This window comes from Clupea harengus, chromosome 4, assembly GCF_900700415.2.
Source record: "Clupea harengus chromosome 4, Ch_v2.0.2, whole genome shotgun sequence".
Classification (NCBI taxonomy): domain Eukaryota; kingdom Metazoa; phylum Chordata; class Actinopteri; order Clupeiformes; family Clupeidae; genus Clupea; species Clupea harengus.
Window position 1 is genome coordinate 27,519,059 of NC_045155.1, and position 140,294 is coordinate 27,659,352.

At 44.1% G+C, this 140,294-nt stretch overlaps 13 protein-coding genes and 1 non-coding gene across 25 annotated transcripts in view; 10 read left to right on the plus strand and 4 right to left on the minus strand.

Moving 5' to 3' along the window:
• LOC105900108 (neural cell adhesion molecule L1.1-like) overlaps positions 1–1,901 on the plus strand; it is a 94,238-nt gene extending 92,337 nt beyond the window's left edge. For all 3 annotated transcript variants that reach the window (XM_031566890.2, XM_031566891.2, XM_012827361.3), the window contains one exon: positions 1–1,901. This exon is cut by the window's left edge and continues 2,016 nt beyond it. The gene's annotated coding sequence lies outside the window, so the exon portion shown is untranslated.
• A 1,932-nt stretch (positions 1,902–3,833) lies between these two features.
• On the plus strand, positions 3,834–5,525 carry LOC105900109 (tumor necrosis factor receptor superfamily member 6B-like). The gene is made up of 4 exons (XM_012827362.2): positions 3,834–3,842; positions 4,081–4,465; positions 4,696–4,878; positions 5,260–5,525. The coding sequence occupies exons 1-4, from the start codon at positions 3,834–3,836 to the stop codon at positions 5,523–5,525; spliced, it is 843 nt and encodes a 280-aa protein (XP_012682816.2).
• A 1,586-nt stretch (positions 5,526–7,111) lies between these two features.
• On the plus strand, positions 7,112–25,912 carry smc1al (structural maintenance of chromosomes 1A, like). Its single transcript, XM_031566896.1, is given in 28 exon segments — positions 7,112–7,558; positions 8,450–8,638; positions 9,033–9,145; positions 9,346–9,549; positions 9,747–9,920; positions 9,922–9,986; positions 11,115–11,298; positions 11,300–11,374; positions 11,973–12,113; positions 12,243–12,325; positions 12,738–12,837; positions 13,503–13,610; positions 13,773–13,958; positions 14,549–14,728; positions 15,494–15,640; positions 15,920–16,057; positions 16,432–16,548; positions 16,748–16,854; positions 17,305–17,446; positions 17,602–17,747; positions 18,094–18,247; positions 18,533–18,640; positions 22,226–22,382; positions 22,747–22,901; positions 23,193–23,344; positions 23,837–23,906; positions 24,063–24,173; positions 24,995–25,912. Coding segments are annotated over 28 exon segments (3,696 nt in total). The 5' UTR covers positions 7,112–7,449; the 3' UTR covers positions 25,076–25,912.
• A 1,960-nt stretch (positions 25,913–27,872) lies between these two features.
• LOC105900165 (6-phosphofructo-2-kinase/fructose-2,6-bisphosphatase-like) lies at positions 27,873–46,436 on the plus strand. Of its 6 annotated transcripts, none has more exons than XM_012827423.3 (15): positions 27,873–28,313; positions 33,081–33,206; positions 34,421–34,517; positions 34,823–34,889; positions 35,167–35,241; positions 35,723–35,779; positions 36,268–36,389; positions 36,811–37,018; positions 37,578–37,724; positions 38,195–38,299; positions 40,035–40,164; positions 41,143–41,205; positions 41,366–41,430; positions 43,140–43,271; positions 44,266–46,436. In XM_012827423.3, the coding sequence occupies exons 1-15, from the start codon at positions 28,232–28,234 to the stop codon at positions 44,323–44,325; spliced, it is 1,536 nt and encodes a 511-aa protein (XP_012682877.1). In that variant the 5' UTR covers positions 27,873–28,231; the 3' UTR covers positions 44,326–46,436. The 6 variants fall into 6 exon arrangements, with proteins under 6 accessions (XP_012682877.1, XP_012682882.1, XP_012682878.1 ...); XM_012827424.3 differs by lacking the exon at positions 27,873–28,313 and adding an exon at positions 28,786–29,278; XM_012827422.3 differs by lacking the exon at positions 27,873–28,313 and adding an exon at positions 32,131–32,356.
• Positions 46,429–53,089, minus strand: ndnl2 (necdin-like 2). Of its 3 annotated transcripts, none has more exons than XM_031566901.2 (11): positions 53,009–53,089; positions 51,911–51,971; positions 51,666–51,782; positions 51,297–51,360; positions 50,791–50,870; positions 50,341–50,435; positions 49,509–49,588; positions 49,256–49,298; positions 48,884–48,946; positions 47,064–47,178; positions 46,429–46,842 (listed from the first exon to the last, which is right to left on the minus strand). In XM_031566901.2, exons 2-11 carry the CDS (start codon positions 51,956–51,958, stop codon positions 46,768–46,770), a joined length of 780 nt encoding a protein of 259 aa, XP_031422761.1. In that variant the 5' UTR covers positions 51,959–51,971; positions 53,009–53,089; the 3' UTR covers positions 46,429–46,767. The 3 variants fall into 3 exon arrangements, with proteins under 3 accessions (XP_031422761.1, XP_012682896.1, XP_031422760.1); XM_012827442.3 differs by lacking the exon at positions 53,009–53,089 and adding an exon at positions 52,349–52,460; XM_031566900.2 differs by lacking the exon at positions 53,009–53,089 and adding an exon at positions 52,159–52,317.
• LOC116220407 lies at positions 48,411–48,543 on the minus strand. The gene has a single exon (XR_004163647.1). It is a non-coding gene; the product is annotated as a small nucleolar RNA SNORA11 (small nucleolar RNA).
• On the plus strand, positions 52,774–61,965 carry itih6 (inter-alpha-trypsin inhibitor heavy chain family member 6). 3 transcript variants are annotated; one of them, XR_004163613.2, is made up of 13 exons: positions 52,774–53,160; positions 53,975–54,135; positions 54,680–54,790; positions 55,439–55,686; positions 56,066–56,238; positions 57,364–57,652; positions 58,046–58,292; positions 58,478–59,022; positions 59,648–59,689; positions 59,782–59,895; positions 60,325–60,708; positions 60,995–61,531; positions 61,613–61,965. XR_004163613.2 is itself a non-coding variant. In XM_012827363.3 (12 exons), exons 1-12 carry the CDS (start codon positions 53,053–53,055, stop codon positions 61,300–61,302), a joined length of 2,730 nt encoding a protein of 909 aa, XP_012682817.2. In that variant the 5' UTR covers positions 52,774–53,052; the 3' UTR covers positions 61,303–61,965. The 3 variants fall into 3 exon arrangements, 2 of the variants coding, with proteins under 2 accessions (XP_012682817.2, XP_031422757.1); XM_012827363.3 differs by having other exon boundaries at positions 60,995–61,965; XM_031566897.2 differs by having other exon boundaries at positions 56,069–56,238; positions 60,995–61,965.
• Positions 61,966–61,967: 2 nt separating this feature from the next.
• On the minus strand, positions 61,968–70,792 carry LOC105900146 (rab GDP dissociation inhibitor alpha). The gene is made up of 11 exons (XM_012827397.3): positions 70,516–70,792; positions 68,801–68,908; positions 68,461–68,560; positions 68,188–68,322; positions 67,632–67,830; positions 67,358–67,489; positions 67,111–67,210; positions 66,835–67,006; positions 66,384–66,528; positions 65,678–65,732; positions 61,968–65,394 (listed from the first exon to the last, which is right to left on the minus strand). The coding sequence occupies exons 1-11, from the start codon at positions 70,558–70,560 to the stop codon at positions 65,242–65,244; spliced, it is 1,344 nt and encodes a 447-aa protein (XP_012682851.1). The 5' UTR covers positions 70,561–70,792; the 3' UTR covers positions 61,968–65,241.
• Positions 70,793–71,936: 1,144 nt separating this feature from the next.
• Positions 71,937–78,409, plus strand: si:dkey-150i13.2 (mitochondrial carnitine/acylcarnitine carrier protein). The gene is made up of 9 exons (XM_012827406.2): positions 71,937–72,510; positions 73,881–73,973; positions 74,137–74,264; positions 75,996–76,086; positions 76,292–76,409; positions 76,677–76,749; positions 76,972–77,081; positions 77,347–77,468; positions 77,677–78,409. Exons 1-9 carry the CDS (start codon positions 72,400–72,402, stop codon positions 77,737–77,739), a joined length of 909 nt encoding a protein of 302 aa, XP_012682860.1. The 5' UTR covers positions 71,937–72,399; the 3' UTR covers positions 77,740–78,409.
• Positions 78,410–78,756: 347 nt separating this feature from the next.
• On the plus strand, positions 78,757–83,092 carry tafazzin (tafazzin, phospholipid-lysophospholipid transacylase). Its single transcript, XM_012827394.2, has 11 exons — positions 78,757–78,839; positions 79,600–79,736; positions 79,856–79,984; positions 80,237–80,282; positions 80,434–80,519; positions 80,880–80,960; positions 81,073–81,117; positions 81,220–81,282; positions 81,452–81,504; positions 81,615–81,692; positions 81,821–83,092. Exons 2-11 carry the CDS (start codon positions 79,628–79,630, stop codon positions 81,920–81,922), a joined length of 792 nt encoding a protein of 263 aa, XP_012682848.1. The 5' UTR covers positions 78,757–78,839; positions 79,600–79,627; the 3' UTR covers positions 81,923–83,092.
• Positions 83,093–83,173: 81 nt separating this feature from the next.
• On the plus strand, positions 83,174–89,339 carry atp6ap1a (ATPase H+ transporting accessory protein 1a). The gene is made up of 10 exons (XM_012827437.2): positions 83,174–83,430; positions 83,892–84,018; positions 84,496–84,570; positions 84,922–85,112; positions 85,428–85,468; positions 85,930–86,015; positions 87,015–87,295; positions 88,272–88,322; positions 88,430–88,667; positions 89,048–89,339. Exons 1-10 carry the CDS (start codon positions 83,318–83,320, stop codon positions 89,255–89,257), a joined length of 1,413 nt encoding a protein of 470 aa, XP_012682891.1. The 5' UTR covers positions 83,174–83,317; the 3' UTR covers positions 89,258–89,339.
• An 11,752-nt stretch (positions 89,340–101,091) lies between these two features.
• LOC105900175 (dual specificity protein phosphatase 7-like) lies at positions 101,092–106,413 on the plus strand. The gene is made up of 3 exons (XM_012827438.2): positions 101,092–101,812; positions 102,399–102,827; positions 103,992–106,413. The coding sequence occupies exons 1-3, from the start codon at positions 101,458–101,460 to the stop codon at positions 104,297–104,299; spliced, it is 1,092 nt and encodes a 363-aa protein (XP_012682892.2). The 5' UTR covers positions 101,092–101,457; the 3' UTR covers positions 104,300–106,413.
• Positions 106,414–116,957: 10,544 nt separating this feature from the next.
• tnnc1a (troponin C type 1a (slow)) lies at positions 116,958–121,191 on the minus strand. The gene is made up of 6 exons (XM_012827396.3): positions 121,055–121,191; positions 119,675–119,705; positions 118,926–119,072; positions 118,252–118,366; positions 117,614–117,750; positions 116,958–117,461 (listed from the first exon to the last, which is right to left on the minus strand). The coding sequence occupies exons 1-6, from the start codon at positions 121,076–121,078 to the stop codon at positions 117,430–117,432; spliced, it is 486 nt and encodes a 161-aa protein (XP_012682850.1). The 5' UTR covers positions 121,079–121,191; the 3' UTR covers positions 116,958–117,429.
• Positions 121,192–139,846: 18,655 nt separating this feature from the next.
• slc6a1a (solute carrier family 6 member 1a) overlaps positions 139,847–140,294 on the plus strand; it is a 16,688-nt gene continuing 16,240 nt past the window's right edge. The window contains exon 1 of the mRNA XM_031566903.2: positions 139,847–139,977. The gene's annotated coding sequence lies outside the window, so the exon portion shown is untranslated. The remainder of the gene's footprint in view (positions 139,978–140,294) is intronic.

Below are 140,294 nucleotides of genomic sequence, written 5' to 3' on the forward strand. Positions count from 1 at the left end.
AAGCTGTAACAGTATTAATACTGCCCTGTAGCGCAAAAGTAATGTATTGCCTTACAAAAGAGTTTTCATGTGGCTACTAATCCTTATGAATGCTTCTGACTAACCCATTACGTCATTCGTTTGCGTAACGTAAACATGCACTTGCATTTGTGTCAACTCAATCGCAATGGTGCAGGTTCAATCCTATGGACAATGTACTAGTCATTAATACACACACATAAACAGCGATGTCGGTCAATCAATACATATCTGGCTCTGTAAAGGCAACTGTGATACTCCAGTTAATAAGGTTCTTTTTCAATCCATATTAATCCTACTGTCGTTAAGGTCATACACGTTTTTGTGTGAGCAATTCTGACTTCATGTGCAAAACCAATGAAATTGCCCATGCTTGACAAAAACAGGTGTCTTTTAACAATGGTCGATGTTGAATTTTTTAGCTCATGCCAAACCCCAATACAAAATTTGGTCTGTTCAGAAAAAAATCTCAAACATGGTTTGATTAATGGCAGTGAGGTCGTTTTTGCTTTTTTAATGAAGGAGACTAAAGGAGAATAAAGGGAGGGGAGGGACGAGAGAACGAAAGATGAAGTGTCACTTTCTGAATGTAAATAAACCTTAACGATTGTCATTTGGCATTTCAATTATTTTACAGCAGTATATTTCTTTTCTTATTTTTTTTTATACCTACACTCATGTTTTTAGAGTTTATTTATTGATATTTCAGTGTCACCAGACTATTTGAATTTCAATCGTTTTTGCCTTGTAGTAAAAATAGACGAATAGAAAGAATAGAAAATAGTGAAAAAAGATAGAAAAAAACCTCCCCCCCATCCCCAGTCATTTTACCATAAAAGATAAGTAAACCATCACAAGCAACTGTCATGAACAAATAACTTTAAAAAATAAATAAAAATGATAAATGAACCAATGCTGAATATGAATGAAGTGCATTTTATGCAAGGTCTTTAACGAGTCCGGAGGGGAAGAGAGAGCCTGCAAGGAATGGCGAACCCATGGTAGACTCTTGCAGCATGGGGATAGAGCCGTCACTGTAATGCTGTAATGCAGTGTAATGTTTTGACAGTGAACCCATCCATATGTCTTGCGTTGTGGGCAGCGAGGCTTTACGGAGCTGTCCAGTGTTATTGTGAGGCATGCATTATGACACATGCAAACTACAAGAGCGCTGTAAACAAAGCTTTCCCTCATGCTCCCCAGTGATACCCTCACCAACGACCCACTGGTTACAGTCAGATGCATGATAAACAAAAACACCATAGATTCAGTCAATATTAATGTAGCTCTCAAAAGCATTTTAAAATATATTTTCATATGATGTGAATTTGTTATCCCGAACCGGTGGGTCTTTGGTGCACTTTCAATTCTGAAAGGGCCAGGTGTTGATCTCTGTGGGATGCCTTCGCTGCTCTCCCCTCCCTTCCTGACACAGTTTTTTCTTTTTGGTATGTTGATACTGTATGTAACTTTCTTCCTATTGCCGCCTTGTTTTTTGAATATAAACACAGAAAAAAAGACAATAAAAAATGGTTGGAATTAAAATTTTAAAAGAATAATGACAGCCTCTACGAACCACAGATACAAAATGTCTGACAAGAGATTACAGGGACAGAGGGACTAAGACAGAGGCTGTGGTGAAAAAAAGAGTTTGGGTCGGGAAACTGGTGATGCTGCCACAATGGTGGTGACTGATGTTGGGAGGAACCAGTTTGTTGTGGGGAAAGGGGAACACAGGTGGCCTGTTTGCCCCTGTAAGTGTGGCCTGTTTGCCCCTGTAAGCGTTGCATCCGGTCCTGGGTGGCATTGTACCTGCTTATTGCATCATGTGCTGTATCAAAATACACAATAAACTAAATAAATGGAATACGCAAACCCTCAAACTTGGCTTTGGTTTTTAATACTTAGATAAAACTGTGAATTTGTCATGTGATAAACTGTAACTTGCAGAGGCCTTCAGATATTACATTTCTTTTCCTGTATTATAAGTACCCGGAGCCCCCTAAGGGTGATAGTGAGAATTACCCGCAGGCCACTGTAATGTTTCCTTTTAGTGAGAACCTCTCATTCTCAAGTATTTGTGTACTTTCGTTGATTACATAGCCAATGCTTATCATTAAGCCGTAAAACTATATCTGCATATTTAATTCCAAGTTCAAAGACAGTCAAATTCTATGAGCTGATCCATGTCGTTGCCTTGCATGTTAGAGGCAAATACACCAGGAGCAGTGGGATGGCAAAAGGTTTGTGAGGTAATTCAAAATATAGGCTATTTGTTTAATTTTAATTTTTAAAAGTTTTAAAAGTTTTTTTAATGTTTTCCCCTCTGGTGTGGGCGAGACCTAATAGAGTGTGGGAGTCGTTAAGCTTGGTGGTGCTAATGCCGAAGCGATCTCTTGTAAACCACATTTAAATTTCAAATAAGGTAAACAACTATCCCAATCATGATTTTCTCTACTAGTCCCTCCAGGGTGGCTTCACATCAGCCTTGAGTTGGCTGGTTGATGGTGGTACACAACTAAGGTGAAGGCACCCATCCACTAATAACATAGTTGTGTAGCTAGCACTCCCAGGTAAAAACAAAGTGTATTTTAGTGAACTAAAAATGTACTTTAATACTATAAATATATATAGATATATATATATGAAATAATTGTGTATATTGAAGTACATTTCTAGCACACTATTGTTTTTTGTGTATAACTGTAATAAATATATATTACAACTGTACTAATTACAAGCACATTTCTACCTCAGTAGTACTTCAGTGTACTTAATATAATAATAATAATTGGCACTAATACGAGGTTTGGTGTATTCACATAAAGCATACTACCCCAGAAATATACGGAAGTGTTTTATTAGTTACTGTGTGCTTCGAATGCTTCGAATGCTAAAGCCTAAATTCAATTCTAGTGGATTTTCATAGGTTTATGCTATCATCAAGTTCAATTTCAGTGGGTTTTCTAAACACTCAGCGCCAGAGCCCAGTGAATTCACTAAGATCAAGTGGTAAACCTCCTACTAAAAGAGCCCTATGGCCTTGTTTTGCTAGGAGACTGAAGTCATAGGGCCCTGCTATGAGGTTAACCACTTAATCGAAGTTAACTCACCCAGGTTTGTCACTAAACCACACCTGGAAAACCCCTTTAGGTAGTACTAAATGACACAGACGTTACACCTTTCATGGAACCATTTCATCTCTCTCTCACACGCACACAAACACACGACATTTAATCAAAATAGCTCACGGTATGCTAAACCGACTTCATGACATCAGCTTCCAACTTATCACTGTTAGACGGACACAAATATGCATTGCATTCACATCGTGAAAACGTTTATTGCATGAGTATTATGTTCCTATATAATTCATAACGTATCAAAACAATAAATGAGCCAACAACCTTAATTCGATGAATTACGCACCGGAGCCGCTCAGCCTTGCGTTTCAGCGCCCAATCACAATCTATTTGACATGACTATGCCCGTATTACCTACGTTGTTCCCGTGTTCTGAATGCGGCCCAACAACTAGGGCTACGTTATGCCTCACTATGGAGCCAATTAGTTTCAAAGTTTATGGCACTATGACGTACCAAGGCGGATATGATAACCTAGCAGATATAAAACCCACATTGGGCACATCATATAGTCTCTGAAATGATGCTGATAGTTTGTTTACATTTGAGTAGTGACGACTGATGGAAATCGTTATAATAATAATCAATTGACGGCGTGGAGCATGAAATATCGGTGGTCCCGCAGGAGTGGGTTATTCGTGAGAGACTCCTGCAGTAACGCACATCAGCAGAGATGTTCATGGTGAGTAGGCTACCCCTTTCTCAGGTTTGGCTACACACGGCGCAAATATTTAAAATATCAAAGCGATATCAGGTCTCATTTAAATACATAGCAATATATAGTAATGGATTTACTCTCGTATCTTTTGGTGCATATTGAATCGTGTCTGGTGTGTATGCTAACAGTAATTTGTCTGCGCTGGAGATTTACGTACAATTTACGCAACTTTTATCTTATGTTTTGTGCTCCTCTCTTGCAGTTCTACGTTGCGGTCTCCTTCGCAGCTCTCTCAGCTGTGCCATCCTCTGGCCAGCACTCGGCTCAAACATATCCCAGGAAAGATGCTGAGACGGGGGTGCCAGTGACCTGTGATCAGTGTCCCCCGGGGACGTGTGTTGGATCCCACTGTTCAAAGCATAAGCCCACCCTCTGTCTGCCCTGTGGCAAGTCTCGTTTCACGGAGTACTGGAACCACTTAGAGTGGTGCCTGGTGTGTGATACCTGCACTGAGGGCCAGGAAGAGGTTCATGGCTGTAACGCTACACACAACCGTGTGTGCCGCTGCAAGGAGGGGTACTTCTCCACCTTTGACTTCTGCCTGAGGCACGCCGTCTGCTCACCAGGGAAAGGAGTACAAACCGCAGGTAAGACACACACACACACACACACACACACACAGACACCTGTCACTCACAGACCTCTCATACACACACATACACCCATGCTGCCTGTCAGGTGTTAAATAGTTCATGTCCTGGTGACACACACACAAATACACACCCATGCTGTGTTAATTGGTCATGGTTAAAGTGTCAATGGTTCATGTCCTGCTGAGTCACAAGCTGTTGTTAACGGGGGCCGTGGTGTGTGTCAGGAACGCGGGAGCGGGACGTGGAGTGTGCGCAGTGTGTGGAGGGCTTCTTCTCCAACGTGTCCTCCAGCACTGCCGCCTGCCAGCCCCACTCAGGTTGTGCTGACAACCAGACGGTCATCCCTGGCAACAGAGATCACGACACCTTCTGCTCCTCCTGCAAGGCCAACAGCGTCCACCCACAAGGTGAGTGCACTCCAGGCAGATAGAACCCATAACGCCAGCACGGCTCCACCGGTCCACAACCGGCTTTCCTCTGAAGCGGGTGTTGTCCACAGCCAGTTCTGCTCTTGCATGGGTCTGGGCCACGACCGGCTTTAGTCTGGTGCGGGTTCATTCGGTACACATACAGCTTAGCTAGATTTAGGCTGTGAGTGAAAGCAGTAGGTGCTTCACTTTAAAGTTGGTGCTCATAGTAACAAAAGTCATAATTGTTGACCACTTTAAGTCGTAGTTAAAGTTTTTGCTATGTATGGCAGTCACTTAAGAAACCTGAGGCATGAGACTGTCCGTGGTGTTAGCCATGACATTAGTGTCTGAGTGTGTGTGTGTGTGTTCCTCTTTCAGACATTAAAGTGTGTAACCAGGAGATGGTGCGGTTGGTTCTGGACCGGCTGCACTCGGACAGGCAGACCCAGAGGCTGCTGCGGGTTCTGAGACGTGTAAACCGGGTGGGTTCCGCGGGCCTGGGGCTGCAGGAGCTGCTGGATGTCCTGATTGCAAAGAAGAGCCAGTCAGGCCCGGAGGTCCTGCTGGACGTACTGGACCGAGCCCGGCTGCTCCGTTTACATCACGACATCACCAAATGGTTCACAGTGCATTGCTCCATATAGCACAGCCTCCACCTCATTCACTATGTGTATAAAAGATTACATATTTAATGCATAACAAAGGTTATAGTTACATAGTTTATTTATTTTTTGTATGCAGCAGAGAAATAATATATTTCACTCCATAATTACATATAATGACAGGGAAATGTTTCATTTTTTTAATATGTTTTATTCACACATATATATATACCAGTGTTGCATACATAAAATGATGGTTAAATGTCTTATTAGAAATATTATATATATACATTTAACCATCATTTTATGCATGCAACACTGGTTTGATGAAGTTCTGTGTTTAAAAGGCCTGTCTCCACTTCGAGGTGTGCACCCTCTGAAGGTTGAGTTAACTCTTATTGGTGAATTATGCCCATGAAGGAATCAGAGGTCTTGTGTTTGTGTTAAAAAGGCCGGTCTATACTCGAGGTCTTGTGTTTGTGTTAAAAAGGCCTATCCATACTCGAGGTTTCGAAGAACTATGGAATTATAGAATCATGAAGAATTTTGCTGATACCAAAGACTCTGCCGGGAATCATTATTTTATTAGAGAAATTTTGACCACATTAGTCATATATATATTTTGAATAAAACCTCTAAGTAAGAGTTCCACTGCATCCCTGTCTGCTGCCTCTGTCTGTCTCTCTCTGTCTTGCCCCGTCAAAGTTGTCTCACGTCAGGTTTTCTGATGTATGATGTATGCCATCTATGGTGCTTTTCATGTTGCGTAGAGCATCGGTTCCCAAACTGGGGTACGCGAAGTGGTTAAGGGGTACGCGGGGAGACAATTTCCGCGATAACGGAAAACGGACAGAATTACCCTTTGAAACAGAATTGCAACTTTCAGACGGAAACATCATTTTGTGCATCAAAATCGCCCAAATTCCCCTGTATTTTGCCCTGCAAGGCTGTATTTCTTTCTACTTAACACAACAACGATCGCAACGATGAACAAGCATTAATTAAAAAACAAAACCACTGAGAAAATGTCACGTCTGTGCTGAACTCCGCTCTGGCCACGCCCCCCTGTCCAACGGCCTGTTAAAATTAATTCGCTTATCCTCCTAATCGCCTGCAAATAATGTTTTTTTTTGTCTTCTCTGTTGATGGCTGGCAAACAACAACCTTAGAAGGTTTGGGTCAATTGTGGCACATATTATTCACTCATTTTAAGCCATCAATCTACCTCATGGTGAACAAAATGAGGCAAAACGAAAACGAAAAAAAAAAACGGAATTCACCTAAAAGGTGAAAAGGATTTATTTTTTTTTCAACTGGGGGGGGTGTACGTAGCTGGAGATTGAATGTCTGAAGGGGTACGGGACTGTAAAAAGTTTGGGAACCACTGGCGTAGAGTGACTGAGAATAGGAGTGAAGGGGAATACCATCCAGACCTCTCACTGTCCAATAACACTGTTATGGTAAACTTACGACTCTTACGAGTTTTCTTGAAGCTGAATCACACACATCGGTTTTATACAGATTTGTACCTGTCAGATGAATTCCCTACAGTCGAAAACATGGACCTGCAAGTAGTTCCACCACCAGCCACAGACAATATCCACCCTTCATTCCTGTCTGGTCCTTAAGGTCTCGCGATAGAATATTTGTTTACCCCCGAGTGCGCGCGGGCTCTGGCTGGCCGTACTTTTCATATAGCAAGTTAGCCCGGTATTTTTCTTCCAACTTCCAATGTCATTATTTGGACCGTTGCATGTAATACTAAGGTGTATACGTATGTATTAGTATTATTTGTAGTCTCTAAAGGGATTCTGAGCGTTGTGCCTTGCAAACGAACCACTGGAAACGGAGACGCAAGATTTAGCTAGCGTTAGCTCGCTAGCAAGCAAGCTGCAGCTCAAAGAAGCTTGCTAACCATTTCAAGGCCAGCATTTTTTCTTTTAAATAGGACGTTGTTGTTTTCACAATGGGCTATCTAAAATTAATCGAGATAGAAAATTTTAAATCTTATAAAGGCAGGCAAATTATTGGACCTTTCCAGAAGTTTACTGCCATCATCGGACCTAATGGATCAGGTATGAACTTCACTAGCTAAATCCAACCTTACGGCTAGATAGAACCGAGGGATAATAAATTCAGACCGTGGACTTCCTTGTTGCCTGTTAGGCCTTGTAGCATTTTAGCTATGTAGCTAGCCTCCTAATGTGTTGCGTTAGGTGAAGTTATTGACGAACTGGTGTAATAGTGTTGTACTGCAACATTGGGTAAAGTTTTGACTAACTCTGAGAATGGTGAATTAAATTAGTGAAGAGAAATTGACAGTGCATGTGGGCTAACGATCATGGTGACATGAATCAACATTGGTGTAGAAACGTTATCAACACTGCATGGCGTAGCACTGTAAATTGCATTTAATGCAATTCAGAACGTCGGTGCACCGTTTGCTAGCTTAGTAAATACACTGTGTTCGATTAATGTTTTTACATTTGTCTCGGCATTGTGTATTATAGGAAATGTGTGTGACATGTATCAGCTAGGTAGCTAGCCTCTAAGGACTCTGCTAGTAGCTACGATATCTCGCCGTAGTGGTGACAACTCTGTGGAGTTCGAATAAGGCTCTTGTCTGGCTGTCCATGCTGAAAAATCAAATGTAATAAGTGAAATGGGATTTTAATGTTTTGAGTTTGTAAGCGTTGTTCAATGAAAACTGTACTGAAACCATGTAATATAGTTATTATAATACCATAGCTGTATCAAAAGTGTGCCAGAACCAGTTGTATAACGATAAGTGCATTATTTGATAACATCTCAAAAAAAATTGAATCCAGCTCATACCTGTTGAAGTCCTATCATGGCATTGCAGAACACACATTTTAAATGGTGTATTGCTGTCACAGTGGAACAGACACAGCCTGTATTTGTAAGCATCTCAGTAACCGAAGCTGTGCTGCTCTTGATGTCCTTAGGGAAGTCCAACCTTATGGACGCCATCAGCTTCGTGCTGGCAGAGAAGACCAGTAACTTGAGAGTGAAGACGCTGAAGGATCTGATCCATGGAGCCCCCGTGGGGAAGCCGGCCGCCAACAGGGCCTTTGTGAGCATGGTGTACCGCGAGGACAGTGGCGAGGAGCGCCACTTCAGCCGAATTATCATAGGTATGACACCCGCAGAGCTGGTATGCAGGAGAGCCCCTCAGTTCCCAGACACAGTACACACAAGTGTACCCAGACTTTCATACGTATGTTAGGTACTGATTAACATCAAATGTATTTGTTGTTTTTTGTTTTGAACTGCCCAAGTGTACTGCCCTATTTTGTACCTAACGTAACCCTAGATTTCATAATGCATAATGCATCTTCTTTGCATCTCACTTGTCCTGCATCTTTGAGTTGTCTTCTCTTGACCCCATCGTGTCACAGTTTAGTCACAGTGCAGCGTTTCCACTTCTTCTGCTTCAATCACTCCACAAATGCCTCTCCAGTCTACAGTACCTTACTTCACTGCCATTTGCCCTCGTTGATGTGTTATATTGCTACTCTTGTGCTGCAGGGTCCTCCTCTGAGTATCGCATCAACGGCAAGGTGGTGGGGCTGCCCGAGTACAGTGAGGAGCTGGAGAAACTCGGCATTCTCATCAAGGCCAGGAACTTCCTCGTCTTCCAGGTAGCCACCGCGGGCTTGATTATTTGTGCAATTTTGTACAGGAATTATACATGCCAATCGTCTTTGAATAAGTAAATATTGAATAAGTCATACTGAGAAAATAAATAATAATAGTAAATAGGTTGAAAGGTTAAGGAGTTGACTGTGTTTGTCTGTGTTGTGCTTTGACATATCTCCTTTCCATTTCCATTTAACTCAAGGGTGCGGTGGAGTCCATCGCCATGAAGAACCCCAAAGAGCGTACCGCCCTGTTCGAGGAGATCTCTCGCTCGGGCGAGCTGTCTCAGGAGTACGACCGCAGGAAGAAGGAGATGGTGAAGGCGGAGGAGGACACGCAGTTCAACTACCACCGCAAAAAGAACATCGCTGCCGAGCGCAAGGAGGCCAAGCAGGAGAAAGAAGAGGTGCTCACACTGCCATTTTGATTTTGTAGATTTGTACAGAAGAGAGTCTTGTTTTCTTTTATGACATATGATATTGAAACACAGACATTTTAATGTAACAATATTCTCATTACACTCTATGTAAATATTTTGAATGCACATCTTACTTGCTCTTCTTTTCTCTTTTCTCTTTATCACTTCTTTCCCTAAACCATCAGGCGGAGCGTTACCAGCGCTTGAAGGACGAGGTGTCGCGAGCCCACGTGCAGATGCAGCTGTTCAGGCTGTATCACAACGACGCCGAGATCGAGAAGCTGAACCGCGAGCTGGCTCACCGCAACAAGGAGATCGACAAGGACCGCAAGCGCATGGACCGCGTGGAGGAGGAGCTGAAAGGACAAGAAGAAGGAGCTGGGCAGGCTGATGAGGGAGCAGCAGACCATAGAGAAGGAGATCAAGTGAGTGACCGAGGGAGAGGGAGTGTCGGGTACAGAGAGAGATGAAGAATGATAGAGGGATAGTGGAGAAAGATCCTTCATGAGTGTATCTATAGATACACATTTTGCGGTGAGGGAATGTAACTATACAGTGCCTTGCATAAGTATTCACCCCCTTGGATGTTTTACCCTTTAATTGCTTTTATAAATCAATCATGGTCAATATAAGTTGGCTTTTTTGACAACAAAATTTACAAAAAAGCCCTCTTTAATGTCAAAGTGAAAACAGATTTCTACATAGTAATGTCAATTAAATAAAAATATGTAATGTCATATAAGTGATTGCATAAGTATTCACCCCCTTTAAAGTGACTGACCTAATTCAACAGAGGTCCAGCCAATTGGTGCTAGTAGTCTCACAATTAGTGAAATGGGGATCAGTGTGCAGTGAAGGTGTCTCAAGTGATTGTAGTATAACGACACCTGTGTCTGGAAGGTCCATTCACTGGTTAATCAGTATTCCTGGCTACCGTTACAACATGAAGACAAACGAACACTCCAAGCAACTCAGAGAAAAGGTTAGTGAAAAGTATAAGTCAGGGGAAGGATACAAAAAAATGTCCAAGGCACTAAACATCCCCTGGAGTTCTGTTAAATCCATCATCAAGAAATGGAAGGAATATGGCACATATGTAAATCTACTTAGAGCAGGCTGTCCTCACAAACTGAGTGACCGTGCAAGAAGGAGACTAGTGAGAGAGGCCATCAAGACACCTATGACTACTCTGAAGGAGTTACAAGCTTCGGCAGCTGAGATAGGAGATACTCTGCATACAACAACTGTTGCCCGGGTTCTTCACCAATCAAAGCTTTATGAAAGAGAGCCACTGTTTAAGAAAAGAAAAGAAAAAAATATCGACCAGAGTTCGCCTAAAGGCATGTGGGAGACTCAATGGTCAAGTGGAAGAAAGTTTTTGTCAAAAAAGCCAACTTATATTGACCATGATTGATTTATAAAAGCAATAAAAGGGTAAAACATCCAAGGGGGTGAATACTTATGCAAGGCACTGTAGATGTAGTTGGAAGTTAGCCGTGGCAGACTTAGTGTGTTCATCCCTTCCTCTTCCTCTTACTCCTCGTCTCTCCCAGGGAGAAGGACTCTGAGCTGAACCAGAAGCGTCCCCAGTACATCAAGGCCAAAGAGAACACCGCCCACAAGATCAAGAAGCTGGAGGCGGCACGCAAGTCCCTGCAGAACGCCCAGAAGCTGTACAAGAAGCGCAAGCTGGACATGGAGGAGCTGGAGAAGGAGCAGGGCGCCGTGGAGATGGCCGAGGCAGGAGTTCGACGAGCGCATGGAGGAGGAGGCGCAGAGCCAGGGGCAGGACCTCCAGCTGGAGGAGAACCAGGTGGGAGCAGAGAGGGTTAAAAGAAGGGCACGTCTGAGATCACAAGTCAGCACTGTGGGGTACAGTTAGTGCAACACAACATGGTGCCACAGTGTTTCTGTTAGTATTAGACTCTTACGTGTCGTTGCATTATGACATTAAAGTGTAGCCTTTCGTACCTCTGTAATGTGTTCTGTGCACCGTGTATTTTGCAGCACAGTTCATACACACACACACACACACACACACACACACACACACACTAAAGTCTAAGTATACTCCAAACGGTCTGAGTTTGAGCAGTGCAGATGTGTACGTGCACATTTGTGTCTCCAAAGTATGTTAGGTTTGCTGTTCCGGACACATCTGTCAGCACACAAATTCAATCACAAATATAATAATACAAATAATATCTCTGTCCTTTGAATCTGAAGTTATTTTTAATAGGTCTATCGTTTCCATCATACTGGTGATAAAATCTGCATCATGCACGCCGTGTGCTGACCTAGATGTGGCCGCGTCTGCGGGAGTAGACTTAAAGGAGTACTAAGTCATCACTGAGTCACTGCTTTTCATTAGACATGAGTCATTAATGGTTTACGAATATTTCACCCCCTAGGTGAAAGCTTACCACCGCTTGAAGGAAGAGGCCAGTAAACGGGCCGCCACTCTGGCTCAGGAGGCGGAGAAGTTCAACCGGGACCAGAAGGCCGACCAGGACCGCTTGGACCTGGAGGAGAGGAAGAAAGTGGAGACAGAGGTGTGGGCGAAGGAAGAAGACTGGTGTTTTAAAAAAAAATTGCATTTGAATTGGAAATGACATACAGATCTAATGAGGTGGATCAAGTTCACTACTTGCTTTGACCCAAGCGTGTGTGTGTGCTCTCAGGCCAAGATCAAGCAGAAGATCAGAGAGATCGAGGAGAACCAGAAGCGTATTGAGAAACTGGAGGACTACATCAACACCAGCAAGTGGGTTACATGAACAGCATGATGATGCTCAATGCTGCAATGTTTCATCTGAAATAATTACAAGTCAATGTTATGTGTCCCCAAATGCCCCATGACATTATTTACTGAATTTATTTGAATTAATTTCTTTCATCTCTTTCTTCCTCCATCTCTCTTTCTCTACCACCACTTTTCTGCCTGCCATATCTCTATTCCTTCAACTAATTTCCCTGTTTTCCCTACCTCTCTTCCTCCTTCCCTCCCTCTCTACCCCCCCCTCACTCTCTCTCTCTCTCTCTCTCTCTCTCTCTCCCTCCCCCTCTCTTCCCTCTCTCTCTCTCTCCCCCTCTCTTCCCTCTCTCTCTTTTTCTCTCTCTCTCTCTCCCTTTCTTCCCTCCCTCTCTTCTCTCTCTCTCTCTCTCTTCCTCCTCAGGCAATCTCTGGATGAGCAGAAGCGGATGGAGGAGGAGTTGACTGAGGAGGTGGAGTCGGCCAAGAGGAGGATTGATGAGATTAACACAGAGCTTAATCAGGTGAGTCTGGCACCCACGCCGACCGTAATGACTTCATCCTCTTAACCAGTCTGCGCTGCCACCGTCTGAGTCTGGACTGATCAGTCTCTGGCCACCAGTGACAGGGGTGATTTGTTTTTGTATCAGGGGGAAAGTTAGATTTTCAGGAACATCTTCATCATTCATATGAATGTGACCCCACCCCCCCCTTACTCAATATGAAGATATTGCAAATTATGCAGCAAAGTCACCCACTGATGACCACCAATTACTTGCACTTTATTGCACTATAAACTGGGTTTATTGAAATATTATATGGTTTAGAGACACTGTTCTGTGTTTCAGGGGTGATTTTGCCCCAATGTCTACCTGATTGCCTGCTGTAGGATGAACTAAGCTTTCTTCCAGTGTCCTGTAGCTGGGTTCTAGTAATAACTCCTCTCTCATTCCTGTAGTTGGGTTCTAGTCTGTAGTTGGGTTCTAGTAATAACTCCTCTCTCATTCCTGTAGTTGGGTTCTAGTAATAACTCTCCTCTCTCATTCCTGTAGTTGGGTTCTAGTAATAACTCTCCTCTCATTCTTGTAGTTGGGTTCTAGTAATAACTCCTCTCTCATTCCTGTAGTTGGGTTCTAGTAATGTCTCCTCACTCATTCTCATTTTTTCTGTGTGTTTGTGTGGTTCTCAGGTTATGGAGCAGCTGGGCGATGCCCGTATCGACAGGCAGGAGAACAGCCGACAGCAGCGCAAGGCTGAGATCATGGAGAGCATCAAGAGACTCTACCCTGGATCTGTGGTAAGACTGTTTATTTCTGAATCGCACAATGGAGATCAACCTTTCATTTTGTTCAGCTGTACATTTGTTTTGTTTTGTTTGATTGTGACTGGAGAGCCGTGGAAATCTACACGGTCGTTTGACATTGCTTTACGGTTTCCTTTGTTTCTCTCCTTCGTTCAGTATGGCAGACTGATCGACCTTTGCCAGCCCACCCAGAAGAAGTACCAGATTGCTGTGACCAAGGTCCTGGGAAAGAACATGGACGCCATCATCGTAGACTCGGAGAAGACGGGCCGTGACTGTATCCAGTACATCAAAGAACAGCGAGGAGAGCCGGAGACCTTCCTGCCCCTTGACTACCTGGAGGTAACCACCTACAGACCCACAACCTACTTCCTATTAAAAGGCTTTTTAAATATTTTCGATTACCTGCTGTTACTGCAAATCCTACTCATCAGATTAAATCCATTCTTGTCCCTTTAGTTACTAATGTACATTTGAGTATAATGCAATACATCGCCACCTGTAAGTATTTAGGAGACCTCAAGAGACCTCGAATCAATTGAAATGTTTAAATCTGATTGGTTGTAACGTAGCTTGTGCACGTAATTCTCTTTGGCTCTGTGGATAAGGCAGACACGGATTATTGGCGTGTAGCTAAGGCAGACGTGTATTATTGGTTGTGTGAATAAGGCAGACACAGATTATTGGCGTGTAGCTAAGGCAGACGTGTATTATTGGTTGTGTGGATAAGGCAGACACGTATTATTGGTTGTGTGGATAAGGCAGACACGTATTATTGGCTGTGTAGTTAAGGCAGACGCGTCTTATTGGCTGTGTGGATAAGGCAGACGCGTATTATTGGCTGTGTGGATGAAGCCGTCGACGTATTATTGGCTGTGTGGATGAAGCCGGCACGTATTATTGGTTGCTAATCGATGTCAATCTCCCCACAGGTGAAACCCACTGATGAGAAGCTGCGTGAGCTGCGCGGGGCGCGTCTGGTGATCGACGTGATCCGCTATGAGCCGCCCCACATCAAGAAGGCGCTGCAGTACGCCTGCGGTAACGCCCTGGTGTGCGAGAACGTGGAGGATGCGCGCAGGATCGCCTTCGGAGGAGCATACAGACACAAGGTACACAGACACACACTGACAGATGTGTGGCAGATGAATATATACCCCATTAACACACTCGATCACAAGACACACATGCGGGCACGCACAGACAGACTCAAGATGAACACCACCGAAGCCTGGAAAACCACCTGCAGGAAAGCCAGGCGATTATGTAAACCACACTGTTATTAGGTCAGATGAAGAACACACCAATGTCTCAGTGGACAGTAGAAACAAGGTACACACACACACACACACACACACACACACACACATACGAAAAACACAGACAAACACACATACATGCATGAAGACGCAGATAACGCCCCCCACACATATGACCTACCCCCAGTGGAGTGACAAAGCCAACCAAGATATATGACAGAGGAATATATAAGACATGCAAAGTGGCATGAGGTCTGCTGTCTTAAAGTAACAATATGTAACTTTTTTACCTTAAAATAACAGCTTGAAAAAAATTGTGCCGCTACAATTACTTTTAATATGGAGAATGGCCTCTCCGCCATTGCCATCGGGGGTCTGTAGGGAAAATACTGTGGTATGTAAGATTTCTGGAGCCGCCCGGTCCTTTGTGTCTGAGCATGCGCGACTAGGATCGGGTAGTGACAGTCACTATCGGAACAGCTTTTACTCATTGGCGAGAGCTGAAAGACACATTTGGATACAAGTTCGATTCAGAGCTAGCCATCTTTTCTTGACTGTGTTAGCATTGTGTTAAAAACGACTTATTGCTGCTTCAATGTTTTCCAACCCTCTCCCTAGACTGTGGCGCTGGACGGCACCCTGTTCCAGAAGTCCGGTGTGATCTCGGGCGGTGCCAGTGACCTGAAGGCCAAGGCGCGGCGATGGGACGAGAAGGCCGTGGACAAGCTGAAGGACCGGAAGGAGAAACTCACCGACGAGCTCAAGGTAAGTGGAACGGTAGCCAGTGGGTACAGAGGTGTGCTGTGGTAAACCTCACTTCCAGACACCTCAAGTAACGTGCTAAAGACAGATGCTAGCCCCCGTGGGTTATTGCCTCCTTGCTATTGGACAACGCCTCCCATGTGAGTTTGAGTCCGGTGCAGGTCTGTGCTTGTCTGCACAATGCAGGTTTCACAAGGACAGGAAACGAAAAACTCTCCTATTGGACTCCACACTCTCTGGCGTAGACTCTGATTGGCTGAATGTTGTGTCCATCACCCGTAGGAACAAATGAAAGCCAAGAGGAAGGAGGCCGAGCTGCGCCAGGTGCAGTCCCAGGCCCACGGCCTTCAGATGAGGCTCAAGTACTCCCAGAGCGACCTGGAACAGACCAAGACCCGCCACCTGGCCCTCAACATGCAGGTACGGCGCACAGCACCCCCGTCTGTTACACGCTACAAAAATACTCCTTCAACTAGGAGAGGCTGACATGGGTACTTGCTGAGTCATTGGTCAGGCTCCAAGGGACCATAAGGACTCAGTAACAGTGCTGGGTGTGCTGCTTGCAGCTTTGGGTGTAATACAGGGGATACACCATGACTAAACGTTAATGTAATGGTTGGCTATTGATATCTCACATATCATCTTATCACACGTGTGATCCCAGTTATTAAGATTTAAATGACTTAAGTTATTAAGACCTTTAGCATTGTAATGTACCGCTAGTATAGGTAATCTTGTATTTTGCTGATTGCACATAATATACATGACAATAATATACATCTATGACCTTAAAGGAAAAGTCCAAGCTGGAGAGTGAGCTTGCCAACTTTGGTCCACGTATCAACGACATCAAGAGAATTGTCCAATCACGCGAGAGGGACATGAAAGACCTCAAAGACCGCATGAATCTGGTGAGTGTCCAAAGCAGTTAGATGACTTGTTCTGTTAAAGAAGATGCTTTGTAGGGTTGTCTGATTGTAATCCCTTATCGTTTTTGCAATAATGTATTTAGCATTCTTCCTCCTGAATCCGATAGCTGGATATTGGTTTTCTTCTCTTTTGTGTTTTGAGCTGATCTGATGAGGAATGTCTTGCTGGTGCATCTTCTAGGTGGAGGACGAGGTGTTTGTGGAGTTCTGCGAGGAGATCGGGGTCAGAAACATCCGTGAATTCGAGGAGGAAAAAGTCAAGAGGCAGAACGAGATCGCAAAGAAACGGTGAGCACAGAGCATTTTGCCTGCCTGTGAGGTTTACCTGACTGTAGTGCAGCGGTGAGATGTTTACCTGACTGTAGTGCAGCGGTGAGACGTTTACCTGACTGTAGTGCAGCGGTGAGACGTTTACCTGACTGTAGTGCAGAGGTGAGACGTTTACCTGACTGTAGTGCAGCGGTGAGATGTTTACCTGACTGTAGTGCAGCGGTGAGACGTTTACCTGACTGTAGTGCAGCGGTGAGACGTTTACCTGACTGTAGTGCAGAGGTGAGACGTTTACCTGACTGTAGTGCAGCGGTGAGACTTGTATCCATCGTGGAGATGTAGTGAAATGAATGGAATGAAGTGTGCTGCTGCAGTCTTGTGTTGTTCCGTGTGCGTGCCGTTTAATTTGGTCTTGGCTGAAGAGTGAGTCTAATCGCCTGGTGTGGTTATGCGTCCGTCCCCTTCCAGCCTGGAGTTTGAGACCCAAAAGACTCGCCTCGGCATCCAGCTGGACTACGAGAAGAACCAGCTGAAGGAGGACCACGAGAAAGTGCTCATGTGGGAACAGACGGTGAAGAAAGACGAGAGCGAGATCGAGCGAATGAAGAAGGTAAACAGGAAGAGGGTTGGATGGAGTGATATGAGGGAGTTATAATACGATGGAAAGAGCAATTATTAGAGGTCATGTTTTTTTTTTAACCTCTCACTTTCTTCCCCCCCCCCTCTCTTTTGGTTTCTCTTTCTCTCCTTCTTCTCCTCTATCAGGAGGAGCAGAGGCACATGAAGATCATTGATGAGACCATGGCCCAGCTGCAGGACCTGAAGAACGGGCACCTCACCAAGAAGTCCGAGGTCAACGACAAGAACCACGAGATGGAGGAGATCCGCAAGAAGCTGGGTGGAGCCAACAAGTAAGCACCTTTAAAAGCAGACTGATGTTCGGATCTCCTCAAACAGCTAGCTTTAGCTTGGGCTCTCAGGAGAAGTCCAGTGGAACACAAAATGTTACTCATGAATGTTTAATGTGAATGTGATGGCACTCTTTAATTTTAAGATGGGCCGATTTTGAAATGTAGATAGCCGATTTTACACAGTTGCCATATTTTTTTTGTATTTTTTTTTTTAAAACATGATTTGACTTATTGTACCACAGCATCGCCCCTTCCTTTTCTGTATTGTTGATGTGGTCTGATTGTAATATTTGACGTGCCACTCACGAGATGATGAGTAACAGCCTTGCGTGCGTCTGCCTCACAGGGAGTTGACCCAGCTGCAGAAGGAGGTGACGGCCATCGAGACCAAGCTGGAACAGAAGCGCAGCGACCGGCACAACCTGCTGCAGGCCTGCAAGATGCAGGACATCAGGCTGCCACTCAAGACAGGAACCATGGATGACATCAGCCAGCAGGAGGTGTGTATCATGCTTTACACACACACACACACACACACACACACACACACACACACACACACACACACACACACACACCAGTCGGGTTTCCATGAAAGGTACCTAAAGTAAAGCAATGAATTCAGCTCAACACCAGGTGTCTTGTCCTAAGAATTTCAGTGCCCAGTCTGACTCTGTTTTTCTGTGCATCTGACAAATAAATACTTGAACTTGAACTTGAACATTCACCAGGTCTGTTTGTGCATATTAACCGTGTGTGTGTGTGTGTGTGTGTGTGACTTGCAGGGAAGGGAGGAGACCAAGGAGGAGGCAGCCCAGAGGACCTCTAGCACAGTCCTGGCCAAAGAGGCTCTCATAGAGATCGACTACAGCAACCTGTCAGAGGACCATAAGGTAAGTCCTGGGTTCCCACCGTCTTGGAATTTTACTATCCCTAGTACACTTTTATTAGCCTGACGATGTCATACTCATAATTCTAGTCAGAATATGAGTCTGATATCGCTCCATTGGGCTGTGATTATGGGGCGTGTTTCAACCGAACCAGGAGAAAAAATGCCTCTTCGCTCAATTGGTTACCTACAACCAATCAGAACAACGTAGTATGTGACCAGGGGCAGCTGATACATTACACTTTTACCGGATCCCGTAGGAAGTAAGGCAAAAACATCTTTTCGATTGACAAATGCCTTAATCGCGTTTCTCTGTTCCTCTTTCAAAATGAATGCACTGTCAATGTCTAAATGGACTCGAATCTATACATTTCAGCTCTCCAGCGGCAGCCATGTTTGTTGAAAACGAATTCAACTCGTGTGTTGGTGACGTGGTTGGTTACGTTACTGTTGATCATCTGTCCATCATCGTATAAAGCCCGCCTTAACAATTTCATTGGTACGGCCAATATCTGTCCGCAGATAATTTCTCCTCAATGGAGTAATGCCAGACCGAACTTCCCAACCAAAAAATGTGTGGGCGGGGCTAAGTTCGGTCTGGTATCCAGGCTACACTTTTATTACTTTACTATGAAATTCAGTATATTCATGGAAAGTTTTGGAAAAGTCATGAAATTAGATTTTTGTCGTGCCAGGGGCGATAGGAGATCTAGGAGAACTTTATATTATTGTAAACTTTATATTATTGTAAACTCCTATTAGACAGCGTGGGAACTTAGAGTGAGGGGAGAAAACAGATCTGATCTGGTTCCATTCTCCGTGAAGCTTCAGTCTGAGATCTGGCTTCCAAAGCCTTCACCGCGTCCTGAGATAGGAAATATCCTCTTGGTTGTCAGACACATTGTGCTGAACAAAGTGCTTGAAAAGTGCACACTTAAACAGTCCAACCATAAAAAATCCCTCCGCTGACACAAAATTCTGGCTAAATTGTGGTTTCTTTTCACGTCTACAATTGCTTATCCATGGTAAAAAAAAATGGACCTATAAAGATTGGAAAATAGGTCAAAAAAAGTTTCCCTTGACTTCCTGTGTGGAGCTGACCGTGTGTGACTGTGGCTGTGTGTAGGATGCCCTGTCTGTGTGGAATTGACTGTGTGTGATTGTGTGACTGGCTGTTGTGGAGCTGACTGTGTGTGGCTGTGGCTGTGGCTGTGTGTAGGATGCTCCGTTGTGTTGAGCTGATGGTGTGTGACTGGTTGTTGTGTAGGATGGGCTGTCTGTGTGACTGGCTGTTGTGGAGATGACTGTGTGTGATTGTGTGACTGGTTGTTGTGTTGAGCTGACGGTGTGTGACTGGTTGTTGTTGAGCTGACGGTGTGTGACTGGTTGTTGTGTAGGATGCTCCGTTGTGTTGAGCTGATGGTGTGTGACTGGTTGTTGTGTAGGATGCTCCGTTGTGTTCAGCTGATGGTGTGTGACTGGTTGTTGTGTTGAGCTGACGGTGTGTGACTGGTTGTTGTGTTGAGCTGACGGTGTGTGACTGGTTGTTGTGTTGAGCTGACGGTGTGTGACTGGTTGTTGTGTTGAGCTGACGGTGTGTGACTGGTTGTTGTGTTGAGCTGACGGTGTGTGACTGGTTGTTGTGTTGAGCTGACGGTGTGTGACTGGTTGTTGGGGAGCTGACGGTGTGTGACTGGTTGTTGTGTTGAGCTGACGGTGTGTGACTGGTTGTTGGGGAGCTGACGGTGTGTGACTGGTTGTTGTGTTGAGCTGACGGTGTGTGACTGGTTGTTGTGTTGAGCTGACGGTGTGTGACTGGTTGTTGGGGAGCTGACGGTGTGTGACTGGTTGTTGGGGAGCTGACGGTGTGTGACTGGTTGTTGGGGAGCTGACGGTGTGTGACTGGTTGTTGGGGAGCTGACGGTGTGTGACTGGTTGTTGGGGAGCTGACGGTGTGTGACTGGTTGTTGTGTTGAGCTGACGGTGTGTGACTGGTTGTTGTGTTGAGCTGACGGTGTGTGACTGGTTGTTGGGGAGCTGACAGTGTGTGACTGGTTGTTGGGGAGCTGACGGTGTGTGACTGGTTGTTGTGTTGAGCTGACGGTGTGTGACTGGTTGTTGTGTTGAGCTGACGGTGTGTGACTGGTTGTTGGGGAGCTGACGGTGTGTGACTGGTTGTTGTGTTGAGCTGACGGTGTGTGACTGGTTGTTGGGGAGCTGACGGTGTGTGACTGGTTCTTGTGTTGAGCTGACGGTGTGTGACTGGTTGTTGGGGAGCTGGCGGTGTGTGACTGGTTGTTGTGTTGAGCTGACGGTGTGTGACTGGTTGTTGTGTGAGCCTGACGTGTGTGACTGGGTTGTTGGGGAGCTGACGGTGTGTGACTGGTTGTTGGGGAGCTGACGGTGTGTGACTGGTTGTTGTGTTGAGCTGACGGTGTGTGACTGGTTGTTGTGTTGAGCTGACGGTGTGTGACTGGTTGTTGTGTTGAGCTGACGGTGTGTGACTGGTTGTTGAGGAGCTGACGGTGTGTGACTGGTTGTTGGGGAGCTGACGGTGTGTGACTGGTTGTTGGGGAGCTGACGGTGTGTGACTGGTTGTTGGGGAGCTGACGGTGTGTGACTGGTTGTTGTGTTCAGCTGACGGTGTGTGACTGGTTGTTGGGGAGCTGACGGTGTGTGACTGGTTGTTGTGTTGAGCTGACGGTGTGTGACTGGTTGTTGTGGAGCTGACGGTGTGTGACTGGTTGTTGGGGAGCTGACGGTGTGTGACTGGTTGTTGGGGAGCTGACGGTGTGTGACTGGTTGTTGTGTTGAGCTGACGGGCTGTGACTGGTTGTTGGGGAGCTGACGGTGTGTGACTGGTTCTTGTGTTGAGCTGACGGTGTGTGACTGGTTGTTGGGGAGCTGGCGGTGTGTGACTGGTTGTTGTGTTGAGCGACGGTGTGGACTGGTTGTTGGGTGAAGCTGACGTGTGTTGACTGGTTGTTGGGTGAGCTGACGGTGTGTGACTGGTTGTTGGGAGCTGACGGTGTGTGACTGGTTTGTTGTGTGAGCTGACGGTGTGTGACTGGTTGTTGTGTTGGAGGCTCGACGGTGCTGTGACTGGGTTGTTGTGTTTGAGCTGACGGTTGTGTGACTGGTTGTTGTGTTGAGCTGACGGGTGTGTGGACTGGTTGTTGAGTTGAGCTGACGGTGGTGACTAAGGGTTTGTTTGGGAGCTGACGGGATGACGGTGTTGTGGGAGCTGGGTTGTTGGGAGCTGACGGTGTGTGACTGGTTGTTGGGGAGCTGACAGGATGGTGTACTGGTTGTTGGGGGAGCTGACGGTGTGTAACTGGTTGTTGTGGTTGAGCTGACGGTGTGTGACTGGTTGTTGGGGAGCTGACGGTGTGTGACTGGTTGTTGTGTTGAGCTGACGGTGTGTGACTGGTTGTTGTGGAGCTGACGGTGTGTGACTGGTTGTTGTGGAGCTGACGGTGTGTGACTGGTTGTTGGGGAGCTGACGGTGTGTGACTGGTTGTTGGGGAGCTGACGGGCTGTGACTGGTTGTTGGGGAGCTGACGGTGTGTGACTGGTTGTTGTTGTGTAGGATGCCCTGTCTGAGGACGAGATCAAGGCGGAGATGAACCAGCTGCAGCAGCGGCTCAACGAGCAGCAGAGCGTCCTGCAGAGGATCAGCGCCCCCAACATGAAGGCCATGGAGAAGCTGGAGAGCGTCAGGGACAAGTTCCAGGAGACCAGTGACGGTAAGTGTGTGTGTGCGTGTGTGTGTGTGTGAGGATGTGTCTGTGTGTGTGTGTGAGGGTGTGTGTGTGTGTGTGTGTGTCTTACCTGCGGTTTGTACTCCTTTCCCTGGTGAGCAGACGGTGTGCCTCAGGCAGAAGTCAGGTGTGAAGTGTGGATGTGTGTCAGGGTGTGTGTGTGTGTGTTTGTGTGTGTGAGGATGTGTGTCAGGGTGTGTGTGTGTGTGTGTGTGGGTCGGTGGGCTGGCTGGCATGCAGGTACTGTTTAAGGACAGGACCAAGTTCTAGGAGACAGTCCAGAGACGTAGTGTGTGTGTTGGGAAACGAGGTACAGGATGAAGGGTTGATTGGCTGTTTGTCCCTGCAGAGTTTGAGGCGGCCAGGAAGAGAGCCAAGAAAGCCAAGCAGGCTTTTGAGCAGATTAAGAAGGAGCGTTACGACCGCTTCAACGCCTGCTTTGAGTCCGTCGCCACCAACATTGATGAGATCTACAAGGCTTTGTCCCGCAACAGCAGTGCCCAGGTCAGTTGGCTTACTCACTCACACTGTTTTCACTTTTTATCTTTATTCGGTCCTTTCCCTTTTCTCTCACTCTCTCATTCTCCTCTCCATTTTTTCATTCTACTTTTTCTCTACCCTTCTGTTCTTCCTTTATCTCTCTCTCTCTCTCTCTCTCTCTCTCTCTCCACTCCATGCTCTCTCTCTCTCTCTCCACTCCATGCTGTCTTATTCTGTTTCATTTCTCTGTGTATTTTCCTCTAAGTGTCTACTGTATTTCCTGGAGTATACGAGCCTCTGTGTTTGCCCCCCCAGGCCTTCCTGGGCCCAGAGAACCCCGAGGAGCCCTACCTGGACGGGATCAACTACAACTGTGTGGCTCCTGGCAAACGCTTCAGGCCCATGGACAACCTCTCAGGAGGAGAGAAGACTGTAGCCGCCCTGGCCCTGCTGTTTGCCATTCACAGGTCTGTGTGTGTGTGTGTGTGTGTGTGGTGTGTGGAAGACTAGCTGTTCTGGCCCTGCTGTTTGCCATTCACAGGTGTGTGTGTGGCTAATACTGGGGCCTTCCTCTTTGCTATACGCGTGTGTGTGTGGTAGATATTGTTTGCCTACGGTTTAACTCCTAGAGCATGGTGGTTAACAGCATCAGTGTCAAAGACGCAAGTTCTCCTTAAGCGTCTACTTTATGTAGATTCAAGGAGTTCATCTTTATTGTTGACCGACTGTAAGTCTGAGATTCCACTGACTTCTCAAAGCTTCGGTGTCTGACTGTGCTAATGTCTCTGACTGTGCGTATGTCTCTGACTGTGCTTACGTCTCTGACTGTGCTTACGTCTCTGACTGTGCTTACGTCTCTGACTGTGCTTACGTCTCTGACTGTGCTAATGTCTCTGACTGTGCTTATGTCTCTGACTGTGCTTACGTCTCTGACTGTGCTTATGTCTCTGTCCACATAGTTATAAGCCTGCACCCTTCTTCGTGCTGGATGAGATTGATGCTGCCCTCGACAACACCAACATCGGCAAGGTCTGTGTTTGTTTGAAGTATTTTAGTTTGTTTGTTTGTTTGTTTTTTAACTTAATTTCCAGGAATTTTTTGTTAGTAAGATTATTTGTGGTTATTTGTGGAGTTTGCTTGTGCTGTTGAAATAACTGTGATGTCTTTACTTTGTTTGTCCACTAGGTGGCGAACTACATCAAGGATCAGTCTGTTCTGAACTTCCAAGCCATCGTCATCTCCCTGAAGGAGGAGTTTTACACCAAGGCTGATGCCCTTGTTGGAGTCTACCCTGAGGTAGGATGCGCACAAACACACACATACTCGTTCACACACAAACACACGCTCGCTCACACACCCACACAAACACACGCTCGCTCACACACACACACAAACACACGCTCGCTCACACACACAAACACACACTCGCTCACACACACACAAACACACACTCGCTCACACACACACAAACACACACACAAACACACACACACACACAAACACACACACAAACACACACTCGCTCACACACAAACACACACTCGTTCACACACTCGTTCACACACACACACACACACACAACACACACACACACACACACACACAACACACACACACACACTCTCACTCATGTATAAACACACACTCTCTCACAAACAAACACTTTCACCTTAATATCTACCCTGCAGTGAGACACCAAACAAATGGTCATAGCTGACACAACACAGATACTGGGAAAACCCAAAGCAGGATAAATGCTTTGATTGCCTCAGTGCTCAGGGCAGACAGCATGCTTTGATGATACAACACTTTGGGTTTTACAGCCTCTCTTGCCTTTGTAGAAAGATAATACAACACTTTGGGTTTTACAGCCTCTCTCGTCTGTAGAAAGATAATACAACACTTTGGGTTTTACAGCCCCACTTGCCTTTGTAGAAAGATAATACAACACTTTGGGTTTTACAGCCTCTCTCGTCTCTGTAGAAAGCCAGCGAGAGAATTCACGTCCATTTTCAGCCACCCTATAGTCATTGTAATCACAGTATAGAGAACCTTTTTACAGATACATACTAACTGACCTCCCTTCCCCCTCTTTTTCTCTCTCTCTCTCTCTGCAGCCTGGAGACTGTGTCATCAGCAAAGTTTTAACCTTTGACCTTTCGGAATATCCGGACGCGAACCCCAACCCAAACGAGTAGAGCTGCCCACCACGTGCTCTTGCGACATCACGTACTTGAGTTTACCCCTGCTGAGTTGTCTACGCAACAATTATGTTTCAGATGCATTTCTATACAACTTCTCTTTTCTTTTTCCTTTTCTTCCTAACTCCGATGAATCATGACCGCATAAAAAGCTCTGTGACCCAACAGTAGAATTATGGATTGAGCTGACTAGCAGGGTCAACAGTTAATGTTATCAGGCCATTCATTCCACTCATAGGACTAGAGTAGGCATTGTATTGACTGGATACTTTGTTGACGTTTCTCCTACACTGCAAGCATTCTTTTGTCTCTTGGGGTTGTGTACTGGCCTAATCATGTTTGGTTTCTTGCCATAGTAAGGTTGTGTTCTTGCTTTTCTGTAATCTTGTATTTGAATTTTTGAAAAATGATGTGACTCCTAACAGAGATGTTGAGAGAGGTAGCTGTAATTACATGTTTTTTATACCCCTATGAAGAATTCAATTTTCATGTTTTTAAGTACTTGTTTTAAGTAGTGAACCTTCAGCGCTACCTTTACACTGCAAGTTCATCTCGACTCGCTACACACATACAACAATGGTTCCTTCAGGGAATGTTGTGCACAGAACATCTGTCAGCACGTGGTTTTGTTTTGAAAGGTGGCAGAGTGACAAACATGTGTGGAAGATTCCAAGGCCGAGTGCAACTTCCTGGTCCCCCCATCCCGTGTAGGACCATGTGTTTGTCTGCAGCATATTCACTTTTAGCTGACATGTGTTTTAAGTCTCAGTATGAACCCTGACTGCTTTTTTGGAGTAAAATAAATAAATAAAAAGAAACTTTTCTTTCTTGTCATACTGGTTTCATGTGCTCTCCCTCCTTCCTTCCATACTCACTCTCCTGCACGAGCTGAAGACCATTACACTACAAAACATACTCCAGCCCTCATCTGACTTGGTTCCATGCCAGATCTATACTAGGGTCATCAGCTATGTGTTGTAAGGCTATCATGGACTAGATCAGAACTAGCGGAAGAGCTTGAGGAACCGGATAGAATCTAATGAGCATGCCAAACTTGAAGAACAGACCGGAAGATGTAGTCAGGATTCCTGGAGTTTATTTAGCGTGGAGACACTGTGAAAAGTGTGTTGCTCAGAGAATGCCCTATCTGATTGTAGAATGTGTTGGCATTTATACCATTCAACCAGGTAGAATATGTGGTGGGGGGGAGGGGGAGGGGTGCGAACAGAGAACAAAGGGTGATAGCAGGAGGCTATCTGGGGGGGAAGGGATTCAGATGCTAATGGTTCAGGTCTCCTTGAGACAGACAGAGTAGACATCCATGGGTATGGTTACAGATAAGAAATCATGCCACACTTAGTTCATGACTCTTACGACAGTAGAACAGCAACTTTCGGTTCTATCAAACCTAATGGACCCTAACACTACAAAACATAGTCCAGCCCTCATCTGACTCGGTTCTATGCCAGATCAATACTAGGGTCATCCACTATGTGTTGTAAGGCTGTCATGGACTAAGTGCATGTTTTTGTCGAAAAGAGAATAGATTTCACCCAAGGTTTTCCCGTTTCTGTGTCAGGGTTTATATGGCCTTGTTGAAGCCTTGACAAACAGCGATACTCAGTTTTTCAGGGAAGCAAAGTTAGATGCTGAGACCTGATCGTCTCATAAAGCAGGTTCCTGTTGGCCTGCTATATTTGAAAGTCAATTCTTCCACTGTTTCAAAATGACCCTACTGCCCAGGGCTGTATGGCCTTGCCTGAACTCACGTTCTGCTTTCACTCGCAATACTGGGTCCTACCTGTGCCTCTGAACTTCCCAAGAGAACACCTGTCTCAGGTCAGAGCCAGACCACTGTGGAGTGTTAAAGCTGCAGTCAGTGATTCTAATTCTGTACACTTTTTTTTGGTCAAATTCAGCAAATTGCTCCAAATTGCAGTCGTTGCAATACACTCAGTGATTCGACTACTTTTCTGAGTAAGTGTTTTTTCCTTGGAGACATTCACTGATTAACCTCAATAATGCAATCTATTGCAGTATTACAACACCTAGCTGAAGGACACTGATTAAGTGTGTTTACAGGCAGGCAGCATTGGAGAGGTGTTGTCAGAGGTAAACACATTTAATTAATGTGTAATTAAAAGATCTAGGAACATAACAAAGTTAGCATAGTCGTCATGGCAGGAGTAATGTTGCCATCACTTCAATGAAACACGTCAGCTCTCTAAAGTCAATCAGGCCCCCTTGCTGAGCTGGTAAAGCCTGTTGGTTGAGTCTGCCCTCTGCCTACAAGGAAGAAGATACATAAATCAATCATAGTGCTATCGTGTGCAGTTTACTGTGCATACTGCTCTTGCCTCTTAATCTAGCTTGAAGGGGCATAGGTTTGTAGGTCAGTGTAATAGGTACAAAACGCTCAAGGGTCCCCTGTAACCTTTGCCCCTTAGATAAGTCTCACTTAAAATACAGTAAACACACGCCCCGGTTTCCTGTCCTTTTCAAGTCAAAATGTTCTCTAAGAAATAACTGACCTACCTTCTTAACAACAACACGGGTTTTTTGTTGTTGTTGTACTAGACTACGTGCCTATTTAATACCACGTTTATCAAGTGCAAATCTCGGTCACACAGGATAAGGCCCTTTTTTATTTTGAATGTTGTTGTTGAGATCATTGGCAAGGTCCTTGGCACATATAGCCCATCACCAACCATAGGCTCAAATATCTCAGCATAGACGATTTAGAGCGTGGAAAGGGGCGGGCGCTTGTCCCGGGATACTCTAGCTGTGGCTACGCTACAATCTTGATCAAAACACTCACTGCAATCCGTGAATGAAGCCTCTGTACCTTTGAATATTTTGTATTATGCAAAAGAACACCCTCGCGTTTGATGTCGCATTAATGCATTAATGTGCCAAACACAGTGGCGTATGCTACGCTCGACCCTGCCCGTGTGGGGTTGATGCACGGAAGGGACAGTGTGATCTACAACCGCCGAGACAGCCAAGACTGCTCCAAGGTCTACAGGCAAGAAAACATAGCAACGAAGCCGCGAGGCAGGATTTCGCACACAGCAACGCCGGCAACGGCCGACTGAGGAGCACGCCACGTACTCGTTAACGACGCTCCATAAATACACTCAGCTTATTTGAAATATGAACGGAACGCCTATTACGCAAGCAATGGCCGAGACCCCTTGTGTCGGCGAACGGGTGCCCCGTTTCCAGCGTCCACATGGTGAGTAATCATTATTGACAGAGTAAGACGAGAATAAGAGCTCGAGTTTCAGTGTTAACAGTTCGCCAATGCAAGTGTGGTGACGCGCTACATTTTAAAAACGGCGCGATTACGTAATCAATGCAAGCAATGCTTGAAACCATGTTGGTAAATAGTGTGATTGTGTTTATCTGTGAATAGGTTTTCGTCAAGAATTACAATGTATCTTAAAAAAAGAACACAACTTTGCATAGTCTCATTTCGTTTCAAAACTGACATCCTCTTACACGACTGTATAGGCTATTTTTCAATTTAATTTTTGTAGCTTGCAACAGAAAATACCTGTAGCCTTTAAAATCCGCGAGCAAACCACGTCGACCATAAACATTTGAGTGACCGCATGCATTTGACTCCGGACAGAGACGCAGTGTTATATAGCAGGCACATGTGCTTCGCGCAACAACGCAAGTATTTAACTCTGCATACCCGAAACCTGCAAAAGCGTCCTATGTCCGTACGCCTGTTTGGAACAGAATACATACAGGCTACCAGTTATTATTTCCAGCAAATAAACAAAGGCTTGGGGAAGTAAAGTTATCAAGAGTCGACTACTGGTGGTGGATTTACATCGTGGCTCCTTTGACAATAAGTTACACCCCCCACCAGTAGGCTATTGTCTTTCGTTCCTGCAGTTGACAGTTCCTGTTTCAGGACTATACGTTTATCTTGTAGGAACTCGAGGCCTGGTCAGCAGCTAAGGATAGAGCAGAAAGGTTCGGATCAAATATCTCTACGTCGAGGGTCTGGAAGGTGGGGCCCCGGGGTATCGGATCGGGAAGGGACTTTGTGACACCCATCTAGACGGTTGTGTTTGCATCTGTGAAGACCAGGTTTAAGGACAGTTGGCAGTTTCAGTAGAGGTGCAGAAATGGCACAAACGCCTAATAAACCACAAGTTCGGAAACGTTTCCGGTGCGACAGCATAGGTAAGGTGGCACAGTATTTTTGAGGTTTTGAGTCAACAAGAGTTTGCAGTATATAATGCATGATTTAAGTCTTCAAGTCTATGCCTGTCAGGTCATTGACACTATCGTCTGGGTCCTTGGGACAGCTGGTTTTCGCATAGGAGAGTTTTGTCAGGAAAGGCCGAAGTTTGGTTCTTGTAGGGTATGGTAAATGAACCACGTTGATACTTAAGCAGAATGCATAATGAAGCTACTTCAGCCTACTAGAACAAATGAATGCTACTTTATCAGACATACAGAGTAATTCTCAAGCAGAGATAAGCATTTTGGTACAGAGCATCTGGTTTATTATTGTTTCATTGGCTATTAGAACTCAGTAACCGATATTAAGATGGTAACCACAGCCATGGACACCTGTGGTTTGGCATGTGGTTTTGCTGAGCTGTGATTGCAAGCCCAGGCTGTGATTGGCCCAGGAGGAAAACATTCCCAGGAACTGCGATTGTGGGAAATGACATAAGCCTGAGTGTCCTTACACCTAGGCTCAAAGCAGTCCCAGTGCCCACTCTGTCAGCACCTGGCCGCCTGGTTGGAAGGTGTCACCTTACTGGGGGACTTCTCTCAAGGCCTGCCTGACGAGCAGCTGTGGCTGGCATGGATCAGCGCAAGACCCCGGCTGGACATGTCAGGGTGCCATCTCTGGGGGCCACGTTGGGGTACGGAGAGGGGGCACACGGATCAGAGGGGCAGAACCCAGGTGCAAAACACAGAGAAGAGGTCACATTTACATTTAGTCATTTAGTCATTTAGCACACGCTTTTGTCCAAAGCGACGTACAAGGGAAAGAACAGTCAAGCTAAGAGCAATAAACAAATAAATAAATACTACTTTACGTAAGAAATAGAAAAACTACCTAGAAAGGAAAAAGAAGTGCAGGAATGTAACTGCTGAAGTGCAAGTTAAGCGCTAGTCAAGGTGCCAGTTAGGAATCGAGGTGCTCTCTGAAGAGTTGGGTCTTCAAAAGCTTCTTGAAGGTAGAGAGGGACGCCCCTGCTCTGGTAGTACTACTAGGCAGTTCGTTCCACCAACGTGGAACTACAAATGAGAATAGTCTGGATTGCCGTGCTTGCACAGACGGCAGTGCCAAACGGCGCTCACTAGACGAGCGCAGCGTCCTGGGTGTAACATTTCCTTCAACTTCAATTCAACTTCAACTCAACTTCCCTATAGATCACAAACTCATTTCATGCCAGTGTAGGAAGTCAGGCAGTCAGTTACTGGAAAGCTGCATGTGTTCCTGCAGCTCAACTGACAGAGCTAGGTGCTAACACATGCAAGGTCAGGGGTCAACCTCCAGGGATCACACACACACCGATAACAAGTATGTTTAGCTTGAAATGGACGATTCATTGGATAAAACATATTTTGTGTCACACATCAGTGTGTCTCTGATGGTCCCAGAGTGAAGTCTTCCTAAAATAAAAATAAAAAGTGTTCTAAATAGCTCGCCCCTGTCAAATAAGGAGAGGCAGCCATGTCTATGCTGCGAGCGCCATGCAGCCCGTCTGCAACCTGCCACTGTTACCTCAAACAACAAAGTGAGATGAGTCTGGGCCACCTAGTTAGTGTGTATGATCTCATACTGTGTTATCTTGTTAGTGCATAATTCCTCCCCCTTTGACCCTAAGGGTCTGGGTTTCAGCTCTGTACAGCTTGACATGTGTGATTGGCCGAGGCCTGTGCCACGGTTTTATGAATGGTCTTTTTCTCACTGTGTGTAACTACTCCCTGAACTGGAGAATGAATCGTAGTAAAGCTAAAGGTCATAAATAGGCTATAACGTTCCCATGAACCAACCATGCCTGCCTGTGACCTGGGAAATGCTTTCTGTTTTTGCGTCTGTGTGTGACGGACTTGGGTCAGAGCGTGTGGTTGATAACAGCCACAGAAGATCAAAGCCGAGGCGTAGCAGACATGAGTCAGCAGCAGCCTAAAGGACAGTGGGTGGCAAGAGGAGAGGCAGTTATGACAGTTATGAGTCTGTTCCTGCCCTCTCGTGGTGGAGCTCGTGGTTGTTGTTGTTTGTGTCAGAGGTGTTTTGTGCAGTAGCCAAACACAGAGAGTATTAAAATGGTGATGGATTGTATCTCCGTATGTATTGGTTAAATAAGATAAACTGTTCTCATGAAGTATGTTTTCATGAGGTATCTGACTGTAAGTCAACCTTAGACAGTATTTTAATGATTCATGTCCTCACACATATTTCACCATGTGGTTCAAATGAATGCCTTTAATGAGGAAGTCAAATCTAGATTTTGTTCTTATGATATGTTAAAAATGTGGGAGTTCTGACTCCAAGGCAGAGAGACTTAATATGTATTTCTCACTCCTGCAGCTACAGCTCTCTGTTAGGGAGACGCTGGGAGCTCAGCCTGGGGTGAGTTCACCCGAGTTCAATGAAGACATCAGGAACAGAATTCAGTTGTGGCTGAAATATTCATGGTAGTGTTGCATTCTCAACATCGTACTCATAATAGCCATCCCTGTTATAGTTACTAGCCTCTTAGCTCCTCGATACTCCCATATTTGAGGTAGTTCAGTGACATTTGTACATTTCAGACTTGTTGGAAAGACCAAAGATCAAGAACGTCTACAAGAATTTTTTAAATATATAATTTAGATATACCTTCAAACAGTCCTGTGTAAATGAGGATATGACCAATCAATGCCAAAAATGTGAGGTCGGTTAAGTTCAGTGCTGCGTAGGCTGGACAGTGGGCAGGTGTAGGAGGTCCAGTCCCCGCTCCAGTGAACCAATCAGATTCTCCCTTTCAGTGCTCAGGTGACTCGGTATTTAGACAGATTCCAACAAGTCTTTGCATTCTTCTGCACGCCTGCTCCTTTTGCCGCCAACCACAGGAAACAAACGACACTCACACACACTTGAGTACGGACGTGCAGACTCACGCGTGCTTGTTAGGACACACACAGACACTGCCCGTTGAAAGATGTCCCACAAACAGACGAAGCTGACGCAGAATCCGCTGCAGAAGATCTGGGTGCCTTGGATGAGCAGCAAGCTGAGCCGCAGGAGAGGGTGTAAGTTACACTCCGCGAGGGAAGAGAGGGAGACTCCTCATTCGTTCTCTTTTTCTTTCTATTTCCTTCACTTTCTTTCTCTCCCACTATTTCTTTCTCTCTCTATATATATATCTTTCTCTGTGTCCCGAACTCCTACATCAAGTTTGTCTCTGCACGTACTCAGTCACTCTGATTAGGATTTTAATCACACAGAGTGCTATCATGCCTACTTCATTAATCATGGGAGCCTTTTTCTCGTTGTCGGTCGGTGACACATATGGTAACTAGCACATGTTTTTGCGTCAGATTGTTCTAGCGTTGGACGGGCGAGGTGGAACAAGTTGTTCAGGTTGGTCGTTCGTGATTCAGTATAGTCATAGCTGTCGTCGTACGTCTGTGAGATTAGAGTGGCACCGCTCTCTCACCCTCTCTGTCTCTGTGTGAGTGATGGGGTGATCACAGCTACAGGCCTCTCGTACGTACTGGCCTCTGATAGCATGGTCCCCAGGAGGTGATTGGCCTCATGGTCAACTGCAGACTCCAATGCCCTTTTGCACTGACGAGTCCTATCGCACACACTGCCCTTGGACATCCACCGTCCACAGATTACATATTGATAGGTCACGTCCCATGGCAATGTTTATGCAGTGATAAATAAAAGTGTCTCCGTGGTGACGTACATCATTGTGTTTGTTGTTATGGGAACAGTGTGAATTATGATTGTGCTCTCTGTGTTTGACAGCCTCTGTGCCCCAGTTCACAAACTCGCCCACCATGATCGTGATGGTGGGCCTTCCAGCCAGAGGAAAGACCTACATCTCCAAGAAGCTAACGCGATACCTCAACTGGATCGGGGTCCCTACCAAGGGTGAGGGGATGATACGCCCATGCACTCACACCCTCCCGTTCCTTACGGCTATGACACATCGGAGTATACAGAACTTTTACTGGGGGGGATGTGAAATAAAATGTTAAATGTTGAATGTTCACTAGTTTGACTGTACTGCCCAAGACACATTTATCCTAACGAAGACCATAAAGGCTAATCCTATCCTATTACAAACACATATACACAAAGACACATAGACACACAGACCCTCACGACATTTCTTGGCAAGGGCTTTGCTTCTGAAAGAGCTATAAAACTTGGAAAAGAGCAACGTACAGCGCTTACATGTTAGCAGGATTGGGAATGTTACTTTTGAAATGTAATAAACTAGTAATAATAATTATAATAATAATAATTATTACTAGTTACCCTGTTCAAAATGTAATAAGGAAAGAAACAGTAGCCCAGAACGGACAAACCAAAACACCGGCTCTAGAGAGGGCCTTTGGCATTTTTATGACGGCCACGTAGCTTCTCAAACACGCTTTGGGCCACCGTAGCTTCTCAAACACGCTTTGGGCCACCGTAGCTTCTCAAACACGCTTTGGAAGGGAGAGGTATTCAGATAGATGCCGCGAAATCCTACATACTGTACTTTCAAAGTTTTTTACCATAAAATAATATATTCAGATATAACCCCTTTGTAATCACCAACATTATGATTAGTTACCGTAATTTAATCACATATATTTTCTCAGTAACTGTAACAGATTACAATTACATTTATTTTGTAATTTCATTACGTAACACTGTTATATATAACTTATTACTCCCCTTCATGTTAGCAAGTTTCACACCAGTTTGCAAAGCCAGTATGGTAGCCAGCAAATCTTTACCAGCGAGGAACTTGTTTTAAAACTTAGGACTCGGGCAGAGGTATTGAAAGCAGCAATCTGAGAGCTATTGAGGCCAAACTTGACCAGCATGTTAATGACCCATGTTGCCTGGGTTACAATAAAGAGTGCGTGGTGATAACCTGTGTTGCTGATGACTTGACCAGCATGTTAATGACCCATGTTGATGTAATGTTTCATGTCCTCAGTGTTCAATGTGGGCCAGTATCGGAGGGATGCAGTACGAAGCTACAAAAACGTTTAGTTCTTCCGTCCTGACAATGACCCATGTTGCCTGTGTTTCAATTAATTGTGCGTGGTGATAACCTGTGTTGCTGATATAATGTTTCTCGTCCTCAGTGTTCAATGTGGGCCAGTATCGGAGGGATGCGGTACGAACCTACAAAAACTTTGAGTTCTTCCGTCCTGACAATGAGGAGGCCATGAAGATTCGCAAGTAAAGAATTATTCTGGATATCAGTTTGTATTGATATTCTATTCTATTTCTATAATGAAACATTATCTTTCCTTCATCTTTGATGGTCATTTGCTGTGCTGTAATAGTTCTCTCTCTCTCTCTCTCTCTCTCTCTCTCTCTCCTTGTGTGCATATGTGTGCGTGTGTGTGTGCGTGTGCGTGTTTGTGTGTGTGTACATGTGTGTGTATGTGTGTGTGTGTGTGTGTGCGTGTGCATGTGCGTGTGTGTGCATGTATGTGTGCATGTGTGTGTATGCCTGTATGTTTGTGTGTGTGTGTCTTTAGGGCTTGTGCTCGTTCTGCTTTGTCGGATGTTGGGACTTACTTCATGCTGGAGCATGGACAAGCGGCAGTGAGTGGAGCTGCCATTTACACATGTTCACAAATACACATATACGTGCGTGCACACACACACACACACACACACACACACACACACACACACACACACACACAGACGCAAGCACACAGTCATTAACTGCTAATATCATTTATATAAACTTTGTACAACATCATAGATATTGCAGCTACTCAAGTTTTCCCCATCCTTTAAGAAAATGCCTCCAAATTGCAAATTACACTTTTTAATGTGTTTTCATGAAGCTGACTTGTGCTGTTTCTTGAATCAGGTGTTTGATGCCACCAATACAACCCGAGAGAGAAGGGAGATCATTCTCAGCTATGCCAAAGATAATGGGTACAAGGTGAGATGGTTTAGTGTTACAGTTTTTAATAAATGCAGAACTGTATATATATATATATACAGAGAGAGAGAGAGAGAGATTATGTATAATTTATTATATATAATAATATATTATATATTTACTATATTATTATTATTATTATTATTATATTAATATAGATATATTTTATATTTATAGTTTATATATTAAATAGTTAATTGTAACTTAAACAGTTTGATAAACATTTCTGATTCCCCTCAGTAAAAAAGATGACTAGCGTTTTTCTGAAACGATAATCAAGTCTGTTGCATTTCGGTGTATGAAGCGTTAACCGTTCCCAATCCTGGCTGGGATATCGCTAAGCAAGCAGACTAAAAAAAGGGACAGTCAAATATTAATACAGCCCTTGCTGTGTGAGCATGAACCATTGCATAAGCAATGAGCCACAGAGTTAGGGAAAGAGTGCAAAGTGCTCTGGGTAAAATGTTCTTCTTTGTTACAGGTCTTTTTCATAGAGTCCATTTGTGATGATCCTGAAATCATTGCTGAAAACATTAAGGTAAAGAAATTACTCTTGTAATAGAATTCCTCATGGCCAGGAAAGTGGCGTGTTGTGGGAGAAATCTGTGTATGAAAGACTGCTTCTCATACTCCCTTAAGAAAAACATGTCATTCAGAAAAGCAGTTTTTTTTGTGAAAACTGCTCAATGAGCCAATAAAATGCACTGAGGGTAACCACTGTAGTACTTAACACACACAGACAAAATGATTGCCCTTTGGCGCCTTGTTGTACAGCTCTGTCTTGCTCTAAACAGCTCAGGTCAGGACTTCCTGTCATGGTTTAAGTGGATTTGCACTAGAATGTACTGGTATTTGTTTTGTTATGTTTGGGCTACTCTTGGTATTACACGTTGCTCGACATACACGGCCCTTAAAAGGTCTCTTGGTATTACACGTTGCTCGACATACACGGCCCTTAAAAGGTCTCTTGGTATTACGCGTTGCTCGATATACACAGCCCTTAAAAGGTCTCTGGTATTTTCACAGCAAGTGAAACTCAGCAGCCCAGATTACATTGACTGTGACAAGGAGGAGGCGGTGGCCGACTTCCTGAAGAGGATCGAGTGCTACAAGGTCACCTACGTCCCCCTGGACGACGACAAAGACAGGTGACACCTCACAGACCGCTGTGTAATAACAGTGGTCGTAAAGTCAGCTCTGTGTTTGAGAGCAAATGTTTTTACACTGCAGTCAAAAAGTCAATCATTGCAAATCATGAGGCTTCTTAAAATGGTATGTCTTCCCAATGCAGAAGTGTTTATATATATGAATACATTTGTATGACAAAGCTTTGAAGAAGCGTTTAATTTTGGCTTGTAGTGATTGCCTTTTTGATTGGTGTGTGAAAGATTTTGCTCTCAAATATGTACATTTTTGATTGTATAACAAAGGCATAAACTCCCCCCAAACGTAGATCTAATCTCTCTCTTCCTCTTCCTCTCTCTCTTTCTTCCATCATCAGTCACCTGTCTTATATAAAGATCTTTAACGTGGGCTCTCTCTTCCTCTCTCTCTCTCTTCCATCATCAGTCACCTGTCATATATAAAGATCTTTAACGTGGGCTCTCGGTACCTGGTGAACCGCGTGCAGGACCACATCCAGAGCAGGATCGTCTACTACCTGATGAACATCCACGTCACACCTCGCACCATCTACCTGTGTCGCCATGGCGAGAGCGAGCTCAACCTCGTGGGGAGGATCGGTGGTGATTCGGGCCTGTCTCCGCGTGGTAGCCAGGTCAGTTTGTGCGTCGAGGAAGAGGATGGTGAGGTTCGGTGGTGCCCGCCTTCACCCTCGCCTGTGTCTGGGTCTAAATGAGCTTTCCTTGATCTGAAGATCTTTTAGCGTCGAGGATGTTTCTGGTGCTTGCCTCAGCCATTTGTGTCTGATGAAGCCTCTAAGTCGAAAAATGTGTGATCACTTTCATGTAGTTTGCCACTCCATGACTGCAAAAGGCAGGCCATCATCAGCTCATTTCAGAAGGGAAGGAAGTACGCCATGTAACAGATTCAACCGAATATGGGTTCTGAGAGTTCTGGGGCAAACCTGTCCAGTATTCTGTTTACTGCACGTGCTCTGGCTCCAAAAAGCACTCGGAAGAAAGAAACTCAGTCTCTTGAAACTTGAAACAGCTCTTATTTTGACAGATCCTGGCTTGATTTCGACCTAACAGAAGGGCATGACACCATGCTGTTCCTGCTTCTAACACTCATTGGTCTGACTGTGCCTGAACAAGTACGCTCTGTATCTGTGCCTGAACATCTGTGACCCAAGTACGCCCTGTATTCCTCTTCAGTTTGCAGGTGCTCTGGGCAAGTACATCAAAAGTCAGAGCATCCCAGACCTGAAGGTGTGGACGAGTCACATGAAGCGCACCATCCAGACGGCAGAGGCCCTGGGAGTGGCGTACGAGCAGTGGAAGGCCCTCAATGAAATAGATGCGGTGAGATTCAAACTGAGTTGAGCTTATGGGAATATACGTCAGCACCAGTGAGGTTAGAGTCAGAGAGGGATGGAAATCCCTGAATGTCATCTGAAATCTTAGGATTATGGTATATAGGTTAAGTCTTTCGTATCTCTGTGCTGTGTTAGGTAGAGGCTATTGTGTCAGTATATTCAGTAGAAAATGTATGTGAAAAAAACCCTGTAATACCATCTTGTTTAAGAAGGTCGATGTGTTGTGCAAAGAGCAAATATACCCAGAAATGAGGAAGGCCTGTACAGGATGAAGCCCTTAAACACATAGTGGTGTTAATGCTGCCATCAGAGATTACTCCATTTGGTTCTCACCAGTGTGTCAAGGACAGTTGTCAAGGACAGTGCGGACCTTTCCCCGGAGGTTGTTGTGTTCTTCCTCCTCCTCCTCCTCTTCCTCCTCATCAGCAGCCGTGTCCCCATCTGTTCTGATTGCAGGGAGTGTGTGAGGACCTGACCTACGAGGAGATCCAGGCGAATTACCCCGAGGAGTTCGCCCTGAGGGACCAAGACAAGTACCGCTACCGCTACCCCAAGGGGGAGGTGAGGAGGAGCGCGCCGCCTGTAATCACAGAGTAATCACAGAGTAATCACAACACTTGACCCGTATCTGGAGAGGGTGGCAGGGTCAGACTGGGTGGACCAGAGCGAGTGTAGGTTTCTGCTGGTTTGGAGGGTTTTGCTGTCAAGCGTCTCAAAAATAGCATCTTGTCCCATGTAGGTACGTGTCAAATGTTTTTGGGGTGATTTTTGTTGGTGTGTAGTGCACTTCTAATACCAAGGTCATGGGCTCATCTGCAAGAACAGATAAGTGGGAAGTTAACTCATACCTTCAAAAGAGGTACCATTATAATGTTGAAGCATTACAAATCATTTGTAGAATTATTGTTTAGAGTTAAAGAGTATAATTGTTATATAATACAATATTGTTCAAACATAGTAAGCTAGAAATTGTTCGGCTTGCACATTCAAGAAATGCAGAAAAAAATAGTCATTGGAATTTAGCTAGTCACATCATCAAAAAGGAATGGAAATGTATTAGAATTGTGAGAAAAGTATGAAGTTTACTTGGATGAAGGTGTGTGATCAGAATAGAGTGAAAATTATAGTGACATTTGGGGGGGGTGTGTAAACTTTTTCATCAGTGTGCACAAAGAACCTAGACAGTACAAAACAGTTCAGAAAGTACCAGATGTGTGAATGTTTTGAAGCCCTGTGATTGGCTGCATGGATGAGTATGAGTTGTGTTGTGGCCCTGTGATTGGCTGCATGGATGAGTATGAGTTGTGTTGTGTCCCTGTGATTGGCTGCAAGGATAAGTATGAGTTGTGTTGTGGCTAGGGCTGAACGATTAATTGCATTTGCGATTTAATCGCGATATGATAGAACGCGATTTTCTAACCGCAACGTTCACGATTAAAAACGTGATCTAAAAAAATAAAATAAAAATATATCATTTTTTTTTTTTTTTTTCTTAAGATGGTAAATTTTGCACACAGTGTTTAAAAAGTGAATGCCTTGTGTTTATTCTTACAATGACTGTTTAAATTACTTAAATGCACAGTGGAAAAGCCACCGATTTGTTGTTCTTGATTCTGTAATGAGCAGTTAAATAAAAATAAAAATTATGGGAAATAATATTTTACACTACATGTATCTAATATTGTCTTGGTCATATTGAAATAATTCATTACCATTTGTTGGGGAAAAAATTAGGATAAAATAAAAAAATTGCATATTAAATCGCAATCGCAATATTGGGGGAAAAAATCGCAATTAGATTATTTTCCCAAATCATTCAGCCCTAGTTGTGGCCCTGTGATTGGCTGCATAGATGAGTATGAGTTGTGTGGTGGCCCTGTGATTGGCTGCAAGGATGAGTATGAGTTGTGTGGTGGCCCTGTGATTGGCTGCAAGGATGAGTATGAGTTGTGTGGTGGCCCTGTGATTGGCTGCAAGGATGAGTATGAGTTGTGTGGTGGCCCTGTGATTGGCTGCAAGGATGAGTATGAGTTGTGGTGGCCCTGTGATTGGCTGCAAGGATGAGTATGAGTTGTGTGGTGGCCCTGTGATTGGCTGCAAGGATGAGTATGAGTTGTGTGGTGGCCCTGTGATTGACTGCAAGGATGAGTATGAGTTGTGTGGTGGCCCTGTGATTGGCTGCAAGGATGAGTATGAGTTGTGTTGTGGCCCTGTGATTGGCTGCAAGGATGAGTATGAGTTTTGTTGTGTCGCTGTGATTGGCTGCATGGTTGAGTATGCCTTGTGTTGTGTCCAGTCGTATGAGGACCTGGTGCAGCGGCTGGAGCCGGTGATCATGGAGCTGGAGAGGCAGGAGAACGTGCTGGTGGTGTGCCATCAGGCCGTCATGCGCTGCCTGCTCGCCTACTTCCTCGACAAGAGCGCAGGTGAGCTTTAACCAAGAAAGCATTTGGACACCCCGGCCTTTGGCAGTATGCTCTTAAGAATTAACAAATAATTACAATGTTCTTATTACGTTATACTAAAATATTTATATTAAAATGTGTTTTTTGACATGTATTAATATGTACTTGAGGGGAAAATATGATATTATCTGTTGCTTAGGTATTAGCCCTTTAATAAGGACATTAAGTAGTTTTATTATATGGCAACGACAGTACGAGCATTCTGATTGGCTAATGGGTAGTCATGCCAGCCGCGTATTGACCTCCTCGCCGGTCTGCCGGTCTTATACGTATTATTATTGCCCTCCTCTGACGTCATCTTAAAAATTAGCGATATTGATAGACATCAAGAAAAGAAAAAAAAAGAAAAGTCAAATGAAATTCAGAAGCAGCGAAAATGTGTTGATGAAAGTGATGATGAAGACTAGACTACTATAGTTTGAATCACTTGTGTTGTTACTTTACTGTAAATAGGGGTTATGCGCAACAGTCTTTCTTCTAGACTCTTCTTCTTAAAAAGCCATTTTAGCTGAACCGTTTTCTATTTATCATTTCTATTTATCATTGTAACTGGCAAGTAATTGGTTGCTAGGCAACGCCTGAAACAAACTGCGTTGTGAGAAGACTTGAGAGCTGAACAAAACGACATGTTTTCTATTTACAATTACCATTTTTTTTCATTTACAAAATGAAAGGAGCTAAAAATGCCATATAATAAACAACTTACTAACCTCGACCGTTCGGTCATGCAGGGAAATATCAGACTGAGGCTTTGCCGTATCAACCTCGCTATCGCTCGGTCGATACGTTACAGCCTCAGTCTGATATTTCCCTGCATGACCTCACTCTCGGTTAGTAAGTAGTTAATACCACTATAAAGCATTTTTCCATTTGAAAGTGCTTGGAGGTTTTGGTCTTGCTGTTGACTTGCCTGACTGCCCTGCTTCTCTCCCCTCCCAGAGGAGCTGCCCTATCTGAAGTGTCCCCTACACACAGTGCTGAAGCTCACGCCCGTCGCGTACGGTCAGTACAGCTCCAAAGCTCCTGTCTGTCTCACTGCGATTTGGCTGTCGTCCTTCAGAAGAGACAAACTCACAAGTTCTCTCCTCTGCTCTCTATTTTCATCCTCTTTCACCCCCCCCCCCCGTTACTCTCTCTCTCTCTCTCTCTCTGTCTCCTGCAGGGTGTAAGGTGGAGTCTGTGTCCCTGAACATCGAGGCGGTGAACACACACAGAGACAGGCCCGCGGTGAGTGCCTGTGACAGGGTGGCAGAGAGCTCGTAGGTAGGAAACACTTAACGGGGGCTGCCCCGAGGCCCACGCCCATGCCCATGCCCACGCCCACGCCCACGCCTGCCCGTCACACATGTGTGCAAGGTTGTGATTGAGATGGCAGATGGATGCTGCAGCATTTTGCGCTCGCTATCTCTCGGTCTCTCTCTCTCTCTCTTTCTATCCCTCTCTCTTCCTCTCTCTCTCTCCCTCTCTCTTCCTCTCTCTCTCTCCCTCTCTCTCTCTTTTTCTATCCCTCTCTCTTCCTCTCTCTCTCTCCCTCTCTCTCTCTTTCTATCCCTCTCTCTCTCTCTTTCTATCCCTCTCTCTTCCTCTCTCTTCCCCTCTCTCTCTCTTTCTATCCCTCTCTCTCTCTCTTTTTCTATCCCTCTCTCTTCCCCTCTCTCTCTCCCTCTCTCTCTCTTTCTATCCCTCTCTCTCCCTCTCTCTCTCTTTCTATCCCTCTCTCTCTCCTTCTCTCTCTGGATGAGCATGGAGAGGCTGGGAGAGAGGATCTGGGCTTGACCTTCTCTGAAGAACGAATGTCACTCATCCAGATGTAACTGTCTTCAGTGAAGCCGGCGCCCTTTTTGCCCTCCCTAGTCCTTGTCCCGTCTGATTTTGAGGATGCTGTTGCCATGACGCCTGAATGCCTAGAATACTGGTGCTTAGCCTCTGCCTAGACAACGGCTGACTCAGGAATGAATTGGGCTGTGATGTCTCAATCGTCATCTGAGGATCCTCTTCTGTGCAGTGCAGTTGTGGTCCACATCCGTTCAAGAGTCGCCTCGTATCTTTAGGCCTTCTACAAGGGCAGGGTTCCCACCATCACGGAAATCCTGGAAAAGTCATCGAATTTTAAAATCCCATTTTCCAGGTTCTGGGAAAAGTCATGATAATCAGTCAATCCATTGGAAGTTTTTGAAAAGTCATGATAATCAGTCAATCCATTGAAAGTTTTTGAAAAGTCATGACATTTCGATTTTGTTGTATGTGGGTCTAATGAAGTTACTTATGTTATTATACTGTTTTATTGCGTGATCCAGTTTGTAGTTGAATTGACAAAGTGAAGCTAGTCTAATAGAAAGGTTATGGAAAAGGTTGTTCAATTTTCAATAGGCCCAATCTGTGCTGTAAAGTACACAAATTGCGTACTTGTATCTTGTGATGGGTCATGCAGATTTCATTAAAGGTCCTTGAAACGTCACGGAAAGGTTTGGAAATGTCAATGAAAATGGGTGGGAACCCTTAAGGGGATTTAAACGATGTTGTGTTCGAGGGTGTCTTTGTGTGCCGGCGCTTCTTAGGCGGAGCCACATTTGTGTCAATAAATTACAGCCAAACTACCACCAGTAGTTCTGCCTTTTGGTTCAGGAACTGTCCTAGTTAGCAAATTGAGATAGCTACTCGCTTAGTAAAAACTGTAACTCTCACTCTCTGGTCTTGGGAATCCTAAAGTGTGTAGTGTGTAGAGTAGTGTGAAGTGTGTAGTGTGTAGAGTAGTGTGTAAGTGTGTAGAGTAGTGTAGTGTTGTGTGATTTAGTTTGGTGTGTCATGAACTCTTACTCTCTGGTCTTGGGAATCCTAACGTGTGTAGTGTGTAGAGTAGTGTAGTGTTGTGTGTCCTGAAGTGAGGCCCTTGTTCCCAATGCCATGGTTTTAAGCTCCACATGTGGTCCCTGCAGGGAGATGAGCCTCCGTGCACCCTCCTCGCGCCCCCCTCCCGCCACCACTCTCGTGCCCAGCCCATGGCCAGCCCCGTGCCCACACGAGCCCCACGCCTACAGGATCTGGGGGTCACCAGTCTTAGTTTGCAGGTACTGCAGTGTGAAGACACAACCGAGCGATCGATACCACACTCGTTTGAAGTTAACCTTAATTTCAACAATAACAATTCTCTTTCAGTCACTTCTAATTGCCCCCTGTGTTGTCACGCCACAGTGTTCCTCAACCACTGCTTTGCCTGTCAGGAACAGCTGACTGTTCTTTCCCAACCGATTGCCCTTGCTTCAGATTCATAAACATTCTAATGTGGAATTATGGCCAAGCAGCACTCTTATCAGCCTCTTAATTTCCCTGGTGACCTTGTTTTGGGCATTCAAATGTGATTTTTGGTGATGGGTGTACTATTAACAATGACCATTAGGTGGTGGTAGAAATCATAATCCTTTAGTTATTAATCAGTACTGAGACACAAATGTACATTTGTATATGTGTATGTGTGCATGTGTCCTAGTTTCTCTCTGTGTGTGAACACTTGTTTGCATGAAAATGTGCACAGCAGACAGCATGTGTGTGTGTGTGTGTGTGTAATTTTAATCAGTGAGGCGCATTGCCATGGAAATGATTAACAAAGCACTGGAAAGAAAAAGCATCTGTGTTTACGTAATGGTTCAATGTGTAGTGTGTGTTTACAGCAGTTCCGGTGTGTGTTCAGCCCAGTGTGTGTTTCAGTTTGGCGACGTGTGTTTACCGTGTCCCCATTTGCTTGGTACAGACTCAGTTTCCATGGTAATGTTAGTCTTTCTGGGCCTGTGTGTTAAACGCCTCCCGTGGACCATGCCAAGCTCCGGCAGATTCAGCTGTGAAGTGCTCCATGTGACACGCAGTGGAGAGGAAAATAATGTTTGTTTTAAGATCCTTTAAATCTTATCTCTGTCTGTTTCCCTGTGACTCTTTCTCTCTCTCTCTCTGTCTCTCTCTCTCTCTCTCTCTCTCTCTCTCTCTCTCCTCCCCACCTGTCTATCTCTCCATCTCTTTTTTCCCCCTCTCTCTCTCTCTCTCGCTCTCTCTCCCTTGCTGCTGTCCCAGAACGTGGAAGTCAGCCGAGAGCCTGAGGAGGCCCTTCTGACCGTTCCAGACCACATCTAGAGGACCAGAGAGAGACGCTGACCGTCCCACAACCGCACAATATCTGTCCTCGAACCCTTAACGTCAAATGACCTTTACTGTTGTTGTTTTTTTTTGTATCAACATATGATGTCATGGTGAAGTGTGTGTGTGTGTGTGTGTGTGTGTGTGTGAGTGTGTGGTAGAAAGAGGTTCTCTGGTTGTTGTTGTTGTTGTTTGTCTGGGGCAGAGAGAGGACTCAGTGGCTCAGCTGTTGGTGTCAGCTGTTGCAGTGGATCAACTGCTGGGGTCTGACGGCCGTAATCTACTCTCTTCGCGAGGGGATATAATTTTGCTCCAATGAAATTGCACAAGATGAAGCGATGAATATTTTAATTTATGTGCAGAACTCACACCAAGGACGTTCCTTGCACGGGAGGTTTTTTTTTTATCCCAGCAGCAACTGTAGAACAATAAACCTCAGAAACTGACTGATTGTGGACGGGACTGCAAAGTACTCAACGGTTACCCACAATCCTTTGCGGTCAGAGAGCTCAGCTACCATCTTCCTGTATAAACTCAAACCTGGGATGTTTCCTGTGCCCCTACCAATGTGCCTCATCCGTGGCTGGGGTAGACTGAGGAAGCTGACAGGCTTTTTAAACATTCAACTGTGAAAAGGAACAAAGGGACCTGACCACTGCCGTGCTGTTGTTGTAATAGACTTTCACAGCGATAAGCTCATAGTGCTTTGCATGTCAGATTTAATGGAAGAAAATAGGTAACTGAGGTTGCTGTATATGGTTTCTGTCCTTTTAGGCTGAGTATGTTTACAATTCAGTACATACAGAAATATCCACAGCTAAGCTTAATGGACTCACCCTTATATGAAGCACTAACGTGTTAGTTCCTTTGTTACCGCTCACTGGAGAACCTCAGGACCATCTCTAGATCCGCACTGCTCAAAACCCAGGTTAAATGAGGAGAAGTCTCAAATTGTGCACATTTTAGTGAGCTGAGGATCATTGAAATCACGTAGATCTGTGAATTATGCTGTTCACCCATCATCACATTTGTTCTTTTCAAAATGAAACACAGCAAAACCTCAGTGGAATAGTTAGTGTAATGTAGAAGTGCAACCCCTCGATTTATCTGTGGTTCTAGAACTGTCCAGTCCTTGGTCAAATACACACCAAGGTGTATATGCAAACGCTCGCACACACATATTTGGAAATGTAAAACATAAAAGTGAAATAATAATATGTGCACTTTTCTATACATTGTGAATATAATTAAATCCTTCGATCTTGTGCCAGCGATGAAATCATAACCACGAATATGCTATATATTCCTGACGTGATGAAAGTCTATTCAAAGAGTTTCTCTCGTGTTAACATGGATCATCTCTCAGTACGAGCTTGACTGATTGGTTTCAGCCTCTCTCACTGGTGCTGCACAGAAGTGGTTGTTTGGTCTCGTGGGTGCCATGTTGAATATAGGATCAGTTGGGGAACGTTTTCTCGAGAGGGTGTGATCTTATTTTGTGCCTCTCCAATAAAAATCTAAGCCATCCTTTGAAAAGTAGCACACCTGTGATACATAGTGGTTAATAGCAAACCAATGTTTTTTTTTTCCTGAACAAGTTGTGTGTTTGTGACATGTCCTGACAGTGTGTCCTTACTGTCTGTGTGCTGTGCCGTGAGTGTTCTTCTCTGTAGTTTTGGCAACTGTAATGGTCACAGTTATCGCAGAGCACAGACACCTATAGATGATATCCGTGTCATTAATGTCACATGATTACAGACACCTATAGATGCATCAGTGTCATTAATGTCACATGACTATGGGATGACGGTTTGGGTTGTGTGTGGACATCTTGACGAAACGACTGCAACAACGGAGACGCATGTTTTCGCTGCTGGTTTTTCCTGAAAGTCGTCTAAATTCCAGTAGCCTCTGTTGAGCAGGGGCAGCTGGGACTCAATAAAGGGACGCGAACAGAAAACATCCCCTGGACGGGAGAGGAGAATGACTTTAATGTGCAATTTACTGTGACCGAAAAAAGCAATGATATGTAAAGAGAATTTTTTTTTTTAAATTACTTTTATTTTTGTTGGCACAAACAAAATAAAACAAGAAGCAATGTCACCATCTCTGGGTCTCTGAACAGCCTCCTTTACACTTATTAGGACTCTTTCCTTTAAAAAAATAAACCACATGCAGTTTATTTCAGTAGCAAGTAAATTACAAAACGATTAAACATCTGTACAAAATAGATATACACAAAAGTGTGTGCAGCTGTCATTAAAAATGAAGGCTTCCCGGCACTCACAGTCCTCTCTCTCTCTCTCTCTCTCTCTCTCTCTCTCTATCTCTATCTTTGGCTGGCCTCCGCAGCCGTGGCCTTCTTCAGTCCCCTCTCTCTCTCTATCTCTATCTTTGGCTGGCCTCCGCAGCTGTGGCCTTCCTCAGTCCCCTCTCTATCTATCTCTGGCTGGCCTCCGCAGCCGCTGCCTCCCTGTACTGCTGGGTCCAGCTGTGGGGGTCTTGATCAAAGAGCTGTAATGGAGGACAACATCATGTTAGAGGATCGCTCTCTCTCTAACTCAAACACACACACACACACGCACTCATCCTAGACAATTATGCTTTGTGCTTTTCCAGTTCTGTGGCTTCCAAAATACAATGATGGATACATTGATTGTGTATTTTATTGTTGTTTATTATTATTTCATTTTTTGTATTTAATAGTAGATACAAGCAGAGCATAGACTAATTACCTCTCCCACGATCTCCAGAAGCTTCTTCTTGGAGACTTCCTTCTCAGCGCGCACACCCCAGCGGAACTCAAACTCCACAGGATCAGTGTGGGGGATTCTGGCAATCTCCAGATACCTAAAAAAAAACATCATCTCATTATTCTGCCACACACACACACACACACACACACACACACACACACACACACACACACACACACACACACACACACACACACACACACACACACACACACACACACACACACACACACACACACGAGGCCCTAATTTGATTGACAGGCAACTGGCAACAAGCAAAGTCATTTAGCTAATTTCATACCATGGGCAAGATCCTAAGCGCAAACTGATGGAGATAATTTCCAAACACTGTTAATGACTTAAGAATATAATAATTAAGTCCCTTGTATATTATATTACCTTATATGAATCATGTACTTATGTAAGCAGGAACATGGCTTTTCTGTGTTTCTGCGTGTGTGTAACTTTGAATATTAGGTGCCACTTAGTCTACATTTGTACAAGAGCATGTTTAGACCAGAGGTGATAAGCTTCTTCCGACCTTGTGCAAAACTGCCATCCTTGCAATATAGGGAGCCTCAGACGTCAGAGATCCACCACGTGATTATCCCTGCTGAAAACCAAACTTCTGTCTATATAAACCTTCTGCGATGTGTTTATCAGGGCTTCACTTTCAGCCTTGTGCTGGGAGTGAGCCCAATTAGAATTGTTGTTTGTCTAATAAATATACTTATATGCAGCTCCGGAGTCCTGAGGTAACTAGGGTGAATTTTCACCGAACACAAACATGGATGGGTCAGCGCAATGCTCCCAACACACCACACAACAGCTTTAGTTCACGTGCGACAGACTTTGCCAGTTGCCCGTCAATGAAATGAATGCCCACAGTGTGTGACGCCCATAGGGTTACCTGCACTGGGCACCGACACACACCCCAGTGCCCATATTGTGTGTCACATACTTATTTATTTATTGATTGATTGGTTGTTCTTTGCAGTAGGCCGACGCCTACTCACTGGCACAGACCTGTCACTCATTAATCAATCACAAGGTCTTTGAAAGCAGGCTCATGCATGAGACTTCTCACTTTTAGTAAGAAACTTTAAGTGCGATTTAGGAGCACCTTTAGTGCTAAGATAAAATGCTTTGTGAATACAGGCCCAGACCCCTAACAAACAACATTCATTATTTCACTACACACACGTCACAGGCATCTCATAGGTACTGGCTGGGTACCGATGTGCGCAATCCATGCATCGCGTCACCAAACACACAGTTTCACCTTATCACAGCGGATTAATATGAAAGAGGGAAGAGAGAAGTCATTAATGTTGGGTCAGGGTTGCCCCAGACAACCGCTCAGTGATGTCTGTCTTTGGGGCCTGACCGCATGTTTATCTATGGTGTGGTATAAACCGGTTGTCTATGGTCTTAGAGACACCAGCTCTGATCACACCAAGCTCCCAGCCACAGTCAGGGTTTGAACCTCTGACTTCTGCCCCTCTGATCTCAGGTCACCTGTATCAGCATTGTGAGCTATTGTGTTCCCTATACTGATCTGGTGCCAACCTGAGCCACCAGGGTGAAGGGGGGGGGGGGGGGGGGGTTGGCAGGTGTGATGGCACCTCATTCACACGTCCTGGTACACATCACAGGTGTGACTAAGGGTTTAAAGGCCCATGACGAGGCATTCAAGAAATAGGTGACTGACCAAAAACAAACACCAGGTAAACAAAACCACAAAAACAACCATTTTCAAATCCCTAAAAGAAAAAAAAGTTTGCTAAGGTGTGACTTACTTCTGTCGTACAAACTCATCTGTGACCAACTTCTTCACATCTCCAAAGAGGTCATGCCTCTCTCTGTGCCCAAACAGAGAGAGAGAGAGAGTGTTAGTATGGGAATACTGGTGGATCATTAATGTTCTTGGTTAACTCAAGGTCTGGGGGTATTCCAAGTAAAGGGATAAGTGACAAACCTGGTTAAGGTAACTCAGTAAGTGGTAAACCTCTTAATGGATTGTTTTGCTTAGAGAATGAAGTCAAAAAGGCTTTTCTATTAGGAGGTTTACCACTTCCTCTGAGGTAACTTACCCAGGTTAGTCACTAAACCACGCACTTGGAATACCCTCTGGAGTGCCACTAGTGAATAGACACAAGGCATGACCTTACCCAGGATCCACGCGCAGCTTCTTCATGAAGTTCCACACGAGAGCTGAAAAAGTCCAAAAGAATGAACACCACCACTCATAAAAAAAACAAAAAAAAAACACAAACCTTGTGGCATTTGCATCCATAACAGAGCATGAGAACTAAACAAACACAAACCTTGTGGCGCTCACATCCATCACAGAGCATGAAAACTAAACCAAAGTGCGGAAGTCACACTCCATTAAACGTAAACAAAAGCGCGGGAGAAGCTGACCTTCCTTGACGACTCCGCCCTTCATGAAGATGACGCTGAGGATGGTGAAGAGCAGGCCATATTTGGGGCTGGTGGGGACCCTGGGGACGTCACACGGCAGGTTCAGGCACATCAGGCAAGTTTCAACACATGCTTACTTCTTTCCATTACACGCTCATTACACACTGTGGACCTCCAAGCGTTTTAAGTCTCCTCCCATTTAAAAGGCCATTCAAGGTCACACTAGGGGTTTCCAAGGTAACAGTACAGTACACAAATTCGAAAAAGGAATTCTGGAAAGCATGCAAAAATATTTTTGATTAAACCTAAAGAATTGCAATGAGGCTGTGTGAACTGACATCAAAACCTCTGCATGTTTCTGCCATTATAGGACTATGGGCATTGAGACGTTCTACCAGACAGCTCCGTATACCTGTCCAAGTTCTTCAAGGGAACATCAATCCACTACACTGGCCTTTTAGGCACAAGCTGTAATATTAACAGCAAGAGGATGTGAAGTAGATACAGTAGTTAGGGTGGTCAGCAATGAATACGTGATCATAAATATAAATCTCCAGAGTTTCTGTTGTAGAGGTGACCCAAATACATGCAAATCTTTGATTTCTTTTCCACTTGATAAACGTCATAAGCGAGTGCTCAGGTGTCAGGTTGGGTTAGTCTGTCTGAAGAGTGAGGGACCCACTGATCTTTGATCATGTGGACGCCAAAGCACCCAGGGATCAAAACTCAAATGCAAGAGTTCCCTTACATTATTTAGGTAAACACCCATGTAAACAATCCACAGTGGGATCGGTAAACAACATTTGATGGTCTAATTTCTGGGTTGACCTACATGCTGACTGGCTCCTCAGGCAGAGACTCCAGCTTGTTGGTGAGGATGTACACATGACTTTTAGAATCGATCTCCACCAGCTTCAGTCCGAACACCTGGGTAGAGGAGGCAAAGCTATGTGAGCAATTATTCTCAATGACAAGACCGAGTCAAATTGTCACCAAATCCAGATTGCCCAATACAGGTTTCTCTTTGTTTCACACAGACGGTTGACAGCCATCTTCCTTTTCTGGTACTGTGTTAAAGATGGTCAACTTCTTGATTTTGGCAGTTTTATATAAATTGTTATTTCTAGAGCACGTTTATATCAACCTAAATTGAGCCAAAGTGCTGTGCAGACTGTCTGGGGGACTTCTACTTTTCGATAGACCTCCTAATGAGGCCTTTTAGTACACTTTGGTTACTTTGTGCAATTACCGGAGAAGACGACCATTAAAATAGACAGCCCACCTGCTCGAAAGTACGACAGACACGCTTCATGATATCCTGGTACATAGCTTTGTATTCTTTGATGACATGCTTTGCGATGTCTGGAAAATAGAGAGAGTAGGGACAAAAGTGAGGAGGAACACATGAAATGAAATCCAGTCTCGGAAACTATACGAGGGGTTATGAAGTACACCGTGAGGGAAACTATTTTGTGTTACTCTGTTCCAAACGACAGCATTATGAACTATAAACCCAAAAACACTAAGCTTACATAAATATCTTTGTTATAAAACACAAGCTGTCGGACACACCACATAAATCATGTGCTGTGACACATGTGAGCGATCACAATTCAAGCAGTTAAAAGAACAACGCAGAACAAAAAACATCCACTCAGGTTGACCACAGTTGACCAACTCTGACCCGTAGCCAATAATGGCCAGTTTGTTTCCAAAGTTATGCACAAGTACCAGTTCTGACAAGGGAATCTTCTCAAAATAAGAAAGATTAAATTAATTCAGACTGACCTGCTCTTCGTATGGGCACTTTCCTCTGGTCCTTTATGAGAACAAACTGGACAACCTCTGCTACCTTTAATTTAAAAAAGAAAAGACAAACTTTAGGTGTTGATATTAAATAGATGTGGCAAATCACCACATATAATAAGCCTAAATAACGCAGCGTTTTGTTTTGTATCCTGGTGCATAGAAGAACCAGCTGTAAGGAGTAAGGGCTCCTTTGGTCTTGACAATACGTATGCCTTGTTGTTACATTGTTATGTCATGACACTATCAGGAAATGCGGGCTTTATAAGGTGGACTACACAATCGGAATGAAAGCAAACATCCTTATGGCCGAAACACATCTGTGTTGACGTATCATTAATCGGGACGCACCTTGCGATCAATCTGGACCGGTGTAAAGCTCTCCCGCGCCCGTTGAACTTGAGTGGAAGTAAGCTGGGTGAAAGTCACATCATCCTCGTCATCCGATTCTACCGCTGCCTGTGAGCGCTGCAATTACGACACAAATAAACAAGTCAATCATAATTCGAAACATCGGCATGCACATACAAGTACAAGAGACAGGTAACATATTAAGGAAAACAGCCTGATATTTAAAAAAAAGTAGCAAGTCTTACACTTGGTGCTTTGTTTTGGGAGGCCGAGAGCCTCTTCCTCTGTGACATCGTGCCCAAACACCTTAAAAGAAAACAAGGGTTAACACATTTGCCTGAAGTCAGTCTTTTGGACACCATCTGATATATGTACATCTCGATTCTCCTGTGTTGTCTCATCGTGGACTCATTCGGTTATGTATGCAAACGTTAACGTTCTACCAACTTTGGCTATATGGCTTGAAAATGTGTGTTTAGTTAACGTAACTTACTTCCCTATCGCTAATGTTGGTGTCACGTAGCGTTAGCGACATCTGGTTAACTAAGAGCTCACTGGTAGCAATGTGTATTATCAACACCAACCCACAACATACCCCTTTAACTAAAACATACATCTAAATAAAATGGCAACGCGTCTGAAAATCAGTTTCCTAAAACTGGACACAATGGACAACCACTTACCAGTTATTTAGCTAGCTACATATGTCAGCTAGCTTCCCGCTTGATTCTGAAACGACGCGTAATAATGACGTAGACAAATAACCGCATCAAAGCTTTCAAAGAAGTGTTTGATTGTAGGGCACCAGCAAATATTTAGATTGAAAATGCTCATATACTTTGTATAGTTTAGCCCCTCTGCTTCACGGACTTAATTATAATGATTGGTAAAAAGGGGGAAAAAAATGTAGGCGACGCCCAAATTAAGCCTAAATCGTATGGACCCTATATACCATCAGTGACCCAAAATCGCTTTTATGTGCGCAAAAGTGGGACCAAAGATTTTAGAATAACTTTACTGACCAACTCAATCCTCTCTCTCTGAGCCGCTTACATTTCTCCATTATTTGCCTGTGTAGCCAAGCTACATGTGGGGAAACCACCAGATGTGTGGACCGTCCTTAACTGTTTTCATGCCTATTTTAATGCAAGGTAGTAATGCTACTGTGATTAACATGCGTTTCGTTAAACATGTGTTTGTAAGAACACATACACTGATACAAAAAGTCTCCTCAAAGGTAGGAATGTACAACACTGATGTGGACACGCCTCCTTCCCAACAAAACATGTCACTGCCAGTAAATCTCATCATCCAAGCACATGCACGCATATAAAGGACTTTACCCGTCGCTGTCCACCGTTGGAGATTACATGTGTGCTCGGATGCCATGGGACTCGTTTGGGAAGTCGCTGTAACTTCACTTTGTGTTTTGCTCGCCTGCGTACATTTAGTGGAGTTGCGCGCAGGGGCGACCAGGGATGTCAGATCCACTCAGGTAAGATCAGTCTTAACAGAAGGATTATAGAGCAGGTTGGAGGTAGCCTATAGAGGAGATGACAATAAAAGACAACATAGGAAGAGAAAATGATGAGCCTATTTATAGATAGCCCCGGTGTCAATGCTTCCAGGGACAGAAATATTTACAACAAATTTAAAACTTAATTATAAAAAAAAACTCGTAGTCAAAATACTTTGATATCTTTCAGAGAACAATTCAAGAAATTGTGAAAGCCTGGTCAGGTTTTCATGCATGTTTGTTTACATACAGTTATATAACCATCAGCCCTGCATTCCACTAATGCACTTCCTCCCTCAAACTCCCTCTCCTGTGTGTGTGTGTGTGTGTGTGTGAGTGTGTGCGTGTGTGTGATGAATGCCAATAGAACAGGTGTTGTCATACATTAACAGCATTGCTCACCTGTCAACAAATGCTGTCTTTCCAAGTATTTCAGAGGAGACAGAAAGAGGGGAAAGACTGTGTGTGAAGATAAACTTCTTATCTCTTATTTTCTCTCTGACCTTTTATCGTCTGTAATGTCCAAAATTCAGTGACAGTTTATAAAACTCTGGAATAAATAGCTTTTTTAGATGTGTCTGGACACTTGCACTTCTGAAATACATTGTATCCTAGTAAATGCATGACATGGTATCACATGTTTAACTTCAGCAGTTTCATTAAATGCACAGGTATAACATGTTTAACTCCAGCAGTTTTATTAAATGCACAGGTATCGCATGTTTACCTTCAGCAGTTTGATTTCTGGCGCAGCACTGACAGGTAACACCTTCTCCCATGCTCTCATGTGCAGCCACAACTGGAAGTCACAGACTTTCACGTGAAGAGTACAGTGGTGTCCAGATACGCGCGCACCACCGTCATCAGCACGGTGTTTAACCGGCTGCCACAGGCCACAGACGCTACCTTTGAAGTGGACCTGCCATCCACAGCCTTCATATCCAACTTTACCATGTAAGTAGTGGCCTGGCTGCCATCCTGGGTAGTGCACACAACTCTTGGCACATGCTTAGGCTTGCTGATGGAGATTAGTAGCCGTCTAATGAAAGATGTTCGCGTGAGTCGGCTGACTTTCTTTGGAATGTTTTTGTGAGCAAATGTCGGATTGACGGTCACTGTAATGGAAGCCATGTCTTAGGCCTGAAGCTCTTAATGTCTGTGAAAGGGACCTTTGTGCACTTGCACGCGCACACAGGCACACACACACACACACACACACACAATCACAATGATCATAGACTAGTGGTTCTCAAAGTTTGGGGCGTTGTGGTGGCGGGTGGGTGGGGTGGGGCGTGGGGGGTTGTAGGTGGAGTTACAGAAAGAGGCGTCACTCACACTTTCAGTTTTTTCTGTAGTCTTGCAGTCTTAATTTTTGCTTTCAAAGAAAACTGTGACATTTAGTTCCTGCGTTCCAGCAGAAACCACCATCTTATAGTGTTGCTTGTTGGGGAACTTTAGGGGTCTTCCTAATGTGAATTTACACCCACCATCTCTCCAGCACCTCCGGTGGAAAGGAATATGTGTCTCAGGTCAAGCAAAAACAGGCGGCCAAACAAATCTACGATGAAGCCAAGAAGAAAGGGAAAACGGCTGGACTGGTGGAGTCGAGGTGAGTGCCAGTATGACGGTGCCAGGGTATGACAAGTACTTCCATTCTTAGGGGTAGCAATGTAAAGAGAAAAGTCCAGGTTGGTTTTGTTGCCTGATTCATCCCATCTAATTTAACAATAAAATACCTTTACGTTTACGGTTCGAGGGGTTGAGGCACAGACAATCATTCTGATGAATAACACACACAGAAGACCTCTTCATTCATGTCCTATCTCTGTTGCTATGACATGACATGAGATCGGCATATGGATGCCAAATAAGGAATATCTTCAAATCATGCTCATTGTGTCCTTGTGATTGGTTATAGTCATTCTTGACACCGTGTCTAACTGACATTTAAGTTTAACAGCCTCTGAGACAGCAGCTTCTTTTAACCTTTGACCTAACCTTCAGGCTAAAACACATGCACATTCTCTCTCTCACACACACACACACACACACTTTCTACCACAACCTATGCTGGAGACTCAAAAGTTCCCTTTTGTCTCTTCCTCTGGTCCTACATCATTACCTGATAACATACAGGTATAAAAGATATCAGAAAAACAAATATGAAATATACTCCAACAGTTTCACACCAGTTCTTTTGTGAGAAATCCCTGAAGAGTGATCTGTGTGTGTGTGTGTGTTTTAAACTGCCCCTCAGGAAGGAGGTCCCTGGCAAATTCAGCATTGATGTCAGCGTGGCCCCAGGCGAGCGTCTCTCCTTCAAGCTCTCCTTTGAGCAGCTGCTCGTGCGGAGACTGGGCCGCTACGAGCTGGCCCTGGGCCTGAGACCGACCCAGCCGGTCCCGAACCTCACAGTGGAAGTGTCCATCACTGAGCGCACTGGGATCAGTTTTGTACGAGTGCTGCCTCTCAGGACCGGCCAGCACCTGTCCAATACCCTGGGAGGTGGGTTTTCTTTTCTTTCTTTTATTTGTTCACGTTTTTCAGACATGATGCAGTACTGTGGTGCTTGGATGCACTGTAGGTCACACATCAGTTGTTCTTGTGAAGTTAGATTCGTAGACCAGCTACATTTTAATATTAAAATCTGTAAAAATGCACTGATCAAAACAACCCCAAATAAAAGCAATAGCTTCAAATTCCAGAGCATGGCATCATGCAGGAGTGAGACGTGCTATTACACCTGACAATGTGTAGCGTTGAAGCCAGATGACCAGATTAACAGGAGTGAGACGTGCTATTACACCTACCTGACACTGTGTAGCGTTGAAGCCAGATGACCAGATTAACCCTTTATTGACCAAGATTAACCATTTCCCCACAGCAGAAACTGGATCCCCTTCCTCCACACTGGTGGAGCAGTGGTCGCAACAGAGAGCCCAAGTGCTCTACAGCCCCACCCTGGAGCAACAGACCAGCTCCTCACCCAAGGGCCTCGATGCAGACTTTGTCATCGAGTATGACGTCATTCTCACCGATCTGATTGGAGATGTGCAGGTGATGAGGAAGGCCGTGCGCCATCTTTTCTAATCAGTCCTTTCATGGCAGCAACAATGTTCATCTCTTTGTGCGTCACATTTATGCAACGTCACCTCATGGTTTAGTTGGTTGGTTGCTATGGAGATTACTCTTACCTTAGAGCACTTGCCTGAATACTTCTGCATCTGATGTGCGGGGCAATAGGACATAGGCAGGAGATGGTACAAAAGTGTCCCATTACTTTCTTTAATCTTAATTGCCCCAGTCTTAATGCAGTATTCGATAATATATTAAGGGGTCATTAATCAGTCTTATTCTATTCCTCCATATAACATAAATGCATGTATTTATTTTTAAACATGAAGGACATTTCAGGTAAAAGAAATCAAGGGATTCTGTGTCATTGTGAAATAATAGTGATAGTAGTGATTTTAACAGCTCTTACATGTGCTGAAGGATGTGCATGAGACATTGTTGTGATATTTTTAGAATGTTTGGTTTAATGTAGCTGAGGATTGACTCCGTCTTGCTTCTGGCACCATCTACTGGCCAGGTTGCAGAAAAACATTAATTGTTTAAAATATGAAGAATGCTCCCTGATGACGTTTATTGTTATAGATAATAGAATGTAGTTGCCTTCATGTATATTCAAATTGACCCTTTTAATATATAGGTATTACATCAAGGATGTTTCTGTTGCACGTACTTATATATTATTACACAAATATAAAACAAGCATTCTCAATCCTGTAGTCCCCCTCCCTCACTTCATGTCCATCGGCATAACTGCCTGAGCTTAGCATATATGAAGAGTATTAGAATAACACTGACTTTAATGAGGTGTGCTTGGAGCAGGGATATAGAGATGGAGTGCAGGATTTGATAGCTCTTGCTCTAAAGTGTTAAGTATTGAGTATTAACCAGAGTGAAACGTCGTGTCAGCAGGCGTGTGTTCCATCACTCTTGTGAGGACGCTGATCACATAGTTAAAGTCCTCCATTCTTGCAAAAAGTTGTGGATATTTTAGCTCAGCAGCCAATCAAATTACACCCCTCTTTCCTATTTGAGCTCAGCGGCCAATCAAATTGCACCTCTCTCTCCTGATCAACAGCTCGTCAAACCCTTTTTGTGTTTTCCTCTCAGGTGTATGATGGGTACTTCGTGCACTACTTTGCTCCCCGAGAACTGCCAGTCGTGCCGAAGGAGGTGATCTTCGTCATCGATGTAAGCGGCTCGATGGCCGGGGGCAAACTAGAGCAGACTAAAGAGGCCATGGATGCCATCCTGGGCGACCTGCGGAGCCACGACCACTTCAACATCATCACCTTCTCCTCGTCCGTGCACCCCTGGAAACACAACGCCACGGTTCCAGCCACAGCGGACAACATCCGGCAAGCCAGAGCTTTTGCAAAGAAGATACAGGTCCGGGGATGTAAGTCTGTCGGATCATCATCCCAGTAGCAAGCTCATATTTACTTATTTACAGTACGCATGTACACATTAGTGTCTGTAAATGTCATGTAATATAAACTTTGTACAGTCTTTACTCTTTACACTCATTGTACCATTGTAAGGATGTGGATATGTACCTCATCAGCATCAATATATGTACATTTACAGTAAGTAACCGTAAATGTACATATATTGATGCTGATGAGGTACATATCCACATGTAAGTAACTGTAAATGTACTGTAAATTATGGTATGTAACTGTAAATGTACTTTTGAAGTAGAGATATTGAAATGGTTTCCAAGGGTATAGGAATAAAGGGTTTATGCTATTTTTGTGTGACTCTCTCTCTACCCCATCATGGTCTGCTCCAGCCACAGACATCAACGCTGCCCTTGTGAAAGCGGGGACGCTCCTGCGCAACTCCTCCTCTCAGTGGGGTGTGCGTGGGGTCCCCATGGTGATCTTCCTCACCGATGGAGCGGCCAATCACGGCGTGACCCATAGGGAGACGATGCGGGGGAACGTGAGGGAGGCGCTGGGGTCCGCCGCACTGTTTGGGCTGGCTTTCGGCCGCGACGCCGACTACGACCTGCTCCGACAGCTCTCTCTGGAGAACAGGTAGCTGTTTCTTAGCTCACACTAGGACTGTGTATTGGCTAGGATCTTGCCATATGGTGCGTATCATGATACAGGGGTATATTTAATATATTGCGATACTGAAAGAAGGCGATGTATTGCACACATCTATCTATCTATCAGTCAATCAATCAATCAATCAATCAATCAATCAATCAATTAAACAGGGGTGTGGCTCGGAGGGTGTATTCGGATTCTAAAGCGAACCTCCAGCTTAAAGGCTTCTACGATGAGGTTGCCAACCCGCTTCTCTCCGACGTCCAGCTGAGCTACAGCGACGACCAGGCCTTCGACGTGACCCGCTCCCTCTTCCCCAATTACTTCCAAGGGTCCGAGCTGGTGGTGGCAGGCAGGGTGCATCCTGGGGCACGCGACCTTGGCGTGACTCTGAACGCCTTTGACACCAAGAAGCACCTGACTGTGGAAAACAACATCCCACTCTCTGGGGAAAGCTCCCCGGACCAGGAAGAAATATCCGGGTTTGTGCGTCGTCTGTGGGCGTACTTCACCATTAAAGAGCTGCTTCTGACCGCAGAGAACGCCAGCGACCCCTCCACTCGCGCCCTCCTGGAGCAGAACGCCACCCGCCTCTCTTTGAAGTATAACTTTGTCACGCCGGTCACCTCACTGGTGGTGGTCAAGCCTGACCTGGAGGAGGTGCCAACGGAGGAGAAGCCATCTCCTGACCCTACTGACAAGAAAGCCAAGAACAGTGAGTTGCATGGGTCTCTTTGGGATACACAATATATATATATTTATACACTGATATCTTCAGCACTTTTGTGGATATCCAGACAGAATTTTCTACTTACACTAAATGTTACTGGTGCAATCAGAGTCTGTGTTCTGATTTAATAATTCCAGAGATTGATAATCCAATAATTCCAGATATTATGATATTATACAAGTAACAAATGCCACAAAGCTTTGCTAAATACAGAGGCTGGTGTGATTGTGGGCAATTACCCAGTATTATGAAATGTGGATAGAATGATTGAGTATATATTAACAACATTTTGAACATATTTTCATTTGTGGCTCAATTATTTCAATTGGGTTTTTTTCCCCTTCAGTTTCAAAGATACTATTTTGAGATCTGGACAGACCACCAGATAGCATTATTAATGAACTAACTAACTGATTTAACTAACAAATTTACATCTGTAGATAAAAATGTATTTCACAATGTTAAGGGGGTCACGGGGAACTTCTAGCTGAATAGGCTTAGAATAACCCTACAGTTGATTTTGACCAGCTTGTTTCAGCAAAAGATAAATTCATTACAAGAGTGATCATCTCAAACAAATTTTGAAGGTTTTGATTTTTTTCTATTCCAGTTCCCCAAAGAGGTCATTCCAGAAAGGCCTTTGCCTCCTCAGGTATGTGAGAATAATGTCCATAACCCATTTGCCACATGTATGTCAGTTTCTCGTTTTTAATCCTCTTCTCAATCACTGGATCATTTTTCCAGCGGATGGCGACCCCCATTTCCAGGTGCACCTGCCAAAGCTGGAGAAGAACTTATGTTTCACCATCGACGGCCATGCAAGCGATGTGCTACGCCTGCTGGAAGACGCTGAAAACGGTACACCTTTTTCCTAGTGCGGTCTCCCATTGCACGACTAACATCCTACAGCAGGGGACAGCCATACAGCCATGGTCCAAATGTGGGTGGGAACCATTAGCATGTTGAGCGCATATGAAACTTTTTATAACTGGTTGTATTTTAACGCCCTGTGAAAATGCTATTCAAAGTAGTGGTGCAGGATCAAATAGAGAGAGCAAAGGTGAAGTGAGTAGTGGATTTAGAGAGAAAATCAGGCTTATCGGCGTTCGCACCGTACAGGACTCAGGAATTGAAATGATACTTTAGACTAGACTAGACTTTACACTTTGTCATGAATTGCTACGGTCCTTCCATTGAAAATGAATGAGTGAATGCTGAACTACAGGGAATTACCACCGCCCTCCCAGCCCCACTCAGCCTTGGCCTCCCATTGTGATTTTTGCTCAGGCATTACCGTGGACGGCCGTCTGATGTGGGCTCCTCCTGAGGTTGGCCACGAGGACCAGGAGCGCACTTACTTTGACCAGATTGTCGTGTCCAGGGGTGGACCCGAGGCTGTGGTAGTCACGTTGACGCTGGATTCGGTCAACATCTCCCAGCCGGGACGGCCAGACAGAACCCTCCTCACCGGCGCCGTGGGCTCCGTCCGCGGCCCAGATCTACAGGTCTCCATCGACGAGCAGTTCCGGTGCTGGGTGGAGCTGGGGCAGGGTGTGAGCTTCCTGGTTCTCTTTCATCATTACCAACACCCCGATTACATGCAGCTGGATCATCTGGGCTTCTACATCGCCAAGGGTGACGGCCTCTCTGTGGGGACTCAAGGTCTGCTAGGTGGGGAGATATTTACTCTTTCTGCCCTGGCAATGGCAGACTATTCACTTCACTTGTGAATACTATGTATATTAAAGCCCCCCACCATTTGGCAAATGCTTTTGTATAAAGCAACTTTCAAAACATTTGATAACAAAAATATAGAGTAATTACAACAGTGAGAAATTAAGAAATGATGTATAATGCAACAAAATGTGTAACCATTATTATTATTGTTTTTGTTGTTGTTGTTGTCATAATCATTTACTGAATACACAGTGAGCTAATGTCTGTTCCCCTCATGTAGGCCAGTTCCAACATGCTGATATTAAGATCACGGAGGAGACGGGAGGCCTGGGCACAGGTCTCAGACACAGGGGGCACAGGAGGGACAGCGCCACAGACGCTAGCACTCTGACCTTTGGGATGCTGCAGAGAGGCACCGCACAGGTTCCTGTGACCCTGAGGAGGAAGATGATGAAGGACACGGTGAGGAAACGCCACACGGGTCTCTGCTGGGAAGTGGGCAAAGACGACGTGGAGAAGATTCTTGCCAAGCCCTATCGGGCTTACATACGAGACACTGACGTCCTGTCTCATCACTCCACAAACTAAGCATGCTTGTGTGTGTGTGTGCCAATTTAAGTCGACGACACACTCTTTTTACACGGTGCATTGTTGGTCAAACACCAATATCACTCTTCAGTGGACCTAAGAATAAGTGTGGAGAAGGGGGCACAGTAAGGATACTGTACATTAGGTTTATAGAGAGCTTAACACTCTTGCACACTTAAACTAAGTGCCTGAATGCAAACATACAGTTGCGGAAGAGGATTGTGAAATGGTCACCCCAAAACCCAGAAATCATCCCAGGACGTGCAGTTCTACAGTTTACCCCGACTGCCATTTAAAATTGTCACTTGAGTTCCTTATTACATCATCAAATAGAACCTTCAGTTAGCAACATTCCAATCACACTAAGAACGAGAACAGAACTGAGGAGTGAGAGAACTCAACTGTGCTTATTATGGATTACAATAGTGTGTTCTCATAGCTTGGTACCCTCAGAGATACAAAGGGTCTGACTTCTAAAGGTGTCTAAAGGTCAAAGATATAAATTGTGATTATAAACTAATGCCTTGTATAAAGTAGGAGAGAGATTTTATTATAACTGGTTGTGTAACTCGAGACTTTACATTTCACACGTAAGCAAACTGTAATCAAAAGCACATACAGCTGAAATAAATGAACAATACATGAATAAATACAGAACCATAAGAGTCTGTCATGTGCCTTTTTATTTTTAATATTTTTATTTTCATTCTTCTGTTTGATTTACTTGGTTGTACAGGACGTTAGGTACTGTTCACATACTAGTGTTCAAACAAGAACCACAGGCCAGCTAGTCATCAGTCCAAAATGGTTGGGAGAGTTTTAAGGATGGGTTGTGTTGCATCTGCACATCAATCTCAACCAAATGACATGGCACAAAGAAATTGAAATATAAAACATTTTCGTACTTAAATTAAATAAATAAAAAGCATAGGGCATAGTAAACAATAGCGATATGAAAGTAAGGATGGATACTCAAAATCCAAAATGTTAATTAAAACCTTAAATAAATTCCAGTCTCGCCAGTCATAGATGTCACAAAGATACTCAGATAATGTCAGAGATGTAGACACTGCACTTGGACGTGGTCCCTCTGCAACTCCATGCTTTAAAAAAAGTCGTGCCCAATGATTCCGACTGTTTAGCTTTGCTTTAGTGGAGTGTAAATGACGTTTAGTGAATGATAGTGTTACTAAAGGTAGTCTGGGGGTTGTGGACTACCCAATTGGTGTTGTTACACCCCCGGGCTGCTCGCTATGGGAAGCCAATGCAACATCTCTGAGAAGCTCTTTATTAATAATAATAATAATAATAATAATAATAATAATAATTCATTTTATTTGTAACGCACTCAATAGAGCAAAGGCTTCTTCACACTCTACTCTGCATTAGACCTGTTAGTAATCATTACAGTCGTTCAAACTAGAGACAACTCCTCCGGCGATATCACAATGTCTAATCGCTATTGATCGATCTTTCAGGCATAGAGATGGATCAATGCAAACGGTTAATGGGTAGGAATGACTTCATCTCGATGCACTACAATTGACCGATTTAGCATCTTGCGTTTCCCTCCAGTCAAAAAAAAAAAGTAATCATAATAATTCAAGTAGCGACACAAAACAAGCTCAAGTGAGAGCGTTGTTTGTTTTTAAGACATAACACGGAAATCCCCAAACAGCTAGGCATTTGACTTAAGGGCTCGGGGAAGGGGGGGGGGGGGGGGGAAGAACACTTGATGAAGCAGAGATATGCGATAAACAACATCGGTTCAACCCCAAGGAAGTGAGGAAGGGGGGTAAACGTGGTGGTGGGTGGTGGGTGGTAGTGCGGGAAGGGTAAGTTAGTGGCAGGTTGGATTGCCCAAGTGTTAGGCTGGCTTGCTGTGGCAGTGTGGTATCTGTGGCATCTCGGCCAACTCCCCTGTGAGATATGACCATTAGTAAGATCCAACTCCCCTGTGAGATATGACCATTGGTACGGTCTATAGGAATCTCTGGGACTGTAAGGGTTTCAGATGACCTAGAGCGTTTCCCTTTGTAAAGGGGAGGGGGGGGGGGGTGCGCCAAACATCCACTGCAGAAGCAACGTCCATTATTGCACATTTACCATCTGTAGTTCATTACTTCCTGAACGGTTTGTTGTTGTTGTTGGAGTTCACAGCCTAAACTTCGGGAAGGGGTGGGCGTGGCGGATTGAGTTTGGGTTGGGGTAAAAGGATGATGGGAAAAGTGGCCTCTGTGACATCACACTTATTCTGCTGATGACGTAAAAGGCCTAGGCCAATCACAGCACACATCCAAAGAGGCATCTCAACACACACTCAACTTGCAACACCATCTCCGTAAACGCAACTCCGTAAACATTATAGGATCGTGACCGTTCTCGTGGGCTGGGTTCAGCTGAAGTCTAGTTTCGCTCAGCCTGTCTCGAAGTTACAGTTATTCTTACAGCATACTTGTCATTATGTCGCACTAGAAATCCAACCCTTTTTCTTCACACTTCCTCTCTATGGTTCTCTCTTTCTCTCTTTTCTCAGTGCAGTCTTTCTCCCAATCAGACACATTTCCTTGTTCCTCTAACTCTCTCCCCTTTAGTTTCCTTGGCAACATACCACTGTCCCTTTCCATCTCACTGCTAGGCTCTCTCTTCTCATAAACATGTGTGGTCAAATCACACACTCTCTGTCGCTAAGAGGTACACTGCAACCACTCCTTCGCACAGAAACACAGCCTATATCTGAAAACAAATCAAAAATGAAATCAGTGGCGCTTCAACTGAAACCACAAATCTAAAGGCCCAATCTGCTAACTTCACAGTCTGATACAATCATGCTTACTGCACAAAGCATCTCTTCATAGTGTGTTTGCTGACAACTGTGGGGGTAGTGAACAAGGGGTGTTTGAATGTAAGTGAAGAATGGGGTCCAGAGAGCATGATCTTCTGTAGTTCTGCCTCTGCTTGGGCACAGACACAAAACTATTAGTGTGTCCGAAGCAGGAAGTGAACATGCATATGTATGTGCTATGGCCAGTAGGAATATTCCCTTTCTGTCACTCGCTTTCACTAGCTAGACGAATGTCTGTCCTGACTTTTTTTTCAAATGGTCGTGGTGTGATATGAAAGGCATCGTATTCAGCTGTGTGAATGGGTGTGTTTGTTTTCCATAGCTTGATTGTTACATCAGACATCCGGCTCCCCAGTGGATCTGAACTGGTATGTGATGCGGTCTGATTTCAAGTAGCTGTCACCAAGGATTTTTGAGTGTCGGAGTGTCTGTGTGTGGTGTGTGTGTGTTTCTATTTGTGTGTGTGTATGTATGCAAGACAAAAAAGGTGACCATATAACAACGTAACGATGCAAAGCTACCATGCCACAGGTCTCTGAGTCACTGAAACAGCCTCAAACAAACACTCGGCTAAAAAAAAACCCAACCCAGAGGCAAACAGAAGTCATGAAAGCGGACTCTCTCCTTTCCCCCCAAAAGCCTGGAGCCACGACACAGAAAAAAACACACAGCCGAACAAAGCAAGGAATGTCTAAAGAACCACACGGAACCAAACACAGAATGAAGAATCTATACAGCATAGAGAGTGCAGCAAGAAGGGGGGGGGAGTTGTAGGGTAAAGGGGTGTCAGAGAAAAGAGGACAACAAAAAGAAGAGGGCAGAAGAGGCTACGCACACGTGTCTGAGAGTGTGTGAGTGTACGCAGTCAGGGTGGGTGCGTGTGAAGGAGAAAAGGTGTGTGTGTGCCTGAGATGAGGGTTTTGGGGTGTACGGAAGGGGTTAGGGTGTACAAAGCTGTTCCACAACTCCCTGCCTCTCTCCCCTAAACCCACATCCCCCCCCACCCCCTCTTCCACGACACACACACACACACACACACACACACACACACACACACACACACACACACACACACACACACACTGCGGCACCGCTCACTGCTCGTCCTCCCCGAACACGTCGTTCTGTTTGCGCTTCATGTTCTCAAAGTCAAAGTCAGTGCCCGTCATGCGCTTGTAGATGTCTTTGATGTCGTTGCAAGTGGTCTCGAAGTGGGTGGTGGCGTCGTACGTACTGGAGGCGAAGATCTGCCGTGGGGAAAAAACATGCAGGGCTCAAAGTTAAAAAGATGGGGCTGTGCTACTGTGTGTGTGTGTGTGTGTGTGTGTGTGTGTGTGTGTGTGTGTGTGTGTGTGTGTTCCTGTGCACAGTGTTTTGCTCAGGAATAATGGAAGCATTCAAAACTAGTTTAGGTTGTGTCATGATTAGCTGAGCAATTATGCATATGCATATGTGTGTGCTACATCATATGTGTGTGTGTGTGTGTGTGTGTGTGTGTGTGTGCGTGCGTGTGTCATTGTGAGCACTGACCTGGCTCTCAGATCCGTCGTCTGAGGGCTCGTAGAGATCGCTAATGGCCACAAACCTGCACAACCAATCAGAAAACACAGCATATCAATTGAGTTTCTGCTGGGTGTCGCTTGACCAATCAGAAAACACAGCATATCAAATGAGTTCCTGCTGGGTGTCGCTTGACCAATCAGAAAACACAGCATATCAAATGAGTTCCTGCTGGGTGTCGCTTGACCAATCAGAAAACACAGCATATCAAATGAGTTGCTGCAGGGTGTCACTTGACTGCACTCTGGCCTAGTTTAAAACTTATATAACATGGGACTGTCAGCAGACAAGCACACACAAAGCAAGCGCAAAAGCAACTGATTGGATACCCTAGCCATCTAGCCATATGCATACAACTCTTCTTCAGAAACACAAATCCGATAATTACAACCTAAAAGTAGGTATATACTGTATCAGGAGATAGAGATGAGAGATAGAGATGAGAGTAGGTATATGTGAGGAGATAGAGATGAGAGATAGAGATGAGAGTAGGTACTGTATATGTGAGGAGACAGAGATGAGATGAGAGATGAGAGATAGAGATGAGAGTAGGTATATGTGAGGAGACAGAGATGAGATGAGAGATGAGATGAGAGTGAGATGAGAGAGTGAGATGAGAGTGAGATGAGAGAGTGAGATGAGAATGAGATGAGAGATGAGAGTCTGGAGCACTGACTTCTGGTCTATGGGCTCCAGCAGCTCGAGGGCCGGCTCGATCTCAGCCTCTGGCTCGCTCGTCTCCACCGTGGTGCTGACGATGGCGATGTACTTCCCCTGCGCAGCCACGTTGTGTGCGTATGAGATCATACACACGTAGATGTCTGCAGGGAGGGACACACACACACACACACACACACACACACACACACACACACACCCACCCACACACACACACACACAGGTGTCACAAGGATCTGAATGCAGTGGAGGATTTCTCCTTATTTTCTTTAATGATATGCATGCTAATTATAAAGCACCATCTTCAATATGAACCAGTTTAAGCTGTGAGCTCTTCTTACTTTCATAAATAACATGCGTGCTAATTATAAAATTATCTTCAATATGAATCAGTTTAAGCATTAAGCTTTGACCCTGTCTGTTGACATGGTGCGACCCTGGCCACTCACCAGAGGTGCGGTTGACCTGATTCTGGGGGATGATGATCTGACAGGAATTGGCATCGTTGGTGTTCTTGATGGGATGACTCAGGATACAGATCACCCTGATCACCTGGCCAGCTTTCCGCACGCGATCAGCGACGTAGCTGGGGTCACAGATGAGCTGCTTGCAGCGTGCAACCTACCCAGAAATCAATAGAATCGATCAATGAAAAGACACTCATCTCAATCACTCGGGAGTTCCCTGGAAAAAAGCCAAAACAGATGGTGGAAGATGGTGCATACCTCTCCCTCGGACTTCACTCCAACCACACGGCCATTCTCCATCACAATCTCATCCACGGGCTTGTTCAACATGTATGTTCCACCATAGATCGCACTTAACCTACAAAACGACACACACTGCGTTAGCATTGCTGTCATAAATGAATGGTTTACTCAACAGCACCCAAAATGGTGTCAACAGCACTGAGGAGTACTTTTCACATTTTAAAAGAATATTAGCATAGAAGCCACTGGAAAAAACACTTACCGGGCAAATCCCTGAGGCAGTTCTCCCAGCCCGTAGAGGGGGTAAAGGTACGGGCTCTTGCCATAGCGGGCCAGGGACTCGCTGTACAGTTTAATGCGGTTAATGGACTCCAGGCATGGCTGGTCCATATAGCTGTCAGGGAAATACGCAAGGCAGAAAGAGTTATTAGCAACTGATAAAACATATCAAGAAGTATCAAAATCTTTTAAACGGCTTCTTAACTTAAAAATGTATTCAATATGTTAGCTTTACTATACTTTATCTCAGCACTCACTCATCGGTCCTGTAGAGGGCCAAGGCGTGGCCCGTGAAGTCAATCACATCCTGGCCCAGGTCAAACTTCTTGTAGACGTCTCTCATGGAGGTCGTCGTGGGATCGACTCCCTCAAAGGTCTTGGGGTCGTTCTCGTCGAAGTTAGCCACAAACACAAGGAACTTCCGGAACCTTCTCTTCTCAAACATGCCCATCAGGTCTGGTATTGCCAGAAAAGCAGTCATTAATGAAACCAAAGAAAACTCTACCATATCTGCTGACTTTTAAATCATAGTTCACAGGGTTCAGAGAGCAGAAATCAGTCAATCAAAAAACATCTAAATTCACTAAATGGTACAATATTCGCTTCAAGACAATGCTTGTCAATGAAAAAATCTGGTAGGCAGGTATAATTTTTTACGATCAACCAATAGTTCTCCATAAAAATATTGTTGTCATTTTACTGAAGTAGGCTACATTCATCAGAGGAAGGACTTGAACTATTTCATTTTAATCTGAATTTTAACAAATTATGAAACAGTATTACACGTTAAATATATCTCTATATGAAACTCACTGGAAGCCAAGGCCTCGGTCTCAGTGGAGGGGACCTTATAGATCTTCCCCCCCTTGTAGACAAAACTCCCTTCCACCACCTTGAAGTCCAGGTAGCGAGTCACCTCTGTGTACAGCAGCATCTTCACCAGCTGACCTACAGGTAAGAGAGAAACACACACACACTTGAACAGACACTCACAAACATATTGAGGCTGACATGTCAAACACAGCTCGTACATGCTCATCTCTCTCTCTCATCGTCTTTCACACACACGTACACACACTGACTTACCGTTGGCCATGAGGAACTTGGGGATGAGGTCCACGTTCCAGTCTCTGCCTCGGCCCATAGCCTCAGGAGGGCTATCGTTGAGGCCGAAACGCTTGTACAGCTGGGGACAGAAGGAACCTTTCTTACACAGTGCTACTTGACCAACCTATTTCATATTCACTCAGAGTAACAACATGGTAGGCAGGTATAATATTAACTATCAACCAACAGTTCTCCATAAAAATATTGTTGTCATTTTACTGAAGTAGGCTACATTCATCCGGGAAAGAACTTTTGTATTGGAACTTGAACTATTTCAGTCACAAAAGGCCCATGAGGGGCTGTCTGACCGTGGTCTTACCTCCTCTAACGGGGTGATGGAGGAACTCTCTCCCCCATAGTAAGGGTTCCTGTCCATGTGCAGAACCTTCTTGCCATTGACGGACATGATCCCAGACAGGATGCACTCCTATGTACACATAAACAGGCATTAGAATCTGATTTTAGTCAAATTTTATTGTGTGAGGTACATGAGTATTTATCCCTATCCAAAAGCAGAAATAGTGTAACATCCTATCCTCTGGATAACTAAAATGAAGATGCAAGTAATGAACACTTTCATGTTCAATGTAATTCATATGATCGTGACATCGATCGGAGTTAATATTCGACTACCACAACATTATAAATCGACAGTCAAGGTACTACAGACACAAATGGATTTTATTTCAGCACCTTAGAACGGAACAGCACCTAAACATCACACTCCCAACTCCATGATTTTCCTACGCCTATTTAGCTACCATTGTTTTTGCATGATAACTGCAAGAAGTCATAAAGCAAAAATCATTAGAGATGAATCTGACACTGGCAATTGATAACATAGACACATACGTATGACCTCCCGCACCCAAAAACTGCGATCAATCGCTTCCACAGTGTGGAAGAGCAGTGCATCCTGGGATATATTCGGTCAGCCAGAACCCCACCCATGCAAATGAAAATGATCTAGGAGCCTCGCGGAAGCACACAAATCACTGTGTTTACCTCGCCTAACACTAAATATACAAGATAATACAGCGTTTATGTGCACAGCAGGACTCAACATTTATCCAGAATTTTATATTCTAACATTGCAGCGATTGTTTAGTGTGCTGGAGTAGGGGCCGGTGGAGGATATCACTATTATGTAATGTCGGTGCCGAGTTAATGCAGCTCGATTGCTTTTGTGGTCGACACTGGGAAACTTGGCAAGATCAGTGTAGGCCCATTCATTGCGCATCACACAAGCATTCAATGCAAACAGCATTTCAATCTGTTAAAACTCCAGCTGTGCAAAAAGATGTGCGCGTTTCGTGAAGTCGGTTGTCATCGATGTCAATGGCACTACCTGCCAATAACAGCAGTGTAATAACGCTATGTTACTGCGTTAACATCAGATAATCGAAACATAACTTGCTTCGACAGCAGCTCGCTGTCAATGGTGGTTCTGTCTCCTTGGGTTACTCGTACAACAGACCACGTAGAAAGTACTGGGCGTGTTACCAGGCCGCTCCACGTAGCATCTTTATTGTGGAGGAGAAATGGGTGCTCTATAAAGTATTTCATCCGATTAACCTCATGCGTTTTCAATGGAACATCATACGTTATGCTGACATAGGCTGCTGCCAAGGCTTTTTTATATACTATGGCCTAGCAGACCGTCGTGTTATCATTGTTAGCTGTAGTTACAGTGCCACTACATGACTTCATCTGTGACTGAAAGCATGTAGTCATCGAGCCATTGTCTGTGTCAAAAACGTAGCAAAATTAAGTGTTTGCCTTTGTCATCACATCCACATATTATTTGACAACAAGAGTGTTGTTGTTATGTAACAATGCATAGACTACAATAATTGGTCCAGTAAAATTTCATTTAAAAGCTTTTCACTTTCTGTTAGTCTCCATGCAATGTTAAATAAAACCACGGACCCAACCTCAGCACGCTGGTGAATCTAGTTTAATGTAGGCTATGTCTTCTATCAACCTTACACTCTTGGTAAGGCTACTGGTTCCCGGTGGTTGACCGTGCCTTACCGTAAGACCAGTGCCCAAAACGATCACATCGTATTCCTCATCCATGGCGTCCTTTCGGTCCTGGTCTCCTCAGGCTCCCCAACAGTCAATAAAATGCTCTTCAGAAAGGCGAAGTAGAGAAGAGATGGCTTTTGGTAGATTGTGGAGTGTTTGTATGGCTGATCTATTCAACCTCTGTATGAGAATTGAAGAGGATGCGCTGCACCCGGCGAAAGCGACGAGGATGTGACCCAGGGCGCAGAACTACTCCCGGTAGAGATCCTTTCGCGTCTGAAAATAGGGCGTCGTTTGTGGCATTGGTGGCATCAGCTCCTTAATGATTGTCTAGTTTCTTCGCCGCATTCCACTAAATTGAATAAAGGCTGCTATGTTAACAGCGTTATTTTCATTCTCTCTGCATTGTAAAGACAGCATAATTATAACAACACATGTAAAGTTAAAATTGTAAACACACACAGTAGCATTTGAAATCACGCTCTTCTCACGTTTATTGAAGGAGTGACCTTGTTGCAAATGCTGTGTTCTTCCGCCATCAGTCAATGCAAAACGTTTCTGAAGCCAAGTAGGAGCATAAGTGTCCGGTTGTACATGTTCTCTCTCTCTCTTTCTTTCTCTCTACCTTTATCACAAAACCATGCCCCACTTAACCTGAAGCAAAATATAAGCTGTAGACCAATGGGTTTGGGGGATACTCACTCACATATTAATCTCCGTTCACAAAGTTAACTTCATGCTACACTGAAACAAGACACGCTGCGTAGACTAACCTGGTTTACCGCACACGGAGCACAGGTTAACATTTCAGGACCATGGACAGGGAAATTAACTCTTTGATCTGAGACGTTTTGCAATCAGTCTTCAATTCTTAAGAATGTAATGTCTTAAACAAGCTAGCCATGCCCCTAACTGTTCCTTATTTTGACACAGAATTGCTACTACATTAAAGGCCAGCGATGCTTGAATTTCACAGTAAACCCATTAACACCTACTGAGCTGATATTGAAATTGAACATTATGAAATGCAAAGCATGATGTATACCGACTGGTCTTTTGTCACCTTAGCCTGACCAAATAAACTGACAATACATATGTTTTTGAAGAGAAGGAATATCAGTATGAAGACTTTAATGTTAGACCCCATCAGAAAAACGCCAAGAAACTAGGGTGAAAGTCGTGCAACAGACACGAAGACTTCAGGTACCAATCACACTGAACAAATAACCTTTGTAGCATTTTTTGTAGCACCCCTGTAGATTTTGCAGACACATTAGTCTACTCGCACCAGCAATGATCGGGTTAATGATTGTACGTTTGCGAAATACTTCTCGCGATCCTACTCAGAGTGCTTGGAGACATCTTACTTCATTGCACTTGAAACATTTCGCAATTCAGATCAAAGACTTTGGGACCCGATCGTGCTACCGCGGAATTCTCATAAGCCATGTGTTTTAATAATTACTTTTAGTCTTTGTCTTTCATACCACAAACTCGTGGATGTAATGTGAGTTGGTAAGAGCAAGGCATTCCGATAAACACGCAGACCCATGAAAAACAGCGATTCAACTTTTCAACAGAAAGTGAAAAACAGCGATTCAACGATTCAACTTTTCATAGTTGATTCACATGCAGTGAATATCAATTGCCAACAGAGGATGCTACTGTGCAGTGTGACAGGAAGTCAAGTATTAACTTGCAAATCGTGAGCTTAAGCAAAGAGGAGTCAAAAGTCCGGTGGAGATAGCTTTCCAAGGAGGACAAGTCGGACTAGGAGTGTTCAGGGGGAGGTCTGAGAAGTGGGGCTGAAAAACTTTTCTTTTCTAGGCTGGCGCGACACAGAGTGGGTTCTTCTTGAGTCTTGGACCCCCTGCCCATTGGAAGACCAGGATGGGACGAGAGGAGCCGGGGAGAAAGATCTCTCCGGTGAAGAGCTTCGTCGCAGGAGGAGCTGCCGGAGCGTGCCTTTTATTTGCTGGACACCCACTTGATACGATCAAGGTATCATCAAAGAACCCACACATTACGCTACCAATAGGCCTTATTATGTGACAATCAAACAAACTATTTACAACAACTCTATAAAGACATGATTTAGGGATCGTATTGATTCTGCAAGGTTAGTGTCATTATGCTGACACGTTGATTTCTTGTCCCCTGGATCATATTGGGTTCCAAAAAAGTATGCTCCTTGCCCTTAGACTACCGGGTAATTTACTGAGAAAATGCCCCGAGTCTCCCTCACCCTCGGCATCATGCAGGAAGCTACAGGCTGTAAATTCGTGCCACCGGAGGAGTGCTGAGACCAATCCACCTGCTGTCTGATTGCGCTCTAATCCCTTGTGAATCAAACCACTTAGGTTTCAATGACGTTATGCCTCACGTTTCTAACTCTCCTGGCTATTTTGAAACCACATTTAATTTGCTCACATTAACATCTTGCAGCACTGACTCGCACAACTGTGTTGTCAAGTGATTTATAGCCTTGTCACAATAGAGCTGTGTGTTCTCCTGAATGAGTTAACAGATAGAGATTTAACTACCGTAGTCTACCATACGCTTTACTTTTTGTAAATCGATTGTTTCTCTTTGAAAATACTCCGGTCCGAATGAGGAAATCAACCTTATGGGTTGTCAGTTAACTTGAAAGAAATAGATGAACTGGAGTTGAGGTAACGAGGTGTCAAGAGGTCAGTGATAGTGTCCGGTGACAGTTGATAGACAGTTGATAGTACAGGGCACAACTTGTCGTCAACAGATAGCTCGTGTCAGTTAGGATTATTGTTGGATAGCCAATGGTATTCACGTGTTTGCCAGAGTAGTATAAACTAATACAAAAGATTTGAGTTCAACTCAATGGAGCCCACTATTCTAACTAGCCCTGTGGTTTAGCGACAAGTTCAAGGTGTCATTGTAGCATTCTTGATTGTGAATGGAGGGTTATGCCTATTTATAACTTGGCGTGCCATACCACTTTAAGCTAAAACTGTACGTTTGTTCGACCCTACTTAAGAACACCGCTCACTTTGTTTTCCAACTTTCGTGTGGCAACCACTCTTAGGTTTATCTGAAAAATTGCAGACAATAGATAAAACACTAGCCCACCCCATCCCAGAAGATCGCCCTTATCAAGTGAAGCAGGCTTTCTGTGTGCTTAGGAGTCTATTTTGGAGGATGTGATGTTATTTAGACACACGGAGTAAACACCTCGAAACGGTTTTATGTAGCTTTATATCTTTACTGTTCTTTAAACCCCTACAGCTCAATTTATAATCCTTTTTTCATTTTTTTGTAATGTTGTTATAAATGGGTGGAAATGACACCATAAGTGAAGTACAGTACCTGTCATAACGGTTATCTTCTCTGAACAGGTTCGCCTTCAAACACAACCCAAAGCCTCCCCCAGCCACCATGTCCTCTACAGGGGCACGTATGACTGCTTTAGAAAGACCGTGTCCAAAGAGGTGAGAGATGGTATAAATAGTGCTAAGACTAAAGAACAGTTCTGGCTCTCCTCTTGCATGTCATTATGCTATTCCCATGCTAATCTCCCTCTCTCATTGATCTGTCACACATTCATCTTTCTGTGTCTCTGTGTCTTTTCGCTTTCTCTCTGTCTAATCTCAGGGATTTCTGGGTCTTTACAAGGGCATGGGGGCCCCTCTGGCCGGCGTCGCCCCGATGATGGCCATCAGCTTCTTTGGCTTCGGCCTGGGAAAGCAGCTGCTCCAGTCTGACCCCAACATCCCTCACACGTGAGTCGGGGGCTGTCCCAAGCTGGTGGTGGCATGGCACAGCAGGTGGACAGATTTGTTGGGTCAGTGTAGTGTGTGTAGTGTACGAGGGAGGAACAGCCAGAGTACGCGCTCAAGCAGGTCTAAAAATAACAATCTGTCTGTGGCCACCGCATATCTGCCTATCGCTCTCTCTCCCGTTTCACACACACCCCCTGCATCATCCACACAATGCCATCTCTCCCGTGTCACCCCCCCCCCCCCCCCCCCCCCCCCCCCCGCATCATCCACACAATGCCATCTCTCCTTGGCCACCTCCCCGCCAGGGGTGTCGCAAGGACTTTTCTTGGAAATAATTCATTTTACAGGACAAATTTTAAATTTATTTCAATAACAATCTATGCTACAATAGCAAATAGCCTACAATGTAGCCTAATGTACACCTAGGTTCATAGAAGTCCTCAAATCAGTTTGACTGTTGCCGGGATGTCATCCTGGGTCGGGCTTTTGTTTGTTTGTGTGTGGGGTGGGAAACAAAATTCAACATGAATAGATAATGACCAAATCCTACAGGTGTGCTGTAGTGTAGAGTGCAATCGCAACCTCGCAGCACAGTGGCGCTTGACTCTACATTATTCCAATTTCATGCAATCAAAGACTATCAAACGGTCCTGCTTGGCTCACATACACACGTGAAACTAAAGATCTAAACATAGGCCGAAAAACTAAAGTCACTGTCATCACTTGTCATCATTTAAAAAGGCCCGCAAACCCCACCTCAGCCTGGCCTTCCCCCCTTACAGAGTTTATTGTCTGTTTTATTTTTCAGTATGTGAAGCGTCTTTGAGAACTTTGGAAAGCGCTATATAAATTTGATGTATTATTATAGTAATAATAATAATTATAAAGAAATCGAAGTTTAGCTGAGGAAAAATGCACACTTTTCAAGCATTCTATAAGACAAAGTGGACTACAGAAATGCATTGCCTCCTGTTACTTGGTCATTGTAAAAGCATACTTCTTGCATAACATGCTATAAATTATAGCCTACAAGTACCCAAGATTATGATCTGCTTTGATGGCACTACGAGACCAGATAAAGCCTATAAATCATTTATTTGTCAACATCAGCGAAATGTAGTTTGGGTGAACAGAACTGCTCCAGCAAAGTGAATAAGCCACCTCTTACCTCAACTGCTGCTAGTCCCAATTCTGTTCATATTACATATCTATTTCTTACTGTACATATCTATTTATTTATTCACTTATTCCACTTTACATATGCACATACTCTGCATTTTTATTGCTATTTTGCACTTCTGGTTGGATGCTAAACTGCATTTTGTGGTCTCAGTACTTGTACCGTGTGCAATGACAATAAAGTTGAATCTAATCTAATCAAATCTAATCTAACAGACAAACCCAGAGAGCTGCTGAGGTTTACGACAGATTACGCCCTCCTATTAGAAATAGAACAATTTAATCAGCTAATCATCATGATGTGTCTGACAATCAAAATTAGATTTTCTGTTCATTGCCACTACTGCGGACGTGGTGAAGACTTTGGAGGGCGCAGTGATAAATACAATAAGCTATACAATAAGATATAGGCCCATTATTGATTTATCTGCTTTGGTTAAAACACAAATGTCCTGTTTAAAGATATATTTTATCTTATGTATGAGCATTTCTTAGTTTTGAATGTATCGTTTTTTTATGAATTTTAATTTCTTATGCTGTGTTTCTGTGCAGGCACTCTCAGATCTTTCTGTCTGGTATGTTGGGAGGAGTCTTCACCACCGTGATCGTAGCACCTGGAGAAAGAATAAAGTGTTTGCTTCAGGCAAGGGATACCATTCCTCGGGCTACACTTAATACACTATGCATAAATATAGCCTAGCACATTGGTCAACGGGTCCACTGAAATAATCCCATACCAGTATGTTTACTTGTCTCTGTCGTCATCTGAACATCTGTGTTAGTGTGTTTATGTGAACCTTTATCTTTATCTTTATCTTTATCTTTGTTTTTGTTTTCATTTGTTTTAGGTTCAATCTACCTCTGGTCAGTTAAAGTATGCTGGGCCTGTGGACTGTGCGATCAGGCTCTTCAAAGAGCAGGGCATTCGCAGTGTTTACAAAGGAACAATCATAACTCTTATCAGAGGTATCAATAGAGAATGCTTGTGTTTTTGTTTGTGTGTCAGAAGTGCCTGACTTATGTCTGGCAGTTTAATGATCTGTCTGCTATGAGTATTACAAAATAATGAGTTTGAAAAGGTAATCATTAAATACTTTGTTGCCTACCAGTTAAAACTGTTGTCAGACACAGACAGCAAACAAGCATGTATTACACGGTATTTAAGGGATCATAGGTTAGTTGTATCAATTTACCAACCTAGTTTAACCCTTGTCTCTTTTATACCTCCCCCAGATGTGCCTTCTAATGGGTTATATTTCATGACCTATGAGTATGTGAAATGCCTACTAACACCAGAGGGTGAAAGGTTGGTTTTATTTTGATTGTCTGTACTCTTGTCATGCTATTTAATATCATTAATGGTTTATACAGTATCTGTAATCTTGATGTGGTTCAAGTGTGACCATGCAAAGTATTATTTACAACTTCATCCTGATAACATTATTACAAAAAATGAATGAAAGCCTGTATAATTATTTTGAATGTGATTCTAAGATTTCCTTCCTTTTAACTCTCTGGTTTTATTCAGTGTTCACCATCTCAGCACTCCTAAAATTATCCTAGCTGGTGGAACAGCAGGCATCTTGAACTGGGTTATTGCTCTCCCTCCAGACGTATTGAAGTCCAACTTCCAGACTGGTATACTTGTTAAACCACTCGTCAAGAACCTTTGATCAGCTCATTCCAGGCTGTGTGCAGTAACTGATCCGTGATCTCAGAGGTGTTTTTCACAGAGCAGTAAAAATAAAGTGTTTAGATGGTGTAGGTTTGGACGCTCAACACTGCCCCCTGGTGGTAAAAAAAATAACCTAACACGACAAGTAGAGTACTGCACAGTTCACAGGAATATGTTCATTATGTGGGGTAAGATTCATAAGTCAGGATACCTCTGTGTGTTGTACAGCTCCTGATGGACGCTACAGGGGACTAATAGATGTTCTCAGGGAATTATTACGAGAAGAAGGGGCCCGTGGTCTTTACAAGGGCTTCACTGCTGTCATGCTGAGGGCTTTCCCTGCAAATGCGGTAAATATTAATTTACTTTTTACGACAATGTTTATTTAGTATGCCAGTCATTGAATATTTAAACAAATGTGTTAAGCATGAAATATGTAAAATGCAAAAATGCCATAACATTTAGCTACTGGATTTCCTCTACAAAGGGTTAACCGTTTGATGGTAGAGCCCGAATCTACTATGGCAGGCTCTTATTTTGTGTGTTCCGCATTCAAAGGCTTGTTTCCTGGGTTTTGAAATGGCCTTGAAGGGCTTGAACTGGCTTGCTCCTAACTGGTGACCTCTGTGGCTCTGCGGAGACCTCCTTCCACAGAATGCCTCACCTCAGCGCACAATGGACATGCCTACCAGCTCTCATGCACTGACAGTACCTGTCAATAATACTTGTATTGTTTAAAAGTGCAATATGTAGCTTTTATACAAAAAATGGTGTAGAGTTTCTTAAAATGTTCTTCAGTAGAACTTCCCTCTTTATTTCAACCAATTGTTTGCATGTATTTGTGTTTTTCTGGGCCAGAGATATGTAGGCAAATGTATACAAATGTTATTGAAACAAAGAAACAAGTTGTGGAATGTATAGGGGAACTGACACATGTAGCCTACCACCTTAAAGGTCCAAAAGAATTGTAATGTTTTCAGACCAGAAACTACGTGTTGCACTTTTAACATTAACTACACTTTTAATTGTACAGCTTGAAAATGTATAATATGTGCATATATCATTATTTGATATATAATGTATTATATTTATAACTTATACATACTTTAGCCTATAAAACAAACAACCAAAGTATATTTCTAGTCACGTGTCTAAAATCTACATGTTAAAGCAATTGTGCCCAAATCATGTAAACTGAATGTATATTTTTTATCAGTCAATCAACTGTTGATTCAATATTTGATGAAAGAGCTAATGTGGAAATATTTTTAAATGTCATTTTTATTTCAAATAGTAGGTTTCTTTTCATTTTTTGAAATAAATGTGTTTATTCACCAGTTATTGTCCTGGTATTATTTTAGAGCCGGTGAATGGAGTGCACTGGCAACCTGCATGTTTTAGACTACCTTTCACCTAATTTCGTCACACGGCATGAGGTTTGTTTCCATTGGCCTGGGATGAGATGAGTCAAATGCGACTTGCTTTGTTTACTTTTAATTGTAGGTATTGCAGTTACAGTATAACATTAGCAATGATCCAGATAAACATAATCTGGATGACAAGAGAGAACGCCTTGTCTTTGAAGAATCACAAGATTTCCTTCGCTAGCGTGGTTTATTTAAATTTATAGAACTACAACGTCCATGCGTCCTTTCAGGGTCATAGTCGATCAAATCACTTCCTGTGACGGAATCTCGGCCTATCAACTGACGGACGAGAAGGTGAGGGTGTAACTTGTCAACTTTAGTCTTTTCGTATTACGAACTACTACAGTTAATGTAAATGAAAGGTCAAAGCATTTCTCTCGCTAATCTGGACAGACCTACACTTGGGTCCATTGACATAATCTTTGACTTTTGGTACAAGACTTGTGAGAGCAAGCAAGCTAGCTAGCTCTCCCCTCTTAATGCGCATGCACCTCTGGTCTTAGTAGTAGTTGGATCACGTAACTGTTATGCTAACCGAACGTTATATAATATACTTTTTTTGTGTTAGTTGTTAAGAATGACAAGAATGGTAATATAGGTTACGTCAGTATGTAAGCAAAGCGTAAACATTGTATTTGACAGAGTTATCACAACTCCTTAACAAAGATTATGAATAACGGTGGCTGCAAAAGAATGAGTTAGCTAACAGCAGAAGTGTCCTTTTATCTGCAGATAGGGTGCATATTAATCCCAGGGACTACGTCAAAAATATATATATCTGTATTCCATGCATACATGATGTGATCCAGGTGTTATATAGTCATTGGTTGTCTTGAATATGACCAACTTTTAGGGAGTTGGTAAAGTCCTGACTCTTTCCTCAGTGTTACGGTACTGTATGTTGCCATGGTATTTTGTAATCACCCACTGTTGCCAGCTCTGATATATTCTGAAATAATGGCCGAGTATAACCGTAGTGATCTCATTCATACCAGGTGACCAAAAAAAAATAGCGGTGCTGTTATATTTTTCTTCCCGTCAAACTCCGTTTTAGTTTGAATGAAGGCTACCGTGCACTCGCAATGCCCTTGGAGGTGACTTGGCCATTCCCACAATGCCCCCGGCTAGGATGGAGGTTATCCAGCTCCCTCATAATGGGCCTGGTGGGATCCTACAGCTTCTTATGGACCAGTGAGTCTTTCTCACATTTGCACACACCCAGGAGCTGTAACTCCACTCATTAAAGAGTAGAATTGGCCTTCAGATCACAGTTTTTTTTCTTCCACCTGACTCATGATCCCTGATTGCAGGATACATGAACTACGTGATGGTGCACAACCAGAATGTTCTCTTGGACTTGGTTGATAAACGGCCCGAGGACAGACCTCTCATCACTGTGTCTAATCATCAATCCTGCATGGATGATCCACACATATGGGGTAGGACATGGATTCAATGTCAAGTTTGCTGTAGACCTTTACTTCTTGTGTGTATGTTACTTGCTGAATCAGAATAGCCGTGACTAGCTGTTACTGCATATAGAAAAATGTGAAGGCAAGGCAAGTTTATTTACAAAGCACAATTCATACACATTTTGTAATTCAAAGCTCTGTACAAATGAGCAGATAAAAGAACATATAACACAGCATTAAGTGTTGTTTATGTTGTTGTGGTTGTTGTTGTCATCATAGGGGTCCTTAGACTACGGCAGTTGTGGAACTTCAAAAAAATGAGATGGTGAGTTTGTGTAAAAGGGGCAGGCAGTAGGGTAGTTAATATGACTTTCTGTCACGTTCACGCCTATTAGTCAGATTGATTGTGGTAGTGGTTGTCTAGATGCCTTACGTTGCCCTCCTGTATGTGTCTGCATTTCCCCCCGTTGCCGTAGGACCCCTGCAGCCTCTGACATCTGCTTCACCAGGGAGCTCTACTCGCGCTTCTTCAGTAGAGGGAAGTGTGTGCCTGTGTGTCGAGGTGAGCAGCCTTTTGTTCCCCCAGGTGCTTGCGGAACTTATTTGTTCATGGTTTATAAAATTGAGGTTTTGTGCAGGTAAACCTTGATCGTCACACACGGTGACCGGTACAGAGGCCAGATGAGACGATATGTAGATGCTGTGTAGCTCCCGCATTAGACCAATCTCTCTCTCTGTTGTTAGAGTGTCTCGCTCCCCTCGCCAACATGGTGTTTTAGAAAAGGACTGCCTTATCTTATACATTTACCTTTGTTTACTAGTCCTTACTCAGTATGTTTAACAAATGTTATTTGCTGTCAGTGAAACACAGCAAAAGGAATACAGGAAAAAGAAAAGGAGTTAACTTGCTTTTGTGTCACAGGTGATGGAGTTTATCAGAGAGGCATGGACTTCCTTGTGGAGAAACTCAATCGTGGGGAATGGGTGCATGTATTCCCTGAGGGTAAGGGAAGTGAATTTGACTGCTCTGTGTCTCATTGTGGAGTAGTCGTTGTGCTATTAATCTCTGGATTTACACGCAGGTCGTTCGATTTAGATAATGCTTTTTCTTGCAGGAAAAGTCAACATGAACCAAAATGAATGGATACGTTTAAAATGGGGTAAGACTTGTTTTAGCTTGCCATGATACTATGTTTTTTTTTTACTCATTATTTGTTGACGAAACCCTTTTGTAAGCATTTTGTTTTCATGTATGATTTTAGGTGTGGGGAGGTTGATCGCTGAATGCACTCTTGACCCTATTATCTTGCCCGTGTGGCATTTGGGTGAGTTAAAAATAATAAACCCATTGCATGTTCATCATGGTTTCATCAATGCTCTATGTCATTTTTGCACACACTCATGTATTTAAATGGTTAAGTTAGCATGTCAGCAGCATCTTGATTATAATTGTAAGTATCTATCATTCAGAGGCTTCTGACTCACCTGTTTCAGGTATGAATGATGTCCTTCCCAACGACCGCCCATATATACCTCGAACTGGAAAGGTGAGAACACTGGAATGTTATGATTCGATTGTATGACTCACTTAGGCCTTATATTACTATACTGTAGAGATATGAAATAACCCAAATATGAAATAACTCTTTTTAAATAGAAAATTACAGTTTTAGTGGGGAAGCCTTTTACTGTGAAACATCTTGTGGACTCGCTAAGAGCAGAAAACAAAAGCCAGGTAGGCTCAACACATAAACTTGCTCTTATGATTTTGATCAGCATGCAGAAACCAAAGAAACATGCAGAAACCAAAGTCAACTTCTCCTTGTGTATAGCCTTAATAGCAATCCCTTTGCTCTGACACAGATGGAGATGAGGAAGGTCCTCACTGACTTCATCCAGGAGGAGTTCCGCAGCTTAAAGATCCAGGCCGAGGCCCTGGATCAGCGGATACAGACCCAAGATTGAGGCCTTGGCCTGGGCTATGGACTACCCTCGGGGACGAGGCTGAAGAGGGCCGGACACAGAGCAAACATAAGACCAGATCAGCCTCCTTATGAATCAAGATGCGCACGCACACACACACACACACACACACACACACACACACACACACACACTCATTCACCACAGCAGGTGGACCATAAATATATCTGATACTAATCAGATGGCAGGAGTCCTTTTCTACACTGTTTCCTGTAACCCTGTCCCGCTTGAAGCAACCTCAGCTGGAACAACAATTACTGTGTGCTTTTTTTTAAGTGCATGTGCCAAATTGCTCAGGCTGGAAGCTGTATTGACCATGGGGCAGAATCACGAAGACTTGGGTCGCGTACAATTTATGGGTGATCAATTTCTGATGACCTAGGGTTACTGAGACACTCAACCAAGAATTAGACTTGTGAAGGAACTTGTTTGAAGGGGAATCAGTATTTTTTACAACTCACTATTTTACAGTGGTGTTTCCACAAGAGGTTTATGTCACACTCTTTGCCAGTTTTTAAGTCAAGCACTTGTACAAAGTTGAATTAGTTACTTGCAATATTTAGATTTTTGAGGCAGTGAACCAAATGCACTATATATAGAGAGAACGTGTGTTTCATATCTGATAGTACAGAATATGCCAAGTACACTAGAAATGGCCTAGAATGTCTATCGTGCGCCATCCACTGAAAACTGTCAATTTATAATGTGATGGTTTGTAGTGTGTGCAAAATTATGGCAGACTCAATCATTTTCCCCTCCAAAATAGTTATTAGTTACGGCACCCTGAGACAGAATTCAGGAAGTATCATACTAAATGGCTTGCTGATATCTGGTGGTCCCAAATGGTGCTGGTAAGGCTAATAATAATGTAAGAGTATTTATGTTGGTGCCATGGGTCTCCTCTGTTCCCTTATCCTACTTATTTGTAATGTGGCAGCATGGTATGATTGAACTGTTAAATAATTTACCTCAAGTGTTTTTTTTTTTAATTACCTCTGTTGAGGTTGTGCCCTTCCTCATTTATGTTCTTCCTCAAGTTCATTATCTGACCTGGCAGATGGCACCAAATAAATTTAGCGTCCATCCTGTTAGCACGTGATACAAACGGTGACTCCCTTTCACTTTATTTACAATAAAGTACAGATTTGATTATGTCTCAGAGTCTTAATGAACACTGCAGCCAACACTATACTTTTATAATGCCATTTGTGTGCGTTTATTTGACAAGTGAAAGGCATACACGTCGGAGTATCACACATACACATTAGCGTTGTAGGTATTGTAGTCTGCTGTGTCGGGGTCATTATCACGTGACTTGGTCCTACAGCTTCAGAGCGCACTCAACCTCAGCAACGTCATTCGTTGAGGATCCCGAAGATGGCGGACCGAAAGATACTCTGCTTTAGCATCCTTTTTGGCGTTTTATTTTGTGTTGCATCTTTGGGGAAATGCAACGAACAAGTACCCTTGATGATGTGGTCAAGTGCCGGGTAAGGAGAACGTCTATTTTGAACACTATCAGTGTGATTGTCCATGTCTTTCTGCTGGTAGCTGTCCAGTGCTGCAACCTGCTAAGCCTAGCTAGCGTTAGCCACCTGCAGGGATGACATTTTGTCATTCATCGCAGTTCGCTGTGGTGGGGTGTCTCTGTTTCTATTTCTTCCTCTACTCGTTGTCATATCAAGGGTATGGATAACTGCTGAATGTACTGCTGTTATAATCCAGAACCGACCGGATTTGACACTGATATTCGAGAAATGAAAGCCAGCGATAGGTAGCTAACCTTAAAGCAGCTTTATCGGGGCAAATCATATTCGCTGCTCTCAGGTTAGCTTGTACCTCATCGGGAAACTCAGTCTAGCGAGTTTGTGGTGTGTTGTCCTATGGTGTGTGATGATGTGTGAATTAATATATTTAAGTTCACTGTCAAGCTCCTTTGCCTATCCCCCAGTTCCCCGCTGCTGTCTCAGACGCCACCGGCAGCGGGACATATCGTGTCCAGCTCTCAGTTGGAGTCCTACCTGAAAACTGCACTGAGCAATACACCGCATAACGTGCTACTCTTCCTCCAGGACAAGGTATACATTTATTTAAGATCGTAACCAGGAGCCTATTGTCATTTTATACGTATAAGACATGTTCTGGTCTCCAGAACTTTAGAACTTATTAAGTAATTAAAACATAACCTGAATCTCTTACACATACCTGTGAATTTTACCACACTGCTGATAGTTATGTCCACCGTATTTCCCTACTTCACTTGTTAGAAACTGTTGGGGGGTTCCCCTGCCTCCTCCTTGTTAACACATGAAGGCCACTTAATTACATTAAAGGTGTTAAATTCTTTGGAATAATTTAGTGCAAACTAAATCGGGGCCTCATGGGAAGTCGTACTGCACATGATGTCTTATATTAAGTATAAACTATATATTATACATATTAGTATATAGTTTTATTTACTGTTCAAGATGTGTCCGTTTAATTTCATCTGTGGAAAGGCGTGCCCTTTCCCGTGACATTTGCCTTGGACTTCCTTATTCTCCTTTCTGTTCCAGTTGAGTGTGGATGACTTCACCATGTATGGAGGAGTGTTTGGGAACAAACAGGACAGCGCCTTCTCAAATCTTGAGGTACATTCAGTTCTCAGTCCTTTTGCCACCACCCATGCATCTTGTTAGTGCGCCTTTTGCCTATGGTAAAACTGCACAACAATGAGGATGATTTCATGTATAGCCTAGGCTGCAAAGGAGTCAGTGCTAGTATGTTGTATATGTATGTTCTGTCCCTGTACATTAGCGTAAGAGTACGTTCGGTTATAAGGTTGCTGCCGTGTATGATGGAAAGGAAGCTAAATCAATGTATAGGCTAAAAATCAAAAAGATGCTCCTAACTAGACATTCTCTTGAGTAAACTCGTACACAAATCGAGCACAAGTCTGTGGAGCTGCTGCGTAAGCATGCTGTCCCTTCTGCGTCGTCTAGGCAGCGCTGCGCTCCTCCAACCCCCTTCTGCTGCCGTCTGTGTCTCGCCCTGCCGCCAGCGCCGTCACCGCGCTCCTTCAGGAGCAGCTGGACACGTCCCCCCTCTACATGGACCCTGAGACCCTTGCACAGCTCCGTCTCAACGCCTCTGTCGCCGCCCTGCTGGTATTCCGCCTTCCCTACGCCACAAGGTAATTTCCACGCCTCTACTAGAACAGGGGTCTGAATCCTGCTTCTTGGATGCCCCTGTCCTGAAATTCTGTACACCTGAGGCGGTTACAGCCAATGCAGGATGCTACTTATGAGCACAGTCCAGTTTGCAGGACGGGGGAAGGTGGAAAATAGGCAAAGATGGGGGTGCCCATGAGCAGAATCCAGACGTCCTGCCTTACAGAAATGAAACTCTCGCTACATCCTCTCAAAATATCACTACCACTGTCTAGTGGTTTGAAAAAAACATTCCAGCCTTTCGTTGATGGTCTCTCTTTGTTCACTCTCTTGCACAGTGCTGATATGATGTCCGCTAAAGAAGTCCTCATTGGAAATGGTGAGCACAAGTCTTTTGTTTCCATGGTTTGCTTGAAATTGTTGAACTTGTTAAAAACCGCTTATTTTCTGAAATTAGAATTCGTTTTTTCGGCGATGCATAATATTTAGAGGTGCAGTCTGCGATTCTGGCGAAGTTGATATTTGAGCTCAACAGCAAGTCAAATGACACTCCTCCCTTCCATGTTCCTGAAGCAGCATGTTTATTCTCTGGAATTGTTCATGGCTCAGTCTGAGCCACTATGTTACTAGCCAGGACTGTGTGGGAAAACACCAGAGTTTTCATACACACACAGAACAGACAGCTAGAGGGCAGTGAGGAGCAATTCACTGAATTTGACTAAAAGAGTATTGGGTTCGAATCACAGACAGCTCCTTTGCGTATAGCTAGTGTGTCATTAAACGGGATGGAAAGCTGCTGATTTGACATGTGTTAATTGTGTTTGTCTTCCTGGTCTGTAGATGAGGTGATTGGCCAGGTCTTGAGCATCATGAACAGCCAAGCCGTCCCCTACACCGCAGTTTACACAGCACTGCAGCCGTCTCGAGTGAGTATCTCTCTCTGTCCCACGAGGCCCTTAGCGCTACAGTAAAGATGTACCTCTACGGTACTTCTGAAGACCAATTCACGCTGCCCCAACAAAGCCCACAAATGTCAGCAAAACCCAACACGACCCGTAGATTTTGGATGTTCTTGGATCAGTGTGTTATGCCTGTTAGTGTGCTGACACAAACTTATTTCTCAGAAGATTCTAACTTGACCACTGTTGGAAAGTGCCTCTAAGTCCATAAGTGTGGTGTAAACCCGACATTCCCAACTCAACAGCCAGCTTTAGCAGATTGGAGATTGTTGGAGTGGAGTGGGGTGGGGTGGGGTGGAGGGCGAGACTGTTTCTTTGTGTTAACCTCTCCTCTCCTGTCCTGTGCTGAGATAGATACCTGTCTGTTTGTGTTAACCTCTCCTGTCCTGTCCTGAGATAGATACCTGTCTGTTTGTGTTAACCTCTCCTGTCCTGTCCTGTCCTGAGATAGATACCTGTCTGTTTGTGTTAACCTCTCCTGTCCTGTGCTGAGATAGATACCTGTCTGTTTGTGTTAACCTCTCCTGTCCTGTGCTGAGATAGATACCTGTCTGTTTGTGTTAACCTCTCCTGTCCTGTCCTGTCCTGAGATAGATACCTGTCTGTTTGTGTTAACCTCTCCTGTCCTGTCCTGTCCTGAGATAGATACCTGTCTGTTTGTGTTAACCTCTCCTGTCCTGTCCTGTCCTGTCCTGAGATATATACCTGTCTGTTTGTGTTAACCTCTCCTGTCCTGTGCTGAGATAGATACCTGTCTGTTTGTGTTAACCTCTCCTGTCCTGTCCTGTCCTGTCCTGAGATAGATACCTGTCTGTTTGTGTTAACCTCTCCTGTCCTGTGCTGAGATAGATACCTGTCTGTTTGTGTTAACCTCTCCTGTCCTGTGCTGAGATAGATACCTGTCTGTTTGTGGAGGTTACGATGGCTGCTTTACTCTCCTCTACCCCCTCCCCCTTTTTTCCCAAGATGATCGAGGAGGTCCCTCTGGCCCTACAGTCAGTCGGGGGGCGCTCCCTTCTGCAGTCCCGAAAATCCAAGGGCAAGGCTAAGGGAGAGGAAGAGGGCCCCTACCCCCCCGTGGAGTTCCAGGAGAAGGGCTCTCCCTGCATCCTGATGTGGGCTGAGAACCTGACGGTCAGCTTCCAGCGCGAGGGCAAGTATCAGAGGCACGACCTGTCCCCGCTGACCTTCGGAGAGTCCGCGCCCGTCAAACTTACCGGCTCCTCCTGCACAGAGAGCGCCTCAAGGTGAAGAGATCACTGGGATGCTCCGGTTTAGGTCGTGTTTGGGCCACACGTGTGTGTGTGTGTGTGTGTGTGTGTGTGTGTGTGTGTGTGTGTGTGTGTGTGTGTGTGTGTGTGTGTGTGTGTGTGTGTGTGTGTGTGTGTGGAGCAAGGGTTGGAATAACAACACAGTCAAATTATTTATACTTATAGATTCAGTGCATTTAATAATTAAAAATTATTCTTAGTGTCTGTGATTGTATATGATTGAAGTTTGCACCAGAATGTTTTTTTTACCACTTATTACTGTATTAATCGTACTTATACCATACAATACCTCTTAAATATAATATTACTAATACCTCTTTCACTTCATTTCACTTATTACCACCACTAATACTTACACCTGCACTTTACATATACTTATCATACCTACACTTCTAACTTCAATTGCTGCTATTCTTGTCCCAATTACTGTTCATATTGCATATCTATTTCTTACTGTACATATCTATTTATTCACTTATTACACTTTACATATGCACATACTCTGCACTTTTTGCTATTTTGCACTTCTGGTTGGATGCTAAACTGCATTTCGTTGCCTCAGTACTTGTACTCTGTGCAATGACAATAAAGTTGAATCTAATCTAAGTCTAATCTAATCAGAGACCAGATATGGTTATTTGGTCGGTTTGATAAGATCTCGATTCTATGACGCACTAGGACAACTAGTGGTTCTTTTCAGTTCTCGGATGGTGAAACTTTTAACAACACAGTCAAATTATTTATACTTATAGATTCAGTGCATTTAATAATTCAAAATGATTCTTAGTGTCTGTGATTGTATATGATTGAAGCTAAAGTTTCCCCCAATCCATGAATTACTGAAAAGTGTGATACTCTGTTCCTTTGCTGGTCACACACTGAGGCATTTAACACTCAACACTTTACACTGAAGTGACCACAAAGTGACTTGAAATACTCTCTTTATTTCCAGACTGGTTCTGAACTATGAAAATGTCCTGGGATTCCGTTCTTTCAAAGTCATGTGAGTAGAAGCCAAAAACGGCTCTCTGAATCACTTCCTCGTCTGACTCACCTGCTCCATATGGATCAAGGGTGTGAGCTGTAACTTCCCTCTTCTGCGTCCTCTAGCTTCGCCATGAGCCAGCGCCTCTACAAGGTCTCCGCCCGCCGCTGGTTCACCCTGGACGAGGTCATCCTGGAGTACGAGGGCAAGAAGGCCACCTTCAACGCCAGCCGCTCCGTCTACGCCCCGGCCGAGTACTCGTACCGCTGCGAGTCCGTCAGGAGCGACCGCTACCCCCAGCTCACGCCCAAGTCATCCAAGGACGCTGCCAACTTGTGGAAGGTTGCTTTCGAGGACTTCCAGGTAGCTGGGTGTTTTCAATGAAGGGGAGTGAGAAAGGGAAATAACAGTAGGAATGTTAAGATGATGAAATAAAATAAAAAATGTGATGAGAAAGTTATATCTTTACACCTCATATTCAAAAAGAAAGGAATCAAAGATATGATGGACTACTCTTTAGCGTAGGATACAGCGTGTTTTGGTATTGAAGGACACCCCGGTAGTATCCATTGTGTGGAAGATCCCCTCATTGTGTCTTGAGTTTGAGTTCTGATGATTCATCTCTTGAGGCCTGAGTGTAAAAGGTGCTCCTGTGTGAAACACTCACCGTCTCCGTCGCCCTCTCTCTCTCTCTCTCTCTCCCTCCCTCCCTCCCTCTCTCTCTCTCTCTCCCTCTGTCACAGATCCAGGGCTTCAACGTGTCGGGGAGGAGGTTCTCGTACGCCAGCGACTGCGCCGGCTTCTTCACGGCGGGCATCTGGATGGGGCTGCTGACCTCGCTGCTCATGGTGCTCATCCTCACCTACGGCCTGCACATGATCATGCAGCTGCGCACCATGGACCGCTTCGACGACCCCAAGGGCCCCGCCATCTCCGTGCCCCAGACCGATTAGAACCAACCAACCAAACCAACCCGCCCGCCTGCCAGCCAACCACCCAGCCTAGCGGGCAGTGGTGGCTCGTCTTAAACCCACCCTCTAACACCACCCTCTGTCACTCTCTGAACCCTCCCTGTGTGTGTGTTTGCCTTTCTCTCCCTCTGTGTAAGGCTCATCCACCACATTCCATGCAGCTTTGACCTTCTGCTTGTTTGTTTGTTTGTTTGTTTGTTGTTTATTTGTTTGTGTTTTCCCTGCTTGCTTGATTTTAATTTGGTTGATACATTCCACTGATTTACACCGTGTAATGTTGCAGCGCATTATGTGACGTGACGTTTTGTTTGTGTATTTATTTGGGAATACCACGCTAACGGAAGGGGCTTGTTTACATCCTCACTGTTGAGGCCCAGACCGTTTGCTTCTGAGAAGGATACAGCAGAGAAGGGAAGGTCATGTCGCTTTATGGTATTTCAGTAAGGAAGCTGTTTTGCATTTGAGTCCAAAAAGAAGGGTGAAAAAGAGAATCACGTATTGGCTTCTGGTCATTCTTTCAGATCCTCCCATGTGGGAATGCTACACATCCATAGAAACACTGACTTGGTGTCTTTGACTGAGAGGCAGGGAAGATACAACTCCCACCTTTGCACTTAATCTGTTGGCGCGAAGGGCAGAGATACAGATTTGAAGAAATCAAATCTCAAACGTTATTAGCAGCCATGTGCAATACACCAGAAGGGACATTGTCATTCATGTTTTTGTTTTTGTCCTAATCAGCCTTTTACTGGTGCATCGCAGCGTGGTCATGTGTGACATTTCAATCATTTTGTGGGTCCTACACAATCACTTTAAGCATGGATACGTTGGTTTTTTTTTTGTGTTCAGTTGTTTGTTTTCCCGGTACTAGTACTAGTGTTTAAAATTCTGCAACCCCTTGCAAGTCTGGTAAAAGCATGAGCAGATCTCCCATCTCCCCCCTGGGCCAGCAGCGAGGCTCCTAGCTCTGTAAGAGGTCTGCGCTGCTCTGGGCTTCTTCCTGAAATCACTGTTGTGCGCCGACCAGCATGACTGAAACACATGGCAGAGGCCATCATGCACCGATGGCTGTTGCACAACTAAAAGCATCGAGGAGACACATAAGCTCAGTATTATCAGGCAGAGGCAGTCGATTTCAGTTCTTTTCAGTCCAGTTCATTTCATATTCTCATCAAATAATTCAGTCGTGCAGTCTTAAATCATAGAATGCAGTCTGATTCTGTGGGGATTCATAGGGGATCCGATTTACAGCGAAACTTCACGTCATGCTTTTACCAGCGTATTTGCAAATGGTTTGGCTTTTGGCGGTGTGTGTTATTTAATTTACTGTACAGCCAGCAATGCTTACTCTGTGCAATGAGTTTTGAAATATTGTAAATATGAAGAGATGAATATATTGCTGTCTTTGAGTTAGACATTTATTTAATGGGTAAACCCTTGACTTGTGTGTTATTGTTGTGTGTGTGTGTGTGTGCGTGTGTAATGACCGTAGTTGCCCCATAGGATTTCGATGTGTTTGTATGGCTCATCTGATCACTTCTGTAAAGAGGAAACATTGGAATGCTGTTGTAAGTCATATTACACTTAAAGGGAGAACTATCAGGTGTTAAGCTTCACGAGCTGTGACACTAATATTAACATGCACTGCAGTTGTGTTGTCCAGGAAATGGGAAATGTCAAGGGATATATTTGAAGATAACCAGATGTATAATGTGTTGTTTACTTGAAAGGGATCTGATTGTACAACTGGTTATTGCTGTGAGTTGGTTCTCATGTATGCTCTTGCCCTGAAAATAGCTTTGGTGCAAGCAGAAGGGGTTTGGGCTGGAGATATTTATCTTGCCTCCAGAAACCAACACAGTTGGAAAAGAGAACCACTCTCAGTTAGGGAAGATTATTTGAACAAAAAGGTACTACGTAATTCTTGTTGAATGTCGTGAACACAAAATGCAATAAAAATGGGGAAAAAAATAGAAAATCTGTCTGTTTTACTGTTATTAGTACTAAATATAAGGTGCCCTGTTTCTAATAATAAAAAGCTACAAATGACCCCACAGATTAATATTTACCTTTGTTATATACTAAGTACCATTTCATTTGTGTACTATTCAATCAAATCATATTTTATCAAGAGAAGGGTACCATATTGTGCCTGAATATTTTAGAGGGGAAAGTGTGCCCACTTGTGGTAAAAAACATGCACTACAGTGAGACGAGGACAATGAACATGCTATGATGGAAATCTCCATGTTATTTTTGACATTAGAAATAATAATGTAATTGCGTACATTTTTAACTACTCATATTTCATCATTGGCATCTGATTTGTGTGTTCATGAGAGAACATGTATACATACTAAACTTTACACAATAGGTCAAAATAGTTTGTTGTTGCTAATATTAGTCAATAATAAAGAAATCACACCCTGCCTACGCCTGTGGAGGGATAACAATCAGCAGATGGTCTTCTCTTTAAAATAGATATGAAGCAGCTCCTGTTTTAATTACCCAGGGGTCGGAGATGAGACTCGTGTCCCTGTCCTGTGGGTGTGTGCGTGTGTGTGTGTGTGTGTGTGTGTGTGCGTGTGTGTGACCGTTTGACAGCTGACAACAAGGTAATTGAAAATGACACTCCTCTCGGGGGAGGTTACATCCTCTCTGCTGTGGGCTCCTTCTCATGATCGCCGGCTGAAAGATATTTACACAACGTCTGGGTCAAAGAAAGGATTTGGGGAGCTTACTGGTAGACAAATTATATTTAGAGATAATAATAGTAAAGTTTTTTTCTCATGTGAGTGTGCAGGTTTTGAGTTATGACCTTGGCATTCTGATTTTTTTTACCATTTCATAGAACACTGATGTCATGATTAATTTTGATTGATTACTCAAACTACATGGCACTGTCAATCTAACAGGTATATAACATTTTATTTTATGTACTCATCTCACAGGTGTGTGTAAGGCCATACAGTATATTATACTGTTTATTAGCGTTGTGAAACTGCACAAGCGACTCATTTCCAGATCAAGTTCTCGTGTGTGTCTCTCTCCAGGAAAGATGACTGAGGGACAACCACCATACAGTAGTGAACAACCATCACATTACCCATCCCACACGTTCAGGATCCCTGTCATTATGTCTTCAACTCCAGGCTCCCGGGATAGATGTCATTATGTCTGTGGCACAGTAATGACTGCCTGAGCCCCAGAATACACACCACCAGAGAATCACAGGTGTGTGTGTGTGTGTATGCGTGTGTGTGTGTGTGTGTATGCGTGTGTGTATGAGTGTGTGTGTGCGTGTGTGTATGCGTGTGTGTATGAGTGTGTGTATGAGTGTGTGTATGCGTGTGTGTATGCGTGTGTGTGTGTGTGTGTATGCATGTGTGTATGAGTGTGTGTATGCGTGTGTCTATGCGTGTGTGTGTGTGCGTGTGTGTGTGTGTGTGTATGCGTGTGTGTGTGTGTGTATGCGTGTGTGTGTGTGTGTGTATGCGTGTGTCTCTGTGATTTTTTCATATCTGTATTCCTACAAAAGTGTAAGTAAAAGTAACAAAGTACATTGTGTGGTGTTACAGTATACAGTATATTCACATATGGCAAAAAGTGTAAGGCTATGCGATGAATGTTTGCAGGCTTCCTGAATCTCTCATTCATTTCTAAGTGGTTTCAAACTTGTGTCAAAAGATTGGCAATAGCAGAGCTCATGTGAAAGCCTTGAGCCCAGAATGGTATGAATCAGTTGTACTAGCCATATGAAGCTAGCCTTGAGAAATTCTAAGGTTTCCTCAGTTACCCCATTACTCTCATTCAATGATTCAGTATTTATCCATTCAATATCACCATTGAATGTGTCTAGATATGATTAGGTATTTACAATTGCAACCCTTAATGAATAATCTAATTTCTTTAGATGCGTAAGTAGTGTAGTGTTGTAAGCCAAAGAGGTATTGTTAAAAGTTTCTGGAGTATTAACAATACTCTTCAGTGGAGTATTAACAACACACTTCAGTGTAAAAATTGAGAGTTAGCTTAGGTACTGTTAGGTTACACTTAGGTTTGCAGAGTTAATTCTGAGAAGACTCAAAGACTCAAAACACTGCTAATGTGTACAGGCCTACGCAAGGCTTGTGCCCTTTTGCCCTTTGGCTACTAAACTATAGTACTGTTAAGTGATGGTGACCTTGGTGCACAGTATTTGGGCCTTGCAAACAGTTGTTTCACTTATAAAAATATTCCATTCTCTGAAAAAATACACCACGCTTTTCTATTCATAAAATGGCTCTCACAGAAAAACAAAAGTTGACCACTAGGTGGTGTGCAAAACACCTTACGTTTCACTGAATTTCCTTTTGCATCTGGAAAAAGGCACAGAATGACTTGAACGGTGAAGAGACTGCTGTGAGGAGCAGACATTTTTGGACCAATCGGCCATATGGCCCCTGTGTGACCGTACAACCATGACCGAAAAAGTCTCACAATACTGCAGCCACCTTTGGGCCTTAACTGGGACACATCCGGTCTAGAATACGCAACCAACACAGTTATTAGGAATAGGGACATACATATAGGCTATGCGTGCACGCAGGCACACGCACGCAGACACACACACACGAATGCATGCACACTATACACGTATACACACACACGTATACACACACACACACACGAGCCTGCACACATACACGTACACACTTACAGTTCAAAAGTTTGGAATCACAAAGAAATTTCCCTTGTTTTTCAAATCACACTATTGAATTTTCTGTAAAAAAAAAACCTGAAATTGATCAGAAATATAATGTAGACATTGTTAATGTTGTAAATGATTAATAGGCCTAAAGCCGGAAATTCCTTTTGATAGAATAACTGGGCGTAAAAGGCTATTTTTTATTTTGCCACAATCACTCATTTTAAAGGGGCACATTATGTTAGCTAATCCTTTGTAAATGTGTGACTGAAGACTGTTGCGCTGTTTAAAGAAGCAATTAAGTATTTGGAGTATCAGCACTTGTGGAATTGATTGTGGTCTAAAACTGGTGGTTATGGTCTAAAACAGAGGTCTTCAACCGGGGGTCCGCGGAGGTACTGCAGGGTGTCCGCCAAATGATTTCATCTGAAGCATTTTTTCCCTCTTCCAAAAATGTACAACGTCCAAAAGACTACATAAACATAACAGAACATAACAATTGTTTTCTATTCCTTAAAAATAATACATAGGCTACCCATGAGTCTTCACGCGATCATTTGATCATAATGGCAACATATGCACTTTTAGCTATCTGGTGTCAAAAGACGTTACCTGCCATAACCATACAATTTGAAATAATTGATCGTTTTGTAATTTCTCGGAACAAACACTCCTCGTCAGACACCACTGATGGCGGTTCAGATGATCTACCTTCAGAGGATGCCAACATGAATAGCCAAAAGCGCAAACGGGAGAAGACACGTAAATATTCAGAGAATTAGGCTATCTGAAGTTTACCTTCACCTACAAAGAGACCGATGGTGAAGAATTAGCAGTGTGCGTGGTCTGCTCTTCCGTGCTATCAAACAAAACTATGAAACCATCAAAGCTGCAACGACACTCAAAGACAACCCATGCTCACTTGAAAGAAAAAAACATTTAATATTTCCCGTTTAAAATCTTTTGAGGGCCAGCAGACCTTGATGAGACAATCAGCCAAAGTGTGCGAGCTAGCTTTAAAAGCCTCTTATCAAGTTACATTACGTGTCGTTCAGACCAAACAGCCATACAGTTGAAAACCATGCGAAGCAGCCTGGACTGAGGATAAACGGCTTCAGACATCCAGAGACAAGCTGTTGACGCAGAGGAAATAAAGATGGCAGAAGACGCGCTGGGGAAGACGGTCAAGCAGCTCAGAAGAGAGAGGACCACTGCAAAAAGCAGCTTCACCAGACAGGCCAACTTCATTTCCAGAGGGGTAAGCAGCATGCTTGAAGCAGAGTTAAAGGAGGAGTTCATTAAACTCTCACACTGTTTTAGACAACTGCTTGATGCCAATGATGACTGCAGGATTGGACTACTGGCTGAGATTAAAAAGCCAGAAGAGGAGGAGGAGGAGGAAGAGGAAGAAGTAGTGCTTGAAAAGCAGCAAGAGCGCGACATTAAAAGGACAGAAAATGAAGCTGAAACTAAATTTGAAGAAGTAAAAGATACTGTCCAGACGAACCTGTGGTCAAGGTATGGCAAAAATGAACTCGAAATGGCAATCTTAGAAGCAGAAAATGCCTTTGATCAAGCAAATGGTGTAGTTGTGGAAAGTACTAATGTGGAGTGCTATGAAGTGCACCTGACCCTCTTACTGAAGCGGCTAAAGGAGCTCACTCCAGTGATGTCAGCTTGGGAGCGATGGATCCCTGCGTTATCAAAGGATGAGCTAGACAACAGAGTCAAGAATCTGAGAACGGCTAGCAACAGGCTTGAACATAGAAAAGCTGAATTCGTCACTGCACGTAGAATTGCAGAACAAACACTAGCCGCAGAAGCTTCAGGAGCTGGGAGGGGGAGAGCACTGCCCACACCAGCTACACCAATCGTGAAGATCAAGCCAACCACTCTGCCCATCTTCAATGGATGCAAAAGAGAATACCACAGATGGAGGAAAGACTGGGAGAGCCTACAAAGGCAAGGAGAGCCAACTGGATCACCTGAAGTCAAGAAAATTCAGCTCCTGGGTAGTGTGGAGGACAAGATTTCAAAGAACCTCAGACTTTCAACCTACAACACTGCTGAGGATATATTCAGAGTCATGGAGAACAGGTATGGCAATAAGTCAAACATCGCCATAGAAATCCTTGAGGAGCTGGAGAAGATGCCACATGTGAGGGGGAACCAGCCAAGGAAAGTCATTGACCTCATACAGTCTGTGGAGAGGGCCCTAGCATAGTATTGCCAACAGCTAGTGATATGTGCAAAACAATTTTTGGGAAGGATGAGTATGTAAAAAAAATGAAAAGCATCCCAATGCCCGCCCTATTGATGAATTGGCAGCTGATGTGAGGGCACTACTAGTCGCAAAACTCCCGAAGGCAGATTATTTTGCACTACAATTACATGAATCCACCGATGTGTCAAACGACGCTCAGCTTTTAGCTTTTTTGTGATTTGTCGACCAAAATGAGATGCAGGAGGAATTTCGATTCTGTAAGCAGCTGCTGCCTGGAGGTAAAAAAAAAGTTCAGAGATTTTCAAAGTGATCGACAATTTTTTCCGTGAACATGATATACCCTGGCCAAAATGTGTCGCGATGTGCACAGACGGTGCAAGAGCCATGTATGACGCACTGCATGCTTCATAGTGAGAATGTTGTTGCCAAAGACATGAATGATGAATTCTCAAACGTCAGATCTCTCACTAGGTATGAGATATTTCATCCATACTTAAGCTTCTCAAGCTACTCAATTCTTTGTCCCTCCCTAATTGAATACAGAGTAATGGCTAACTGTAAGGGAGAACAAATGTCAATAATAAACAGAATAAATTGAAACGAGTTGTGCGTCACAGATGATTTGTAATTCTGTTCAAACATGTGTAGGGGAGTGTGTGTGTGTGACTGACACTTAGTTCAAAATAAATTATATGAATATCAGGCCCAAATTTGGGGCGGCGGGGGTGGGGGTCCCTGCTCAGTGTCTCTCTCAGCCAAGGGGTCCTTGGGCTGAAAAAGGTTGAAGACCCCTGGTCTAAAAAACAAAGAGCTTCTTCAGAAACTCATCAGTCTATTGTTGTTGAAAGAAATTAAGACTATTCTACGGAAGCCCTAAGCTGCCATCACTTCACATTTAATTGTCGAGATAACGAGATAACTCGAAATAGAAAACGTTGTTTTCACGATATAATGACATAGTTATGACATAGGAGGACCAGCAGAACTTTTTGCCTTGTATTTTTTCTTGTTGCCAAAAATCAGCAGAGGTGACTGCTTAACATATGGAACACCCACATATTGTCTATATTTATTGCACTGATTCAAACACGTGCCTTTTTCTCTCATTTTGTTGTTGAGAACAATGTAACAATGTACCGTTTTGGGACCGTTGTAGCAGTGGCCGAAACCATGCACTAATCAACCCAAAATGGTGGAGGATAAGGGTTTTTCGGTAATTTGTAGTCTACAGTGTTTTTTTTGTTTGTTTGTTTCATAATGTCGGTGATATAGTCTCTTACAAACATTTTCGTAACCTTAATTGCTAGCTATGCAACCGATTGTAGGCTATAAGGGTGTTACAATTGTTCCTAGCCGGACTCTCCTAATATTTGATAAGATAACTGGAATATAACGCTTTGTAAGTTACAATGCAGCTAATAATTACAGTAGCATCTAGATCGGAAGCAATTGATCACAACCACCGGTTACTTGTGTTCCTGTCAAAACACATCAATTGTGCAGTCAAAATCTAACAGTTACAAATTTGCCCCACAAACGACGACTTTCGACATGATTGAGGCATAAGCTGACATTTTTAACGTAGCATAATGATGCCATCACACATGTTGTTTCTGAAAGTTTCAACAGTTGAGAAATCAAGCATGTTACAACTGTATCCCGGGCTCCTAATGAATCTCTGGGGAAATGATCCATTGTTTTCCTGTGACAACAAATTAATAGGCTATGAAGTGTTCTAACCTGTATGTTACGTCATTCAGTGTAGCAATGACTAAGGAGCAGGAGTAGCCTACATTGATCAGTGGTTGATCACATCTCTCAAGGCTTAGTGGTTCCTGAAGTAGATAGCCTTGCTGGAGAAAATACCCACATCAGAGGTTTTAGGGTGTCACACAACATAGGCAAGGCTATTTGCTAGACCTCACATTGACCCAGTCAAACACTAGTGGCATAGCATGTTTTTACTTTTAGGAAGAAAACAACAGAATATTCAACAGGGTTTGTTCTATTTCAGCTATACCACACATTCATTAGAAACCCAGTTTCCTAAGGCCTCGACGCCTGATCAGCAATATAGTCCACCACAACATCAAGCTCGTCTTGACTGTGCAGCTGGTGTCGTTTCCCTGAGATATCGATTTAAGTTCCACTCTCTCCAGATGATGACATAGGCCTGTAAGTCAACATTTTAAGAAAATGGGGATCTATAGGCTACATGTAAATGTATAGCATCATTGGGCTTCTGTACAATTCCATGCAAGAAATTGGAAATCTTCCAAAGGTGTGCACACATCCTTCGCAGAACAGCGCATGGCGACTTAAACAAGGATACAGAGAGAAGCAGGAGGCCGCGGTGCATAACTGTGCAGGGAAATAAGAACATCAGAATCACTAGTCTGAGAACCAGATGCTTCACAGGTCTTCAGTTGGCAGTTTTATGAAATAGTACCCATAAAACAGCAGTCTCAACATCAGCAGTGAAGAGGCTCTGGAATGCTAGCCTTCTAGGCAGAGTTTCAAAGAAAAAATCCATATCTGAGACCTGAGGCCTATGAAGGGGAAAGACTAGACTGATCAAAAGAAGATACTTGGTGGCAGATGAATTAAAATATGTTCTAGACAGACACGTCTAAGTTAAGGTGTGTGGATCACAGAGAAGAAACTTGAGGCACGAAACGAACGAACAGATGCCAGAGCAGTGCTTGACACCATCTCTCAAACACGCTAGAGGAAATATGATCATCTCGGGGTGCTTCAGTGCTGCTAAAGTGTGTCATTTGTACAGAGTAAAATTAATTGATAACAAGGAAGGCTATAACGCCATTTCACCCATAACTCCATCGCCATGTCAGACCCTATGGACGGCACTTGACTGGAGCAACAACAAGACAGAGACACAAAGCGCCGCTCCAAATTATGCATGACCTATTTAGTGAAGAACCAGTGAAGCTGTAACGCTGCAAATGGAGGATGCTTTGATGAAAGCAAACTCTCAAGTACAAAATTGTTATTTCTTTGACGACGTCTTGATATTGATGATTCATTTTGCACCTTATTATAAAAATGTTAGAACAAACTACAAAAACAGTAGTGTATACATTTCCCCTCTTCTGTCCCTTAATCCAAAATAAATGGATGTATTTATTTGATGCCGCCATACCAACGGCGTCCAATTCGCAGCCAATTCTTCTTGAGGTTACAGGAGGAAACAGCAGCAAGAGTGCAAGAGCTTGTAGGAGGAGATCGTGATCGCTTTGAAAAGACGTGCACTACCACCAAGGACTCCGCTAACAAAGGACACGGCTGGCTCTCATGATGAAGTATTATCATGATATCACGAACGCTCAATGTTGCATAATAGCCAAAAAACTCCCCAGCTGCAGTCCGCCATATTAACTCGAGTGAGTTTGATGTTATCTTACTTTATTTGCCTTTATATCTGTTTAACATCCTCCGTGTGATGCAGACATTCCAAAAATGACCTCAGTGTGAACGTATCTAGATAATGGCAGACCTTGCTTTGCGGATACCTTATTAGGCATGATCTTGAATAAAATGCACCATTCTGTCTTAATGGTGTAAAAAATGGGGCATTGCACATTTCCAATTGAGCCCCCTTGGTTTGGGAGAATCCGGCGAGAATACCCATATTACCCAAAGCGGTACATGCTACTGTAGCGTGCTGCAGATGTAGCGGTGAGCACAGAGTGTCTGCTACTCCGCTCCTCCGCACATTCCTCTAATCTAGCCTGCGCTCCACATCTGTGTGTGTGTGTGTGTGTGTGTGTGTGTGTGTGTCTGCGCTCACGTGCACAGGCAGATGAGCTGCGTGCGTGGCGAGCTTCCCACCCATCTCCCACTGCCTCCCAGTTCCCCTCCACGAGAGCACAAACAGAAATGAACAAACCTTCCCTCATCTGCTGTTGTTTTTGTTGTTGTTTGCAGGCGTACTCTGTCCTTTTTTCCATCTCTCTCTCTCACACTCTCTCTCTCTCCCTCTCCACCTACACTGAGGCATGCCATAGGCTACATAAACAGGTGCAGGCTAGTTTCAGGCCACAGGACCTTCAGTTAGACGAGGATGTGTGTGAAAGCCTTAGGAGCGGCCACGCTGAGGTGCCCTGTGTCTGTAGCATAAGGACATCTGTTTCCTTCAGTCATACTTAATAAGCTGTGAAAGTGCCCGGGCCTTCATCCTTCTCTCTCACAACACCCTCACCCCCACCTCCACCCCCCAGCCCTGGCAGAAGCATGGCACCTGTTCAACCAAGCTCACAGCAGGCAGCAGACGGAGCAGCTCTGGAGCCTCTTAACGGAGAAATCTCTGTCACTTCCACCTGTGTAGCCTGCTCTACTGCACAGGATGCATAGGTGTTGTAATTGCAGCCATTTTGTCTTTTTACACAGGACTGTGAAATATTATTGAGCCTATTGAATTTGAAATGTTCCATGGTGGTGTCAGAAATTGATATTGAATTTGATAGAAATTGAATTTGCTGATTAAGATTGGCTGTGCTCATCCTGCCTCAGGATTTCCTCCTGAGGAACACTTGTTGACCGTGTGGCATCTGATATCCCCCATCTCTGGCCACTAAAGCATAAACGTTTAAAGGCTATTTTCCATTTCTTTGAAAGCTTTTAATTAAGAATAGGTATTCAAAATGGACCATATTTGCAGTCAACACACAATTTATACGCAGTCACAGCTGAAGTCTTTTTGTACTGCTGCCTTATGAAGTGAAACAGGAGGTAGTGTAAATCGGCGACCTTGATCATGAATGCACTCGTGTGAACGAAAGTGAGATTAGAGAATGAAGAATCAAGTACCGGATTCCAAAGAGAACTTTTGGCTCCTCCTTGCGTTTTTAAAATGCTGAATAGAAAACTCCTCCCTCTTGTGTGACACCATTGTAACTTAAACCATACCACATTACGCTCAGTGAAGGCGTGCTTGACCCAGAAGAGCGAAGACGCTGTAATTAAGTGGATGTAGCTTAATAACCGTTGTGAGGTGAACAGCTCTGTCTGGAGGACACCTGTGTTTTGGTTCATAAGTGAGGAAGCGTGTACGACCTGTCGCGTGAACGGGTTCCATCACTCCCGCTCGAACACACGGAATGTCGTCATGAAATCCCGCATCCTGAACAACCAGTGTTGAGAGTTAGGCTACCTTGCTATTACTGTAGTTTATGAGTCGACGCGTTCGTTGTAAAAACACCGATTACCAACAGTATTGTAAAAATGTGATACAAAGTTATCGACTCGTAGAACATGATGACGGGTAAAAGTGTAGATTGGCTGCAAGTGGAATTAGAATCTGGTGGGAATTCGCTGTTGCTGCTGGATTGCAGATCGCATGAGGTCTATGAGTCATCTCACATCGAGACTGCTATCAATTTGGCGATACCGGGGTTGATGCTTCGCAGATTTAAAAGAGGAAATCTACCGATTCGATCATTGATTCCGAATAATGAGGATAAGGAAAAGTTCATACGGCAGTGCAAGACGGACACAGTGATTTTGTACGATGAATGCACTTCGGAGATGCACTCTGGAACGAGTTCAGTTTTAGGACTTCTCCTACAGAAGCTTTGGGACGAAGGGTGCCAAGCATACTACCTGGGAGGTAAGTAGTCTACTGATATTTTCAATATCGGTTCAATTATATGTTTCTTATATAACTCTCAGAATTTGAAAGTAACAATAATGCTAATTTTGAGGACGCTGATTGCAGTTGCTTGTTGCTTCCTGTAAACTGAACCACAAAAAACAAGAATAGTTAGGAAGTGTCCTTGCAGCTGGTGTGAAACAAGCTTTGATAAAGTATACTTAATATTTCTTAACATTTAATATTTAAAGTACAAGTGATATTTATCGCAGATAGGCCCAGTTGATTTTTTTCGGTTTTGTTCTGTATTTTGAAGCCTGTGCAGTACTTGGTTTAGACTGTGTTGATCTGCTGATCAAGTGCAAAATTCCTTGTGAATTATTCCTGCACTGAGAATAGGGTAGTGAGCTGAACGCTTTCTCTCCCTTTACTTGACACAGCTTGATTGCAACACAGGAAATCAGTAAGCAGTTTGTTAGCCCCTCAAAATACCAGGACGTTTTGTTTTTCAACTAGAGGAGTGTTGAAACTCTTGTCATATATCCCAACGCCTTTAACTGCTCGCTAATTCAGCCACTCTCTGTGTCTCTCTGTCCTGTCCTAGGGGGGTTTGCGTCATTTCAGACTGAGTACCCAGAGCACTGCGAGACTCTGCTGGACGTGTCCTGCCCCAGCACCTCACCTCCCGCCTCCGTCCTGGGCCTGGGCGGCCTCCGGATCAGCTCCGACTGCTCGGACGGCGAGTCGGACCGGGAGCTGTGCAGCGCCACGGAGAGCGATGAGAGCCCGCTGTCGAGCGCCCAGGCGGCCTTCCCTGTGGAGATCCTCCCCTACCTGTACCTGGGCTGTGCCAAGGACTCCAGCAACCTGGATGTACTCGGCAAGTACAACATCAAGTACATCCTCAACGTGACGCCCAACCTGCCCAACATGTTCGAACACGAAGGCCACTTCAGGTACAAGCAGATCCCCATCTCAGATCACTGGAGCCAGAACCTGTCCCAGTTCTTTCCAGAGGCCATCTCCTTCATCGGTGAGTTGAGTGGATCAGCACAGAAGTGCCATTTGATCTATCCTTGTCTTAGCTGGCATCTACTGCATTTCCTGTATATAAGTTTGTTAAGTTCATGTTTTAGAGGTCTCATAAATATAGGTATTCCTGCGACTTTTCACTGGATACAGTCTATCAGGTGCTTAAATATATCTTTCCGTACTTGCAACTCATGTCAAACATTTCCCCATGCAAGTGTAGCATGGCACCTAAATAGCCATGTGTATACTGCACAGCTCCTCTGTCTTTCAAGTCAACTTGTCTGATTTCATGACCGTGGCAGAGGCATTGTTGTATGGAGGCATTTGCACCACACACTAATTAGGCTAGTACTGAAGAGATGAATGGAAATAAACAAAAATAGCCTGGTAGACCTTTGAGCCAATCCCCAGGAACACCTAATCACTTGCTGATGCCTGAGTAAGTGTGCTACCCGCATTAGGCAGGAGAAAGAGGCGAAGGCGCGTTGCCTGGAGTAATAGCTCACAGCCTTGTTACAAGTGTGAGTAACTTATTCAAAATTAATGTGTGAGGGCTACGGCATCAATAATGCATATATAAACAATAATGCATATAAACATGAGCTGGTAATGCATATTTAAACAATAATGCATATATAAACATGAGCTGGTAATGCATATATAAACAATAATGCATATATAAACATGAGCTGGTAATGCATATATAAACAATAATGCATATATATACATGAGCTGGGTCTCGTATCAGAGGAGAGGAAAGTTGTGCAGAGGTCTGCCGAGACGAAGTAACACTTCGATTAAAACCTAAATAGAATTGTGATGATGAGGCTGAGCATGGTTAGAAAAGACTACAAGAAACTGTGAGGGGATGGTGATGGCTTTGATGATGATGATGATGAGGGTCAAGAAGAAGATGAAGTTGGTAATGACTTTTATGATGATGATGGCAAAGGTTTTGGTGATGATGAGGATGAGGGAGGAAAGAGTGCCTTTATGTTGATATTGGTGATGATAATGATGATTACGAAGATGAGATGGGACAAGAGGAAGATGATGACAGTGATGTTTTTATTATTTTAATCATGAGGATCGAGGAGATAGTGATTGCTTTTATGATGATGATGGTGATGATGATGATGATGATGGCGATGATGTTGGCCCACAGATGAAGCACGCTCTAAACGGTGTGGTGTGCTGGTGCACTGCCTGGCCGGCATCAGCAGGTCGGTGACAGTGACGGTGGCCTACCTGATGCAGCACCTCAGCCTGTCTCTCAACGACGCCTACGACTTCGTCAAGCGCAAGAAGTCCAACATCTCGCCCAACTTCAACTTCATGGGCCAGCTCCTGGACTTCGAGAGGACGCTGGGGCTGAGCAGCCCGTGTGACAACTGCCCGGACAGCGCACAGCTATACTTCTCCACGCCGACCAATCACAACGTTTTCCAGCTGGACACTCTGGAGACGACATGAGGGTGGATATTTTTTGTGGCCCGTGATGATCCCATTTGAAAGGGGAACCTGTCTGGGGAGAACTATCACTTGAGGACCAAAGCTATTCTAGGAGAGCTTGACGTGAATTCAGACGCGATGAAAAAGGTTGTTGTCTGGTTCCAGGAACTTGTTAGTCGGAAAATTATGCACATATGGTGCAACGAATTTATGAAATGGAGACGGCGAAAAAGAGAAGAAGGACACGTATTCGTTGGACGTGCTTATGAACTGAAACTCTCTATGAAGCCACAGTATGGTGGAGAACATTCAGTCCTTTTCTAGGAAAAAATGTATTTCTGTGTACACTTTAAAAAGCTCTCGGAGAAACACACTCATATGCATGAATGTTTAATTTCATAATGATGTAATGATATAAAATGTATTTTAATAGAGTTGGGTCACTTTAGACTTAGTAAACAAGACCGAACAAGGTCGTCTGAAAACCAAATACTATGCTAAACATCAATGCTTATTGCTAACATAAGACTTAAAAAAAGAAAAAGAAAAAAAGATATTTTTTGAAGGGCTCATTTTTGGTAATAAATGACATGCAATAGATGCTTAAGCCATAGCCCTCACTACAGATTATAATATAACTTCAGTCCTTTTTAATGTCTTATACATAGAATGTACAGTGAGCAAACCTTCTGATAGTAGCTGTTTACTGTCAGTATGCCCCATTACAGCTAGTCAGTCTGCCATTGCAAGTCACATGTTGTGTGAAATCGTGAGAGCATTGATGGTTCATCCCGTGGGATCGTCACTGGGAAGTTTAAGACTCCAACCAAAAGATTGCATTTACTCTGGGATAATCTACACCACCTACAAGCCTTGCATAACCAGCATCTGTACCCTGTTGTAATGTATGTATTCCGTAATGTATGTATTCCATAATGTATAGCCATTCTCGAAAAAACGACTGTTATGCGCATGTCTGTGGCCCTGAAGGGCCTGGTTTCAAAACGAGGGGATGTGTGTGTGTGTGTGTGTGTGTGTGTGTGTGTGTGTGTGTGAGTGTGTGTGAGAGAGAGAGAGAGAGAAAGAGAGAGAGAGTGGTAGGAATTTGCAGGGGGTCGTTGAGATGAAGTATACTTACAATTTACATACGAAGAAAAAGCACAGAGTGCAAAGAAGATCCTACCGGGACCAAAGCTTTTACACAGCATTTCTTATACGGTACCCTATAGAGGGCAATGGGTGTCTTTAAGCTGGCCTTAAATTACCATAGCATTTCTAATGACTGTTATTAAATGTATGTTTTTTCTCTGCAGTTCTCCACAAGGATGGCATGTCAAATATTATGTACTATTAACCATAATGACCAAATGAATTTGAATTTTTTTCTTTTACAGGAAACACTCACTGAGACACATAGACATTGGTTTTGCATATCACACCACTTCACACTGAGCTATGTCACGCAGTTGTTTTGTTAGTGGGACTGGTTGCTCAGTTCTGAAAAGCCTGTAAGAATCCACTGATGGTCATGGTCATATCATTCCTGTTGCCTTTTTTTCATGATGAATTTCCAGTTCAACCAATAGAATTGGAAGCTCCTGACTATATGGTTCATCCTGTATTGAAGAGGGTTTTCATAAACACAGTGTTTCTGGTGTGACTTATTGACCCATGACTTTAAGGTTGTTTTTTCTTCTTTTATTTCTTTTCTTCTTCTCCTACTGAAGGAAAGTGATCGCTATATGTCTATCAACACTAATGGAAGTGCTTGTATGATGTAAAAAAAAGTATCAATGGAACTGATGCCAATGACAGCCAGCTTGTCAGCGCAACAAATTAGAGAGATTTGCAAATCTCGGGTGTGTTTCAGGGATTTTAAAATGCGCTCACCATTCATTTTAGCCTCTAATACTTGTCAAAGTGCTGTTGTATGGATATGCATTTGTTTAAAATGCAAGCTTCAGTAATATGATATTCTGTATACTGTATTTACTACACAATAAGGGGTTCATTGTGCTGTTCATGAAGGTTTCGATTCTACTGATGTATTTCATGACCAGTGAAATATCTGTTTATACGACAAATAAATGAGGTATCATTTTTCCTGTCAGAAAAATGATTTCCTTGTAAAAGTATTTGAATCTTGTTGTGAGTAAGTAAGAAGTTAAATAAGTATACTTGAGGTTTTCACTGGCTGCTCAGTGCTATCCTTTTTTGTTTAAAAAAAAAAAACGAAAAAGGTTGTCGAAAGCCCTCTGCGACTCTTTTTTTTGTTGACAGTGTGCGCAGATGAATGGAGACTGGCTGTGTTTGCATTCGCAAGGAGGATGTGAAGCTCTTGTGTTTGGGTCTGCAACCCCCCAGCCTTAGGTGTGGTTGGATTTCCTCATTCTGTCAGAAGCTCTTCCTCTGGGTCTGTCAGCCAGCAGCGCAGGCCTGTGGCCCAACCCAGCGTGATCTCGCTCAAAACCACAACACAACCACTTCCCTTTCACTCACAAAAACTGACACGCGGAAGGCAGATATTTTCAGCGATGTAACAAATGGCCCAGGGACGCTCTGTATCCTGTTACGCCATCGCACCACCACCACTTCCCCCCCACTCGAGCGAAAACAAACTCAAAACATTTTTTTTTCATCTTGAGAATATTACTGCGAGCAGGAAAAAGAGCTCTCCTATCAGAAATAAACAAAACAAGAACTTACTTTTGTTTATGAGATTATGCGCAGCATTATGATTTGGTATGTTAATATTTTTGTGAAATAAGTCAAATAGCCAAAGGTTTTCTGAGCCAACTACAGATGAGGCTCATTTGCAAAGCATCCTGGGAAAGGGTAAAACTCCTTAAGTCTCCCATATATGTTTACATTAACAGGAAGCATAACATTAACATCTCTTTAAATGTGACATTTTGTCTGACAGACAGATTGTTGCATAGAGTATCCTCAGGGCAAAAGAGCAGGTTTAATCTCTCGCCTATCCCATGCAGCCTTCAGTTGTGAGACTACATTCCTGAGGCTGTAGGTGGGGAGTTTTTGCGTCAGATAAGTCAGTCGCCTCAAGGTGTCTCGGGCGGACACAGGGACACAGGCGTGACTCCTAGCGAAGGACATCCGAGGTGATAACGCCGCAGATCGATATTGATTCCATCCCCAAGTTGAAATGAGAAGATAATGAGAATGGAGGGGAACAGAAATACACCATATGTCAGGAACTCACAGAAGTGATTACCGCTGTGTATAAATATTTCAGAGAAATGTGCTTCAGCTTGCTTTAGCTCTTTCTGTAATAAGGAAATGAGTGCCCTCTGACACCGGCTGGGGCCATGTTGAAGTGGCTTAGCTCTACATGCAGTGCCATACAGCAACCATCTTGAGCTGTGATGCATACATGGATATGAGCTGGTACATACAGTGACCATCTTGAGCTGTAATGCATACATGGATATGAGCTGGTGGCTCTAACGTCTGAATGACAGCAACCATCTTAAGCTGTTATGCATACATGGATATGAGATGGTGGCTCTAACGTCTGAATGATAAGAACACTGCTGAGTAACAGCAAGAAATTCAGTCACCTCTCTTCCAGTAAAATAAATCATGCACGGCCTTGTGAAACTGTGTGTTTGTGTGTGTGTGTGTGGTGTGTGTCAGTGTGTGTGTGTGTGTGTGTGTGTGTGTGTGTGTCCGTGTGTGTGTGTGCGTGTGTGTGTGGTGTGTGTCAGTGTGTGTGTGTCTGCTGAAGAGGAAGGAGAAGACCGCTCACACTCTGCATCGACTCTCACCGGAACAGCTCGTGGGCGGACGGGCTGCTTTTATAAAAAAAAAGAAGAAGAAAAACAAAAAAGAGAGAGAGAGATTGGGGGGGGTGAGGGCAGAGGAAGAGCAACACCATCCCAACAGTCCCTGTTCTAGAGCGTTCTCACATCTGGTGCCGTGGAAAAAAGCTCATCCTCTGTCATTCCCATTTAGCACATTGCATTAGAATTAGGCAGCTTCACAGCTGCGGCAGGCGTGGTGTCTGGGGCGTGGCTGCAGCACAAGCACCTTCTCATCTCATCTGTGAAGGCCCTGAGTTGTCTCCCCACTGGCACCCGCTGCAGCGGCTCACATTCACATCGCCGGATGATGACATTCAGGGTATAATTTAATCTGCGCGGACAGACTTCTTGTCTCCAACACCAACAGTAGCTGTCTCATGAAGATACACCAGATGTTTGGAATCTTTTTTTTTTATGTGTGTGTGAGCATGTGTGTCTCTGTGTGTGTGTGTGTGTGTGTGTGTGTGTGTGTGTGTGTGTGTGTGTGTGTGTGTGTGTGTGTGTGTGTGTGTGTGTGTGTGTGTGTGTGTGTGTGTGTGTGTGTGTGTGTGTGTGTGTGTGTGTGAAAGTATTTGAGTCGAATTTATTCTCATCTTTAGTAAGATGATTTGCCTGCCTGTAACAAACACGCTCGGCCTAGGTTTGGCAGATGCTTCCGGGGATGGCTCCCTTAATCCTAATCTTACAATTTGGCAACATGTGCTGTGGCCTAACAAGGCATGGCAGAAACTTCTGATCGTCTCCCCGTGACTGCAAGAGTGGAATCATTGACCTCAGCCTTTCTCTGTGGATTTCAGAAACATGGCCTCTTACCTACATGAATGATCTGTGTGTAATCTTATTACAAAAAAACCCTCATAAGGAGTCCACTAAGAGCAAGGACAGAGTGTGTCAGCAGCCCTTTTCACATTATTGCCTTATTTGTGATGAATGTTTAGCTGGTTATATGACTACAATGGATGCGTGGGAGCCCATGCACAGTGGGTAGTGACATATATTCTGCTCTCCAAAAATGACTGAATCAGCGTTGGGGAAACAACAGTTGCTCATCAACAGGTTCTGTTTCGGTCCAGTTCTCCCCCTCTTGACAGACCACAGGGAGAACACCCGACTGGACTTGCCAAAGCCTCTTCAGCCCTCGGAACGTTCCGAGCCATTGACTTCCTCGACTTACAAACGCAGTTCTTTTGATGTTGTGCATCTGATTTCATTTCCTGTTGTGGAGGGATTACGATCTAATCCCGTGAATCATATCTGCGGCCCGCTTGCACTGCCTCTCCGTCTCTGCTACGGAACGCTCCGCTGGCAGGATTAGTAGGCACTCTCCCACGCAGATGTACTGAAAGGAGACGAGAGGAGAGGAGAGGAGAGAAGAGGGCTGCACTGAAGGAGATAGAGTCTCAGTAGACCAAACACAGCTCTCTCATACACTTCTGTGCAACTACTGACATCCAGTCCTCAGTGGACAGGAAATACACATTACTACTGCCACTACCATTACTAGTACTACTACTATGACAACAACTCATTATTGTTATTATTATTATTATTATTATTACTATTTTACTAACATACGTATTTCAACATATAATCTTATCAACATCTTTAGCTGTTTTACAGGCTAATTCCCCTGCCGTAGCTCTCTGCTGTTCGCTCATTGACTGTCAGTGGGTCAGGTGGTGAACGGTAGGTAAGGCGCGGAGCAGCTGTGAATGGCAAGCTGGCAGCCGCCTCAGAACCCTGTGCCCTCAGCACCCTGTGCCCACCGCACCCTGTGCCCACAGCACCCTGTGCCCACCGCCTCTCTGCTTTCAGCGACTGGAGGCCGGGCGTGATGCCATCTCCACTCTGGCATGAAGAGACGCCCTGTCCTGCGGCTGTGCGATAATGACATATGGCTCAGGTGGGTCTTATCGTGTTGACATCTCTTCTGTGAGAACAAGGACCATTTGGATGGGAGGGCACCATGAGAGGCAAGGTTGTAGCCTACGCTCTAGATCACTCCAAGGTCAGGGCTTTCATAGAGACACTCCAACACGCCATTTTTAGAAAGTAATGAAGTGTCATTTAATTACAGCTTCTCTGAGGGAATTGAAATGGCCATTCACTAATTTCTACATCACACTATACAACCACGCTGTGCTGTATAACTGCACTATAACTATATAACTACACTACTATATATTTGATGCACAGGATGACAATCACCCTATTTTGTGCTTGAAACCTGCTCAACAAAGTGAGTATTTTGACTAATGAGCCGAAACATCAGACATGTTTTCATTCTCGCAGAGCAAAATCTTAGGTTGTTCATAAACACGATAGTGAATCCATTCAGGAGACTAGTTTAGTCTGGCCCTTCTCTCCTTCTCACCAGATCTGTTTTTTATCTTCTGTGAACTATCAGTTCAGTCATCCAGTTCTGGCACTACTCAGTAAACTGCAAGCCTCTGTTAGAGCTGAACTTCACCTTCATGCAAAGACACAATAAAGTCCTCTAGGTATCCCATTTCAAGTAATGAACTTTAAAGAACTGAAAAAAAAACCGCTTGCTATTGACACCAGAGATGAAGGAAGAGTGCATGTAGGGATCCATTTGGTGGCACAAATGTTCATTTTGAGGCTAATAGATTAGTGGGTCATGTGTGGGGCCATAGACACATGGAGTGGTGGAGTTTAAGAGTGGCAGCCATCTGTTGAGGCCAGAGGCTCCTGCCTCTGTGGCCAAATTCTCCATCCGGTGGCCTGTGTTCACTGCTCTCACTGCACAGAGAGCAAAACAGCAAACTGGAGAAGACTTGGGCAAAGCCTGCCAAGGACATGCTGTCAGACCAGTCTTACTACATGGCAGCTTTTTTTTTTAAATGAAGGAGGTTACAGTAGGTAAGCAGGTAATGCTGAATTTAAAAAAAAAAAAAAATTCAACAGTTTAACAGCGTTAATCAGCAGTAAAAAAAATTATGTGAAAAAGGACTATGGGTGCACTCTGCTAACACTGTGTCAGTGTGAGGGATGTGTTTTAGGCTTGGAGTTGGAGCCATAGGGGTTTGGCCGGGGTCTGTGGGAGCGCTGCCTGTGTGTGACTGAGGATCACCGTCACAGGCCTTGGAATTCTGGCCCACGGAATGTCTGAGATATGAGGTCATCAAACGGAAGTGTTCAGAAGGAGTTGTGTCTGGGTCACGGGTGTCGTATTTCATCCTTGGGCCCGTTGAGGCTGAGGTTGTGTGAGTTTGAGGGATCACAGCAATTAAGGAATGTGCTGTGTGCGTGTTTGTGTGTGTATGTGTGAGTCTCCTACATGAAAGAACATTTGCGTAACACACAAATCAGGTTACGCATCTTGCCATGAGTTGACGTAGACCTTCATTGCCTAAGAAAGGCCTTATAAGCATTCACACACTACTTACAAAAGGCTCCTGTGCTGACGTGTCTTAGAGCATGCAAAGATCCCCCCCCCACAAACTGTCCTTTATGAGTCTGTGTGGCAGGATCCAGGTCCAAATGTATATTGTGCACATGAAGTTGGGCTTGTCTGAGCCCTTGGTGTCAGCGTCAAAGGGTTTCATAAACACAGGAAGGCTGAGCGGGCCTTGCGGGAGATTCCCACTGAATCCGAGCATCCAGATCCTACGGACGTCCTGAGGAAAGGGAGGCGGCCTGTTTCAGTTTTGATATGAGAGGGGGGGGATGGAAATGTGAAACAAAAAGAAATCCCTCACGCAAGAGAAAATATTGATACTGTGCGTATTAAGTGACATTCGAGTGTTTACTTTGACGGGAATAGCTTTTAAACTTGCTGAATATGGGCCTTGGAAAAATAGTGAAGGGACAAATGATTAGTGTGTTCTGTAAGCATTTTCTGAGTTCCACCATAAAGTCACGGCTTCCTGGAAACTCTCCCTTTTTTGAACAAAAGCGTACACTGAGCACAAACCTAAACACTGGACCTGTTTTACGATGGAAATGTATGACTAGAATACATTAAAGAGTGATGGTATCTCTGCTTTTGGGGGAATATGGATTTCATTTAGTGCTTTAGTCAAGAAAGCCATCCTTTGCATGCTGTATGATGTAGCCACAGAGGAGTTGTATAGACACATACACTGGGACAGTTAGTGTCAGATGAGGCAAAAAAACATACCAGAAACAAACATAAGGAACGTAATGAAACATCCTATTACATTTGTATTTATTAATATCTATATAATAATATATCCTGTAGATATGACAGTACGGTGATATAATAATATATCCTGTAGATATGACAGTACAGTGATGAGTGGTTCACTCCACACTGTTGCTATGCTGTGGTGTGTTATGTTCCCAGCCCTCTGTTTAAATACTCTGACTTACACACATGCACGGGAGAGAGAGGTGTCCAACCCAGTGTACAAATGAAACACTGACTTCCGGGCCGCGGAACGACCTTGACTACAGACGTGGCGAAACGAATATCAAAGCTCAGGCCCCACCCTGTGCACGTTGACGCTGAAACGTGGCAGCATAGAGCCGTCAGTGAAAAAAGCGTATGTATATGTACTGTGAAGCGCGACACACAGTGCGGCTGCCTGCTAGTCCATGACTTTGGTATGAAACGCAGAGATGACAAGCAATGCTCTGTACACTCGTCTGCACCACAGGATAGGTGCAGCCTTTTTTTTTTTGTTTGATAAAAAAAGGGATCTAAGAGCTGATAACATGTCTGTATTGTTCCCCAAATCCATTTGGCAACGGAGGAGCCGAGGGAAGTGTGACAGGGGCATTGTTTCTGAAGGAGGAGCACTTGAAAAACCAGGTCACACAGCAGCACCCTGTCTCGCGGAGGCGTGGGTTACTCAACCTGCCGCTTTCAGAAGAAGAGAGAAGATGAGAATGAGAGAGAGAGAGAGAGAGGGTGGTAGAGAGAGAAGGCAAGAATGAGAGAGAGAAAGAGAGAGAGAGAGACATAGGAGAGAGGCTTAGAGAGACGTAGAGAGAGAAAGCAAGAATGAGAGAGAAAGAGAGCAGGAGAGAGGGTTAGAGGGAGGTAGAGAGAGAAAGCAAGAATGAGAGAGAGAGAGAGATAGGAGAGAGGTAGAGAGAGAAAGCAAGAATGAGAGAGAGAGAAAGAGAACAGGAGAGAGGGTTAGAGAGAGGTAGAGAGAGAAAGCAAGAATGAGAGAGCAGGAGAGAGGGTTAGAGAGAGAGGTAGAGAGAAAAAAGCAAAAATGAGAGAGAGAGAGAGAAAGCAAGAATGAGAGAGAGATAGGAGAGAGGGTTAGAGAGAGGTAGAGAGAGGTAGAGAGAGAAAGCAAGAATGAGAGAGAGAGAGCAGGAGAGAGGGTTAGAGAGGTAGAGAGAGAAAAAAGCAAAAATGAGAGAGAGAGAGAGAAAGCAAGAATGAGAGAGAGATAGGAGAGAGGGTTAGAGAGAGGTAGAGAGAGGTAGAGAGAGAAAGCAAGAATGAGAGAGAGAGAGCAGGAGAGAGGGTTAGAGAGGTAGAGAGAGAAAGCGAGAATGAGAGAGAGAAAGAGGGCAGAAGAGAATGTGAAAGATGCGAGAGAGAATTAGAATGAGGTAGAGTGTGGCAGCAAGAATGAGAGAGAGTGAGAAAGAGAAATGGGAGAGAGATCAAGAGGGGTAGTGATGAGCGAGAGAACGAGAGAGAGACATATATATATAGAGAGAGAGAGAGGGAAATAAATAAATAAAAAAAGAAACAACCGCAGTGTGCCTTAATGACATGGAGAGTGAGTCACCAAGTGGGGCTTACATAACCTGCCCCCCCCCCCCCCCCCCTCTTGCTACCCATTCAGCTGACGACTCCCCACCCCTCTGCTCCCGTAACCACTGGAGACGCTGCACCTCACGCCTCCCAGATAGCAACCAGCCTGTGGTGGGCCGGATCAGGGCCGGAACAGGGCCAGAACAGGGCCAGAACAGAACCAGGCTCAGCTGCTCTCCGAGTTCCCATTCATACGGAGGGAGACCAGAAAAGACACACGGCAGACTGCCGACGGCGGATGAATGTATATCACTGAAATGAGATCACTGATGCACACACTGAATATGGACGTTTGTTACATAACGCACTGATTCGCCTTTCATATTCATGACTGACCTACACTCGCACACAACAACATTCTGACAGTGAAAATATAACATGAACAGGTCATGTAATTGCATTCGGTACACCAGAGGATTCGCATGTATGTGTTGTTAGAGGTTTAATCTGCTTTCTTTAGGGTGTCAAAGAATATTTCTTCCTCGTTTCCCATATGGTGGCTGACAGTATCATTCAGCAAAAAAGCCTGTTTGAGAGTGACTCAGTGGCAGTATTTGTGCAGGGTCAAAGGTCAACACAGCATACATACAAACAATGGCACAACCACAATCTTCATGCAACACGCTAGTGTTTATAGATCCTGTATCGTCATGCAACACGCTAGTGTTCATAGATCCTGTATCGTCATGCAACATGCTACTGTTCATAGATCCTGTATCGTCATGCAACACGCTAGTGTTCATAGATCCTGTATCGTCATGCTCTGCTGCACCCAGACTGAAGTTAAAAACCCTTCACAGCCTCATCATATCATACACAGGCTGGGGTGTTTCTGCTTGCAGTCTGTTGCAATGTGTGTGACTGTAGTGAATGTGTGTGTGTGTGTGTGTGTGTGTGTGTGTGATCAACTGTGACAACCAGCCCTCAGTCATATCAGTTAAGTCATTTTGTGCGTCAGCCAATGACAAAGTAAACTCAGACCCAAGCAGCCAATCATATGGTAGAATCAAATCACTGTAGCCAATGGGAATGTGTGATCAGAGCAAACCAGCCAATGAGATGGTGTGACCAGAGCAAACTAGCAAACTAGTGATTAGACCAAATAAGCCAATGGGACAGTGTGGTCATGCAGAAGGGAATGGACATTATGGCCACTGTGTAAAATATGTCAAATTTAAAATGTGATAGCTGGAAGAAGAAGTGATAAATGTAAAGTGGGTAAAATAATGCCAAATGAACACATCAAGGTGTGTAATATTCACCCAACCACTAGGTTATTATCTGCTTTTACTCTTTATATCTGGCAAGTGAGATATTGTATTATTAAGTTAATTGTACATTGCTAGGTAAGTCAGACAGGGGTCAAGTCTGTTCTCAGTCACTTCCTTGTCTTAGTCATAGTCAGACAATGCTTTTGTTTTTGCACGTCTTCACTAAACACGCTGAGAAATTAAAAGACCTCTCACATGAGTCATCATTTTTTTTTTTTAAATCCCCTAATGTTAGGGGATTACTCATATTTATGATTACTGTGTTGTGCCTTTTCTTTTCTGATACTTCCTCTTCTTTTGTCACCACTTTTTTTTTGCCTCTTTAGTATGAAGTGAGCTGCTGCTGCCCCCTGTAGGTTAAGTGCAGTACAACATGATCCACAGGAGTATGGAGGGGATGTCAGTACTGTGCATTCCTGATAGAATAATGGCTGCGCTCCAGATTTCATTGTCTTAGAGGACCACATTTTGTAGTAAAGTGTTATTACAGTATAGTAGGTATTAAATATAGTATTAAGTACAGCAGGTGGCCTTAGGTACGATTTACTTTGTACTAATACAATACAATTCTAATATTATCACATGCTGATATAAGATGTGCATTTAAAATGTTGCATTTCTGGTTTTCAACTGAAACTATTTATGATTTCTAACCATTATTTAGTAATTACGCAACTACACTGTCATTGGACACTAAACATGCAGTGAGACACCTTTGAGTAAGAGTAAGTATATAGAATGCTTCATACCCCTCATCATAATAAGGAATCATATACTCAGTGGTGTTATCAACGTTCTTTGGTGATAAGATAGGAGTAGGTGGCCATTACACGTGAGACGCAGGCTTGAAGCTAGGTTGACTGGCTATTCTCACTGTTTGATAATCCTTTTCTGCTATAATTAAATTAAATTCAGCTCTTCAATATTGCAGATGTGTCTGTTAGTTAAACATCCGTACTGCCTTGAGTATTGTGTAGGTATCTGTGAATGCCAACAATATAGCTTTACATATTATGCTGCTTTGCATAATGTCTCACTTCATAACATCACACTCTCTGCTCACACCACAGCAAGGTCTCAACAGCCTACTTTGGGTTTTATTACAGTACTGCTGGCCGTGTGCAAGTGTGTATTACAGCTGAAAATGGGGAGTCTATAATGAAGGGCTCCTGCTGAGGTAGTTTATTTAGGTCACCTGATACTGCACAAAGCATCCAGGAGAGCGAGCGAGTGAGCTGGCGGGCGGACGGACGGACGAGAGAAGCCTCAGAAGTGCATCCAGCCCTGGCGCTGCCATGCAGAAACGCTGAGTGGCTGATGAAAAGGAAGAGAGGATTGAGAGTTTCACTCAGAGCCTGCACAGTCCTGCAGATGACAACACCAGACGCTTTAGCATGCGTCAGCACATCAGGCCCTCCTTAGATGGGCACATCACTGACGGGCCAGAAATAGATACTGTCTCGATGCATTGTGTAGGGAGGAGGCAGGCAGGCACATCCAGGCTGTGTGCTTACAGCAGGAGGACTTGTGCTTATCCATACATGCTCTGCAATCGCTTGTTACTTGTAAAATTCACCTTCAAATATAGAAGACAAAATGTTCATGCATAGATGGGCATAAATATGTTGTATTTGTGTATGTACAGTATGTCTAGCCTTCCATACAGTGTCTTACATCAGTATAGTCTAACAAAGGTAAAAAAAATGCTTTACCTTCATGGAAAATAGTATAGAAAAAGAGTAACTGTTAAGTGATTTAGCAGAGAATGAAAGAATGCTGGCCTGAAACAACACCCCAAAGACTGACACCCTTACATTGTCTTTTGTTCTGTCACACATAAAGTTTATTATTTGAGAACACTTGGAGCAGACATATGGCAAAGGATTTCTGCGCCTTCGGGGAACATTTTTGACAAGAATTCTGTGAAACTTTGAAGATTAGGTTTTACATTTTTAATCAGGTCAGCGATGATATCTTGTCGAGATGAAAGATTAAAGGACCATGCCTAATTCTTTGTCTGCATGGAGGGTACATTGAGCATTACCATTCTACAGATCTGTCAGATAAAAAAGTTAGCTCTCGTTACATACACACGGTAATATGGATTTTAACCAGTAAGGCACAAGCTGCATTCACAGTTCTATGACGGTCCTTAAGAAGTCAAAAGTCAGAAGGATTTCCAGAATGGTATAAAACGAGGATGCTTTGGGTGGTCTCTATTCTCCTAAAATGAACTGTGAGAGGAATTCTATGGTCGTCATGGTCACAATGTGTCATCGCAGATCATCATGGTTACTCCACCCCTTTCATAAACTCCAGGAACTCTGAAAAACACAACAGAGGCAGGTGAACATGCATACATAATGTTCCTACACAGGGCTGTACAATATAAAATAGCCATTTGAAATGCATTGTCCTTGTCTCCCTGTCTCCTTGTCTCCTTGTCTACCCTCTCCACTGAAAGTGTGATGCGTACCGTCATAGTCAATTCTGCCGTCAAGGTTTGCGTCGCCGTCCTTCATGAGCTCCTCGATGTCGTCCTCTGTGATGGTTTCTCCTGTGGACTCCAGCATGACCTTCAGTTCATCGAGGTCAATGTAGCCATCCGCATTCCTGCGTTACATCAACACATCCAGCCATTAAAGCACTGCTTGGTATCCAATAGACCTGCTGATCACAGAACAGATCAGGCCCTGGTCTTGTACTGATCCGAGTCTCTATTTGAAATAGCTGTGAAGGTACTCTTTGGGTGATGACACACAGGGCAACTTTTTGAGCAGTGTTGCTGGGCAACCACACCGGTTCTTAAGGTATGAATTGGACATTCGCAACAAGTTGCCTGCAGTTGATTTAAGTTCTCCAGATAAAAATGTGTTGCCCAACACCAGTGGAAAAGAGCCCAGGCAACATTGGTCAGTAGCCCTGCCCAGTGTATCATTGGTCAGTAGCCCTGCCCAGTGTATCATTGGTCAGTATCCCTGCCCAGTGTATCATTGGTCAGTAGCCCTGCCCAGTGTATCATTGGTCAGCATCCCTGCCCAGTGTATCATTGGTCAGTAGCCCTGCCCAGTGTATCATCCCCTTGTAAGCTCTTGGACTGACTGGTGGACGCACTTATCAAACATTCGGAAGAGTTCTGCCAGTTCCTCCTCGGACCTCCCTCTGCTGTCATCCTTCATACATCTCACCATCATTACCAGGAACTCCTCAAAGTCCACCGTCCCACTCTCTGCGGAAGGGAAAGGGAAGTTTGCTTGTCAGAGAACACTGTCAGTGTAAAACTCCAGAACATAATCTGTAATTACAACTGAAACACCAAATACATCGCACCGTAGTCTAAAAAAACAACTCTGAACACATGGGTGCCAAGTCCGATCATTTTTCATTGAACCATTTAACCATTCATCATACACTTCAAGTCCAAGAACTACAGAAATTCAGAAGGTGCCAGTTATTTTGGATAAATGATGAGAGGACTTTTACACAGAGAAAGCCTACCTCCATGTCTACAGCAAGACCAAGCACACAGCGCCAATATGTTGAATATAGTGCAACTCACTCTCACTACATGCTATATGCTAGCATGGCTTTGGCTGTTGGGGTTGCTTTATGCTTTACCATTTCCGCATGCTATGTACAGTACAAGTGAGCGGTTTCCAGTTGACTCTGTGTTATTCTTTCCCGTCTCTATCCATATCCATACCATAACATTCAACACGTTGCTACGGCATTCACTACGCATTGTGTAACAGGAGGTGGTTAGAGGTTGTGGCTGTTTGTTTCTTTACCGTCTTCATCCACCTCGTCGATCATCTCCTGGAGCTCCTCGGGTGTGGGGTTCTGTCCCAGCATCCTCATCACCTTGCCCAGCTCCTTGGTGCTGATGCAGCCGTCCTCCGCATCCTGCACGAAGACTTCAAAGGCCGCTCGGAACTCTGGGAGACACGAGACAAGACGGAGAGGAGTTTCAGTCAGACCACTTCTATGTTGCCGGTTGGACTGTTGATGTTGATGGACACGGAGCTCAGGGTGTTATGTTAGAAGCATGGTAACAAACAGGCTCCAGACGTTATGCTGAGTCCAAATAATCATATCTCTGAAGCGATGCAGCGGAGTAGAAAGAAACTAATTCTTTGTTATGTTTTGGCTTAGGTTACTCTAGGTTGGCAGAAGCCTCGTAGATACACAGATCAGATTTGGAGGAATCTGGGCATTTGTGACTTTTGAGTGAGTTTGGCTGCATTGGACTCTCGTCTCAGAGCGATACCGAAGAGCAGTAGCAGGAAATGATGCCATGTTAGCTTTTGCTTGGTGATTAATTGATTAATTGACTGATTAAATGACTCTCACTGCACTTTATGAGTAGTGAAATATGAACATAATCATTACAATCAAGCTCATCTATGTTTTCTTCCACAAGTGAATTCATAGAACATGTAGAGGTCAGAAGTTTTTTATGTCCATAGGAATCAGTTTCCTCAGGGTAGTGTCAAGAAAATCAACACTATCCACTGAGTTCTTGTTGATTTGTACTTACCATTTTTCTGTTCCTCGTTCAGTTGCTCGACCTATTGAGGGAAAAAAATGCAGAAGGGGGGTAAAACATTTGAATTGTTTGGAAAACGTCTATATTTGAAGGTATGATATGGTTGCTTTGAACTGATGGTCAAGCATCGCCCCAAGACAATAACCATTTCGGCCATAGTCAACCATGACACTCTTTAGTTAAAATGGCATGAGGATTTAGAAAGCCCAGTTAAAAGGACTCAACACACCACACTTTAAACAAGCATAGCTGAGGCTCAGCCACAACACACCACACTTTAAACGAGCATAGCTGAGGCTCAGCCACAACAATGGAACCGTAATCCAGGAAAAGCTACTGTGAATGAGAGGAGGGGACAGCAATTTATGTAACCGCTATTGTATGCTATTGGCGGGGCTTTCTCCATACATCCCTCTGGAAGACGCCATGTGTGTAAAGAAACAAGCAAAACACTCGCTTCACGACGTGATCGTATACTCGAATCGGCCACGTGCTATCTATCTACACCGCAGATGAATGGGATCAAGTGAGTAAGCCCACAGATGGGGTTTCCACAACTGCAGGAGATAAAGCAAGAATGTAAGAATGCCCAGGGTGGGTTTATCTGTAGCACTCATGCCATGCTCTATCTCTATGTAAACATGGCGGAGGCGAACAGATGGAAAAGCCTGCCCAAATTAGCCATCGGAGGCAGCCACTGCTCCATCTGCAGCCAGGGCCACGGAACCAAGAGTCAGCCTAATCTTTAAGAGACTCCTATCACTAATGATAACACACAAGAGGCTGTGTATTTTTGGGTCGCTTCCCATCTGGGTGTCCTATACCGCCAGATTTGCCTATACTGTTAGAGGAACACCACATTCTAGGAATTCCTTCCTCAAAGAATAAATGGGGGGAGTGTTTGAGACGGTTTTGGTAGTGAGAGACTACAACACTACCAAAGTAAGACAACCAACACAATAACAACAAGACAACAAGACCACAAGACAAAAAGACTACAAGACAAAAAGACTACAATACTAAGAGACAACAAGACAGCAAGACAACAAGACACTGTTAGTATCATATCTTGAAAACTTGGGGAAGTACAGCACAAAATCGAATTAGTAATCAAAGTCTGATAACACAAGGCAGGGTTCCAGCACATTTGGCAACTTCACAGTGATTTCTGCATGCCATTTGTCATACCAAATATTTCCTATGTCTACACAAATGAACATTACTCTGGAAAGATCACACTGTATGGTACAACAAGCACAACATCTGTGTGTGATGACTTAAGGGACCAAACCTAAACTTTTCTTTAAAAAACAAGACTCATTTAAAAACACTATTCTGAAACACATTCTGGGGTCATTGCTGAGGTCTTACCGCTGCTTTGTAGATGTCATTCATTGCAGACAGTGGTCAGACAGGAGCAGATCGCAGCAGGCAGCCCAGCCGTGAGGATGGTAGGAAGGGAGGAGGAGGGAGGGAGGGTAGGATGCAGCCAGTAGTGGGGATTGGGACAGCGCTCCTCCAGCGTTTTATAGTGCCAGTCTGGTACCCCCCCCCCCTCCCGGTCCCTCCCCACCCCTGAGTGCTTCAGCCATCACTATCAACTACAACACACACACATGCACACACACACACACACACACACACACACACACACACACACACACACACATGCATACACACACATGCATACACACACACACACTCACACACATGCTAAATACACACACACACAAACAAATACATACATATTCACACATAAATAACACACAGATACACTACAAACAGACACACACATATTCACACAGGCAAACACACACACACACACACACACACATTCAGGGCACCTATAAGTCCCTCCGGGATCTTGCGAGCCTTTGTTGTGATTTTTACTGCCAAAAGTGACTGAATTTGTCAAATAAAATAATTGAAATAAAATCAATGCAGAAATTCAATGACAACTGCAATTGCCACTAATCCTTGAATTTGCAAAAATCACAAGATCACAAAATCCTGGAGGACCTGAGGTGTCAGCGGGGGTTGGTGGAGTAGGGTGACGGGGTTAGGCACGGAGACCCTAATCTCTAGTGAGGGGTCTGCAGATACTCAACGTGCCAGCAGACAAGTTCCTAAGAGAGATCGGGATAGGCCAAGGCTCAGGACGGGGCGTTCCAGAGCCGTTAGACGGAACAAAGGGTGTCGTTCCACAGATGATCAAAATAGTCTGTGATATTGGATGAGAATGACTCTCTTTTTTTGCTTTAGTCAGGAAAAAGAAGAAAACAAGAAAGAAGATTAAACCTGACGCAAGGTGGCATGCCTTTCATCTCACGGCATTGTGAGCGCTAATTTAGCGTTTGTAGGGTAAACATGAAACACAAAACATGTTTGAAGGAGGAGACGCAGGCATGTGGGAAGCTCTAACAGCAGCAGATATGCATTGCGACTGAAGAGCACAAACATCACATCAATGAATGCAAAGTAAATGTCTCAGCTAGCTAAGCAGTGTGCCGAAAAGACCTGAGATTAAGGCCATTATAAACAAATACACATAAACCCACACACATAAAGCCTTTGTTTATAATTGCGAATAGTATTCAGTGGTGTGACCATGACCTGATTTGGGGGAAAAGAATCAGAAATAGATTACTGAAAAAAAAAACACCATATCTCTACACATTAAGTGTTAATAATATGCTGTGTCTCACTTTAATTTAATAATTTGCATTAATCTTTAATAACATCAGGAAGCGTGCAATATGTAGATAGTTGGGAGGGAATCAGCCTTGCAAAACGCACACTGGAGAAACAGCCTGCCCTGGGCTTGTCTGAGAGCCGAATTGGATTCCTCAGGACTGAACGCTCCACTGCCCTCACCTGCCTCTCAACAGAGCCTCATTACCATTCCGCGCACAAACCCTGCCCAGGGTGCTGGGGCTGTACCCGTGCTGAGGTTGGTGATTATCGCTCTGCCGTGTGACAGACGTGCCGCGCTCTGACCTGACGTCTGTCAGCGAGATATCAGCACGATGGGGACAGGTTGCCGTGCCATTCCGGCGCGCGCAGACTGCCTGGAGCTCTCGACGCCGCTTCCTGTGGCGACGGGGCTCCATTCGGTTACGCATCTGGGGAGGAGATCTCAGGTAATGCCACAGCCAGGCATGATGAAAAACAAAGAGAAAGAGGGAATGGGAGGGAGGGAGGGAGAAACACGCACATCCATCTGTGAGTGCAATGACTAAGAATTGAAGAATATTCATACAATGAATGGAATGGACCTCTGTGGCCTTCATAGTGACAAACTGAAACAAACAGAAGCTGCTGCAAATGACCAGGGTAAAATATGTAAACTATGCATGCACTCCAAAAGCCATGGCTAGATTTATAAAGACACACTTCATGAATAATACAGATTTAAAAAAATGCAAATGTGAAAACCTACCAGAAATATCCAATGAAAAATGCATGTTTGGAAGGGCACAATTCATGAATGATTATAGTTAATTTGCAATACACTAGCTTCCTGAACAACAAAGCATGGGTAGAAACAGAGGTGTTTCAGACATCATTGACCCTGCCTGTCGGCTTTTCATGTTAATTGATTTCTCTTGGCACACGCGGCTTTGTAACATCACAGCCCAGCTTGTCGGCAGTAACTGGTAATTATTATCGCAAGATGTCTCAGGTGACGTCTCTCTGCGACCGCAGCCGCTGACAGGCAGCCGGGCTAATTATTTTCATCAGTCATTTGAATCGTGAAATGTTGCACTTAACAAGACATACGCTGCATATGAGCGGGTGACTGACGTGGCCGAGGCATGGCGCGCATTGTGGCGCGCGGTATGGTTTCCATTAGGAGCCGTTAAAACCTCGCCCCTGATGGAGTTCACCCGCACTCTAAATGTGAGGTGTAGGTTTTTACGAAGTGAGAGCAAGCGTTTTGATTTAACAGTGAGCGACTGATTGCAATAGCCCTCTTAAAATCACGACTTTGGCATAGCAGTCTGATTTTAAAACGTCATAAACAGTGTGGCAGAAAATAACTGACAAGTAGAAAATGCAGGATTTATAATACAGTGTAATCAGAAAGCCAGAGTTCGATCTGAATGACAGTCGTGCTGAGAGCCAATGGAATGCTGATGGAAGCTGGCAGAGCTTATAAGCATTGCAAAATAGTCGACTGAACCTGCGCTGAATTTTAATTGACCGTAGTTAGACTGTTTACGTCAATGGGCCTCCCGGAGACTCGGGCTTTAACCATTTAATGAGAAAAACTGAAAGTGTGACTGTCTACAAAACAGAAATTCAGCCCACCGAGGTTATTAAGCCATTGGCACCTGGCTTATTTAGTTCTGCTTCACCAAAAGCCACAGCCTAGCAAACCATGACAATAGATTTTTATTGACCATGTCCACATTCAAACATTCGATTAAATTCGATTCGAACGCCAGCATAAGGGAGCATTAATGTCATGCAGAGATTTCTCTGAACATGGAAAATCACAGCGAGTGGGTAAGTTTTTCCTCTGCAGGGGGCAGCAGATTCCAAGTGTTTTTGGAGCGGCAGTCAGACTTCTGCTGGCATGTCGACGGCGCCCGGAGAACCCACATCAAAAGAACATATGGAGTGCAGTTTTATTGGAACACTTCACGTATTTCCTTTTACAGCGACGACAGACAAGCAGCGCCAGGCTTCTCTGCGCCGTAATCAGAAGCCCATCTCATATTCCCCATTTACCGTACATCACTTTGAGAGGTTGCCATAGAAACTCCGCTCCGTAGTAGCAGACAGAAATGATGAGAGATGAACACAGCAATTTCCCCGCCACATTCTGTCCTCAAAATCACACACATTTCCGCTCGCTGTTTTTGACACAGACATTTTTAGCATTACATGCACAGGCACGTGCAGATAGACCCCAGGTGTTTCTCAAGCACCTGCCCCTTTGCCCTCTGATCGATAAGTGTCTTTTTTTGCAGGACATTTCTAATTGTATATGTTAGTTTTTAAACACTTTCTATGACATGTTTTTAATAATTCAAGTGAAAGCATGTTGTTACTATGCCTGACAACTGCGTTTGCGTTCTGATATGAATTCCGCAAAAAGAGAGCACGAGCCCCTGCGCCTATACCCTTCGACTTCTCTTGACATCGGCAACGCACACAAACCGTTAACGCACACAAACGCACACAAATCAAGCACCCTGTGGAGCAGCAGCATCCACGTGCCCCTGATCTGCCTTCATCGGTGACAGCCAGGTAACGATACTGTGCCCTAAGCCTTGTTCGTCACCGTTGTGAAATCAAGCCACTGTTAAAACATCTCGATGGCGCCTGCAATGGGCTAAGTAGTCTAACTTAGACAATAGTCCACCATTAACTTAACAACAAGCTAAGACAGCTTGGCGAAAATTAGTCTCGTCAACGAAGACTAGTAAACCCCGCTGGTTCCGTTGCCGGGCCTAAGTGGTTCATGCAATCATACATCAGAAACGTTAGCCTGTCGGTCATTCTTGTGGAACACTGATAGACCTGTGGTCATGGGCTGATGAAAAATGAGAAATGATCCGCTTCTTCATAGATAGGCTATGGGTTATAATTAAAGGTGTGTCAGGCTATAGTTCACATGCCTCCTTAAAACATTAAATAAGTTAATTAAATAATTAAAGATGATTTATAAATAACTGTCTGTGAGAAGGACCCCCCCTCCCCCTCTGATTACCCAATACAATTAACACCATAGCCCAGAAAAAAATAAAACAAAACATTAGTTTAGCACAGACAAGCAATAAGTAAAAGCTCAGGTTTATTTGTATTTCTTGCTCTGGGAAGTCAATAAAAGCATTTTATCTAAAGCTTACAAGACTGAAAAACCTGCATTGACATGCTTAGTACAATTTTTCTGTAGGAGTTAAAACTGAGGAATTAAAAAAAACAAAGGTTTAAATGCAATCACTCTAGGTTAAAAACAGTCAATGTTTCCTTGCAGCTGTTTCAGCTGGTTCTGTCCTTCTCCAATGTTATTTATTTTTATTTTATTTTTTAGGGAAAAAAAACCCCAGCAAAATCTGCTTAGTAGATAAAGAGCCTCCAGAAAAAAAAAATCTAATTCCTCTGTGCCACATACTGCATAGTGCCTGCCTGGGAACCTGGATTCAGTGTACCACACCTTTTCACATGTCTGTGTGTCAGTCTGTCTGTGTGTGTCTGTCTGCGTATCCTAACTCTTGGTTAGTGATCTATCAGCTTGCTTCTCGCAGGGACCATTTACACCTAAAGGGTTTTTTAAAAAGCAGGGTGGCTCAGGGCTTTTTTTATCTCCCTGTGAAGCCCCAGCCTCGTCTGATTAGCACACCGAGGAGGGAGAGAGCGAGAGGACTGTGAAGCCCCAGCCTCGTCTGATTAGCACACCGAGGAGGGAGAGAGCGAGAGGACTGTGCAACAGCGGCTGTGTTGGTTTTTTGGAACAAAAATGTCCCAGTCTTCACTGTGCCGATACGCCGAGTGCAGCGTTTGCAGTTGGGAGAATTATGTGTCGCCTCACTCCTTTGCAGAGGATTTAATGATCCCAAGCACCCAGATCCTGCCGAACCCACTCGCTGTCTCTCCTGCCGGCGGCAAGCTTTTCCAGTCCACCGGCTCACCAAGTCCATAACCCCCTTTTGTTGGTGGTGAGACACCCAGAAAGGAATCCCTCTCGGATATAGATTATTCCCTCATGCATGAGAATCTGTATTACATTTCTCACAGTTCACAATGGGGGCTTTGTCTATGTTCATCGCAAGAAAACCTCTGCTCCTCACAGTAGGTCTGTTGGTAATAAAACAGGGCCACTGGAACAAAGATAACAGAGTAATGTTGAACATGGAATGAATACGTTTTCGTGTGGCGCTCCAGAAGCGGACTGGACCTAATATAAATAGAGAATTCTGGGTCATGGTTTTGAAACTGTCAACAAATTCTAAACGAATGTGTGTGGCAGAGTCACTCTATGACATTTCTACCCAGTCGGAATCAACATAAACAGTGTGCTGAAATGACTCCAAAGATAAATTTGCAGTTGGAGGACGACGACCCCAAAATGTCAAGTAATATCGGTGCATGCACGAAGATTCCAATGACACTTTGTTGAGACAAACAAACAAATCTTGCCACAGCCACTGCACCGTGGATTTGCTTGGCTCGTTTTGTAATCAGCTTTCCATTGGCGAATGGAATTTTTTTGTGCCTTTTTTAAATGAAGAATTTTTCTCTCTTTTGTTCTAATCTTTGTGTGGAGCACAGGCATGGCCCCGGATGGCTTGTTTTAAAGATGGATATGGATGACTCACTGCTGCCGTACTTCAGTCACGCCGGCAGGCAGTGTCATGTTGTTGACAACTGCCCTGCAGTGACAAACGTCCACCTTGTGGGGTCCGCCATAGCCAAAAAACCCACAGCCGCAGCCCAAGAATGACCCCTATTCTGACTGTGCTTCAAAACCGACTCCATTTTTATCTCAGGCGAGGGTGGGGGAGTAATAGAGGAGCCATTTTACAATCAAAGTTCTCCCATGGCCATTGCCTTGTTTTTTATCTCCTAAACTATCAGATTCATCTTTTTTTTTAAGAAAATTCCATCTTAGATGTAATTATCAGGCTGGGTTTTCTGATTTGTCTTCTTTCCCTAAAGCAAACACAAAGTCGAGGTGCAATTGGCAATTTAGGTTACTTATGTAACTGAAATTAATTTTTTTCCCCCTTTCACAACACACTAACAGAGCTCAAATTGTCAGTGTGGCATCTCCAGTTGCTCCAGGCAGCCTTCTGCGAGGCCTCTGCATCAAAGGGGAGGATCTGGTAGTATTAGCAACAAGAATAATTGCTGCAATCATATTCTTAGGCAGGCACATTTCTGAAAGACTGCCATATCCTTTTTAAGTTACTCTCAAAAGGACAGCATGCAAACAGAGCGATAGGACTGGGAACGTTCTGAGTCGCCTCTTAAAAAATATTGGACTCGGCTCTTGAGAGACAAAGAGAAAAAAGTGAAGCGAGCACATTCCAGGGGGGTGGGGGGGATGGGGGGGTGTTATTTTTCGCTTTGTGTTTTTAAAATGACTTTCTTTGCATTTTCTCTCCGTTGTATTTCCAAGTCTAATGAATGCGCGACGAGTGTTAGCGTAGCCCTGCTGCCTGAGGCGGCTCAGCGAGATGCAATACGCGTGCTGAGATTGGCTCGCCTGACAGCGGCTCAAGACATCTTTCATCATGCCTCAACGAGCTAAATGGAATGGCCTCGGAGTCTTTTCTGAAAGGTCTTTTCTCTCACAGATAATGCAGCCGGCTCGAGTGGACACCACAACACCGCCAGCCTCATGCCACCACTGTGTGCTCTCAATTCAGATGAATGTTGTTCTATTCATTTACCAACGCACTGTGATCAGTATGTATTGTTTCACAGTGTCTTATAGACGCTGGAGAGCCAGGCCATGGTGACAGTAACGGGGGGGGGGGGCTAAGTCCTCCGAGAGGAGGAGATCTGGAGTATTACCTGTCTGTCAAGATGACTTGATTGACCAGCAACTGCAGCTGCTCTGCTTCCCCCCCCCTTCTTTCAGAGAGAAAAAAGAGGCACCAGCTAGCTACCTTTTTTTCTTCCCTCCCACAGCTGTCAGGTCCTGCTGCCTAAGCCAGCACGCCCACAGGGATTTCAAACCTGGCCTGGAAGCCATTGCCTGGGCGGAGGATAAAGTCTAAGACCGTAAATAACAACGACAGAAGCACTACCAGGGGGCTGCGCTCGCCACAGTGGGAGCTGAGCGCGTCATTGGACGAGATCATTGGACGAGGCTTAATGACTGCATGTAAGGACTGTATGTAAAATCACCTAGCGGAGTGCAAGGCATCCGGTGAGAGGCAGCCGTAACTCAGTCAATGAGTGAGTCATTTGGCCGAGGCCCAGCGGAAGGCTTGGGCTGCTACCGTTTCGAGAGATATCTGCTCACGCAAAGCCAAGCTAAACCTCGCAGAGGTAATCAAAGCGCACAAATGAGGCTGTCTGAACAGCGGCGATGGAGAGAGGGCTCCGTGGCTCTGTGGCTCGCTGCTCGTTCAGGTTCTGGTTTCGTGGGCTGTCTGCCTCGACAGGGTTTAAACCGCGGCACCTGAGATGAAATTGGCTTTGGATGGATGGAGTGGCTCCGTGCGCACTGGTCTTTCTGTAGCCGGGCGGGATTTAATCCCTGCCTCTGAAACGGACCGTGAGACACGATGGCTGTCAGACATGCGGGGAGCACAGAGTGGGCAGCAAAATGGCTCCTCTAACTGTAGAACGGGTTTGCGCCGAAATATGGTCGGGATTCGGCCAAGTTCTGGTCCAGGCCAAATGGATCATTATTTATCAGTGCCTGATGAGGGCTAGATCAGTTCCCACCTCAGCTGCTATCTGGTATCCATAAGTTATGTGTTTGCCTACAACCAATGGAAGCTACAGCATGCTCTTCCTTAGCACCGCAGTCACAATGGATGTACTCTGGTTGTGCTCAGGCCTTGGTGTCTATACATTGCCCTTAAACTGAATAATAAGGAACCTATGCAACCAGGACACACACACACAAACACACACACACACACACACACACTTACTCTCACACACACACACACACACACACACACACACAAGCACACACACACACACAAACACACACACCTAAAATGACCCCTCAAAGGGTCAGCTCTGCTTGTGACTTGTGACCCATGGGGGTGTGGGGGGGAGGGGGTTGCAGGAACAGCTGCCATGCGGAGCACAAAGACCAAGGGACATGCCTTTCAATCACGCTACTCTCCGACAGATAATTAGACCTGACGCTCGATCCCAAGCCCATCCATCACACATCACACCATTAAATTAGTGTGGTTATAGTAAGCCGTCAATAGAAACAAGGAAGCACCCGCTGGTGCGAGAGCACTATATAATGCTAAAATTGGATTTACTCCAGTGTTGATAAAACACCATGATAGGCCCGCTTGATGAACCCTTCATCATAAATCTCACCTTCAACCATCTGTGTCGTAGCCTTATTAGCTGGGTACACAGTACATGGAGGCCCTGTAAAGCACTTAAGTCTCCATCACCAAGTCCATGTTTGGACACTATTCAACCACATGAAACACACACACTCTCCTGTGTTGTAAGTCACTTAGGATAGATTAGTGTAACCGACTCTGGTGTACTGACTGAGCGTGGACTAAATGTGAAATGATTCAAGTGCTCCTGGTTCCTGCGACAGAATCACATTTAAGCCAATTCACATGTCCCTGTTCAGTCATGGATTAAACTGGAACACAGTTCTATTAAACTGGAACACAGTTCTTGGTCTGTTTGCTGTATGTAGCATTGAAGGTAAAAAGGAATAGTCCTACAGATTAAAGATGGTTCAGATCTTATTATGGTGTTACGGATTTCATACTCCTGTTTTACAAATGCCCAGAATATAAGGTTAAGGTTTAGGCATTTATACAGCCTAGGAACAATGGACGAGAGAAACTATCATTATAAAGCAGATATGTTGTTTAGTCTATTATTTGTTTTGAAGACTAAGGTGAAGAATTATATGTTTAATACTGTAAAATAAGGCTAGCGCAATAAAAAGGAATGTGTTTTTTTTATGTGTAGATTAAATACACACTTCCTTATATTGCACAATAAGAGGAAAGGCTACTTTTCAAAGTACATGAAAAAAAACTTCTGTTATGATCATTTTTACAGAAATGGCTGAATTTCTTTAATCTACCAATTCTCAGAGAGATTGAAAAGTCTGTTTTCCTGCCAACCATTCCCATGGGTAAGAGATTCCTTGCATAACGGCGCACATAAGGACGCATATCATGAATGTATGTGTGTGGTGGTGGAAGTGTTTGAGTGAGTGAGTGGAATCGGAGTGGCTGGATGATACTAGACTAGGAACAGCAAATGTATGGATGATTGTGGAAGCTGGCTACCCGGAGCAGTTATTATCCATTATTCCAAAGTGAAATAGTCATGTGGGAATAGGGAATAGAGAGAATGTGTGTTAGTCTGCTGCCAGCCACTCTGCAGCTTTCCAAGATAAGGACTGTGGAGTGTGAATGTGGAAAAGAATGATAGCATAATGCTTACCACGAAAACACATACAAACACTAACCTACTGCTGAAATAATATATCTGGCTAACTGACCACAGTTGAACTGGCTTGATGTGTGAACACCAAGGGGATTTCACAGAGGACGTGTTTGGCGCAAGAATGTCAACATTTCTTGCTTTGCAGCGACCAGGCACATATTTGTCATGGCTGCAAAATAATTAAAGGCATCTTGTCAGTTTGGTCCTTCTTCTCATACCATCTGAAGGTGGATATTCAGGCTGCTGTCCAGACGGGGAGCTCCACAGCAGACGGGCCAGGTCATTCTCCTCTTCAGGGCAAATCCCCCTCCCTCCAGAAACCCCTGCAGCAGAACTTCTGTTCAGGCAGCCTCCAACTAAAGCACAAACTTCAAAGAATGACCTTTCACCCTGGGCTGTCAAGGTGATGACCTCTCACCCTGCGCTGTCAAGGTGTTGACCTTTCACCCTGCGCTGTCAAGGTGTGCGTGGCTTCAGTAGAACCAGGAGCAGTAGGTCTCTCTCTGTTAAGACTGCTCTCTCTAGAGAAGCAGCACTGAGACCAGGAGAGGCAGAGAGTTGGAGGAATTTCAACCTCTTTTCATAACTAAGCCAAGCCAATAACGTATGTCAAATGGTCCAGTACACCTAACTTAGATGGTAAGACCTAGATGGATATAAATACTGATGCCATGTAAAAAGAAAAAATACCAAATGGAACTGTGCAACCTTTTTTGATTTTAGATTCCTACGATCTTGAGAAAACAAAACAAAAAAATCTACCCAAAGACTGATTCTCATATTTTCACAAATTGTTCCCAGATCTCAGCACACTCACTGTACTGATGGCAGGTGTGCGTCTGCTTCCCTCCCTGCACACTCACAGAGCACAGAGCTCTCCAGGCCTCTCCAGGTTATTTTAAGGTGGGTTCTGCGGAGACGTGCCTCCAAGAGGAGTTCTAAGTGGAGCTGTTTGAGGTGCTCTTCTGTCTGTGACTGGTGGATATAAATAATCCCTCTTTGCTTTGCTTTGCTTTGCCTAGAAATGTGGAGAGAAGGAGTAGTGCTCCTCTGGCTTTTACTTACGGGTCTCTATGAGTTCAACTCAAATTGTGAAATGGAAGCACATGTCTGAATTTTGTACAGATGAATTATATATCATGCAAAACTAATAATCCAGTCTGAAGGATATCTGTAGGTGATAATTCAAGTAATTATGAGCAGTACTTACAGTCTACTGCAAAATGCATGTTACATGGCATATTTTCATTCAACATCACACAAACTCACATACATGCACTCATGCACAAATGCACATGTATGTACACAAACACACATGTTCACGCAGAAATATACGGTGCACATTTGATCTGTGTCAGTCCCGGCCCTTTAATGTGATGCATGCTCAAACGAAAAAAATCATATAACAACGGCCCCCACTATGTATATTTTCATTCAACATCACACACCCTCACATACACGCACGCGTGCACAAATGCACACGTATGTACACAAACACACATGTTCACGCAGAAATATACGGTGCACATTTGATCTGTGTCAGTCCCGGCCCTTTAATGTGATTCATGCTCAAACAAAAGAAGTCACCTATAACAAACGGCCCCCGATACGTGGAGTTGAAGCTGCGCCCGGAGCGCTGTGCGTGTGTTCCATCCAAGTGTGCTGTGTGTGTGTATGTGTGTGTGTGTGCGTGTGTTCCATCCAAGTGTGCTGTGATTTGACAGGGCCGATGACGAGGGAGACACTGTGAGCATCCGGAGCCTCACTCACATGACTCAACGCATAGCCCCCAGGATGCAATGCAAAGGTCAGTGTTCTCCGATGCCATGGCCAACAACTAAATGAAGTGACTGCATCTTTTTCATCCTTTTTTTTCTCTCTCTCATGTTCTCTCTGTTTGTGGAGGGTCGTAGGTGGGGTCTGGGAGGCTCATCGATGGTGTGGGGTAATGTGGTCTTTTACCCTCCTTGCTCAGGTAGTGACTTGAATGGGCTGAGATGCACACACACATACACACACACACACAAATACACACACACACATACACACACAAACATACACACACACACATACACATACACATACACACACACACACACACACACACACACACACACACACACACAAAAATCAGACACCGGGATTTAAGCCCATAGTGGAAATGTGCCACCAGTAACCAGCTTATGCATGAAACCCAAACTGAAAAATATGAATATAAGAAATTGACACTTGACACACAACCAGAGATTCGCTGGACAAGATATTTCACAAGCTTTGTTAAATAGGCTTCCTCTAGGCGTGAGTCAAAACAGCAGCTTACTTCCAAGATGTACACATTTGTATTGCACTCATCAATTATAACCAGGGCCGGCTCTATCCCTTTGGTTGCCCTAGGCGAGATTGAGTTTTGCGCCCCCCCCCCCACACACACACACAATACTTAACATCACTTTACTTTGCATAGCAGTTTTTTCACCCACTTATAATTCTACTATTATACATTGCAGTTCAACAATAAATGTTGCATGGACAACAAACACCAGAATAGTTTCAGAACATTTTCTTTTTTATTATTTTAAATAATTTATTACACACTCAAAGTTAGGATTAAGTTAACTCCATAAACTGTGCAAAACATTCTTAAGCACCTGTAAGGACATTTAAGCAAATTATGACCCTCTATACCCTAACTATACCCTCTACAAACAAAAGTGCTTTTATGGATACTGTACGTACCACTACAAAATATCTCAAATACCTCACTACAATTCTTTCAGTCATTTAGGCCACTCCTAATGAAGTGGTCATTTTTCTGTGAAAAGAGCTTGCAGGAGAAGCAATACAGAGTATTGTTTTTCCTTGAATATACAAGCCAGCTTCTCTTGATTTTCTCCCCATTTACTAATTTCCTGTAGAAGTGGTTGTGGTGGCAGCTTCTCCCTTCATCTCTTTTTGGAAATGTAAAGTCTGGACTGGTCTGGTATGGTCCTCTGCAAACTAACTCTGTCCTTACCGGATCACAGAGGGCTGGCCAGTCAGCAGGATCTATAGGTTCTCCCTGGATAGCAGGAATTGTGGAGGGTGAGGTGTCTGCAGGCGGCAGTGTAGTTTCACTGGTGCCCTGAGTGCTTGATGTGGTCCTGGAGGTCCCTTCACCTTCACCTGTATTCAAGCATATTGTATAGCCAGACACGCGGTGTTTAATATAATAAGTGAAATGACCATGAATGTGGTTTAACTTCTTTAAGAAAACAAGCTATTGTATTTAATACATGCTAACATGTTTCTATTGTACTTTAAAGTATGGATGTGGCTTGAATAAATACTATTAAATAGACTCACCTGATGCAGGCTGTGTGTTCCTGGCCTGTGTGTTACTGGCCCCTTGAGTACTACTGGATGTCCCTTCTCCTGCAGCTGTATTTAAACACAGAGTTCATCCATGCTGTTCGTTACACAGTTGCATTTGGTCATTTCTATCATCCTACCACATAGTTGCATTGTACAAATACATTTTATCTGACCATGTAACTTGTAGTAGATATATTACAATTACTGCCACAAGGCTAAATAATACTAGGCTACTGATTACAATTAGTAGTATTAATGTGATGTGATTATGAAAGTAATAATTGCTAATAATAATAACAATAACAAAAACAGCAACAGTAGTAGGCTACTAGTTGTGTAGGCTACTTACAAAGTTCAGAGGGAGGCGAATCAGGGGTCCTTTCTACAGCGGCCTCTGCAAAAATTGCCTGAGTGCATCTGGCCAATTTAAAACAAAAATAAACAAAAATTTTAGTATATTCCTGGGGAGGAACTGTACAGAAGCGTGTACACCACCACTATCCCCAAACAACACCACCACCACACTACAACACCACCACTATCCCCAAAATGGTTACTGTGTGTGTATGCACCTGCTAGTTGTGAATTCACTAAACAGAACTTATGCAATTTATAATGAATGTAGACAGCAACTGTACTTTTCATAACTAGCATACGTTATCCAGATACTGGTCTTTTGACATTTACATCCATGTAGGTTATCAGTGAAGTTACGTTTGCTAGTAATAGCCTACGTAGCAAATTAGCAAATAACAGTCGCTAGCTAGCTATAGCTAGCCTAAGTGACAGCAATGAAACGTCCAATATTAGGTGATGCACAATACTACATGTATTTCGTTTGACACCTTAATGGCTGAGATGAGAAGACTTACCTCTATACTTGGCTTTCTTTTCCTCTTCTTCCTTTCTTCGTTTTCGTCCCTGTGCTCCAGATGGTTTTGACCGCTTCATTTTTGCGAATGTCATGTAGCTGACACGCTCACGGCTCACCCCACCCTGGTAGTGTGCAGGAGCCCTCACATAACTAACGTAACGTAACTTAACGCAACCTCCCCCCCATCGACAATAACCATCAATTCAATCTAAAAATCAGGTTGAAGTAAACGTATGGCTGAAGGGGCGCCCTCGGATGATCATGATTAATAAACATGTTTTTATTTGCTTGTTATTCTAACTATGATTAATGGGAAGTAGGTCCAAGGGCGACACTAGAAGGCGCCCCCAACCCATTTGTCGCCCTAGGCAGTCGCCTAGTTCGCCTATAGCAATCGCCGGCCCTGATTATAACAATATCAGGTCTGATGGAAAACATGCCTGCGCTGCGCAAGGAGAACATTTAAGGTTCAACAAAACAATTTACACTTTCGGTGAAAAGATAGATACATTTTTAGATATCATGTTCATAATCCTGTCGTGTCTGGAGCCTTTAAAGAAAGTGTACATATACACACACACACACACAAACACACACACACACACACACACACACACAGGCATGCAAACTTGAGTACACACACACACACTACACACAGACAAACACACACACACACAAACCTGAGCACACACATACACTGCACACACACACACAAACCTGACATTCCCCCATACACTACACACACACACACACACACACACACAAATCTGAGCGCACACACTCTCACACACACACACAAACCTGAGCACACACACACACACACACAGGGCCCTGACATTCCCCCAGACACGTTTAGTCAAATCCAGTGAATTGCTCCTCATGGTCCTCCAGCTGTCCGTTAAGTGTCACACAAACACACTTTGTTTGTACACAGCCCTGGCTTTGTAAACAGGCAAACAAACATGGTGGCTCGGACTGAGACATAGACAAACCCAACCAAACAACACTGGGCTTGAGGAGCATGGAAGAGAGGGGTGTAACTGCATTGGCTGCTGAGCTCAGATATCATCAAGTCTTCATGAAACCAAAACCAAATCACAGACCGCACTTTTAAGTTGTGTGTGTGTGTGTGTGTGTGTGTGTGTGTGTGTGTGTGTGTGTGTGTGTGTGGTGTGTGTGTGTGTGTGTGTGTGTGTGTGTGGTGTGTGCGCGTGGTGTGTGTGTGTGTGTGTGTGTGTGTGTGTGATGTGTGTGTGGTGTGTGTGTGTGTGTGTGTGTGTGCTTGTCTGTTTTAGAGTACAGTGCAAAGTCTTGACTGTTTAACTATAGTAACAGCTTGCACACAAGTGGGGTGACACCACACACAACAAATACAGCCCAATATGCTCATAATGGGATTCCTAAGTAGAGCAGACCGCCGCGCGCTCGTACAGTAAGCGAGCCCAAATCCCCGCCTGGAGAGGTGCCACGTTGGGCGATGTTGCTCCAGATTCTCCTCCCGTTTTACTGTAGACCCAGCGAGGTGTGTGAGAGGGAGGCTGTGCCACAGCCCACCCGGGCATCCAGGGCTTTAGGAGCCTGTCGAACCACATTGAGATGAATGCCACGCTCCAACACGCTAGATTTCAGAGAAACAAGGAAAGAAAGAAAAAAAGAAAAGGAAGAAAAAGTGGAACAGAGGATCTAGAAACTGCTGTGCGTAGATGTGGCAAACGGCGGAGGAGGCAACAGAAATGCCGGACCAGTGGGCTTCACCAAATCTAGTGCACTTCACTGGAACAACTCTTGCCTCGCAGTAGATAGATATATAAATATGTTTACATAGATTCAAATCAGCATTTCATATTTAAGAAAGGCCTCCAGAAGTGTCCAGGGGGCCGCTGGCGTCCATGTTCCATGCCGTTACATAACTGCTGTTTATACTGGCCCAGCCCTTTAAGGGAAAAACGTTTATTTTGGCATATGTTTGCACAATTTGTTTGTTGCTTTAATACACAGAATATGGCTGGTAAAATTGCAGATCAATTGAAGCCTCCTGGCGTTCTTTAAGCAGAGCTGATGGCGCATTGAGGGTGATCTGACTACCCTGGCAGCTCTTACACAGAGAAATGCAAAGTGTCTCACACGGTTGGGTAGGGGGGAGGGAGGTGGTGGAGGAGGGTTACTGTGGGGGGGGGGCGCATGTGACATGTCTACCTTTGCACTCTTAGTGCAACAGTCACAGCGCACTGATGTAGCTGATTAGTCAATCGTTGGAGCAACTGATGGACAGTTGGCCACGGCCCATTCGTCTAATGGCAGAGGGGAGGGTGGGGGGTGGGGGGGGCACTGGGCACTCGTCTAATGGCAGAGGAATTCTTAATTAAGCATCAGGGGGGAGGGTGGGGGAGGTGGGGGGGTACTGGGCACTGGAGGGCTGGCGACTGACCGTGGGCAGAGCTTGCACTCATCCAGTTAATTCAAATGCAAGGCACGCTCCTGGCACTTCTGTGAAAAGATTTAGGGTGACAGCGACAAGGAGATTTTTTTTTTGGGTGGGGGGATGTCTGCTTTCTTCTCTTTTTAGAGCGCGAATCAGGACACTGTCCCATTGCATAAGCGGCACGGCACCACTGGAAGAATTCATACGCTGATTACGATCAGAGAGCAGCGGCTGCCAGTTTCCATTCATTTCCCCCCCCACTGATCCCAGTGACATGAAGCTATAAGTCTGACCCCTACGCCTCTCTTCACGACGCGTTAATGCACCCAGAACCCATCACAGCGGATGGGCACTTTCAAAAACCAGATGGCAAATTACAACATTCTGTCATATTTATGACACGGGAGCGGTTAACAAACAGCTCTGATTAGCTATTATTTCCAGCCAGAGGAGAAGTTGGGGTGTCTTGGGGGGGGGGGGGGGGATTAGGGCTGACGTCAACAGCACATGGACGGGCGCCTCCTCGAGCCTTATGTAAACCCCGTGAATTGGTGGCTTAGCTGGGGAACTTGTCCACACGCTTGAGTCCATTCTTTTTGGGGAGCTGGGAGGATTGCATGGTGTGCATGATGATGGATTGGCGAACCAGCCTCTCCTAGCTTTGAAGCTGATAAGCCTTTTAAAACCATGACGAATATTTCCTCTCGCAATTTACCCAGAGGCAGGCTAGCAGAGGAAATTTATAGGAGGCGGAAAAAAGGTGTCGATTTGGTGTGCATTTAGGAAACAACATGCTCCGATACCATCATGCCACCAAGAAATGGCCAGCAAGCCCATTTTTAAAGTGTCTAGTTTATTTGGGGGGTGGGGGTGCTGAACGTGAGCCATCTATTCTCTATGCATTGAAGGCTTTGGCCACAACAGACTCTAGGGAAGCTCCTTTTCTATGGAGCTGTGGGTGGGAGAGGGGCGCCGAGGAGAGGAGAGGAGAGGAGCAGGATGTGCTCCCGCTAAAAAAAAACTCCCAAATCTGCTCCTGCTTCTCCTCAGCCAAGCACTCACATTTCAGGGCATTTCTGCACATTCTGTGGCAGGTTGATTTCGATTCTCACCCAACGTTTGTGCATTTAATGTCTTCATTACGGTGGTTTGTTTCATTAAGCAGCCCTTCCTTGCAGACATTTTTATTTCAGGCTATTTAACATTTTCTTTATTGCAATTGTTTGCATGCATTAATTGATCTGCCTAGTGTTTAAATGTAGAACATTGCAAAAAAAATAAAAAATCCAATTATTTCCATTGGGCTGTGTACACTGCAAGGCTGCATCACCGAAGGCTGCTTCACTGCTCGTGTTTGTGATTATCTCCTCTCATGCGCTGGAGACTCCAGCCCTGACCGACGACTCCTCGGTGTTCTGCTGCCTGCTTTGTCCCAAATAGACAGCTACAAACACGCCGTGCTCCAGATAGGAGAGACACAGAGAGACAGAGAGAGAGAGAAAGAAAGAGAGAAAGAGAGAGAGAGAGAGAGAGAGAGAGGGAGAAAGAGAGAGAACATGGCAGCAGAACGCGTTGCTGAGAGAGCTGGTCGACAAATATTTGCTACGCAACTTGCGCGTCTCTTCCAGACAGGGCAGCTTGGCAGAAGTCAGTTTCCATAGTGATGCAGGCAAGTGCAGGAGATTAAGAGGACGCGCTGGAGAAGGAGACATTGTACGGCTCTCTCTCCGTGTAAATTGACGTGTTGTAGGTCACACAGGCCTGTATGCATGTGATATATATGATTACATGTCAAACATTTGGCATACCACACATATCAGCCTCCATCCTCTCATTAGAAAGCTAAACTGTGATTTAAACTCTACGTTGTTTTCAGTGTCAAAACCTTTGTCAGCAACGTCTTGTTAGTGGCAATAGAAATGGAGACCGGTGTGTAAGCCTTGACCGTAATGGCGGGGGGAAATGATAATGTTGCTTTTCAACTTTAAGCAGAGGCTCTGGCTCCGAGCCCACAGCAGACAGAAACCTGCGATGGCAGAGCCAGAGATTGGGTCTCTCTGTCGCCATGTTGAGAAGAAAATACAAATGGATTTTTTTTCTCTCCTTCAAATTATTTCTGGACCATCATTTTTTTTTCATCTGAACCCCTGCACCTCAATATACACATAAATGGAGTCCCTATAAAACTTAATTAAACATTTTCTATGGTCTCCACAGTGCGATCCCCACAAGACACACTAATATAAGAGGAGAAAAAGGCTGAGACCGACTATGCTGTTGCCTAGCAACACTCGCACAAAATTTGAAACGATTTAGTGGCCCCATACTGCTATATCGGGGGTTATGTGCTTTCGTTTGTAGAGCACATACGGTATACACGCCGTCCAGCAGATAGTGTTGTCGAAGGCATGGCAGATTCAGCCTCTACTGTCTTTCTTCACCTCCTCCTTCTCCTCAGTGCAACAGTGCCGCGGGATGCGATATGGCGGTGATGGAGATGTCATGAAGGTAGGTCAGTGAGTTTGCTATTTGGAACAGTGAAATATGGTGCATCATGTGAGGGAAATGGAACAAAACACCAAGGCTATAGCAGCAGATGGGCTTTGCATATTGCATTGACACAAGATCATGGCCAAGAAACAAATCGGCACCACCAAAAAACACACACACACACACAAACACACACACACAGAGACACACACACGCACACGCACACACACACACACACACATTGTGGGGGAAGAGTTAATGACACACATAATCTGACACATGAGTGAGATGACCAGAAACTCTTCATGTTAAAACCCGTGCAACCAACATGGCAT

Bases quoted from the DNA above. Each gene is read 5' to 3' on its own strand.
- tafazzin (XM_012827394.2), top strand. From the start codon at position 79,628: ATGCCCTTGGAGGTGACTTGGCCATTCCCACAATGCCCCCGGCTAGGA. The intron at 79,737-79,855 runs GTGAGTCTTTCT...CCCTGATTGCAG, and splicing joins CTACAGCTTCTTATGGACCA to GATACATGAACTACGTGATG. The intron at 81,505-81,614 runs GTGAGAACACTG...CTTTTTAAATAG, and splicing joins ATATACCTCGAACTGGAAAG to AAAATTACAGTTTTAGTGGG.
- atp6ap1a (XM_012827437.2), top strand. From the start codon at position 83,318: ATGGCGGACCGAAAGATACTCTGCTTTAGCATCCTTTTTGGCGTTTTA. The intron at 84,019-84,495 runs GTATACATTTAT...TTTCTGTTCCAG, and splicing joins TACTCTTCCTCCAGGACAAG to TTGAGTGTGGATGACTTCAC. The intron at 85,113-85,427 runs GTAATTTCCACG...TCTCTTGCACAG, and splicing joins CGCCTTCCCTACGCCACAAG to TGCTGATATGATGTCCGCTA.
- tnnc1a (XM_012827396.3), bottom strand. From the start codon at position 121,078: ATGAATGACATCTACAAAGCAGCG. The intron at 119,706-121,054 runs GTAAGACCTCAG...TTCCCTCAATAG, and splicing joins ATGACATCTACAAAGCAGCG to GTCGAGCAACTGAACGAGGA. The intron at 117,462-117,613 runs GTACGCATCACA...TGTGTTTTTCAG, and splicing joins CGGCAGAATTGACTATGACG to AGTTCCTGGAGTTTATGAAA.
- ndnl2 (XM_031566901.2), bottom strand. From the start codon at position 51,958: ATGTCACAGAGGAAGAGGCTCTCGGCCTCCCAAAACAAAGCACCAAGT. The intron at 49,589-50,340 runs GTAGGTCAACCC...TGACGTCCCCAG, and splicing joins CCTGAGGAGCCAGTCAGCAT to GGTCCCCACCAGCCCCAAAT. The intron at 48,947-49,255 runs GTAAGGTCATGC...GTTTGGGCACAG, and splicing joins AAGCTGCGCGTGGATCCTGG to AGAGAGGCATGACCTCTTTG.
- LOC105900146 (XM_012827397.3), bottom strand. From the start codon at position 70,560: ATGGATGAGGAATACGATGTGATCGTTTTGGGCACTGGTCTTACG. The intron at 67,831-68,187 runs GTGAGTTTCATA...TGGCAATACCAG, and splicing joins GACCGAGGCCTTGGCTTCCA to ACCTGATGGGCATGTTTGAG. The intron at 65,395-65,677 runs GTCAGTGCTCAC...TCCCCACGGCAG, and splicing joins ACGACGGATCTGAGAGCCAG to ATCTTCGCCTCCAGTACGTA.
- si:dkey-150i13.2 (XM_012827406.2), top strand. From the start codon at position 72,400: ATGGGACGAGAGGAGCCGGGGAGAAAGATCTCTCCGGTGAAGAGCTTC. The intron at 73,974-74,136 runs GTGAGAGATGGT...GTCTAATCTCAG, and splicing joins GAAAGACCGTGTCCAAAGAG to GGATTTCTGGGTCTTTACAA. The intron at 76,087-76,291 runs GCAAGGGATACC...CATTTGTTTTAG, and splicing joins GAATAAAGTGTTTGCTTCAG to GTTCAATCTACCTCTGGTCA.
- LOC105900165 (XM_012827422.3), top strand. From the start codon at position 32,266: ATGTCCCACAAACAGACGAAGCTGACGCAGAATCCGCTGCAGAAGATC. The intron at 32,357-33,080 runs GTAAGTTACACT...TGTGTTTGACAG, and splicing joins GCTGAGCCGCAGGAGAGGGT to CCTCTGTGCCCCAGTTCACA. The intron at 41,206-41,365 runs GTCAGTACAGCT...TGTCTCCTGCAG, and splicing joins GCTCACGCCCGTCGCGTACG to GGTGTAAGGTGGAGTCTGTG.
- LOC105900109 (XM_012827362.2), top strand. The intron at 4,466-4,695 runs GTAAGACACACA...GGTGTGTGTCAG, and splicing joins GAAAGGAGTACAAACCGCAG to GAACGCGGGAGCGGGACGTG. The intron at 4,879-5,259 runs GTGAGTGCACTC...TTCCTCTTTCAG, and splicing joins CAACAGCGTCCACCCACAAG to ACATTAAAGTGTGTAACCAG.
- itih6 (XM_012827363.3), top strand. From the start codon at position 53,053: ATGGGACTCGTTTGGGAAGTCGCTGTAACTTCACTTTGTGTTTTGCTC. The intron at 53,161-53,974 runs GTAAGATCAGTC...TCTCATGTGCAG, and splicing joins GGGATGTCAGATCCACTCAG to CCACAACTGGAAGTCACAGA. The intron at 54,791-55,438 runs GTGAGTGCCAGT...ACTGCCCCTCAG, and splicing joins GCTGGACTGGTGGAGTCGAG to GAAGGAGGTCCCTGGCAAAT.
- LOC105900175 (XM_012827438.2), top strand. From the start codon at position 101,458: ATGATGACGGGTAAAAGTGTAGATTGGCTGCAAGTGGAATTAGAATCT. The intron at 101,813-102,398 runs GTAAGTAGTCTA...GTCCTGTCCTAG, and splicing joins CCAAGCATACTACCTGGGAG to GGGGGTTTGCGTCATTTCAG. The intron at 102,828-103,991 runs GTGAGTTGAGTG...GTTGGCCCACAG, and splicing joins AGAGGCCATCTCCTTCATCG to ATGAAGCACGCTCTAAACGG.